General features: G+C 30.7%; 13 protein-coding genes, 2 long non-coding RNA genes and 1 other non-coding gene across 25 annotated transcripts in view; 10 read left to right on the forward strand and 6 right to left on the reverse strand.

The window, feature by feature from the left end:
* The first annotated feature begins 6,483 nt into the window (after nt 1–6,483).
* On the forward strand, nt 6,484–18,645 carry LOC114166027 (uncharacterized). 2 transcript variants are annotated; one of them, XM_085668080.1, is made up of 11 exons: nt 6,484–9,755; nt 9,966–10,223; nt 10,419–11,114; nt 11,274–12,092; nt 12,298–12,984; nt 13,112–13,966; nt 14,129–14,839; nt 14,946–15,791; nt 15,903–16,607; nt 16,707–17,621; nt 18,208–18,645. In XM_085668080.1, the coding sequence occupies exons 1-10, from the start codon at nt 6,549–6,551 to the stop codon at nt 17,586–17,588; spliced, it is 9,666 nt and encodes a 3,221-aa protein (XP_085524206.1). In that variant the 5' UTR covers nt 6,484–6,548; the 3' UTR covers nt 17,589–17,621; nt 18,208–18,645. The 2 variants fall into 2 exon arrangements, with proteins under 2 accessions (XP_085524206.1, XP_085524207.1); XM_085668081.1 differs by having other exon boundaries at nt 16,707–17,617.
* A 1,319-nt stretch (nt 18,646–19,964) lies between these two features.
* TRNAG-GCC (transfer RNA glycine (anticodon GCC)) lies at nt 19,965–20,035 on the reverse strand. The gene has a single exon. It is a non-coding gene; the product is annotated as a tRNA-Gly (tRNA).
* A 2,585-nt stretch (nt 20,036–22,620) lies between these two features.
* On the forward strand, nt 22,621–29,089 carry CPFTSY (signal recognition particle receptor protein, chloroplast (FTSY)). Of its 3 annotated transcripts, XM_028052120.2 has the most exons (12): nt 22,626–22,999; nt 23,606–23,710; nt 24,270–24,343; nt 24,432–24,490; nt 24,843–24,880; nt 26,139–26,259; nt 26,372–26,440; nt 26,525–26,607; nt 27,203–27,271; nt 28,174–28,236; nt 28,367–28,498; nt 28,572–29,089. In XM_028052120.2, the coding sequence occupies exons 1-11, from the start codon at nt 22,679–22,681 to the stop codon at nt 28,478–28,480; spliced, it is 1,116 nt and encodes a 371-aa protein (XP_027907921.2). In that variant the 5' UTR covers nt 22,626–22,678; the 3' UTR covers nt 28,481–28,498; nt 28,572–29,089. The 3 variants fall into 3 exon arrangements, with proteins under 3 accessions (XP_085524471.1, XP_085524470.1, XP_027907921.2); XM_085668345.1 differs by having other exon boundaries at nt 22,621–22,999; nt 26,372–26,607; nt 28,589–29,089; XM_085668344.1 differs by having other exon boundaries at nt 22,622–22,999; nt 26,372–26,607.
* A 3,937-nt stretch (nt 29,090–33,026) lies between these two features.
* LOC114167145 (uncharacterized) lies at nt 33,027–37,038 on the reverse strand. The gene is made up of 3 exons (XM_028052121.2): nt 36,772–37,038; nt 35,661–35,807; nt 33,027–33,262 (listed from the first exon to the last, which is right to left on the reverse strand). Exons 1-3 carry the CDS (start codon nt 37,012–37,014, stop codon nt 33,119–33,121), a joined length of 534 nt encoding a protein of 177 aa, XP_027907922.2. The 5' UTR covers nt 37,015–37,038; the 3' UTR covers nt 33,027–33,118.
* A 6,351-nt stretch (nt 37,039–43,389) lies between these two features.
* On the reverse strand, nt 43,390–45,328 carry LOC146883358 (uncharacterized). The gene is made up of 4 exons (XR_014985031.1): nt 45,150–45,328; nt 45,008–45,065; nt 43,803–44,685; nt 43,390–43,720 (listed from the first exon to the last, which is right to left on the reverse strand). It is a non-coding gene; the product is annotated as an uncharacterized LOC146883358 (long non-coding RNA).
* A 7,605-nt stretch (nt 45,329–52,933) lies between these two features.
* Nucleotides 52,934–56,322, reverse strand: LOC114165884 (uncharacterized). The gene is made up of 3 exons (XM_028050502.2): nt 56,051–56,322; nt 55,723–55,869; nt 52,934–53,307 (listed from the first exon to the last, which is right to left on the reverse strand). Exons 1-3 carry the CDS (start codon nt 56,291–56,293, stop codon nt 53,164–53,166), a joined length of 534 nt encoding a protein of 177 aa, XP_027906303.2. The 5' UTR covers nt 56,294–56,322; the 3' UTR covers nt 52,934–53,163.
* A 3,188-nt stretch (nt 56,323–59,510) lies between these two features.
* LOC114165998 (16 kDa phloem protein 2-like) lies at nt 59,511–61,707 on the forward strand. The gene is made up of 5 exons (XM_028050649.2): nt 59,511–59,805; nt 60,358–60,423; nt 60,519–60,645; nt 61,016–61,130; nt 61,399–61,707. The coding sequence occupies exons 1-5, from the start codon at nt 59,739–59,741 to the stop codon at nt 61,471–61,473; spliced, it is 450 nt and encodes a 149-aa protein (XP_027906450.1). The 5' UTR covers nt 59,511–59,738; the 3' UTR covers nt 61,474–61,707.
* Nucleotides 61,708–64,137: 2,430 nt separating this feature from the next.
* Nucleotides 64,138–67,813, forward strand: LOC114166361 (NAD(P)-binding Rossmann-fold superfamily protein). Its single transcript, XM_028051081.2, has 6 exons — nt 64,138–64,437; nt 65,298–65,457; nt 65,794–65,981; nt 66,342–66,465; nt 66,825–66,955; nt 67,215–67,813. Exons 1-6 carry the CDS (start codon nt 64,195–64,197, stop codon nt 67,344–67,346), a joined length of 978 nt encoding a protein of 325 aa, XP_027906882.2. The 5' UTR covers nt 64,138–64,194; the 3' UTR covers nt 67,347–67,813.
* A 261-nt stretch (nt 67,814–68,074) lies between these two features.
* Nucleotides 68,075–69,108, forward strand: NDHS (NAD(P)H-quinone oxidoreductase subunit S). Its single transcript, XM_028051187.2, has one exon. It carries the CDS (start codon nt 68,180–68,182, stop codon nt 68,876–68,878), a length of 699 nt encoding a protein of 232 aa, XP_027906988.1. The 5' UTR covers nt 68,075–68,179; the 3' UTR covers nt 68,879–69,108.
* Nucleotides 69,109–69,933: 825 nt separating this feature from the next.
* EMB1789 (CCCH-type zinc finger family protein) lies at nt 69,934–75,395 on the reverse strand. Of its 3 annotated transcripts, XM_028050605.2 has the most exons (8): nt 75,299–75,395; nt 74,962–75,120; nt 73,651–74,378; nt 72,974–73,027; nt 72,667–72,798; nt 71,879–71,929; nt 71,629–71,769; nt 69,934–71,083 (listed from the first exon to the last, which is right to left on the reverse strand). In XM_028050605.2, the coding sequence occupies exons 2-8, from the start codon at nt 75,089–75,091 to the stop codon at nt 70,079–70,081; spliced, it is 2,241 nt and encodes a 746-aa protein (XP_027906406.2). In that variant the 5' UTR covers nt 75,092–75,120; nt 75,299–75,395; the 3' UTR covers nt 69,934–70,078. The 3 variants fall into 3 exon arrangements, with proteins under 3 accessions (XP_027906406.2, XP_027906407.2, XP_027906408.2); XM_028050606.2 differs by lacking the exon at nt 75,299–75,395 and having other exon boundaries at nt 72,667–72,795; nt 74,962–75,216; XM_028050607.2 differs by lacking the exon at nt 75,299–75,395 and having other exon boundaries at nt 73,651–73,985; nt 74,962–75,211.
* Nucleotides 75,396–78,731: 3,336 nt separating this feature from the next.
* LOC114165724 (DEA(D/H)-box RNA helicase family protein) lies at nt 78,732–86,800 on the forward strand. Of its 2 annotated transcripts, none has more exons than XM_028050299.2 (14): nt 78,732–78,952; nt 80,063–80,212; nt 80,455–80,584; nt 80,707–80,776; nt 80,984–81,046; nt 82,684–82,758; nt 83,017–83,136; nt 83,478–83,519; nt 84,104–84,178; nt 84,887–85,033; nt 85,212–85,349; nt 85,572–85,683; nt 85,771–85,859; nt 86,244–86,800. In XM_028050299.2, exons 2-14 carry the CDS (start codon nt 80,077–80,079, stop codon nt 86,364–86,366), a joined length of 1,320 nt encoding a protein of 439 aa, XP_027906100.2. In that variant the 5' UTR covers nt 78,732–78,952; nt 80,063–80,076; the 3' UTR covers nt 86,367–86,800. The 2 variants fall into 2 exon arrangements, with proteins under 2 accessions (XP_027906100.2, XP_027906101.2); XM_028050300.2 differs by lacking the exon at nt 78,732–78,952 and adding an exon at nt 79,241–79,263.
* Nucleotides 86,801–88,317: 1,517 nt separating this feature from the next.
* Nucleotides 88,318–89,075, reverse strand: LOC146883359 (auxin-responsive protein SAUR78-like). Its single transcript, XM_085667989.1, has one exon. It carries the CDS (start codon nt 88,902–88,904, stop codon nt 88,521–88,523), a length of 384 nt encoding a protein of 127 aa, XP_085524115.1. The 5' UTR covers nt 88,905–89,075; the 3' UTR covers nt 88,318–88,520.
* Nucleotides 89,076–97,166: 8,091 nt separating this feature from the next.
* On the forward strand, nt 97,167–107,318 carry LOC114167291 (P-loop containing nucleoside triphosphate hydrolases superfamily protein). Its single transcript, XM_028052338.2, has 15 exons — nt 97,167–97,403; nt 97,623–97,892; nt 98,078–98,256; nt 98,340–98,522; nt 99,199–99,375; nt 99,845–100,236; nt 100,617–100,797; nt 103,414–103,536; nt 103,609–103,725; nt 103,889–103,993; nt 104,336–104,476; nt 104,571–104,636; nt 105,286–105,444; nt 106,908–106,989; nt 107,103–107,318. Exons 1-15 carry the CDS (start codon nt 97,226–97,228, stop codon nt 107,156–107,158), a joined length of 2,409 nt encoding a protein of 802 aa, XP_027908139.2. The 5' UTR covers nt 97,167–97,225; the 3' UTR covers nt 107,159–107,318.
* Nucleotides 107,319–118,707: 11,389 nt separating this feature from the next.
* Nucleotides 118,708–126,591, forward strand: LOC114167293 (NAD-dependent malic enzyme 59 kDa isoform, mitochondrial-like). The gene is made up of 19 exons (XM_028052344.2): nt 118,708–119,030; nt 119,603–119,699; nt 119,892–120,010; nt 120,133–120,300; nt 121,850–121,978; nt 122,341–122,401; nt 123,134–123,237; nt 123,352–123,435; nt 123,535–123,641; nt 123,771–123,873; nt 124,174–124,281; nt 124,460–124,525; nt 124,668–124,740; nt 124,833–124,919; nt 125,011–125,065; nt 125,159–125,230; nt 125,344–125,406; nt 125,808–125,922; nt 126,146–126,591. The coding sequence occupies exons 1-19, from the start codon at nt 118,899–118,901 to the stop codon at nt 126,215–126,217; spliced, it is 1,815 nt and encodes a 604-aa protein (XP_027908145.2). The 5' UTR covers nt 118,708–118,898; the 3' UTR covers nt 126,218–126,591.
* Nucleotides 126,592–138,015: 11,424 nt separating this feature from the next.
* On the forward strand, nt 138,016–140,200 carry LOC114165810 ((+)-neomenthol dehydrogenase-like). Of its 3 annotated transcripts, none has more exons than XM_085667954.1 (6): nt 138,016–138,112; nt 138,225–138,270; nt 138,385–138,631; nt 138,939–139,013; nt 139,242–139,418; nt 139,655–140,200. In XM_085667954.1, exons 1-6 carry the CDS (start codon nt 138,016–138,018, stop codon nt 140,033–140,035), a joined length of 1,023 nt encoding a protein of 340 aa, XP_085524080.1. In that variant the 3' UTR covers nt 140,036–140,200. The 3 variants fall into 3 exon arrangements, with proteins under 3 accessions (XP_085524080.1, XP_085524081.1, XP_085524079.1); XM_085667955.1 differs by having other exon boundaries at nt 138,027–138,112; nt 138,207–138,270; XM_085667953.1 differs by having other exon boundaries at nt 138,032–138,112; nt 138,219–138,270.
* Nucleotides 140,201–141,733: 1,533 nt separating this feature from the next.
* LOC146883360 (uncharacterized) overlaps nt 141,734–142,315 on the forward strand; it is a 2,508-nt gene continuing 1,926 nt past the window's right edge. Inside the window, exons 1-2 of one of the 2 annotated variants that reach the window (XR_014984868.1) lie at nt 141,734–142,096; nt 142,226–142,315. The exon at nt 142,226–142,315 is cut by the window's right edge and continues 150 nt beyond it. This is a non-coding gene — a long non-coding RNA (uncharacterized LOC146883360). The remainder of the gene's footprint in view (nt 142,097–142,225) is intronic. The other variant, XR_014984869.1, reaches the window with a different exon arrangement.

Here is a 142,315-nt window from a genome sequence, read left to right on the forward strand (position 1 = left end):
AATTGTGATGACACTTTTATAATTTTGACAAACTTTTTAACGATGATTCCTAAACAATTGTTGTTAAAAGTGGTGTAGAAGAGAAATAAGGGTGATTCCCTACTACAAGCGTCGTTAAAAGTGGCATAATGGAGAAATGACAAAGGTTATTGGCTACATCCGTAGTTAAAAAGTCAATGTCAACTTTTCATATTCCATTTTCTCTTTTCGCGGTTACATGCCATATTTTTTTGTTTTGTTTTCACATATTTCTCTCTCGTTTGCAGCATTATCCACTCTCCTCAGTGTCCACATTGTTGTCGCTACTTAGTCCAATGTTGTCGTTCGTGTTGTTGTCACTCATGTCGTCGGTTGTGTCATCATTTTGATTCGCGTGACTCGTTCTACTTGTGCCATCACTACTATGCATTCTATTAAATGTTATTGTTCGTTTGTGCATCCTACTACCACCATCGTTAGTCCCTACATCATGCGAACGCAAACCTTCACACCTTGCAAACCTCCGTCGCATCGCATCACACACTCCATAACTCACGAGGCTTCGCTGCATTGCGTTGTGCAACCTTTGCATCTCTCAAAGCTCCTCCTTACTGCACAACATTATTGTCCCTCCACCGATGACCTTTTGTAGTGCAAAACCTTTGCAAGCAACCCACGTGAAACTTGATGCATTCTTTGCGAAAAGTCCACAAGAAACTGACACAACATTCGTAAGCAAACCCTATATTTTTAGTGACGATTAGAATCTAGAACCGTTATCATTTCTTAAATTTTTAATGACAATCCAGATTTGTCATGGACTTCCAAACCTTTTAATGACTCCTAATATAAAGTTGGTTAAAAAACTGTTTTCAAAAGTTTTAGTTAACCGTTATCAAAAGAATTTTTCATTTGTCAATATTTACAATTGCAAATCTAATATTGTAGAACTACATCTAAGTAAAATATTATGTCATAAGAGAAATTGATAAATCAAAGAAGATAAATTAGAAGTATTGCAATTTAGAGAAACAAATTGCAAACATCATGACCAAAACACTTTCAAAGAACAAATTTAAATTGTTAAGATTAAAGCTTGGACTATAAAAAAAATTATGGAGCTAATTAGAATATAGTCTCATATCATGCAAACAATACTCTAAGAGACTTCAAAAGGTAGTCATAAAAAATAATCTAAAAGCTAATGTTTAATTTAGTGCAACATTTTGTTTTATAAACCAAAAGTCCATTTCACATCTACATCACGCTTAGTATTTCAATAAATAAATATAAGAAAATGTATATATAACAACCAAAACAAATATTATAAAAGTCAAATTCAACGCATTAGGTGGGTGCTATTCAACCTAACATCAACACAGGTTGTATTTGGTTTACATTAATTAACAACAGATTTTCCTTTGAGTGAGTTCTCACAACTTCAATTTCATTGTCATCTCAATGCTTTGAAGTGATTGGAGAAAGCTACGATTCTTTGTGTTCTTCATCACACTTTGTGGTTGCTTTTGTTGTCTTCATCATATTGCTGTTGTCAGGTACACACTATATTTCTCCTTCTTATTTCAAGTTTAGGTTTGTTCCATCCATGGAATAATGCATCTTTACTTTATCTATAATCTAAATGCTCTTACAATCTTAAACTCCGTTCCTCTTCGCTGCTACTAAAATTTTCACAGTTCAATTCATCAATCTTGAAAGTTCACGAGCTATTAGAAAAGAGTCTTCATATTATATGAATGAAAGGGAGTATATACTGCACGATATATTTCTTTTTCATTTCATCGCTTTTCTTTTAATCACGAGAAAATATATATGATTGAATTTCTGAAGAAGATTAAGTTGGTATTTATTAAATTTTTCCACAGATTCAGTGAAACATTGCTATATTTATATTATAATGTGAATTTTAGTTTTTAGTTTTGTTTCAAAGTACGTTGATTATTTTAGAATTTCAATACCCTCACATCTCGTTGCGTAAGAAACTTATTTCAGTTAAATAACTTTGATATGTGTAATAAAGTACTTAAAAGACAATCCAAGTACAATCAAATCTTCGTTTAAAAACCAAAAACAAAAAAATAATCTGTTACTATATTAACTAATTTACAAAATAAAAAATTATTGATATCTAAAATAATCACTATTATAAATAAAAAATTATAATTGATCATTAAATTTATTACTAATTAATTAGAGACTAATTTAAAAATTAATTCATTTTGGTACTTAAGTAGCTCATTTTTATAGATCAATTTTTTTGATAACCAAAGTCGTGATAACTAATTTTAAAGTCGTAGTAACTAATTTTAAAGATCAATTTAGTGATCAATTATAATTATTTATTCATAATAATGACTATTTTAGTAACTAATAATTTTTAATTTTATAAATTTGTATATAAATTGGTCACTATATCACTGTTTCAAAATTTTCTTGTAGTGTTAAATAATATCTATATGTTGGAAATTTTACCTTTTTTTAGACGTATAATGAATTGTTGGAAATAGTATAAACAGTAATAAATTAATAAACAGGAGTAATTAAATATTTCCGTATGAGTATGAACAAATTTTAAATTTCTAAAATTTTAGAACAAAAATATAAAAGTCTATATGATAATTGAATGACATAATTTTAATCTAAATTTCACAAATTTGTTTTGTGAAGTGAAGTAATATCACCTTAATTGAAATTTATTTCATGTTTCGTATGAATTTTAGGATTGTAGTTAAGTTGTTTATATTGTTTGACACATTTTTGCTTTAAGGTTAAATCAAATATTACTATAAAACGCACTTAAAATGTCAAATAAAATTAACAAGATTTGATTAGAAAGACTAAGTAAGGGATCAAGAACATATTAAATCCTACCAGCACACGGCTATATGAATACATAAATGGTAATCTGTTTTTCTTCGTCTTTATCATGAAATTCACTTAAGTACTTGTTGATCAAATGAATCATAAGTAGTAAAGAGATTTTATATGAAACTATTAATTTTGGTTCCCCATGATTTGCAACTTTTTTTTTCTTGTACAATTTAGATATGTATATTTGCTTAAGAAACCTATACGAATGATTTTATTTTTTTTAATTTTGAAATTTAGGTGTCTGAATCGTCCAAAATCTACGTACTAGTTTCAAAACATACGTTAGATTTAAGGTTCAATTAAAAAATAGAGATGCGCACCACATTTATAAATTTTTTAACATGGGATTTGAAATCATGAATAAAAATATGGATCCTACCAAAATTAAAAGCTACTTTAACCCAATTACATTAGTGGAAATAGAAATGTGAAATTAACCTAGTCCTATTTGTCTTGATTTTGACAATTTTTCTGTATTGATCGAGTTCATATATGTCAATGGTAATATTCAAAATATTAAGTATATATGGAAATATTTGTCTCATTTCCGTCATCGGTCCTAATATCTAATTTTGTGCTCATATTTATCTTTGTTTTAAATTACTAAAACCCTTTTTATATATTACATAACTAACAAAAGTTATATTAACTTTTATTTGATCCTTAATTTAGTACTTTATTTCTAGATTATACATATAATTTTTTTATAATTATTTGACCTATCTAATTGTGATTGTATACATTATAGTTTATTTCTTTTGCTTTGATTTTTATCTTTAGAAAAAATAATTAATTAATATTTAAAATAATAAGGAAGTTTGTGAATAGAGAAAGTAGTAAATTTTGACTAATAATACTGAAAAGTCAAAATAATATATTAAAAGAGAACAAAATTAAAAATAATTATAATTATAAAAAAAATCATAAATATACATGCACTATATATATATATATATGATTATTTTTTTGTTTTTTCAAATGTTTGAATTCATCTATAATTTAATTAAAACTAAAATTTTCAGTCTTTTTCGGTGGAAGCAATTATATTGTTTACAACAAGTTCATCTTCGATTTTATTTTATAATCTTGTTTTATAATCTTTGTCACAAAATTTTTTTTATTGAAACTAAAAAATTAAAAAGAATTAAAAAAAGATGAATTAAGCAATCAATGAACTAACATCCTTGATTTTGATTGATTTTGTTGTTTTTGTTAAATATTGACATAATTCAATCATCGATAATTTTTTAAATTTGGATGGCTAATTAGGAGTATCAACAATAAACTGTTGAAGTAAAAATTTTAAATTAATCTTTTTTTTATCACTAAAATCTAAAAGATAAAAATTGTTCACAAGGGAAGTCTCTGATTAAATAATTCAATCATGAATACCTTTATTCACAATATGTGAAGAAGTTAAATTTGTGTTGTTTTCGTAACTTTTTTTATCACGTTTAAACAAATAAATTTATTTATTTATTTTTCATTAATGTACATATTTTAAAAAACTAAAGTTTATGACTAAAAAATAAACTATCAAAATTCGAGAATAGGGTCATTAATATAAAAAAATATCAAAATCTAATTAAATATTAAGAGAGTACTCACTAAAAGGGAAACTATTACAATTAAGCCATATAATAGTCATTTTCCCTCGTATGTTCCAAAATCAATATTATAGAAAGATTCATAAAATAAAAAAAATAGGCTTAAATACACATTTTGTCCCAATTTTCGCTATGTTTATTCAATATGGTCTTATCTTCGTTTTGTGTTCAATTAGGTCTTCATTTTTTTGTTAAATTTTGGTCAATTTGGTCCTTTTTACTAACAGTAGTTAAATAGTTAACCTTTTTTAACAATACATACGACTTGTCAGCTCCCTTTTTTTTAGTTTGTTTTTAATTTTTTTTAATTTTTTTTTAATTTTTTAAATTTCAAAAGAAAATTGTCTACGTGTCAAGTCACAATTGTGGTTGTATTATTTCTTTTTGTTCAATTTAGTCTTGATATTCGTTATTTTTGTTCAATTCGGTCCCTATATTCGTTATTTTTGTTTAATTTAGTCTCAGTTTTTGTTAAAATGAAATAATTTTTTCTCTTTCAAGTTGAAACCAAATTTAATTTTTATAAATATTATACATTTATTTTTTAAACTTGACATTATTATTAGTTATTTTTGAAATTCAATTATAAATTATTATATGTAATTATAAATTGAATATAAATCTTTGTTAAATAAAATATAATTATTAAAAATATTATTAAAATATAATTATTAAATGTTTTAAAAATATATATTAATATTTGTAAAATTGACATTTAAATATAAAATATTTAATATTTTTATTACATTTTATATATTAAAATCTAAAATGTTTTATATTTAAATGTTAATTTTATAAATATTAGTTCACTTTTTCTAAAAAATCTATAATATTTGAAATATTTTTAAATATCAATTTTAAAAATATCAATATTTTAGAATATAAATATTAGAAAAAATACATTTAATAATTATATTTTAATAATATTTTAAATAATTGTATTCTATTTAACAATTAAATATCAGAATATTATTCAGTTTGTAATTAAATTTAATAATTTATAATTGAATTTAAAAACTAATTAATAAAAATGTCAATTTTTTTAAAGAAATATTAGTATAATTTTTATAAAAGATAGTGAATTTCGTGTCAATTTGAAAATGACAAAATTGACTCATTTTAACTAATATTGGAATAAAAAGGAACAAAAATAATAAATATAAGAACTAAATTGAACAAAAATAATGAATATAGGAACTAAATTGAACAAAAAAAATAACATAACCATAAATTGACACGTGGCATTGACATTGACACATGACAAAATTATGACTTGACATGTGGACAATTTTTTTAAAAACTAAACAAATTAAAAAAAATTTAAAATTTAAAAAAAATTAAAAAAAAGCAAGAGCTGACATGTGATATGTATTTCTAAAAAATGTTAACTATTTAAATAGCATTATTAAAAAGTACCAAATTGACAAAAAAATAATAAAGATGAAGTCCTAATTCAACGCAAAATAAAAATGAGATCAAACTAAACAAATATATCGAAAATAAAAACTAAATATGTATTTTAACCAAAAAAATATTATACTATATCAAAAGCAAAATTTTTTTTCTTCAATAAGGAAAACAGAACAAGTAAGAAATGATAACCAAAATAATAGATTTGTATTTAATTTTTTTTAACAAAAAATAAAGATATGAAAAATAAAAGATGAATAGAAACAATGAGAAACTTTGGAAGTAAGAAGATATATCTCAATCAACTTTTTTATTCTCTATTATCTTTAATTTTATGTTTTATTACTTATTAATATTAAATAATTTTCTTTATAAAACAATTAAAGATCCATCTAATTTAACACTCTTAAATTTTCACTAATGCACATAATTTATTTACTTTTTAGATTATTTTTCTTTTTATTTTAATTTAAAAAAAAAATAGACAGCACAGTCTGTCCTGTTCCATCTCTGTCATGACTTAACCCGTAGACCCAATCCTGATTTGCCTTCAGGATTTAATTTTATCCATTTGTTACTTCCACTATACTCTCTCCTAATTAATATTACTTTGTGATTTACTTGTGTGTTGCAGAAGAAAATATGTAGTTGAGATGTAGCATGGCTGCTCTAATCGCGTGTTGTCAATTCCTAACACTATCACCTCGAGCAAAGGCATGGCTAAAGAAGCAATTGATTCAACTGGACTTGTACGAGACAAGAGTTGGTAAAGTAGAAGATGTTGTGGAGAAGCTCAAGAAGAAGAGAGATTCTATTCAAAATACAGTGGACGAGGAAGAACGTCGACATGGAAGAAAAATTCACGTTGAAGTTAAAGAATGGATGGACAAGGTGGATAAACTCATTCTCGCATATAGGGGTTTCCACAATGACGAAATATGCCATAAATGTGCAATGTTTGAATTTTTCAACAGTGGTTTCCTTCCGAAGCCAGGGATAAGGTATCGTCGAAGTAGAAAAGCAGATGATATCACAAAGCAGGCAAATGGGTTACTACAAAATGCAAAGTTTGACATTTTATCTTATTGGTCTGGCCCACCCTCCATGGCTGCCTTTTTTTCTAACCTTGGTTATGAAAGTTATTCATCAAGAAATGATACTGTGAAAAAGATTACTGATGAATTTCAAAAGCCAGGTGTTAGAATGATTGGTCTTCATGGGTTGAGTGGTGTTGGCAAGACCTCTTTAGTCAAAGAGGTTGTGAAGAAAGCCTTGAAAGACAAGATGTTCGAGGTGGTGACCATGGCAAGTGTGACAAAAAGCCCTGATGTAAGAAAAATCCAAGGACAAATTGCTGATATGTTAGGGGTTGTATTGGAGGAGGAAAGTGACATTGCACGAGCTGCTAGGATACACCAGATATTGAATGATGAGAATAAGAGCACACTCATAATCCTAGATGATCTTTGGGAAGAAGTGGACTTTAACTTGTTGGGGATTCCATGTGAATTAGAGAAAGATGATGGCGTAACCAGTGTCAAAGGAAAATCAGTTGATGTTGATATATTGAAGAATGTCAGTGATGGAAAATCCCCCGTCCTTGATAGTTCGTCAAGTTTTAGAAAAGGAACGTTACGAGGTGTTGATGGTTCTAAGAATGTAAATAAAGCAAAATCCCCTGTTCTTGATGGTTCGATAAGTTTTAGAAAAGGAACGTTATACGGTGTTGACGGTTCTAATAATGTAAATAAAGGAAAATTCTCCGGTGCTGCTAACTCGATGAATGTCAAGAAAGGAGAATTCCTTGGTGGTGGTTTGAAGAATGTCAATGAAGGAAAATCCTCCGTTGATGCTTCTGATACGGTGAAAACAGAAAAAATTGTTCCTCAATACAAAGGGTGCAAGATTTTGATGATTTCTGAAATCAGACAAGTGTTGTTAAGCCAAATGGAAGGGAAAGAAGAGAGTATTTTCCCCGTGGAAGTCTTAAAGGAGAAGGAAGCAGAGATGTTGTTCAAGAAAAAGGCTGGAATAGGTGGCAAGAATTCTGAATATGACAAATTAGCTGCTCAAATTGCCAACAAGTGTAAAGGGTTGCCAATGACAATAATTACCACTGCAAGGGCATTGAAAAATAAGAGCCTTTCTGTATGGGACGAAACTAATCGAAAGCTTGATTCTCAAAACTTAGCTGGAGCACCTGAATTTTCTACCAAGTTGAGTTATGAGCTTTTAGAAGATGAGGAACTCAAGCACACTTTCTTGCTTTGTGCACGCATGGGTCATGATGCATTGGTTATGGACTTGGTGAAATATTGCATTGGTTTTGGTTTTCTTCGAGGAATCAACACAGCAAGGCAAACCAGGGAGAAAGTACATACGTTGGTTTCAAAGCTAAAAGAGTCAGGTTTGTTGTCTGACAGTTATTCAAGTGATTATTTCACCATGCCTGATAGTGTTCGTACTGCAGCTTTGTCAATAGCATATAAAGAAAATCATTTATTTACAATGACAAAGGGAAAACTAGATGAATGGCCTGATAATCTTGAAATGTATGCTGCTATTTCCTTACATCATTGTGACTTCATTGAAGAGTTTCCTGGGAGAATAAACTATCCAAGACTTAGAGTCCTTCAAATTGTCAATAATATTCCACGCCCGAAAATACCTGAAAAATTCTTCGAAACAATGAAAGAACTCAGAGTGTTGATATTGACTGGTATTTATCTCTCCCTCGTTGGTTCTTCACTTTCATCCTTGCATAAACTTAGAATGCTTTGTTTGGAGCAATGTTGCATGCTAGATGATGAATTATACATCATAGGAGAGCTGAAAAGGTTAAGAATTCTAAGTTTTTCAGGATCTGATATTGAAAGTTTGCCAACTAAGTTAAATGAGTTGAAAATGCTACAAATTTTTGACATAAGTAATTGCTCTAAACTTAAAAAAATTCCAAATGGTGTCATACCAAGCTTGGTAAGTCTGGAGGAGTTGTATATGAGAAATACCTTGATTCAATGGGAGGATGAAGAACAAACACGTCAAAGTAAAATAGCTCTTCTTTCCGGTTTGAAACATTTAAATCAATTGACAACTTTAGACATACAAATCCGAAATGTTTCCTATCTGCCAAAGAATTTGTTTTTTGACAAGTTATTTAGTTACAAGATTGTTATTGGAGATTTGAGTTCAGTTTTAGATATTGATTTCAAGATGCCAGAGAAATATGAAGCATTGAAATTTTTGGCAATACGATTGAAAAATGGATCTGACATTCATTCTCTAAAGGGGATCAAAATGTTGTTTGAAGGAGTTGAAAATTTGTTCCTAGAACTTAATACTGTCGATGACAAGCAGAATAGTGAAGCAGATAATATTGTGCACGACCTTTTTTATAGATTGAATTTAAAAGGATTTCCATATCTTAAGCATTTATGGATTGTAAATAATTCTACCATTCAATCTCTTATCTATCCAAAGGACAGGCAGCTCCCTGAGAAAGCTTTTCCAAAATTGGAGTCATTATGTCTCTATAATCTTAAGATAGATAAGATATGCTCCTGTAACCTATCAGAACCCTCTTTTGGTAAACTGAAAGTCATCAAGATCAATCACTGTGGTGAATTGAAGAACGTCTTCTCAATTTCTGTTGTTGGACTCTTAAAAGTTATTGAAACAATTGAAGTTTCTGAATGTAACTCTTTGGAGGAAGTCATTGATGTGGAGCCACAAAACGACCCTGATAAAACTGAGCTTCTTATGCTTCCTGAATTACGCTATTTGAAGCTACAATCTTTGTCTGAGTTTATTGGGTTTGATGCCATTCCTCATAGAGAAGGACAGGAAAGAAAACTCTTCCATGAAAAGGTGCATCTAAAATTGCCATCTAAATTTCTTTATCTTTAACAGCTAAAACTTTTTTCGCATTTTATTCTGTTAAACTAAAAGGAAAGAGTTTGTAAGGACTTCGACATTAAAAAGATAAGACATAATTTATTTATTACAAAAATTAAGTTGAGAAAGTCAAAGTCAATTCCTTAGGTTTTGGAGACACTAATCATGTATGTCTCTTTGCAGGTTGGGGTTTCAAAATTAGAGAGGCTGGAGTTGTCCTCACTCCATATTGACGTAATATGGAGTGTCGACCAATCTTCAAAAAGGCTATATTTTGAAAGTTTGACACATTTGGATGTGAATGGTTGTTGGAAATTAAAATATTTGATGTCATTTACAATGGCCAAAATTTTGGTGAATCTTCAAAGCCTTTATGTAAGTGACTGTGAGAAGATGAGAAGCATCTTCCTCCCTGACCAAGATAAGGAGAAGGATATTATGGTAAGAAGGTGGTCTAATCAGATTCGATGTTACAATTTGTTTGTAGATGTATCAATGTTATACTAGTCCATTTCAACTTTTAGAGTTTCTAATGTTTATTATAGCCAATTACTTTTTGCTTTTTCTGTTTATTGATTGATTTCTCTATTTTAACATATAGTTTAATTAACTTATGGCTACTGTGTACCAAAACAGGCTAGCATCTTTCCAAAATTGAAGAATATGAAACTTCTCAATATGAATAGTCTGAGTAAGATATGGAATCTAAAACTCCCTTTGGACTCTTTTAACAAACTAGACACTCTAATCATTGAGGAGTGTCACAAACTTGGAAATGCAATGGAGGGAACATTTGTGAGTTTATGCAACTTAAGAGTTACAAATTGCAGGTCCATGCAAGCAATATTCAATATACGTGACCAAGTTGGGGATGCAGCTAATAACTTGCAAGATGTTCATTTAGAAACACTCCCAGAATTGAAACTTGTATGGAAAATGAACAATGAAGACCGAATAGGGATTCCTAAGTTTAATAATCTGAAGAAGATATGGGCTCAAGATTGTGACAACTTGGAATATATATTTCCATTTTCTATAGCCAAGAGTCTTGGTAATCTTGAATCTCTTGTGGTTTGTGATTGCTATGGATTGAGTGAAATTGTTGCCCAAGGTGAAGCTACCCACACGGGTAGAGCCAGGTTTAACTTTCCTAAACTAAGCACCGTCAAATTTTCAAAACTGCCAAAACTTACTAGCTTCTATCCAACAGCTTATGATTTATCATGTCCATTGAATGAGCTGTCTATCGAACTTTGTAAAAATCTGGAACCATTCAATAAAGGAACCCAGCATGCACAAAGAAATCCTATACATGTATGCTTTCCTGAAGAGGTACTAGTACTAAGCCCCTCAACTCTTCAACAACACTGTCTAATTCATGCAAAATTAAATAGAAAATGATCAAAATGGAAACATATTCTTCCACTTTTACTTAAATATATATTTATATAAATATATTCATCCTTTTCTTTGCATGTTTGTCAATTATAGGTAATCAATAACTTGAAGTCCATGCAAATTGAGTCTTGGCATGCAAAGTCACCAAGCAGTTATATGGGTAAAAGGAACCATCGAAGGGATAACTTAGAAGAGCTTTCCTTGTCTAGATTAATAGATACTGGGATTTTATATTCTTTCCTTCACAGAAGTCCTAATTTGAAAAGCCTATCATTGAGTAATTGTTACTTTGAAAAGATAGTGCCTCCAAAGGAAGATACTGAAATTGAAAACTTGGGAGTAGTCCCAAATCTGAAAAGCTTAATGTTGATAGACTTGCTGAATCTCAAAGAGATAGGCTTTGAACCAGACATCATTCTTGAAAGGTTAGAGTTCTTGATCTTGAAGAACTGTCCTCGTATGATTACAATGGCACCTTCCTCTGTATCTTTTACTCGATTGACAAATCTTGAAGTGATCAATTGTGATGGATTGAAAAGTCTAATGTCAGCGTCTACTGCACAAAGTTTGGTTCAGCTCAACACCATGAAGGTAGTGAAATGTGAATCACTGGTGGAAATAGTAAGAAAAGATGGAGAAAATTCTGACATGGTTCTTTTTCAACAATTGAAAGCCCTGGAGCTTGTTTCATTGAAGAAACTCAAGAGTTTCTGTGTCTCTGATTGCGCCTTTGAATTCCCATCATTGGAGAAATTGGTAGTGAGTGCATGTTATAATATGGCTAAATTTTCTGAAACAGTCACCAGCTCACCACTTTTACAAAATATACATGTTGTCCACGGAAAAGAGAACAAACGATTCTGCTGGGAAGGAGATATAAATGCTACAATACAAAAAATATTCGAGGAAATGGTATGTAATCATTTATGATTTTCTTGACTAACTTTTTCTTTTCTATTTTCTTATTTTAAACTGTGAGTATCCTTTTAGAGAATAAAAACCGAAAAACGCTACCCAATTATCATCTAACCAAAAAATAGAAGAAAAATTATTAACAAGTGATTGCCTGAGTGGAAAATGTGATTATACAATGAACTTACACAACATATATTCACAGAAATTTTTTGAAGGCATGGAGGAGATGAGCCTCTCCCAACATCAAGAGCTAGAAGAAAGCTGGGAACGTGGAACTATTCTGCAAAAGCAAAATAGCTGGTTTTATAGTTTGAAAATTTTGAAGCTTGAGAACTGTGATATTGAACCATGTGCAATTCCATCAAATATTCTTCCTTACTTGAGGAGCTTAAAAGAACTGCAAGTACGAGGTTGCGACAATGTAGAGGTAATTTTTGAGATGAATGCTAAAGAGGGTACTGGAACAACATTTCAGTTGCAGAAATTGACTTTATCAAAACTGCCAAAACTTGAGGATGTGTGGGAAAGGAACGGTAAAGGAACTGAGAGCTTTCAAAATCTGAAGATGGTCCATGTCAGTGAATGTGAAAACCTTCAAACTGTGTTTCCTTTGACCTTGGCAAAAAATCTTAAGAAGCTTGTCAAACTTGAGATAATTGGGTGTCATGCATTGCGTGAAATTGTCAGAAAGGAAAAGAACGTATCAGCGGTGTTTGTGTACCCTTGCTTAATTACACTGGCTCTTTTTGATTTGCCAGAGCTCATTTACTTTTACCCAGAATCATTTACTTTGGAATGCTCTGCGTTAAATAAATTAATCGTGTGTTATTGCCCAGATTTGGAGCTATTTGGAAGTGCTAACAGACAATCTATTTTCTTTGACCTAAAGGTAATTAAGTAACATGCAATGCGCACTTTCTCTCTCTCTCTCTCTCTCTCTCTCTCTCTCTGTATATATTTTACGTTTCACCTTTTAAAACTCACTCCTTTCTTTTCTATTTATATTCTTTCACTAGGATATTTGCAACCTTGAGGAACTGACAATTGATTGGGAACAAACATTGGTGTTAAGGACAAAGTTGGGAGAACCTACGGACAACCTCAAATATTTAAATCATATTCAGCTTTTCCTTGAGGTTGATGAGAACGAAAGGCCTGATTTGCCCATTCAAATACTCCTGAAGATGCCCAATTTAACAAAAATGAGTATACACTATTCCAATTGCCTCGAGGTATTCCAAACTCAAATCCCAGAAGTTGTTGAAAAAAGGGTGCTTACACACTTGAAAACTTTGAGACTAAATTGTGTGTCGAAACTCCAGTCCATTGGGTCGGAGGACTCACCATGGTTAAATGTGATTTGCGACAGTGAAAACCTCCAAAAATTAGTTGTTCTCAAGTGTCCTGATTTGAAAACATTGGTGCATTCTCCTGCTTCAGTTTCTTTCACTTATGTGAAAGAAGTATACATAGACAGGTGTAAAGAATTAAAGTATTTATTCACATTAGCATCAGTAAACAAGTTAGAGAACCTTGAGCGTATAAAAGTCAATGATTGTGAATCAATGGAAGCAATAGTCTTGAAAGAAGAGGATGACATTTCAGAAGAGATCAAGTTACAACAGCTAAAACACATAGATCTAAATGGTTTATCAAGCTTGGAATGCTTTTATTCAGGCAATGACAGTTTGCAGTTGCCCTCCTTGGTGCAAGTGGACATATGGAAATGCCCCAAGATGGAGTTTTTCTCTAGAGGAGAGATTCACCTAAATTCTTCTTTTAGAGGAATTCAAGCTTCAAACGTCTCAAGCGATGACTTCGTCTTCTACCATGATCTTAACTCTTCGGTAGAAAAGGTGTTCTTGCAACAGGTAACAACTTCTGATTTTGAATCGATTAATTATGACTCTTGTTTAAGTGAATTCAAAGAATATAAAACAAGAATCATTATAGATTTGTAGCGATGTTTTATAGGTAAACAAAGTCGAGCAGGAAATGGATATATCTTATGAAACGTATTGTAATGTTTACAGGAGTTTTTTCAAGCCGTGGACAAAGAGTGCTTTTCTGATAATCTTGACCTACAAGCTGAGCCGCGTGGTAAAATTGGTCTGCAAAACAAATGGTTGGCCAATTTGGAAACATTGAAGTTGCAAAACTGCACGCAATCATATGCAATTCCATCTTTTATTCTTTGTCTTTTAAAGAACTTAAAAGAGTTAGAAGTACGAGATAGCGACCAAGTAAAGGCAATTTTTGATATGAATGATGACACTGAGATTAAGGAAACAGAATCCCAGTTGAAGATATTGACTTTAAATGGGCTATCAGAGCTTACACATGTATGGGAAAAGGACACTCACAGAATTCTAATCTTTCGCAATCTGCAAGAGGTTGTTGTTAGTGATTGTTCAAAGCTGCAAACTTTATTTCCTGCTTCCTTGGCAAAAAGTCTCAAGGATCTTAAAAAGCTTAAAATAGATTCCTGTGAAAATTTGCATGACTTTGTTGAACAGGAAGAAACAACATTTGTAACTAAAAAGTTTGTGTTCCCTTGTCTAGAGGATTTGGAACTTAATGACTTGCCCCTGGTCACTTGTCCTAAAACATTCACTCTGGAATTCCCCTCGGTAAAATTCTTATCTGTGAGGAACTGTGATGAGTTAGGGTTATTTCAAAGTGTATACGATCCCATGGGTGAGGGTACTTCAAGCAGCAGACTTCCTCTTATATCAGATCCAAAGGTAAGTGAAGCATCATAGAATCTGCACTTCCAATTTTTTTCTCTTTTCACCTTTCATCTAATTCACACATCTTTCGATCTGATTCGTTTTTGTCTCTAATTGTTAGGTCATTTCCAACCTGGAGAAACTGACTCTTGATTGTAAACAAATTTTGGCATTAAGCTTATGGTTTAAGTCACAGAAATCTACAGAGGGCCTCACAAATTTTAACACCATTTCCTTGTCGTTCTTTGGCATTGATGGGAACGAAGTGCCTATGTTGCCCATTGAAATACTCAAGGCACCAAGTTTAATAGAACTGGATATGAACAATTGCAATAATATCGAGAATTTCCTTGCTCAAAACCCCAAGATTGGCGAGGAGGAGATGCTGAGACAGTTAACAATATTGAGGCTATGCAATGTATCCACAACACAATTCTTCGAGTTAGAGTATTGCTCAAGCTTAAACATAATCTGTGAGAGGCTCCACAAATTAACTCTTTCCCAATGTCCTCATTTGACAACAATATTAAGAGTACATTCTACGGTGTCTTTCTCTTGCCTGAAAGAACTAAATATTTACAAATGTCCAAACTTGAAGTATTTATTTACAACTTCAGCTGCCAAAAAGTTAATGAACCTTGAGGAGATTAGGGTCACCGAATGTGAAACACTGACAGAAATAGTGTCTAAAGAGGGAGATGCAAGTTCAGAAGGCATTAAATTTGATCGACTCCACACCATTTATCTACAATCTTTAACAAGTTTAGTATGCTTTTATTCTGGAAGTGACAGTATAGAATTATCATCTTTGAAAACTGTGGCAATACGGAGCTGCCCGAACATGGAGATTTTCTCCCATGGAAATGAATCCCTTATGGGAGTTGCGTTATCCACGGACCAGGGAGCGGATGATGTACACCCTCCACAAGATCTTAACACCAGAATAAAAGGGATCATAGAACGAAAGGTAAAAATTTAAAGGATGTGTTTGGAAAGACATTTATAATTTATTTGGCCTTATCATATTGAATGCTTATTTACAAGTAATTTAGAAGATAACCTATTACTATATTTGTAGGAGTTTTTTGAAGCAGTTGACAAGGAGTGTTTTTCTGATAATATTGAGCTACAAGAAGATCCGCACTGTAAGTTTGGCCTGCAAAACCAATGGTTGCGCGATTTGGTTAGTTTGAAGCTTCAGAACTGTACTTTGCTATGTGCAATTCCGTCTTCCATTCTTGCTCTTCTACAGAGCTTAAAAGAGTTGGAAGTACAGGATAGTACAACAATAGAGGTGCTTTTTTATATGAATGACAATGAGATTATGGGAATAGCATCTCAGCTGAGGATTTTGACCTTAAAAGGGCTATCGAAGCTGACACGTGTTTGGGAAAAGAACAAAAATGGAGTTCTTAACTTTTCAAGTCTGGAACAGGTCGTTGTTAGCAATTGTGAAAACCTGCAAACCTTATTTCCTGCTTCCCTGGCAAGAAATCTTAAAAGTCTCAAAGGAATTGACATAGAATCTTGCGTTGAGTTCCAAGAAATTGTAGAAAAAGAAGACGACACAGAAGCAAAATTTGTGCTCCCTTGTTTAGAGGAGTTGAATCTTTCGTTTTTACCACAACTCACATGCTTTTATCCTCAAACATTCACTTTGGAATGCCCAACCTTAAATTTATTATCTGTGTTTGAGTGTGAAAGATTAGAGTTGTTTCAAAGTGAACATTCCATGGGTGAGGGTACTTCAGTTAAGAGACAACCTTTAATTTCAAGTCTAGAGGTAACTGCGCATCAAAAAGTCTATACTCTCAAATTTTCCCTTTATTGGTCTATTACAATCCTTAATTTCTTTTGAATTTGTTTTTGTTGTAATCATTAGGTCATGTCCAACCTGAAAGAATTAGAACTTGATTGGAAACATATTCTGGCATTAAGATCAAGGCTTAGGTCTGAAAAATTTACTGGCATCTTCAAATTTGTGAATAAAATGAATCTGCTCCTAAACGCTGATGTGAGTGAGATGCTTATAGTGGTCAATGAAATAGTCCATACAACACCCAACTTAATAGAAATGATTGTGATGATAGACAATTGCAATAGTATGGAGATTTTCCTTGCTCAAAACCCCAAAATTGGTGAGGATGGGATGCTCTTACAGTTAAGAACATTGAATCTATTCCGTATATCTGATATCCGGTCCAACCAGCCAGAGAACTCGTCATGGTCAGACACATTCTCCGAGAAGATTCACGAATTACATGTATTCGAATGCCCTCATGTTGAAACAATTGGAGTGCATCCTACTTTTTCAGTTTCTTCCTCTTTTCTGAAACAGGTGTTTGTACAAAAATGTCCCCAAATGCAGTATTTGTTTACATTTTCAGTCGCAAAAGAGTTGGTGAACCTTGAAGAGATCACAGTCATAGAATGTGAATCACTAAAGGAAATAGTGGCCAAAGAGGGAGATGAAGATGAACCCAAAGGAGAAGGTGAAGATAAATATGAGAATGAGATGATATTCATGAAGCTAGAGAACTTGATTCTTGCCTCATTAGACAAATTAGAAAGGTTTTACTCGGGGAGTTGCATTTTAAATTTCCCATCCTTGAGAAAAGTGGCGGTCAACGAATGCCTCAACTCCAAAATTTTCCGTCATCGTGATAAAGTGCCTCCAAAATTTACGGTGATAATAGATGAAATCCTAGGTAAAGGTGATAAAAAAGCTCTGGTCACGCAACAGTTTGAGGAGGAGGCATCCTGAGTTAGTTTGGTGGCAAATTCCCTTCACTTGTAAGTGAGTGCACTATTTCATTATCTATTTCTCTTACAAATGGAATTGGCATATGCTGAACAACTTCTACTCACTAATTAGTGTGAAGGCCTTCATCATCTAATAACTTTTCTTTGTTTCTGCATTTACATAAGGAGAAATATGAAACGTTAAATCAAAATATATTTTTCTCCGATCTGAGTTAGTCATCTCTAATCAACTCATCTATTGTGAATAATTTGCTTTAAGAAATTGTGTTAGCTGAAAGAAACTTATTGTCATGGAGTGTTAGTGAGTATATTGTGCTTATATTATAATTTTCAATCTTTATAATACAAGTTTATTCTTAAAGATTGAAAGGAAAGGAAAGTTCAGACAAATAAAAGCACGAACACCAGTCAAAACTAGAATTTTAACACTAGTTCAGACTATCAAAAATTTTGATTATCAGTTTTTCTCAGGCCTTACAAAATCCAGTTTAAAGGTTGTGAATCTCTTACTTCTCAAAGTTGGGATTTCAGTTGTTCACTCATGAATAAATTCTACTTATTTTCCTACGAGTTTTAAACTGTTCCACTCTCTAACCGTAGTTCTTTTAAAACAATTCAAGTTGCACGGAATCAGGGGACTCAAAGAAGGAAATGATAGTGACATGACTACAGCTGTCAACAAATAGAGTGTTTTTTCTTTGTGTTGAAGTGCAGTGTTCATTAATAAAGTTTCCCTATATACCTACAGGAAACTGTGAATGGTTCTCAAGACATATAAGGTTGTATGTGAATAAGTGTGGTTCTTGCACTCATATAGGAGAATATGCGTGTTGATTGTATTATAGAGATTTGAATTGTTTTAAATTTAGTTCTTGAAGGTTTTTCTATGAAGAAATTTGACATGATTGTATTTGTAGAGAAGATGCTCTGTGGATAAGTTGGAAGTTGAACATTGCATCACTAGACATGTTTGTCGTTGGTGTTCCATAAACAATGCTGAAATGTATGTGTGTATGTACTATGGTTCCTATGTTGTAAAATGAGTGTTTCTTTTTTAATAAAGTTGTCCTATTGTACATGAGGGATGTATCATTTTTAGATTATTGAAATTTTCTTCATATATAAAATTTATTATATCTAAAGATGGTCAAGATAAAGATGAAGATAGAGATGAGATTACATAGAATCTAAAAATTAGTGTTTTTATCGCTTGACCTATTTTATGTCTATACATTCTCATAGAAAATATTTGATGATTTAGAAATAAGATATTTTGGAGAATTAGAAACTTTCTTCCATCAAGTTTAGTGATTTCAATAATAAAGCTAGTAGGAATTTAAGTATGAATTGAAGATCCAATATTGAATAGAAAGGATCCACAAATATTTAACATTAAGTTTTTTTGTGAGGAGTGATTTCATGATTTTTTATATGATTGAATCATGATTTAGGTGTCAAATATATCTAATTTCTCTCTTATGTCGAATTCTAAGATGTTTTTTATGGACTTTTGCAGCAATATATGTCAACACTATCCAAAAAGAAAGAAGATAAGACATTAATATCAGCAAATCATGGTGGAAAATATTTAGGAAGTTTAAAGTGAAAATCTTTCATTAAGTAAAAATGTAAAAGTTGAATAATATTTAAAAAAAATTCCAATAATACTTAACATTTTAAAATTTTGGATCAAGAGTATTATCGTAATATCTTATACGTGAATATCCTTAATCTCTCGTGATCTGGTCTCTATGTATTCTATATAAGTTTATAACAATATTAATGTACTTAATATTCTTAATCTCTCTCATGAACTAAACTCTAAGTATTCTCTATAAGCTTCTAACAATGTTAATGATGATGTTCTTAAATTCTATTTTTCACTTTTATAAATCACACTTCAGCATGACTTGTATCACCCATACTCTCTTGTGGCTATTTTTTTACATAGTAATGGTATTTTAATTTGAACTAATTTAGAACAACTAAGAAACTTTGTTGTTCGTAGAAAAGTGGTTTTTTTTACCAATTCTTTTGTGAAAAATATTTAGCCAGAATTTTTTTCCCGAATTTTCTGAAAAATATTTCGTAGAAAGATTTGACAATTGTTCTGCAAAATATAATTCGGAATTTAAAATATTTATTACTTTTTTAAAACATCACAATACAAAAGAATTTAAAATCTTTTTCTGTATGCAGACATTAAATGCACATAAAAGTTAGCTACGGATTTTAAATTTACAATTATAGTTTCCACAGACTAAACACCACAGAAAAAAGAGAGCTCAGAGGGTGCATTTGTTTCATCTATGTTTTTTAGATGAACACTGACTGACTCTACAATCAAATGCTTGGATCATCACAGCTCTCAGGAATGTGCACCAGCCGGGAATCGAACCCGGGTCTGTACCGTGGCAGGGTACTATTCTACCACTAGACCACTGGTGCTTTGTGTTCTTTGATAGAACAATAGTTAATACATTAACCTCTAAATTATTAAAACCAAAAACTGTTGTGTGTTGCCTAAGACATATCTATGATGTATAGAAAACGGAAACAAAAATCTATCATATTATAGTTAGAACAAGTATACCACTAGACCACTGGTGCCTTTGTTTTTAATCACCAATAAAACCATAAAGAATCCAAAGCTCTGATCTCTGTTTTTATATAGAAAGATGTTAATAATGGATGAGTGATATGTTATGATGGAAATAAGAGATTATATCGATGATTAGATGTTGATTGAAGGGAATATGATTTTAAATGTTGGAATATAGTGAATACATGGACGAATGATGATTTTGTTGTGATGATGAATGTTATGTTGCATAGAGATTGAGATTTTGGTATCATGCAACTATCGGCTTAATTACTTTATTTCATGTTTGGACGTGTGATATGAATTGTCCATATGAATGATAGGTGAAGGTGATGATTTTATCCTAATAATATTATTTAGTTTATTATCTTATGTATTTTTGTTTATAATTATTGTAAGATATAAATTTAAATTACAGTATCCATTAAAATATTAAATTAAATAATTATTATCTAAATATGTTAAATATAATTTTAAAATCTTATATAAATTTTTATAATTTAATTTAGTTAATTTTCTTTTATAATTCTCATAATTTATAAAAATTATAACTATGTAGATCAATTCTTACATAAATGTATGTATTTTTAATTAAGATTCTCATTTAATCAGAATTAATGTTACATTCTAACCTTGTTTAATTTGTTATGTTCTAAGCATCACCTCTACTAACGAATTGTTTAATTCTAATATGATTTATCTTACCATATCATGTTTTGTTGTCGTATGTAATTATCTTATATCATCTAAGTTATATTTAATTCAAATTTAATTTTCATGTTTAAAGTTAATTAAAAACTAACAACAATACACGTGCATGCATATTAATGTTATTTTGTGATATATATATATATATATATATTAAAACAAGTTAATACAATTAGCGGCGGAGTTTCTATGAAGTTGGAAGGAGTCTTGGCTCCCCAAATATTTTTGATTTTTTTTTAAATTCTATATATGTTTTTGAAATTTTTAAAAATTTTGAAAATATTTTAAATTATAGATAGTGTATTTTAGAAATTGAAAAAAAATAAATTATATTTTTTTATTTCTTTTATAAAATAAAATATTTAATACTAATAAATAATAAAACTTAAAATCAAATATAACAAAGAATACAAATATTTATGTTTAATTACTTTTTTATCTATATTTTCATCTAAAAAAAATTAAATTGTGACTAAACAATTGAGATTAAATTGAGACTAAAAAAAAGGGAAAGATGTTGATATATTTGAAAATAGTAACCAAAAGAGTAATTAAACAAAATATTTAATAAGATAATTTTTATTTTCTTTCTCATTACCTTTTTAGTTTTTCACTCTCATAATTTTTGTTTTGTTTTTGAAGAAAAAATAAAGTTATATATATATATATATATATATATATATATATATATATATATATATATATATTATTTTTGCTCTTATTTCTTATTTGTTTCTTTTCTTTCTCGAATAACAAGATGTGACTCTCTTGTCTTACTTGATGAAATATTAGTTTAATAGTTATTAAAATTATTATTTTTTATCTCATGAGTATCTTGTATATTCATTTTTTATTATTATAGAAGTAAAAAATAATGTATTATGTATTTTTTCATAACCGATTTTTAATTGTGACTTATTATCATATATTTCTCTTTTAATAATTATGTTTCTCAATTTTTTATTAGATTATAACAAATTATTTTTAATATATTTAAAAAAAAATATATATTGATGAAGAACAAAATAATAAATGTTTTTTTAATAGTAATAAAAGAAAAACTACGTGAAGATGAAAAACAACATAAATTTTACTTCTTCACATATTTTGAAACATTATACTAATGATTAAATTGTTCAGTTACATAAGTTATTTTTTGAAAATATTATACTAATGATTCAATCAAAATCAAATAATCATATTACTTTGGCCCGTCCAACACTCTTATCAAGATCCGCCACTAAATACAATTGTATTCTAATTTTAACTGAGGATCATTTAATCTGTTTATCGATCACAAACCACAATTAGAGGGATTCACACAAACAAGATGAACTTTCAAATAGTCAAATGTATGATTTTTTTTTTTTTTTTATAAATCATTGAGTCATTTCACCAATCTTTGAGGGAACAATTTGGATCTCAATTTTAAATTATAAAAAAATTTATCTTCACAATTTTGATCAGTAATTTAATGATTTTCTTAAATTTTGAAAAAAAAAACAGTTTATATTATTAAATTAAAAAAGTAATCTTTAAATTCTAAATTTAAGAGATAAAGTAAAAAATAGTTTAGTCTCCAATTAAAAAAAAATACTAAAAGAATTGATTTTAAATTGTAGAAACCAAATAATTTATTCAAAAATTATATTAAAATGCTATTTGGTTCAAAATTTAAGACATAAGAAGAAACACTGTATAAAATTCCAAAACGACGTCACTTTGACTCACTTTATCTTCTTCTGGTTCAGCGAACTGCGCAGAACTCGGCAGTTGCAGAAATGGCTACCATTTCTGCTTCCCTCGCTCGCTTCTCCGTTATCTCGCAACCTTCCTCCAACTCACAATATATTCTCTTCAACGTCGCTCCTCGAACCGGAACCCCCAATTTCAGAACCGGCTCGGCCCGGTTCAGGTGTTCAGCCGGACAGACCGGGTTCTTCACGAAACTGGGGCGTTTGATTAAGGAGAAGGCGAAGAGTGACGTGGAAAAGGTGTTTTCGGGATTCTCCAAGACCCGCAGCAACCTCGCCGTCATCGACGAGCTTCTGCTCTACTGGAACCTCGCCGACACCGACCGAGTCCTTGACGAACTCGAAGAGGTTCCTATTATTCATTTCTATATGTTTTATTTAGAATTTAGTTTTCATACACTCACGTTATCCTAAATACTGTGTGCAACACTTAACAGAACATGTTTGTATTTTTAAGAATTTATTTATAAATTGATCTTAATTTATGGGTATAAGTTCTCTGGACTAAATTCTTTGTCTGAATATACTTTTATTTCTTATGCATAAGTTAATTTTAGGTGATAGTAAAATTTGTTTTATTTCGTTTTTCATATGTAATGGAAAACATTATCCAACCAAGTTATGGATTAACTAGCGTGTGATTCCTTGCTCAATTAATGGTTTCGAGTTCAGGTGCAAGTTTCTGAGTGTGCAGTTGCATTGATCACTCTTATTGAGAATTTAAACTTTGTTGCTTCCAGTAGTCTTACTTGGCTTGATCCAAATTGATTATCCTAATTATAAGAATTTTTACAATAGCTATCATAAAACTCAACAATCTTAAAATTCATGTAAACACGCATTGCATGCTAATTAAATTATTTTTTTTATGAGTATAGTTTTCATAAACTACAGAGTTAGGATTTTTACCAAATTTTTTGCATTTTAATTAAATTATTTATTTGTTTATTGCAGGCTCTTTTAGTGTCTGATTTTGGCCCGAAAATCACTATTAAGATTGTGGAGAATTTGCGCGAGGATATATTTTCAGGGAAGCTTAAATCAGGGAATGAGATAAAGGTATAAATTGAACAGATTGATCGAAGAGAGTCAGTCTTTGAATTTTATTAATTGCTAACACGCTTCAAATGTGCTTCAAATGGCTTAAAGGACTCAAGATTATGTTATTGTAGTTTAGCACGTCTTAGGAGTTTGTTGTTTGTGTGTATGGATTGGATTCTTTGGAAGGAAGAAGTTTTTGAAAATAAATTAGATTTTAAGAAAAAGGGCTGAAATGGTTGATGAACATTTAGTATTCAGAGGATAATTCTTTATTGAATGTTTATTATTATTGGAAGGACATTTTTTGTGTGCTCCTCATGTACTAAATGCTTTACTTTTTATTTAGTTCTTCCTATTTTACCTTATATGATGAGTTTGAAATTTTTTATTTATTCTATCTCGGAGTTTAAGAGTGCTTGATATTCTTTTTTGTTGGGTTGTGGTTGGGTCTTAACATGGTCAGAACTAGTTACTGAAACTTCCCTTCCCCTTTTTTATCAGGTTATTTGATAATATATCGGACACTTTCTAATTTTATGATATGGAATGTGTTGTGCATTAATTTGAATGGCATTAGGAAGCATTGAAGAGGAACGTTTTGGAACTGTTAACCTCCAAGGGAAGTAAAACCGAACTTCAACTTGGATTCAGGTGTGAACATTTTCAACTTTTACGGTGAGACTAAATTTTATTGTCTTCACTTTTTGTGCTTTATATTGGGTTAATTTTTGGTGTTTAGGAAGCCGGCTGTAATAATGATAGTTGGTGTTAATGGTGGAGGGAAGACAACATCTTTGGGTAAGAAAAAGGCTTACGTTGTTGATTCCATTCTTTGGTGATCATTGAAATAAATAATTGAGACATTAGACAGCATACAGTTTTTTTTTCTTCCTTTATGTTCCACGTGAGATTTATTTCTCTAGAGTTAATGAATAAGCCTACAAAGGTTATATTGTGTCAATTGGATGTAAAATTATGAAAGAAAAAAACTATGGATCACCATGACTATTATTAGAGTTATTATGCATACATTGTAAATTCATAAAATCATTTGATGAAACTCTTCCTCCCTCTTCCAATAAGCAATCAAATTCTCTTTGGTTGTTTAGATATCCAAAACCATGCCAACTTGTTCAGCTTTTATTTGCAGGAAAGCTGGCCTATAGATTGAAGAATGAAGGGGCTAAGGTTAGATTGTGTATTATATTATCTGAGTGTTGCTTTGGTCTTGATTTTGATCTCCAACTGAAAGTTTGTTGGTCAACAGGGCCTGCTGGGATTTCTCTTCTCTGAATTTTAAGAGCTTGTATAGTGATGTCATTAGGGAGCCAATGAGTACCTTTCAACTATTCAGATAAATATAATAAACAGTGACTTGACCAAGAACCTTTTACACCTCTCTTTGGTCTTCTGCCCACTATTTTTTTGAGGTTTCCACTTCTAACTTGCAGAAAGATTAGCCCATTCTCATCAATATTAATTTTCTCTTTCCTTCCATTCTTCAATTATATTTTGTTTGCTTGTAGACAATACCTTTCCCTTATCCAGAATGACTATTTCTTTTATTAATTCACGAGTCAGGATAAAACTTTCTCTTTGGATTCTTGAAAGATGCGGAGTATCTCAAATAAGAAAAATGGACCATAAGGAAGAGAATGCGATCACAAGGGGATAATGAAGAACTATGAAAATACTTGTAGGAACCTTTACAAAGAATACTCTATTCTTAATTATTTTCCTGAAATTTGGCTTTTAACAGAAACCAATGGAATTAGTTTATGAATATAGCTTACACTATCTTATGGGATAATGTTTGGTTGTGATCATACTTCCAAATTCCCCAGTGAAGTCCTTGAAGATTGTTAGTTGCTTATATTTAAGTCAACTCTTGCGTCCTTTTATATTATCAAAATATATGAAGTTGGTCTTAGTCGGGGTGTAGTATGGCCTTGTGATGCTTCATTCCCCAACATTAAGGTAGGGATAATTTTATATCATTAGTCTTTTATTTCTAAAAAGAGGGAGACTCAATGCCCAAGGCTTCCCAAAGATGGGGTCTGGTAGGGTATATGTTGCTGCTACCTTACCCTTGCAAGTGGAGAGGCTACTTCCAAGATTAATCCATGATCTCCTGGTCACAAGGAAGCAACTCTACTGTTGCCCCAAGGATCAACCTCTTTTTATTCAGAGAAGAGAATGCATTAAAACTACTTGGTCTACATTTTTTAAATATAAAAAATGTTGTTTATGTTCCTATGTACCTCTTAAAATTTTAAAATCAATTTATGTTTCAAGATTGAAAGGAATTGAAGGACTTTGTTGTTCTCTTGTTTGAACTTTAATATCTATGGTTGTATCATATTACCTTTTGTCACATTTATGCTTCACAATTTAGGATATAGAATTCCATGGTGGTCTTCTGTTCTTACTTTTAAAAATCTTCCAGATATTGATGGCGGCTGGTGATACATTTAGAGCTGCTGCCAGTGATCAGTTGGAAATATGGGCAGAAAGGACTGGATGTGAGATTGTTGTGGCTGAATCACAGAAAGCAAAAGCATCATCAGGTACAAATGGAGTTAAATTTGGATCTTCGATCTGCTGTTGATCACTTTTAAATTTAGATATATTTTTCGTTGGCTTTGATACTAAATTTTCTTCCTACTGTATTACATGCAGTGCTTTCACAGGCTGTAAAAAAGGGAAAAGAGCTCGGTTTTGATATAGTTTTATGTGATACATCTGGACGTAAGTACAAGTTTTCCACTAGCTGTTTGTGTTTTAATGAACTATCTAGATATATTAGCATTGGTGTTCATGTTATGTTCTCAGGTTTACACACTAATTACAGCTTAATGGAAGAGTTGATTTCCTGTAAAAAATCTGTTGCTAAAGTCATTCCTGGTGCACCCAATGTAAGCCCAAGCTTTTTACTCTTTTCCTCCCAATTTAATCTTGCTGCTGGTAATTGTTTGGGAACTACTGAGCATTTGATCATCTATGCTTGTTTTTTTTATATACTTATGGTTTAATATCTTAAAAACGTTTTATCTTTTTTATTTTCTGGCAGCTTTTTGGAATAAGCTTTTAGACCTCTAGGTGGAAGTTGATGAATAATTATAACGTGGATGGTATTTTTCTTTTGTCTGTTTTGGTCATATGGAGCAAAGCATTTATACTAAAACACCTACTTTGTGTTCTGTTAAATTTTATTCTTCAATTGATAGTAAACAGAATTATTAAACCTGACATAAGCTAACACTTTTTTTTATTATTTATTATTATTACTATACTATCTTTCTGTAGCATCCTTTTCAATATCTCTTAATATAACTACTGTGTATGTTATAGGTACTTATTTATTTGTCCTTAGTTCTCTTTGTAGTTTGGTAAATCTTAATGTGTGTGAATAAAACGTCTTTCCTTGAACATGTTTTCCATTTCTCTTTCTCGCACTCGCCAAACAAACACAAGTATATCATAAAACGAGTGTTTTGACAATGATTGCAGGAGATCCTACTGGTTCTGGATGGGACCACTGGTCTGAATATGTTGCCACAAGCAAGAGAATTCAATGATGTAAATTCTATTTCTGCATTTTAAATTGTATAGTTGTTGAGTTTGGGGAAATTTTTATTTTATTTTCTTTAATCCCTACTGTCAGTAAATGAGAATACCGTGTGATAATAAGATTGTTTCTTTGGGAGGGGTATTGCATCTTTGACATTCAAACTAAAGATTGCATTTCAATATTGTAATTGAAACAGAAAATGGGAAGAGATTGTAAAACAATTCTAGATCAAATCTTGCAACCGGTAGACAATGAGTTGTGCTTTCTTTGTACCTAGAATTACATATATACAAATTCCTCATTAGTTTGACTGGATCTTTGATGCATATTGGGGAAACATTTATGTAGTGATGGAATTCAATTTCTTAATTTATTTCTAGATGCCAACTTTTGACTTTTTTTCCTCTGAAAACTAGGGAATATAAAATATGTATACTGCGATACCTTCTGGTCCTTCTTGTGCAATGCTTTCTGTGATGCCAAATCATGGTTATGACTTAAACATGCAAATCTGATATTCGAGAGTTAATAGATGTAGTGAACAGTTCAATCTGGAAAGAAAAAGTATAAAACAAACCCTGAAATGGGGACAAAAGGAATACATTAGAATATCAAGCATAATACATCTTTGAAAAAAAAATATCAGTAAGTGAACGAAGATTTAGAGGTTAATTTATTTAGCAAACATACTATGGCCAAATGAGTGGTCAGTCACAAATATGTTGTAGTTTTCATGTATGGTGATCCTGCAAATTCCTCACTCAGTCTTGTTATTCATTCCTTACATAGTTTTAGATATTATCGCTCATAGTATCTCAACGTTTAGTATTATAGTTGCCCCATTGTTCCGTATTAACTTCTGTGAGCTTTATTCAAAGTTTTTATTCTGAATCCTTTGACCTTGAGACAGGTTGTGGGTGTCACTGGTTTAATTTTGACCAAATTGGATGGCTCTGCAAGAGGTGGCTGTGTGGTATTCTCTTCATTTTCTTTTTCTCTTAATGGATATTTAATAGTTTTTGGACCGAATATTTTTCACTATTGGTAGTACTATTCTTTGCTGGGATGGGGTGATCATGGTAAGGACTAATTTATGTTGGCAGGTCAGCGTGGTTGATGAACTTGGAATCCCGGTAAAATTTGTGGGTGTTGGTGAAGGTGTTGAAGACCTTCAACCCTTTGATGCGGATGCCTTTGTCAATGCCATTTTTATGTAAACCAATATTGTGGGTTTGGTATGTGCATCACGAATTGTCCTTTCCATTCTTTTCAGAATCGAATTTGAATAGTTTTCGAACATAATTGCAGTTGAATGTTTTCAATAGCAACAACACCAGTTCACAGGAAAAAATGGCACTTTCTTATGGAACACCTCTTGGGAGAGGCCATGCAATTCGAATTTGTTGACATGATTTTGAAGTGCCAGAGCTATTGTGGCTCTCGAGGCACGCTGAGTGTATATAATCTTCCTTTTTCATGCTGTGGCTGGAAGTAGTTTCTGACAGTGCAATTGGTACACAGGGTTTATATTCACTCCTTTTATGAACCAAAGCATTTCATTGTGGTGTGCATGTATAGATTATGCTTGAAGGCATTGTAAACAGTAAACACAGCTTCCATTGTCTGTCAACACAAGCATCAACCAGGTAAGTGATTTGTTATTTTGTTTTACATTTCAAAATCTTAATATGTTGTCACTCTTTGATTGTGCTTAGCATCTCACATTTAGGTGAGTGTCCATACAAGTACATCCTTGAGAAACATGCATGTTTGGTTTTACATCAATTAAAAGTAAACGTGAATCTGAGATCTACATTTAAGTTCAAGCTATTTTGAGTAGTTTCTATGACTCTAATTGTTAAATCAAATATGCACTATTTTGTGTAGCTTTTATGACTCTAAAATGTTAAACCAAATATTTTTGTGTAGTTTCTATGACTCTAAATGTTAAACCTAATATGTACTACAGGAATTGAATCTCCAATCACATTTTCTTGCGCTTCTCTTTGTTTTCCTTTTCTCCCTTCAAAAAATAGTCAATTGTCTTGTTTAGATTCAAGACCTAAAGTTATGCATATAAAAAATCAATGTAAAGGATTCTGAAATTGGAATTGGAACTACCAATTTGTTTTTCTGAATTCTGGTAGTAAGTTCATTTTTTTAAGGTATAAATACACATTTGGTACCCAAACTTTTTCGGAAAGTTCAATTTGGTACCCGAACTTTAGGAATGTTCAAATTTGGTACCCCAATTTTCTAAAGAGATTCAATTTAGTCTTCTCCGTTAAGTTGGAGTTAACACCGTATCCGTACTGGACACGTGTCAAGTCATGAAATTTTTATTTTTATTTTTATTTTTTTTTTCAAAAAAAATAATTTTTTTTCAAAAAATTTAAAAACTGCCACATGTCAGTTTATCATCGTGCCACGTGGCAGCTTACAATCATGACAAGTGGCAGTGTAATAGTTGTTTTCAATTTAGTACCCCAATTTAAATTTTTGGTTCAATTTAGTACTCCAATTTTTTAAAATCATCCAATTTTGTCATCTTCCATTTGAGACCAAATTAGTAAATAAGTTTAATTACAACCTATATATACATGTTACAATAACTTTTTCTAATATATACATCAAATCATTTCACCTAAATACTTAAATTATTTTATTTTTTACATTTTAACCTTTGTAATTTTTATACATGAAATTTTTTACACTTGTCATGATTAAAATAATTTGAATATTTAGGTGTAGTGATTTGATGTATAAATTCAAAACAATTATTTTAACATGTTTATATAAGTTATAATTAAGCTTATTTACTAATTTGGTCTCAAATAGGAAATGACGAAATTGGATAATTTTAAAAAATTTAGGTACTAAATTGAACCAAAAATTTAAATTAGTGTACTAAATTGAAAATAACTATTACACTGCCACATGTCATGATTGTAAGCTGTCACGTGGCACGATGATAAACTGACACGTGGCAGTTTTTAAATTTTTGGAAAAAAAATAATTTTTTTGAAAAAAAAATAAAAATTTCATGGCTTGACACGTGTCCTGTACGGACACGGTGTTAACTCCAACTTAACGGAGAGGACCAAATTGAATCTCTTTAGAAAATTGGGTACCAAATTGAACATTCCTAAATTTCGGGTACCAAATTGAACTTTCCGAAAAAGTTTGGGTACCAAATATGTATTTATACCTTTTTTTAATTTCTCCAACGCAAGCATCAAGACATAGAAGATATTGCTATTTGATTCGAGAGAAAAAAATCCTAAACGCGGGTGTTTATAATAAATATGGGTACCGTTTCCCCTTAATTTTATGATCTAAATTTCTAATATTCTTTTAATCGTAATCTCATTTTCTAATAGAAAAAGTACCCTAACATCTTACATTTTAAGAAGTGTTTACAGAAGTTTTACTTGCTGTGTCCTTTTATAGGCCTTCCTGCACTTCTAATTTTGACCAGAATCTCTATAAATTTTTGTATTTTGAAACGTAGAATTTGAAATACAAATTCTATTATAGATCTTATATTTTGAAATATAAAATAAAATATATATTTTGGATTGTAAATATAAAACAAAGAATGTATATCTAATTTTTATATTTCGGAATATAAAATTTACATTTTGAATTATACGTATATAAGAATTTATGGAGTGTATGAAAAAATTTATAGAGTAACAGGAAGAAGCTGCCCTTTTATATTTTACTAATCATTTCACGTGGTCTAGGATAATTATGGGCAACAAAAACAAATATCTTTAATAAGATGTATGTTAAGTAAAACAATTTGATGTAATTTTATTCACTCAGTAACAATTTTATATTTTACTTCATGTCTACTGTATAGTGTGGATTAAGAATTTTCATATCATAATAGTGAAAGTACAATATATGTAGGGGACGAATCTACTTTGGTAGCGTAGGGGCTACTTTTTAAAATGACTAGAATACTATACAAATAACATTAAGGTAAAACATTAAATAATATTAATATAAAAAGGTTTAAATGAAAATAAATAGTATTAATGTAATAACAATAATGCACATATTTTAAGTCAATTAGATTCAACGAATTACTTGTTGTTTTTTAATTAAGATTAAATGAATTTTCAACACTTCACAGAATGTTATTTTAATTTTAGTGTTCTGAATGTTATATTGATCTAAATAGTCACCTAATTTGTTTATTACCCCAAGTTGAATAGCTTTTATATATAGATCGGACACTTCTTTACTAAAAGTAAATCTGTAGTTCATTGATTGGATTGATTCGCATTTACCATAAAACCAATTATTTTGAAGAATATTTTTTGTTAATCAAAACGAAATTCATCCAAATAAATTTAGATAAATTCGAATCATATCATCATGTTATCAATTTGTTAGTTTTTATAATGTTAGGGTTAAATATGTTTAGTTTCTAAACTATAACGTTATTTGGTTTCGTCCTTATCCAAAATTTTACTCATATTTTTATACTTAAAGATAAGTATGGATGTAATACTCTTCACTCAAGAAACTATTTTTTTTACATGCCAAATGGCAAACCATGTTGACTTTACCTTTTTATTGTATACACATGACTTTAAATCATTGACACCAGTGTCCTCATGTTCTTTTTTATTTTTCTTTCGTAGTCACTTATTTTTTAGAGTCTAGATTTTCTATTGAATTTTTTTGATATTAATTTTTGTTAACATTAAAGATACATTATATTAATATTTAAAAAAATTAATATATTTTAAAATTTTAAAATTAATAATCATTAATATATTTGAAAAGCATAGCAGAATAATAAAAAAAAAAAACTCATGAGAAAATTCAAATTCCTCGTTTTCCTTCCCACTCTCCCTCGTTGTTTTTCCCAAAAGCAGTATTTGCTGCTCTCTCACTCTGGCTCTCTTTACCTCACTATTTTGAAAAATGTGTAATATAATACTTAGTTTGAGTATAATATTATTTTTATTAGTGTTTAGTGTGAATATAATGACATACAAGAATTTTTTTATTCTATATATATTTTTGAAACATTCTTTTCTAGTTTTCATTTAGAACATAATAACATTCTTTCCCTTTTTTGTTCATATACTTTTTGTGAAGATTATTTTGATCTTCTATTGTGTCAATAAAACATCTTGGAATTATTTTGTTTTATAATTTTAATACTTTTTCTTATAATTAGTAACGTCTATTTGAGAATTATATTATACTTTATCAGCATGTGCTTTATCTTATTTTTTTATTATAATTTATTTAAAATTGCAGACTACTTATTAACTCTTACCATGTGAATAGATTTAAGGGTTAAATACTTGGATTGATTCTTTTAATCAAATTTTATTATGTTTATTTGATGTTTTATATGCATTTCAGGATTGTATTTGAATTGTTTATTTTGTTTGACATATTTTTACTTTAATGTTAATTCAAATAGTATTAGAAACACGCTTGAAATGTCAAATAAACTTAACAAAATTTGATTAAAATGATTAAATCCATGTATTTCAAAAAATGAACGACTAAATTGGTCTAAAGTTTCATAATGGACTAATTACAAAATTTACTGAAAGGTTCAAAAACATATTTAACCCATAGATTTAACAATGTTATAGAAGAGATTGACAACTTGAACTTTGAACTATGATACATTTTCAAGTAACTTTGATAAAAATTGCTTTCAAGGTCATTATAATTTTTTTCCCTTTTTAACCATCTAAAAGTAAATTATTCTCAAATAGTAGTTGGTTATCAATGTAAAACAAATAATATTATTATATCTAAATTAATATATTATAGTTTAGTATACTTTTATTGGGTTTAAACTCAGTCCAAATTATTCATAAACTGGAAAGAGGCATGTTATAGAAGGTAGCACGAGTGCTATAGGCCATATTCCCAGATTTCTTCAATTTGAACTCAGCTGCGACTACAGTCAAATTTCTGCCGGACTTCACTATGGAGGCATTTGCTAACACTTCTTCCTGGATAAACGTAAAGTGCAAAACACATTTATCAAAGTTGAAAACATGAGTAGTAAAAGATATTGAAGGATTTGGATGCTATAAAGTGCAAACTACACTCGAAAGTAAAGTGTAGGTGGCAAATTGAAAACAACCAAGGCGTTATTGATTTATAAACAACTGTAAAATTTGTTATGTATGCACTTTTATCTTTTCAATTCAAATTAAATTTGATTTTTAATTGGTTCACCCCGGAGCCGAACCGTGCTCTATATAGGATCTTCGTCCAAAAATAATATCTCAAACTCAAGGGCAATTCAGGAATCCTCAATATGAAATGTAATAGTCATCCACCAAAAATTGTCAATGCAACTCACCAACATCACACAGTGTAGAGTGGGAAAAAAATCCAAATTTTCAAATCCAATCTATAATTATCCAAATCCATATTCCATATTACTTTAAGTCTATTTTAATATAATTATCTTAAATCCAAATTCATATTATTGGATTTTAAGTCCAATCCATTAAATTGGATTTGGATTAGATATTATAAATTAGATAACTTTTTGAATTTTAAAAATTCAAAATCAAGGTTAGTTCCAGTTAGGTTAGGTAAGGCAAGACCAAGTCAGGTTGGCTTCAACTCATGCAAGGTAGAGCCGGCTTGGGCCAAGTAATGCAAGGTTGATTCAGATCCAAGACAAACAAAACTAAGTCATGCTAAAGTTAAGTTAGGCTAGACCAAATCCAAGTTAGGCAAGCCCAAGCCAAACCCGACTCAGGCTGACCCAAGATTGGACGAGAATTGCCTAAATCAGGCTAGGTTGGGCTTGAGTCAAGTTAGGTTAGGCCAAATGGATGTCGAGTTGGTAGGGTTTGGTCCATGTCATGTTGGGTTAAGCTGAGTCCGACCCAAGTCAGACTAGTTCCAGGTCAAGTTGATCAGGTTGAGTACACGTCAAGTTGACTCTAGTCTAGATAGGTAGGGTTGAGACAAGTCGGGTCCATATCAAACCCAATCAAATAGAGTTCACCTCACTTCGAACAGCACTGAGCCCAAGTTGGGCAAAGTCAAATGCGATCCAGGTTAGGCTTAAACAAGCCCTAGTTGATTTGATTTAAACAAGGCCCAGATCAAGCTAAGTCAAACAAGACCCAGATTAAGTTGAGTAAGCTAGGTTCATGTCTGGTTGAGTTGGTATGAGCCAAGGTTAGAATGAGTCACCGATAAGACCAAATAGCCCGAACCCAAGTTGGGTTGATTCAACACAAGCCCAAGTCAAATTGAGTCGGACTAGATTGGCCTAGATTCATGTCAAGCCAAATCAATGTGGACCCATGTTATGCCAGTAGAGTGAGGCCTTTGTCAAGCTGAGATGACCCCAACCTAGGTGGGATCAAATTGGCAAGAGTCCACGTCAAACCGAATCGACTTGGGCATAGATCAAGCCGAGTCAACCTAAACCCACATCGGGTTGGATCCAAGTAGGTAAAAGTCAAGTTGGGCCAAGTCTAATTGAATTGGGTTGGGTCTAGTCTGAGTCAAGCTCAAAAAGTCTGGCCAAGTTGGGTTAGGTTGAGTCCATGTTAGGCTTAGTCCAGTCAAACTAGGTCTAGCAGGGCTGAGCCCATGTTAGGTTGGATATGGCTAAGTTGAGCCCAAATCATGCCAATTCAAATCTAATTTGGAAAAAAACTAAGGAAATTGTAATTAATCTAATTTAAATTGGATTGAAAAAATACAATTCAATTTGATTTAGTTAAAATGGATATGGATTATAGATTCAATCTTTTTTATTGGATTTGGATTTGATTTAGATTGAATTTTGAAAAATCCAATTTATGAACACCCGTAACACATTGAATGACTAGGGAACTTGTTCATTATGCCTTTTTGCTTCTTGTTGGGGAATGGAGATAACAATCTAAATTGTACGAACAATACTTTTAAGGTTGATTTAACAAGTTTTCAAGAGTTCAGAGAAAGACAATAATAAGAAATTCCAGAATTTTGGATCAGGCTTTGATGGCTGTAGTTGTCTTGTTAAAATTCTGTTATCCTATTGCACGCATAGTTATCTTTCAAGTATTATCAATGAGGTCCTAATCACACTGATCCTAAGCAATCTCCCAAGCGAATGCTAAGAAACTGAGCAACAGAAGTTGAATGATGCTGAGTAACATTGTTTATAATTATAAGAGTCCAAACTCTCAAACTAATTTCTTGAAGTTTTAAGTGGCTTGCTTTCTTTTCTAATGTCCTCAAGCTTTGGTCTGCTGTTTCAAAATACAATTCAAGATAAAACACTCCATTTCCTCAGGCAGCACATCACCGAACCATTCTACTTGTTTGAAGGAAAAACGTTGTATCGCAATAGAAAACCATGGAAAGCATAAAGACTTATTATATACTCACATTTACCGGAGTGGCAGACATGTAAGAAATGCTAATTTCCCCAAGAAAAAGTTCCTTGTCCTCAGCAACTACCGTTCTAGCACAAGCAGTTGACAGAATCTCACTCAAAGTCCCAACAGAACCTCCATGCAGAGTTCCATAGGCATTCTGCAATTCCAGTAAAGAAAATGAAAAAAAAAATCATATACTATCACTTTAATACTTTTTTGTTAGTTTCCACCGAACAAATATGCTAACTTTGAATATAGAAAAGTGAATTTATTTGGTATCATATAAAATGAAACTATAACAAACCCAAATGACAGCCCTTGACTGTAATTTGCAACGAACCAAAAATATTTCATACAACCCAAATCATACTTGATCAATATATTAAAAAAAAAAAAAAGAGAGAGAAGGGGTTTTCTGTTTTTTATATTTTGTTTTCACTTTTAATTACAAAATTGTCACCTCATTTTAACTCTGTTTCTGATTTTCAAGAGTCTGTTCATGAAACCTTGTCAATGTGCAAACTTTTGAGTTCTGGAAACAAAGTAAACAACCATGCTGTTTTCTGCAATTAAAAATCAACAGAAAACCATGAAAGTGCCACTAGAACTGCAGATGAATGATATTTAATAAACTCTCATTCCATCACTCCCTCTATACATTGCTAATTGTAATTTATAAAAAACTATGGAATCATGAATAATGTGAGACTCACAAAAATTTCTTATTTCCAATAAATTTTAACCGGTAGTTGACAGTGTAATTAGAAGAGTGTATTACTAACAGGCAAAATTATCAGAATGTTCGTTGCCCCATATTGAATAAAGAAACACTTCAAATAAAAAAGCACAACCACCTCACGTCATTGTTGCACAACATATCCATTAAGAATAAAGTAAGATTATAATATATAATTCGATTCAATTTTCAATACTCCTTAAATCCTACATTTCCCAATTTTCACATCTTCCCATCACAATATAGAAGAAATAACTACCAAATCACAACACTTAGAAATGTAGCTCCATATGACACAAAACATGGAAATATTCTACAATCATATGAATAGAATCGTTCATGAATGTCGAATCTAAATTGTGTGCTTACATAACGGTTTACATACACAGATGGGTGGTTTGGCGTGAACGGAGATATAAATTCGTCCTGGTCGGATATGAAGGATTGTGATGAAGTTCCGAAAGAAAGGGTCGTAGGTGCCACGCGCGTCCCACTTAGGGGGAACGGCGGTGGAAGCTCCCATTTGATCAACTAAGCGCAAGACCGCGGAGGCAGCTGCAGGGTCAACCTCCTCCGAGATTTTCAGCCATGGCGACGCGCACGAGCTTTCTCCTTCCTCACTTCCCATTTCTCAATTATGTATTCAAATGGCTTTCATTTACTTTTAATCATAAAATATTAAATTCAGATATTTAACTACCGTATAAATTAATTTATTTTAAAAAATAAAATATATGGTAAATAAGTTATAAAGAATCGTATGATTGTAAATTTATTCTAATTACACGTTATTCTTGTTTATTAACTTAAAATTATATCATTTAATTTATTATTATTTTGTATTAACATTATGTAATTTATTTTTAATAATTCATTTTATTAAATTAAATTTATTTCATCTAATCCATCTCTATTCAAATAATAATTTTTTTATGAAAATTGTAATTATACTAGTATTTTTACCTGTGCAACACACGGGATATCGAATTTTAAAATTAAAAATTACAGTATATTTATTAAATTAATTTGAAATTATAAAAATATAATTAAATTTAATATAAATTTTATTTTATAAAATTCAATAATAATATTTTAATTGATTTTATAATAAAAATGTATTTAAGTTATTTATATATATTTTTAATAAAATGTATTATATATAATTATTTTAAATAATATATTAAGATTTAGATAATTAAAATTAAGAAATCAAATTTAATTTTGAATGAAATATTGAGTAAAAAATGTAGAAAAATATAATAGTTGTTTCTCTAATAATAAAAATGATGGACGATATAGAAATTGTTGAGTAGACTTAATAAAGATACAAACATTAGACGATACAAAAAATGTGAAGAGTAAGCGATATAAAGCTACAAATGATAGATCGTGCATATAAATGTAATGTTTAGTTAGTCAGATAGTACTCACTCTCTTCAGATGTGTCAGTTTGGTATTCACTTTTAAAAATGTGTCAATCGAATCCCAACTTTTGAAAAAATGTCTCGATTAGGTTCCTTTCACTCTTGTAAGTCATTTTAAATATCGATACCATTAATGGCGTTAATATTTTTTTCTCAAAGGGACCTGATTGAGACATATTTTCCAAAGTTAGGACCAATTGACACCTTTGTAAAAGTAGGTATGAAACTAACATATCCAAACAAAAGTGAGTATTATCCGACTAATTACACCTAAATATAAATAGTAGATTCTTTAAAGATACAAATGTTAGACTGCAAATAAAATATAAATAGTAAACAATCAAAACTTACAAAATGTAGACTATGTAGACAAATATAAATAGTACACTATGCAAAAATACAAAGGTTAGACATTGATAGACTTTTCTATTGGAGTCCTTTTTTTACAATTTTTTTGGATTTTTAATTTCAAATTTTAACTTTGCTCCCATATTTTATAGCTTTTAAAATTTAGAATTTAAATTCAAACTTTATTACTATATATTTTGAATTTCAAATTTGACAATATATATCCTAATTTAGAAAAAAAAAATATTGAAATCAACATTATTAGTTATTTTTATATCTTTAAAAATTTTAAGAATGTATAATTTTAACTTGTAATGATATACCAATATCTATGTTATAAAAATTATTTTTTAAATTATTGTTTAAGTTTGTGTAAAATGTCAAAAAATATGTGAAGAATATTTAAAAATTCATATTTAAATTTTACAATTATTTATTTATTATTTTACACTATATTTTAATTATTTTTACTATTATTATTATATTAGGACTAATATGTTAATATATTATTATATTATTAAGAACCATAGATCTTTTGTTCCTAAATATTATATTACTTGTTTATTTTCTATATCATATTTTTAACTTTTATTGTTTTTAATTGTGAATATTAATGTATTTCCATTAAATTTTTTTAATTTATCATTTTTCATATTTTGATAATATATAAAATACGAACTTTTCTTATAAGTTAAAAATATTTGAAAGTTGTTTAGAGATATTATAAGAATCTATTGAAAAACCAACACTATTTTACAATTTTTTTTAATGTTAAAATTTAAATTTTATTGGTATGTTTTTTGTTTAATTAGTCAAATAGTACCACTTTCATTCTAAAGTTTCAGTTTGGTAATTGCTTTTAGAGAAAATGTTACTGTATATACTTCGAATTCCAATTTTCATAATATATGAATTTTAATCTTGCAATAATATTGAAATTGAAATAGTCAATTATTTCCATATCTTTAAAAGTTTAAAAAATTTATAATTTATAATTTTTACCTTATAATTTAATTATATTAATATTATTATATTTTATATTTACATTGTTACATATTATTATATTTTATAATATATTATTATATCATTATGGGTCATCAAATTTTTTGAATATTTGAATTTATATATTTTTATCAAAAATATTAAAGTATTTATTACAAAAATTAACTTTTTTGTATATATTTTTCATTTTAAATGTTAAATTTAATTTTTTTTTATCACATTCTATTTCTTTTACTGTCCGTTATGATTTCAAATTTGAATCCAAAATTTATTATTATTATATGTATTATGATTAATTTTTCACAACTTAAAAACGATATTATTTTCAATGAATTAATTTTGAAATTTATTCTAAAAACACACGGAAGGAATATATTACCTAATATTATCTAGTGCTTGATGTTACAAAAATCAACTATAAGAAAAGTTCAGTTTCGAAGGACATTAAATGAAAAAAAATAGTTTCCAGTGTAAATTCAATGTAATGTAATATTATATAAAAATATAAAATGATAATATTACATTAATCCTACATAAATATAAATTTATTCTTAAATTAATATTTAAATTTAATCATAAATTGATATAAAGTTAAGAATACAACCATAATCAGTATTATTAGATCAATCAGTTTTCAAACACGTTAATAGAAGAAGATTTTGGTTTCCAATGCAATATTTTAAAACCATAATTGATATAAAGTTAAGAATACAACCATAATAAGTAATATTAGATCAATCGGTTTTCAAGCACATTAATAGAAGAAGATTTTGCATTTTGTATTAATCATTAGCGATAAATAAAGAAGCATATAACATCTCAAAAAACAACATGATGATATAAAATTTTTATATTTTTTATATACTTAAATTTGATAAATAATATTTTCTGTGAATGTCTTAAACTCCAATTATGTGTTTGATTGATACTTCATGATTCATTGAGTCCCACAAATCATGATTGTTGTTGTTCATAATAAATAGTCATAATTCAAAATGAAAAATTCTTGGAAGACGAAAAGTTTTCCATTTATTCTGTATATTTTTGATATTTATATTGAAAGACGTAAGTGTTGATTTATAAAGTTTATTCAATAAGCTACATTAAAATTTAAGAAGATTTTTGAAAACTGTATAAAGCTCTCTTAAAAAGGTAGGTGGATTTTTAAAATATTTTCCATTTAAAATTTTAATACAATAAATTCATATATAACATTGCAATGAGAAACACAAAAAGTTGTTGGTTTCTAATATTTAATGTTATTTAATGACAAAGACATTCATCTTTGAGAAGCCGTAAAAATATATCTTGGAAGTAGGTTGGAAGAAAACTGAAAAGTTGTTTAAGAGGTTGAAAAAATATAGCTTGGAAGTAGTGTTGGAAAAAACTGGAAAATTGTTTTAATTCTTAACATCTTTATATTTTTGGAAGATGAAAAGTAGATTTTGAAAAATATAAATATATTTTTCAGTAAGCTAGGTAAAAAAAACAAAGTCTTAATTTTTAATTTGGTAACTAAATATATTTAAGGTAACTAATTTAAAGAAACTATTACAAACTATTAACTGATCAGATTTTAAGAAAAGTGTAATATGTAATGACTATTTTTAAAATAAATTAATAAAATACATAATTTTTCTGTAGAAGAGGAGAAAATATTAATACTTATATAAAAATATTTGTTAGTTATAAATCTTTCTTCTACTTTGAACTTTTGAAAAGTCTATGTTATCATTAATGAGACAAATTCATGGAGTCAGAACTTTATTTTAATTTTGTTTGTTCAAAAATTTAAAAACTTGGATTATGCCTTTATAATTTGTATTTATTATAAAAATAAAATGTAGTTTATGATTTGCATTTACTTTACTATAAAAATTCTGAAATAGTAAATATTATTTTATCAAATAAGATTTAGTATTATATTTTAAAGTATTCACTCTCGATTCTACAAAACATTTCAGTCATGTAATATTCGTAAATTCCACACAAAATCCTAATTAATTTATTATATTATGTTCTTTAATTAGATTTATTTTATAAAAATTAGCTACCATCTCCAATAAACTTTGTAAAAGTTTCTAAAGTTGTTATTTTATCATATTTACTTCAAAATATTAATTATGAAGACCACCAATGATGTGTATTCTGGGACAATGCCATTAGAACTCAAAACAGTATTGTTAGTTTTGCAATTGTATATAATTATATATTAGATTATATACTATTAGAGATTTTGGTCATTCAAAATGACTTTTACTATATGGGAATGTGAGAAGATTTTTGGATCCCGTATAAAAGTTTTTCAAGAAGGTATGTAGAATTTTTAAAATATTTTCCATTTAAAATTATAATACAATAAATTCAAATATAACATTGTATTGAGACACTAAAAAAGTTGTTGGTTTCTTCATAATTAATGCTAAATTTAAATTGATTATAAAAATGTGTTGGAAGAGACAAATTTTTATCTTGAAAGTAGTGTTGAAAGAAACTGAAAAGTTGTTTTTATTCTCCTAAACATCTTTTAATTTCTGGAAGATGAAAAGTATTTTTTGAAAAGTATTAAAAGCATATCTAGCAAGCCAAGTAAAGAAAAGTTTTAATTTTTAATTTGGTAAATAAATGTATTTAAAGTAAATAATTTTATTTGCATTTTTTATTAATAAGAAATTATTAATTAATCAGATTCAAAAAAGTGTAATATGTAATATTATTTTTAAAACAAAAATTAAAAAAATAACTAATTTTGTTTATAAAAAAGGAGAAACTATTAATATTTATATAAAAATATTTGGTAGCTATCATTATGTATTCTTTTAATTTTAAATTATAAATATTTTTTGTACTCTGAAATTTTTAAGACGTGGGACTGGAATGAGGAAGCAAACAAATATATTTCATTCATGGATTTAACTTATTAAACTTTAATAAATATTTATTGAAGCATGAGCTTTATTTCAATTTTGTTTGTTGAAAAATTTAGAAAATTTAGATTTTACCTCGATTTGCATTTATTTTAAAAATAAATTGTAACTTATGATTTCCATTTACTTCACTATTATAATTCTTAAAAATTATATTTGAAAGTATTCACTCTCAAAACTACGAAACATTTCAGTAAATATCGTGTAATATTTTGTAAATTCCACACCAAATCCTAATTAATTTATTGTATTACCATTTTTAGTTTAATTTATTTTAAAAACAATAGTTACTTTCTCTAAAAAACTTTGTAAAGGTTCCTAAAATGTAATCTTATGATACTTAATGCTCCAAAACATTAATTATGAAGACCACCAATTATGTTTTTTTTGGGACATGACACTCTCATACTATAATAAATGAATGTTGTATATTCCAATACATGTCTGGAAATCTGATATACACATATGAACCCATATGAGTATCCTTGAAAGAAGATAAAATTGTAAATTGTAGACGTAGCAGCGTTCTTTGAGTGTGAAGAGAGGTACCGGTAATCAAAGCGTGTTAGTGATAATAATATTACGTAGAGCAATCATGATTATCGTCTTGAGAAGTGTTGATAACTCTGGACAGTGCAATTAATTTTATCTTGAGAAGTGAAAACCATAATGAAAAGAAATTTAAAAAAATGAAACGCTCCTTGGTTGGCGATTTAGTATTTAATATTGGAATATGAAAACATTTAATAATTAAAACGTGTAGTAGATGATATAGAAGTTTAATCATCATTATCTCGAGCAGTGCAAAATTTAATGCATTTGAATACTGATTGACACGTTGTCATCATTATCTCGAGCAGTGTGGAATTTAATGCATTTGAATACTGATTAACACGTTGATTTGGAGATAATTCGAACCACTTTTTGGAGACGTTGGAATACAAAAAGTTTTTTAAACGGTCATTTTAAATTTATTTTTCCATAAAAATTGATCTTAAATTCTTCTGAGTATGAAAATGGTGAAAAATATTTTAATTATTTTATAACTTATATTATTTTAATAATAATAATTAATAAGTAATAGTTATTGTATTTCACTGACTTTTAAATTTCCAATTTATATGAAATGGTAATTAATGTTAATTAATTCAATTTCTAATTAAAAATAATTTATATTGACTAAAATGAAATCGAACAAAATAAAATACAAAAAAGGAAAATACATATAATAAAAGAGAATAAAATATAACTTTTATATTGAGATATATAATAATTGCATACAAAATAAGAGTCCAATTGAAATCTTATATATTGATATATATAAGAAGTTCAAACAAAATTACATACAAAATTTTCAACTTTAATACCAAAAAAATGGATAAAGAACTTTGATATCTCTGCTTGTTCTTTCACTTTCAACTTCAAAAAACAATTCAGGGTGATCCTCTGCAGAGAGTTGATGATCTCCATAGAAAGATCTTAGTTGGTTCCAGCCTTGGGTAATCATTGGAGTGTGAATATCCATGTTGTAAGTAACATGGTGAACATTACTTTGGTAATCAACAACAATCCATTTAGTAGCAAGGTCCTTCCAGCAGCGTATTATGAACACTCGGTCGACGTGTCCAAAGTCCTTAAAAGATTAGCAAGTTAAGAATAAAGAAATAAATAAATATAAATAACAAAAATAAATGAGTTTGAATCAAAAAATATACCTGGTCTTTCAAAAACATAGAAATGAATCTGCCAACCATTTTTGAAAAAAGTATGGATTGTGGTGTGGGCATGGATTCCATTGCAGGAGAATAGGTTGGTGATGAAGTAAAATTGTAAGAGAAGAAAATGGGTAACAGTAGAAAAATCAGATGTCTGACTTTGAATTGGTAAACATAGGGAATATATATATAAAAAGAATAGGAGAAATCATAGCTGTTGGAAGTATTCGTACATGCTGGACAGTCTGAACTGGTAAAAGTACAGGTTAATAAATACGAATTAAAAAATAATACGTTAAAAAAAAGAATTATGAAGCGTCGTAAAAGTATAAGAAGAATTATTTAATGTAATTTACTAATGTTGATTTTTTTCAGGAAAGGGTATTTAATATTGGAATAAAGTAAAGTTTAATAATTATAACGTGTGGCAGATGATGGAGCAGTTTATTCATCATTATCTCGAGCAGTGCAAAATTTAATGCGTTTGAATACTGATTGACAGGTTGATTTGGAAAAAATTCGAAGCAGTATTTGAAGGGGTTGAAATACAAAACGTTTTGTAAACAAAATGGTTTTGATGGAGTAAACGGTGATTGGAAAAATGTGAAGAACTCTTTGAAAAATGTCCGAATAAAAACAAAAATTGGGTAAAAATAAAGAGATTTGGTGATACAGTGCATTATTAAAAAATACCATTAACGAAAAAAAATGACACAAACAGAGTTTAAGGTAGAAAAATGAAGAAGATGAAGGGTTTGCTTGTAAAAGGTGGAAAAATACAGATAAATTGGTAAAGAAAAAGGTATTTTGATACAAATTACTTACCAGTTAAGTTGTACAGCGAAAAAGACTCGTGCATGACTTTGAAATCTTGATTTGAAGCCTGTATCCAGAAGAAAAACAGTTAGATCAAGGTAGATAAACGGAAAAAATAGTTAGATTAATTCTTTTTGGTGTAGAACTTTGAAAAAATATAGTGTATGATGAACTCTTTGAAAAATGTCCAAATAAAAACGTAAATCGGGTAACAATAAAGAGATCTGCTGATAGAATGCATTATTAAAAAAATACCATGAACGAAAAAAAATGACACCAAGAGAGTTGAAGGTAGAAAAATGAAGAAGATGAACGGATTGCTTGTAAAAGGTGGAAAAATACAGATAAATTGGTAAATAAAAAGGTAGATTTTGATACAAATTACTTACCAGTTAAGTTGTACAGCGAAAAAGACTCTTGAATCAGTTTGAAATCTTGATTTGAAGCCTGTAAACAGAAGAAAAATATAAGAAACAGTTAGATCAAAGTACATAAACGCCAAAAATAGTTAGATAAATTTTTTTTATAAACCTGATGTTAAATCTGTCGCAGTGAACCATATTAGACATGTAGCAATCCTAGAAAATACCATCATCGGAAAAAAATAGTTAGATCTGAGAAAATAAAAGAAGAATATGAGTTGTTCGCTTGAGAAAGGTCAAAATGAAAACGAAATATGCGTAATAAAACCATATGTCGCAGTGAACCATATTAGTTTTGTACAAAAACGAAACAAATAGTTAGATCTGACAAAATATAAGAAGAAAATGAGTTGTTTGGTTGAGAAAACTCAAAATAAAATCGACTTATGGGTTTAAACCTGTAAAAAACCGCATAAAAAAGTTAGATTTGACAAAATATAAGAAGAAAAATAGATGTTCGCTTGAGAAAACTCAAAATAAAAACGACTTTTGGGTTTAATACTGTAAAAAAACTCATGAAAAAGATAGATCTGACAAAAAATAAGAAGAAAATGAGTTGTTCACTTTAGAAAACTCAAAATAAAATTGACTTCTGTGTTCTTACCTGTAAAAAAGCGCATGAAAAAAGTTAGATCTGACAAAATATAAGAAGAAAATGAGTTGTTCGCTTGAGAAACTCAGAATAAAATCGACTTCTGGGTTCTTACCTGTAAAAAAACGCATGAAAAAGTTAGATCTGACCAAATATAAGAAGAAAATGAGATGCTTGCTTGAGAAAAATCAAAATAAATACGACTTCTGGGTTTAAACCTGTAAAAAAACGCATGAAAAAGTTAGATCTGACAAAATATAAGAAGAAAAATAGATATCCACAAAAAAAATGGACAGATGAACGACAAATCTCAGATGCATGTCTTTGTAAGCGTCAGTTGAAGCCTGTAAAGAAAAAAAATGATGAACAAAAGAAGATGAACAGAACAAAGCTCAGAAAAAATATAAACCATCTCCATAGTCGTTTTTTTGCGATTTAAAAACAACTCGATGAAAAGAAGAAGATGAACAGAAGAAGATGTTAGAGAAGAAGCTAAGAAAGGCAGAGAAACCATGATGAACTCGGAGAAATAGAGACAGAGAAAGAGAGAGAAAGAAGTGAGAAGGCGGTGCCAGAGAGAATGAGAAAGAGAGAGAAAGAAGAAAGAAGGCGGTCGTAGAGAGAATGAGAAAGAGAGAGAAAGAATTGAGAAGGAGGAAGGTGAGAAGACTGAGGAAGAGAGAGAAAGAAGTTTTAATTAAAACTTTCGGTTTTCAATTTCTTTTCCATTTTTTTTCAGACTTCAAAATGCTGAGAGATTGACACATCAGCGTTTTTACCTTTTGTAGATAAAAATTTGAATTGAGAAGTAGGTCAGATATATTATTCAATTGAAAATCTTACCTTTTGTTAGTTCCCAATTGTATATAGTATTAGATTATTCAATTTATTTTCAATTACGTATTAATTTTTTACTTGGACCATATTTTATTTCTTACTTATGTGATGACTAGATGAATCGATAAAATTCATTTATTTTATATATTTGCATAATAATGTATTTAAAAGTATGAATCTTTTTAGTGGAGAGATCTATAGAATTTAGGTAACAGAGAAAAGAACTGAATGGTAGTGTATATTCACATCATCAACAAAAGGTTGACCAAAGCAGCTTTTATACAGCAACTGATGTAACAGAACTGGCAAAGAAAAAAGGTTCTGTCAGTTACAACAAACTAACAGAACTAAAACAGTGTAAAAGACTTTTGACTTATTCTCTAACACTCCTCCCTAAGTCAAAAACTCATTTACATTTATAACTCCAATCAATCTCCGCAGTTCTTTGAAACGGTCACGCTTGAGGGCCTTTGTTAGAATGTCAGACAACTGCATCTCTGATCTGCAGTGTGCTATCTCCACCTTCTTCTTGCTCACTTGGTCACGTATAAAATGGTACTTTGTCTTTATGTGTTTGCTCCTACCATGAGAAGCAGGGTGATTTGCAAGATCAATTGCAGATTTATTGTCAACAAATAGCTTTATTTTTCCCAGTAGCCTCACCTTCAACTCCTCTATCAATGAGTTCCACCAAACTGCCTGACATGTTGCCTCACAAGCAGCAACATATTCGGCTTCGCAGGAAGACAACGCAACCACTTGCTCCTTTGATGATCTCCACGAAATTGGTGATTTCCCAAGGAAGAAGACGGACCCGGTTGTACTCTTTTTATCATCTTTATCCCCACACCAATCTGCATCTGAGTATGCAGTCACCTTCATATCAGTATCCGGGTTGCCTTTAGGAATAAGAATGCCAAAATCACAAGTTCCCTGGAGATAACGCATGATCCTTTTTGCTGCATTGAGATGAGATTGCCTTGGGCTTTGCATGTATCGGCTTATCAGTCCCACACTGAAGCACAAATCAGGTCTAGTGCAACATATATACCTCAAGCTTCCTACTATCTTCCTAAACTCAGTAGGATCAACCATAGCTTCTTCTGGTTCCTTTTCCAGCCGCAGTCCCACTTCTGTTGGTGTAATGGCTAGATTACTCTTGTGCATATCAAACTTTCTCAGAATTTCCTGTGCATAGCGTGACTGGTGCATGACTATCCCAGATTCGTTTTCCGAGAACTCTATTCCAAGAAAATAACTTAGTCTTCCCAAATCACTCATCTCAAATTCACTTATCATTTCAACTTTGAACTCTGCTATCAACTTTTCACTGCTGCCCATGGCCAAGAGATCATCTACATACAGACATACTATTAATTTTCCAGTTTTCCCATCCTTGTTTCTGTCTTTGACATAAACCCCATGTTCAGAAGTGCACTTTTCAAAGCCCAAACGACCCATAAAACCATCAATTCTCTGATTCCAGGCTCTTGGGGCCTGCTTGAGACCGTAAAGTGCCTTTCTCAACCTGTACACCTTGTCTTTGTGATTATCAACCTCAAAACCTTGTGGTTGTACCACATACACCTCCTCCTCAAGTTTGCCATTCAAGAAGGCAGACTTTACATCAAGTTGATGTAAAGTTCAGCGAAATTGTGCAGCAACTGAAATTACCAACCTAATTGTTTCAATTCTGGCTACTGGAGCAAATACCTCTCCATAGTCTATTCCAGCTTGTTGCAGGAACCCTTTTGCCACCAACCTGGCTTTATGCCTCACAACTTCCCCTTGTGGATTTATTTTGGACTTATAAACCCACTTTAGTGCTATTGGCTTCTTCCCAACAGGGAGTTCTGTTAGCTCCCACGTTTGATTCCTTTCAATGGAATCAATTTCTTCTTCCATTGCCTTTCTCCACTTTTTATCGCCCACAGCCTGTTCAAAGTTAATGGGTTCTGCCTCGACTATAAGTGCGTAGTGTACAAAATTCCCTTCAGCAGTGGTGATGGCTTCATAAGAGAGATCATAATCTCAATCGAGATGGTAACTGAGAGTCTCTGGATGATCTCCTCACACTAGTGTCACTTTCATCAGAATCAGATTTCCTTTCTGGATCCACGACTTCATCAATAACAATTCTTGACTCTTCATGTTGGCTTTCACTTGCATCAGCGATCGCAGTTTCATCCACCACCACATCTCTGCTCACGGTGGCTTTGCCTGTTTTGAGATCAAACAACGTGTAACCTCCAGTAGGATGATAGCCAATCATCACAAATGGCATTCCTTTATCTTCTAACTTCTTTCGCAACTGATCTGGTACATGTTTGTAGCAAACTGAACCAAATATTCTCAAGTGTTCAACATTTGGTTTATGACCAGTCCAAGCCTCTTCTGGAGTGACATCTTTCAGCCTCTTGGTGGGTGATCTATTGAGGATGTAAGTGGCTGTCATTACCGCCTCTCCCCACAATGACTTAGGAAGACACTTACTTTTTAACATACATCGCACCATATTTAACAGGGTCCTATTTTTCCTCTCTGTTGTACCATTGTGTTCGGGAGTATAGGGAGGTGTGGTTTCATGAACTATGCCCTCAATGTCACAGAATCTCCCAAACTCTGCAGAAGTATATTCACCTCCTCCATCTGTTCTTAGGAGCTTAATCTTTTCACCACATTGCCTTTCAACCATAGCCTTAAATCTTTTGAACACGTCAAGCACTTCACTCTTTTGCTTGATTAGAAATGTTCATGCTTTCCTTGTCAAATCATCAATGAACACAACAAAGTATCGGCTACCACCAGGGGTCTCAGTTTGCATAGGCCCACACACATCTGAATATACTATGTCCAGTTTGCTATTCGTTTTCTGTGGCAAGTATTTCTTGAAGCTGCCCCTGGTTTGTTTGCACTGAATACACTCTCGACATACTGTCTCAGGAATCTTTACTTGTGGCAATCCATTGACCATTGAACTTTTGCTTAACCGGGATAAATCTTTAAAGTTCAAATGGCCAAACCGCATGTGCCATAACCATTCTGCTTTGCTCTCTGTCAACGAAAAACACTGATGGTTTACAACATGCATGACAACACGAAATGTCCTATTTTGGGAAAGCATTGCCTTAATAGTCAATCTCTTGTGTTGGTCAAAAACACTCAGGCTATTATCTTCCATTTTCATCGTGAATCCCTTCTGTAACCACTGACCAAGGCTGAGTAAATTGGTCCTTAAGCCAAGTACATAAAGTACCTCCTCAATGACAACTTCCCTGCCATTACTATCACGCAACACGACCCTGCTAGACCCCTCCGCAGTAAGGCTTCTATCATCTGCAAACCTTATCTTTCCATGGGCTACTTCTTGCATCTTCACAAACCACTCCTTTCTTCCAGTCATATGTGTTGAACAACCTGAGTCCAGGTACCAGGAGACACCCTCTGCATCATCTGTATTGGTTTTCGCCATAAGCATCACGGTCTCTGAATCAGACGACTCATCTTGCGCTAGATTAGCTTGGTTCTTTTGTTTCATCTTGGCTCCATCCCCGTGCCAGCATTCTTTCGCGAAGTGACCAAGGTTCTGGCGGTTATAGCATCTGACTTTGCGTTTATCAAACTTCCACTCCTTTTCTTGATCAGTAACATGACTTTGATTATCAAAGTCGCTTGAGTTTCTCCCTCTCTATTCTTGAGAGTCTTTATGGTTAACCTTCTTTTTGCGAGACTGCCTAACACCTTTTCCTTTTACTTTGTTCTGAGACCGCGCCTGTAAAACTTGTTCTTGAAACTGTTTGCGTTCATTTATACGATGTTCATGAGCCTCCAATGAATGCTGCAATTCTTCTAACTCCATGGTCTCCAGATCGCGAGTTTCCTCTATGGCCACCACAACATGATCGAATCTTGGTGGTAGAGTTCGCAAGATCTTATCAGCAACATACTGGTCTGAGACTTTATCTTTACACGCTCGCATAGCATTAACATGCTCCTGCACTTTATCGAAATACTCTGCCATAGTATCACTTTCTTCCATGGTCATACACTCAAACTGCCGTCGTAACGTCTGCATCTTCACCCTCTTATTCTTATCCCCATCTCCATAGGTTTTAACCAAGATATCCCAGATTTCTTTGGCTGTTTCAGCCTTTGAAATCCGATTAAAAACCTTCGAGTTGACACACTAGTAAAGAAGAAAACGCGCCTTACTATCAAGTTTCTGAAGCCCTTTGTAGTTTCTTTTCTCCTCATCAGTGGCTTTCGTCCCCAACTCCGGCAATCCATCAAACACTACCTCTGCAACGTCTTGGTAGCCAAAGATCGCTTGTATTTTAATCTTCCAGTCATCAAAGAATTGCCATCAAATACTGGCAAGGCTCCTTGCATTATCCCTCCTAACCCTGCCATCAGAGTTTCACGATCAGCGTTGGACCCAATAACACGTTTGAGTATAACAAACTTCTCCAGATATCACCGATTGATGCTCCACAACTTTCAAGAATTTCCTAGGATCGTCAATGCTCTAGATACCAGATAGAATTTAGGTAACAGAGAGAAGAGAACTGAATGGCAGTGTATATTCACATCATCAACAAAAGGCTGACCAAAGCAGCTTTTATACAGCAACTGATGTAACAGAACTAGCAAAGAAAAAAGGTTCTGTCAGTTACAACAAACTAACAGAACTAAAACAGTGTAAAAGACTTTTGACTTATTCTCTAACAAGATCTTAAAAAAACATGTAAGAAGAAACAAAAAGGAAATTGATTTGATAAAAACATTTCTTGGTATGAAAGAAAAGGAAACTTTATTCGGTTTTGGAAAGATAGTTGGTTTAATGAAGTTCCTCTCAGAAAGTATCTTCAAATGTATGTCAATTTTACTATTAAGAAAGCTAAATTAAAGGAGGTTGGCAAATGGAATAAGGAATTTTAGGAATGAAAATTACATTGACGAAGAGATTGGTTTGAATGGGAGAAAGTTCATGTATCTAACTTGATGTATGAGTTGGGAGAGTGTACATTATATAAGGACAAAGAGGATGAATGAGAGTGGAAGGACAATGAGATTAATGTTTTTACTTGAAATCAGTGTATAACAAAATTAGAAATAGAATAACGAGAGAAGATTTTGATATTTTTTTGTCAGTTTTGGAATACTAAAGTTTTTCCATCAACATTACACTTTGTATAGAAACTACTGATTAATAGAGTTGCAACTTGTGACAACTTATCTAAAAGAAGAGTGGATGTGACATATCACATGCGTGTATTGTGTAGCAGGGGTGAGGAATCAATGCAATATTTATTCTTTGATTGTACTATAGCAGGAAGCTTATGGAAGTTGTGTGATAAATAGATTGGAATTGTCACGGCACACCAAAATATATAGAAAAACAAAACACTTCTAACAATTTAACTTGTTAGGGGTAAACAATAAAGGCAACACATATTGAACATATATGTGGGTAACTATTGTATAGTCTATATGGACACATAGGAACAATATAATCTTTAAAAACAATAAAAAAGATATGGAGAAGGTGTTTAATTTAGTCCAAGTTGAGGCTTGGATATGAATTACAAATAAAATACCAAAAGCAAAGTTGTCATACTAGGATTGGTGCTTATGTCCTCTTATTTGCATAGATCCTTAAGTTCCTAGTTTTCTAGGAACACCTAGGCAGATATTCCTTTTTATAAATACATGCACTAACCTCTCTTTTTAAGACTTTTAGTCTAGAGTGTTTTTTCTTTGTTGCAGGGGTGACTCTCACACTTATTTTGGTTAAAGAGAGTCTCCTTAAAAGTTTCATTTTGCAAGTCTGAAATATTATAGAAATGGAAGTAAAAAAATCTAAATGATGGACGGGTTCAAAAGTAATTTTTAGAAGATATAACTTTATTAGGTATTTATCATAACAATATGATTATATGTCTTTTTCTTTTTGTCCTAAGCTTCTTTATGTAATCTTAATGTTTGATTCCTCTTTTCATGTTTTTTTCTTTTCTTCCTAAGCCTCTTTATGTAATCTTATTGTTTGAATCCTATTTTCAAATGTTTTTGTAAGAGGATTGGAACACCTAAGTGTTTCCAATTAGTATATTCTTTATTGTCGATAAAAAATAATGTATGTATTAAAAAAAGTTTAATAATAAATTTCTTGGAGTTGATAAAGTTGACTGATAAAATGTGCAATTAAACCAACTATTTATTACATTTCAATGCGATTATTTGTTACACTAAACCTTATTTACATTAATGTGCTAAGTTCATTAAGTTAAAAACTATTTGCCTTTTTTTTTATTCTTCACCATTATTCCATTTCAATAGAACATTAAAACGGTCGGCAAGTGAGAACTTATCTTCAATATCTCTTATCTCTCACCCTAACTTTTAAACCATGTGAACATATTTAGGAATGTAATAAAACTATGAACTATGATACATTCTCAAGCACATGAATTCAAATATGTTGCATATAAATTTGGAGAAGCAATCCTATTAGATGTACAAGAACTTTGATAAAAAAAAAAATTGATTTTAAGGTCATGGTAATATTTTCCCCTACTTTTTAACCATCTAAAAGCAAATTATTCTGAAATAATAGTTGGTTATCAATGTAAAACAGAATATTACATGTAAAATAATATAGTATACTTTTCTTCGGTTTAAACTCAATCCAAATTATTCATAAACTGGAAAGAGGCATGTTATAGAAGGTAGCACGAGTGCTATAGGCCAAATTCCCAGATTTCTTCAATTTAAACTCAGCTGCGACTACAGTCAAATTTCTGCCGGACTTCACTACGGAGGCATTTGCTAACACTTCTTCCTGGATAAATGTAAAGTGCAAAATACATTTATCAAAGGACTTAAGCATGAAGATGGCTTATGAACATGATAATGGCACAGTATAAATAGATGACAAAGTTGGCAAGAGAAGCATCATGTAAGATGACTATTAAAAGATATTGAAGGATTTGGATGCTATAAAGTGCAAAGTGCACTCGAAAGTAAAATGCAGGTGGTAATTACTATTGAAAACAACCAAAGGCTTATTGATTTATTACAAATGTAAAGCTTGTTATCCATGCACTTTCGTCTTTTCAATCAAAATTTAAATTTGATTTTTAACTGTTTCACGCCTAAGCTGAACCGTGCACTTTATAGGATCTTCATCCAAAAAATAATATCTCAAAATCAAGGGCAATTCAGAAAACCTTAATATGAAATGTAGTAGTCATCCACCAAAAATGTCAATGCAACTCACCAACATCACAAATTGTAGGGTGGGCAAAAAATCCAAATTTTCAAATCCAATCCATAACCATCCAAATCCATATTACTTTAAGCATATTTTAATATATTTATCTCAAATCTAAATCCATACTATTGGATTTTAAGTCCAATCCATTTAATTGGATTTGGATTATATATTATAAATTAGATAAGGCAAGACTAGGTCATGTTGGCTCCAACTCATGCAAGGTAAAGTCAGCTTGGGCCCAAGTAAGCAAGCTTCGATAAGGTTAGGTCCAAGACTAACCAAACTAGGTCACGCTAAAGTTAAGCTAGGGTAGACTAAACCCAAGTTAGGCTAGGTCAAGCCAAACCCGAGTCAGGCCAGCCTGGTAAAAGACAAGCTTTGCCTCAAATCGGATGAGGTTGGGCCCATGTAAGTCAAACAGATAAATGTTAAGTTGGTAGAATTGGGCCCATGTCATGTTGGATTGAGTTAGACCCAAGTCGGGCTAGGTCCAGGTCAACTTGACCAAGGTGAGCCCCACTTCAAGTGTCTAGCCCATATAGATAGGGTTGAGACAGGTTGGGTCCATATCAAGCCAAGTTGAGGTGGATTCACTTCATGTTTAATCAAGAGTTGAGCTTAAACAAGCCCAAGTCTAAGTTAAGTAAAGCAAGGCCTAGATCAAGCTAAGTAAGCCAAGTTCATGTCTGGTCGAGTCAATATGACCCTAGGTGAGAACATGTCAACCCAAGACTACATCAAGTCAAATCGGCTTGAACCCAAGTTGGGCTGATTCAACACAGGTGCAGATTGAATTGAGTCGAATTGGGTTGGCCTAGGTTCACATCAAGCTGGCAATCCCACATCATGCCCAGTAAAGTGGGGCCCTTGTTGAGTCGAGACGACTCTAAGCCTAGTTGGGATTCAATTGGCCTCAGTCCATGTTCAACCAAGTCAACTCGGGCCCTAGTCAAACCGAGTCAACCTAAGCCCACATCGAGTTGGATCCAAGTTAATAATAGCCAAGTTGGGCCACATTCATGCAAGGTCAAGTTGAGCCGAAGTCAAGTTGGCTCAAGCTAGATCTAGGCAAGTTAGCTTGGGTCGGGCCTGGGCCAAAGTTTGATTGAAATGGGTTGGGCTTGACCCAAATTAGGTTGGGACTTAGTTAGGTCGAGCCCAAATCAATTTCATTCAAGTCTATCCAGGTTGCGTTAGGTCAAGCCCATGCTAGGCTTAGTCCAATCAAGTAGGTCTAGAGGAGTTGAGTCCTTAGGTTTGGCCAGGTTGAGTCCAAGTCATGCCAATTTACATCTAATTTGGAAAAACTAAGCAAACTGGAAAAGTCCAATTCAATTCCATTTAGTTAAAATGGATCTGAATTATGATAAATCCAATTCAAGATCACCCCTAACACCTTGATGACTAGGAAACTGTTCCTTATTTGCCAGAAGTCCTAAACTTGTTGCCTTTTGCTTCTTGTAGGGGAACGGGGACAATAATCTAAATTGTAGGAGCAGTTCTTTTCAGGTTAATTTTACAAGTTCTCAAGAGTTCGTAGAAACTTTAGAAAGACAATAATAACAAGAAATTCCAGAATTTTGGATCAGGCTTTGATGGCTGTAGTTGTCTTATTAAAATTCTGCGATCCTATTGCACGCATAGTTATCTTTCAAGTATTATCAATGAGGCCCTAATCACACTGATCCAAGACAATCCCCTAAGCGAATGCTAAGAAACTGAGCAACAGAAGTTCAATGATGCTGATTGTATATAATTATAATAGTCCAAACATCTCAAACTAATTACTTGAACTTTTAAGTGGCTTGCTTTCTTTTCTAATGTCCTCAAGCTTTGCTCTGCTGTTTCAAAATACAATTCAAGACAAAGCACTCCATTTCCTCATGCAGCACACCACCGAACCATTCTACTTGTTTGAACGAAAAACGTTGTATCGCAATAGAAATCCATGGAAAGCATAAAGACTGATTATATACTCACATTTACTGGAGTGGCAGACATGTAAGAAATGCTAATTTCCCCAAGAAAAAGTTCCTTGTCCTCAGCAACTACCGTTCTAGCACAAGCAGTTGACAGAATCTCAGTCAAAGTACCAACAGAACCTCCATGCAGAGTTCCATAGCCATTCTGCAATTCCAGTAAACAAAATTAAAAAATAAAATAAAAATAAAAAATCCACATACTAACACAATACTTTTGTGTTACTTTCCACCGATCAAATTACGAGGTACAACCCCAGTTCCAAGTTGTAATTGGAGAACAGTGCAAACAACATCGAATGTTGAATCTAAATTTCGTGCTTACATACACAGATGGGTGGTTTGACGTGAACGGAGATCGAAATTCGTCCCGGTTGGATATGAAGGACTTTGATGAAGTTCCGAAAGAGGGAGCCGTAGGTGCCACGCGCGTCCCACTTAGGGGGAACGGCGATGGAAGCTCCCATGCGATCAACGAAGCGCAAGGTCGCGGAGGCACTTGCAGGGTCAACTTCCTCCGAGATTTTCAGCCATGGCGACGCGCACGAGCTTTCTCCTTTCTCACTTCCCATTTCTCAGTCTTTTTCCAACAACCCTCAAATTTTTGTTTGACAACATTATATATTCAAATGGCTTTCATTTCAATAATAAAATATTAAATTAAAATATAAATTAAATTATTTAAAAAAATATAATATATGGTAAATAATTTATAAGGAATTGTGTGATTGTAAATTTATCATTCTAATTACACATTATTTTTGTTTATTAACTTATAATTATGTCACTGGTAGAGAAAAAAAAGAAGTAAAACTATCTATTTAGTTGACTGGCAGAGAAAAATATGTGAAATAAAAGAGATTTTTTTTTTAAGTTTATAATTAAATTAATTTGATAATGAATAAAATGTTTGCGAAAAACAAATACTCATTTCATCCTAATGCAATCTGGAAAGTCAATTTTCTCAAGTTATATAATAATAAATAACTGATTAAAATTTTTATATCACTAATTACTCTAATGACACAATCAATTAAAGTCCACTATTTTCCATTTGATTATTTATTAATTTATTAATTATAGATTAAATGCGGAGAAAAATATAAAGTATATTTGATTGGTTGATGTCAGAAAACTGTCTGTCATAAGATATTTGTATAATTCATTCTTAAAGAACTCGTCCTTCCTGGGTTAAAAATTCTCCCATTTTTTTAGATTTTAAAAAATTAAAAAAATATTTTTTATTATTAATTTTTTTATAAACTTGACACTCTAATACTATTACTAATAAAATTTAAGTTAAGTTGTACATGTATTTCAAAAAATTTAACTAATTTGTGAATTTAAATTAGTTTTATGGAATAAGAAATTTGAACTTTTTAATTTAGTTTATAAACAATGACTTTAAGGGAGCCAAATTTGTCCATTTTTTATGTGTTGGGTTTGGTGAGATGAATCAATAAGAGATTACTACTACATCAAAATGAGTGGAATGATGCAATTATCATTGATACCTTCAACTTCTTTGGTTCAACAACTACATAATAAAAAAGTATCTAATAGTTTTTTCTAGGGTTTGTTTTGCCAAAAATAGAGTTATACTTATACATATTGAAAAGAGAAGTTTGTAATCGTTAATGGAGTTCAAGAAGAGGTTGAATTGATCTACCATTGATTCTTTATTTTTTTAAAGTTTAGAATTTATTAATCGGGTTGACTAATGGAATTAAAATATTCTTTTGATTAAGTTTTTTATATTAAAAGATTAGTATAATTTAATCAAGATAGACTATGATATGTTGAACAAATTAAATTGTGTAAAAAAAGAAAAGAAAAAATTGTGCAAATTCTTTTATACTGATTTAGTCTTTCTAAGAATTACATCATCTGAGAAATTATCACTATTACAAAATATGTACAGCTACACAACAAACACAAATTGTTCAAGAACATAAATAGTAGATCCTACAATATTAATTATTGACAACCCAAAAATAAAATTACAGAACAAAATTACAATATTAATCATTTAATTCAAGAGTTAAATTGAATCGAATAAGATGGAAGGTGCACCCAAAAAATCATAAACTCGCATATAACCAATCTTTACTCATCAAACCTCACACACACACATAAATATATATATATATATATATATATATATATATATATATATATATATATATATATATATATATATATATATATATATATATATGCAAACAACTCGAGAAGATTATCTAAAAAAACAAAAAAAAAAAAATCTCTAAACAAAATTATGATTGATGGATTATCTTTACCTCTTTACTGGCATCTTTATGATAGATTTAGAATCTTAAAAAAGAAAAAAATATAAGCTCAAAATCTAAAAAAAAATATTAAAAAGATGATAATTTTTATTAATAAGCCTGAATAGTTAAATTTTTATTTACTATTTCTGTAACTTCTTATTAATAAAATAATCATGCTCTATTTTATTTAAGTCACTAACACTTTTAAACCAAATTACTTGAACCTTACAATCTAATTTATCCACTTAAAATAGTTAATATTTTTTAAATTAACAACATTATGAGAGCGTATATGTTTCTAACAGTATGATATTGTTTTTATTTTTAATAATCTTTTTATCTGTATTGTGAACAAATTGTGAAAAATAATTTAATTGTTTACTCTCTGATTTAAAGTTTATATAATCTTAATGGTGGAACCACGTTCAGTTTTGGAAAAAAAATAGTAAATTAAATCAAAAATAAATATGAACAAAAATTTGAATCATTAACCTAAACATGAGACCAAATTACTTAAGTTTATAATTTAATTTAAGAACAAAACACAAATTTTATAATAATTTAGAGATAAAAAACATATTTAATTTAAGAAGAATATTAACCGGTGTCACTGATTAAGGAATAATTAATACGCATTGGTTTCACTAATTAATTTCATTAATTAAAATAATATAAATGCATATAACAAATCTTATAAAGACAAAAATATTGTTTAAAATTTTTAAGCAATAGTTCAATGATATAAAATAAGCATTTTGAAATTGATAAGGTCTCTACTAAAAAGAATAAGAATTTTTTTAGATATATTGTTAGTTTTATATATTTATAAATAAGAATTTAAGAGATTGAAATATTGTATGTTTCTTTAATATAAGAAATTTTGTTAAGTTAAGAGGAATAAGAGGTATGTTGCAAAAAGTTATTCAAGAGTCACACGAAAGAAACTCAACGAAGTCTCAAATTGATACTTAATTTTTTTGTGTAAACATTTTAGATATTTAATATTATTTTTTGTTAGTTTTTTTTGTTGATTTAATTTTCTTTATGTTTAATTATATTTTAATTTTTAATAATATTAAAATATAATTATTTTATTATTTAACTATTTTTTAATTTTGATGGATGAATATTAAAGTACAATATTTGTAGATATTTTTATCTTTTAAATAAAATAAAATTACATTAATGATTATTAAGTCATATTTTATTTAATATCAAAATTAATTATAAATTTTGATAAAATTTAATACATATTAATTATCAAAATTAATTTAAGACACCGGTTATTATGACAATTTAAATAGATTAATTGGCAAACAAAATTAACCAATATTGCCACAACATGACAAAATTAAACAACAATACTCAGAGCAAATTCAATATCTTTTATTATTTTTTAAGATGTATTTAAGTTTCTAAGAAAATAATTAATGACATTTATATTAATATTAAATGAACTAGTTGAGAGCGTTTATTCCGAGTTATGTAATAATTTCTTGGGTAACCGTTTGTTTAACGCCAACCTTTTGAAATAAAGGAGAAAAACGTTTTGAGGAAAAAGTTGGATCCAGGAAAAATCCATCTTCAATTGGCAATATTCTGGTTCAGGCATTTTCTGGTACAGTGATTTTCACCATTTTTCAACTATATTAAGACTTCACAGAAGAAGCATCTTGAGTCAAATAGAATCTGTGAAGTGTTCTGTGTCCAAACTTCAATCTCAAAGATGCCTCGCGGAACGCTTGAAGTTATTTTGATCAGCGCCAAAGGCCTCGATGACAATGATTTTCTCTGTAAGCAAGCTCTAAGTTTATGCTCAGCTGATAAGAAAAATCAGACACTGTTTTTGCCAATGATTTCCTCTTCACAGAGATTTCATGATTTTTTTATGAAACTGTGGATCAGAAAGTTTGGATTTTTTGACTTTTAGATGCATCAAAATTCTCTCAATTTATGATGGTTTCGTTTAGTTCTTTTGGGTTGCTGTAAATATCTCTTGTGGTCTGATCTTGATGTGTTCTGCTTGGATCTGGCTTCTCTAAAGTCAACAAATCACTTTAGAGGGTAAAGTAAGTAGTTTTAGCTGTTGATAAGAAAATCAATGTTCAGTGTCACCTCTATATGCATAATTGGGTATGAATGTGTTTGAATACCAACAATTGATTTTCTCTTCAAATTTGTTTGGTTCATATAGCTGTGTTAATGGAGTCTCTCTTGTATTCAAATTAAACATGGGAATCATATCAGTTGACCTTTTTCTTTGATCTGGTTTTTGGGTGTTAAAAGTTCATATTGGTCAAGATAGAACACTCTCTAACTGCTTGATTTTGTTCTTCAATGAGCAGCCAGCATAGATCCTTATGTGATTCTCACATACAGGACACAGGAGCACAAGAGCACTGTGCAAAAAGGTGCATCTCTGGCCAACTTAACTAAATATTTTCTAATTTATGTACCATTTTATGTTTTGTGGCTTGAATTGATTAGTGTGCTATATGAATACCAGATGCTGGATCCAAACCTCAATGGAATGAGAGCTTTCTTTTCACTGTTTCTGACAGCACTTCTGAACTAAATCTCAAGATCATGGATAAAGACAACTTTAGTCAGGATGATTTTCTTGGCGAGACAAAGTGAGTTAAATTCTCCTTTAACTTCTACATTTTGCTTACCTTTTCAGTGAAACTTCATTGGAGATAAGACTGAATTCAGTAAAGAGACTAGAGAGTAATAGGACAAAATTTTTGTAATTCTTAATGAACTTTAACCAACAACAGAAAGTTTTGTTAGCATATCTCTGGCATCAATTCTGCATTTCTGGTGGACTAACAAATGTTACAAATTTTCTTCCTAGCCATGCTCTTCTGTGATTCTTTTTTCTGTTTTTCCCAATTCAATATTTCATTTTGCACTTTCGTGGCATGATTATGTCGCTGATGAAAAGGGTAGGAGCATTTTCACTTTTTTCATACTAATGCATTCATTTTTATCTGCATTCTGCAGCATTGATTTGGGTCCACTGTTTGAAGTGGGTAGCCTTCCAGAAACTGTTCACAAGGTTGTGAAGGACGAAGAATATTGTGGAGAGATTAAGGTGGCTCTCACTTTCACTCCTGAGGTAATGCTAGAATCTTTTTGCCTATTATTTTTCTTCATGCTTTGATACCTCACTTTCTCTCCATTCAAATAATATATACCTTATAACTAAGACTTCAACAATCATGAACAATGTAAAACATTATAAATGGCTGCAAAGGTATTTATTATTTATTGTAAATTTCATCAGACTTATATATAAATGGTGATCTTTTGTTTGAAGAGATTGTAACACTATTTTTTTCTCCATAATTGAATAAATAATGTAGCATTTTGACTTCTGGTTGCAGAGAAACGTGGAGCAGGAATACAGTGTAGAGAATGAGAGCTATGGTGGATGGAAAGAATCAAGCGGGGAATTCTAGAGTGAAAGAAATGTTTACATACTTCTTTGGCCCATAATTAATATAACAATGAGAAATAAAGCATTTCTGGGTCATATTTTTGGAAATTCTAATTATTGTGCTTTCTGGTGTGAAAATCCGATAGTGTTAATCTGTTTGCTTACTTTTCTGCCTTCGGACACAAAAATACATTTTGCTTGACATCTTTTCTTTAACATTTTAAGAGCAGTGTTATTTTTATTATTGTTATTATTATTTTGGAGTCACTTAATTGTGGAAAATGTAATTCTAAAGTTATTCCTTTAAAACTTAGAGAATGAGACAGGACAAGATCAACTTGATTTATGGACATATTATATTAATCTTAACATTATATATAATTAATGGAAAATTTAAAACTCTATCATTTAAGTATTCTAATGATTTTCATAGAATTTTAAATAATTTTAAAATTCCCTGCTTAAACAATTTATTATATTATAAACCATTTCAATTTTTTATAAAAATAATTATCCTCATAAAATTTTATATCCAAATACAATATAAATAATACAAGCATAATATTATGAAAATTTCACGTTTCACCGTGTGAAAGACGCAATTCAAATAAATTCCGCTAGATGTAAGAGATAGACTTGATCAAAGTTGTGTGTGTTCATGGTTATAAAAAATTGGTTCAAGAAAATGCTATCTTTTGTCAGATGATAAATAAAATCAAGATATTGTGTTTCTACTTTATATTTAGTAAAGAAACAAGTGGTTTTTTTTTTTATTACGACATTTATTACTATAAAATAGGATAAAATTCCTTTTTATCTCAATTTTCATTAAATTTATTAAATGAGTCTTAATTTTCTTTTTTTTTTTAAATAAGTTTGCATCCTATTAAAATTCACATCTAGAAAGAGAAAATTCTTGAATCAATAATTTGTGACTTTATTTTTTTAAAAAAGTTATGTAAAATCATTTTAATTTATATTCTGTTATATATATATATATATATATATAGGAATAAAATAAAATAACAAGTTTCTTTTGCAAATTATATCTTATATCTCTCATATTTTTATAATCTTTACAAATTTTAAACACTCATAATATTTTTATTGTAATTATATGACTCTTAATATTTCATATTGTAATATGACTCTTAAATCTCATAAGTCTGCATCTCAATTAAGTCCACATCAAACTCTCAAGATCAAAATACGGACTTAAACTAATGTTTAGGGTAAGGAACAATAACTATCACGTCACGTGTTATTTTGTATTTTTTTTTATATTTTTTTAATTTTTGTAAAGGTTCATGTGTCAACCCAGCACCATACCATGTATTAGCGTCAATGTTTTATATTCAATTTAGTTTATATATTTGTTATTTTTGTTCAATTTAGTCTCAATTGTATTTACAATTAAACAATTTTGTCTCTTTTCTCAAAACTGAGACCAAATTTAATTCTTACATAAAAGTTATAATGATGTTTTTGTTAAAATTCATATTTTTATTAAATATTTTTTGCTTAAAGTTACAATTAGTTTAAAATTAGATAAAAAAATTCTAAGGATGAAAACTAACATCAATGATCTAAAATTTTAAAATTATTCTTTATCTTTGGAATTTTCGTTCTAATCTTAAACTAATTGCAATCCTAAACAAAAATATTTAATAAAATATGAATTTCAATATAAAAATTAAATTTGGTCTTAATCTGGATAGGAACAAAATTGTTTTATGTTAACAAAAGTTAGAATTAAATTGAATAAAGATAACCAAAATAAAGACCAAATTGAATATAAAACATTAATTCTAAGTTGGGTTGGGATTGACACGTGGATATTCAAAACAATTAAAAAATTATTACAAAGTAACATGTAACAGTTACTCTTCATTACTGTTAATGATTTAAACGGTAAAAATAATCAAATTAAATAAAATTGACGAAAATTAGAATTTATTTGAATAAAAAATAAAATTAAAACTGAATTAAAATTGGAACGATAAATATTTTAACCTATAAAGTAATATTAGTTAAACCATCCAGAATTTCAAGGGATTTCAATATGAAAAAAACATTATTCCACGATATAGCTATGTGGGTGGTAGTCAAAGGAGGTAAAAGTGAAAATGTGAATAATTTTACGAACTTTTAGGAATGTAAACATGTATTTATATTGATGTATTTATATTGGGTTTATAAATTATCAATGCTTTGAAGTATATTTGAAAAGATAATTTTTGGAGACTTTCGTTAAAGATCCATTATTTTTTTCGTTTATCATAATATTTTTATCATTAATTCTTAAGTTAATTTGACTTTTATTTATAAATAATATTATAAATTGTTTAATATTTTGATTTTATTTATTTATTTAAATTTCTATCATAATGAATATAATTTTTTTATATTTTATGAAGTATAATTTTGAACATAAATAAATTTGATCTAATTTTCATATTTTGTATGTTTTTTTTTTTACGAGCAATAACAAATGATTGATAAATTTTTAAATGTCAGTTCACACATTTTTTTATAATTTTTTTTTATGAGTCTGGATAACAGTATAAATATTTATTAAATAATTTAAAATATAGAATTTGTATCACATTGAAAAATTATAATAAAAATGCATTTATTTGCATATATTTTAATTTCTTAGCTAGAACTCTAAAAATACTGGTTAACTAACTTCTGTTTCTTATTGTTTGAGTGTGTTTTTTCTTACAATTTTTGGCCAGAAAAGATGAAGAAGGTGAAGATTTTGGTGGTGGGAGGAACAGGGTACCTGGGTCAGCATCTGCTACAAGCCTATGCTCATGCCAATCCCAATGCCAATGGAAATCCATTCGTTTTCGATCTCGCTTTCACCCACCACTCCTCTCATCCTCCCCACCTTCTCGTCGATGCCATTCCTTCCTCCATTTATTTCCAAGTAGATTTGAAAACTGGCGTTGGATTTGAAGCCATTTCCAACACTTTTGGTCAGGTTCTGATATCACCCTCTTGACTTGAACTTGTTTATGTTAATGCTGTTGTTTTTAATTTCAATTGGGTGAGGAAAGAAACATGATTCTGATTAATGGGTCATTTGGTGAACTTCCTTTTTGTAATAAAGTTTGGGACTTTTTTTTATATGTTTTTGGTTTGTTGCTTCATTGTTAAACTCTGTATCACCGTGGTTTGGTGATTTTGTGGAGCCTCAAACTAGGAATTGTTTGCTTTGAGTTTCATACGAGATGCCCTTCTCTTTCTCTATTAACTCGCTGGAACTACTCGCATATTTGTTGCTTATTCATAACAATGATTTAGATAGTATAATGTACATGATGTGGGTTGCTAAGATTTCATACAAGATGTAAAAGACTCATTGCCATAAGAATTGAGATATTTTGCTGATTTAGCTGCTAACAGGTGGTAATTAGTGCATCTTTCTTGAACAAATCTTCGAGATTATCATAAAAGGATTTAGGTTGCCATTGTGGCAACTTGTTTTAGGCCAATGTTTTCTCTCGGCTTGATGAATACTCATTAATCATTCTTCTTGCCATACACTGGTATGAGTATGACCATGTGCCTGATTGTAAGGGTCCTGGTGGAGAGACAGGGAAAGAGTGTGTTTCATTTAATGGTCTTTTTAAATATTTATAAGTTCAACAGATGCCAATGTCCATCGAAATTTTGAGCTTTTCATCCATTAATGTATCTTAGGGGTATATCCTTATACAAATAGAAAATTATTGGAAGAAAACATGAGGATAAAGGATCATTTGTTAGCATTTTGTTGTGAATAAAACAATATTGTGATCTGTTTCATCATTGACATTTCTGTTTGTTTATTAATGGCAGCCTGATGTGGTTGCCAATTGTGCTGCCATCTCAGTTCCTCGTCCATGTGAAAGTGATCCTGCTACTGCACATGCTATTAACGTGCCATCATCTCTTGTACAATGGTTGCAAAGCTTTGAAAAGAGAACTACTCTTCTCATTCATCTTTCCACAGATCAAGGTAACCCAATCGTACCATGATAATTGAAGGTAAATGAATGGGCACTATGAAAAAGGAATATTTTCATAAACTTTTTGAACCTGTATTCACTTCTTTCCTCTTTATCTTTCCCCCCTTTTTAATGTTTGTCATTCTTAACTAAAATCTAACTGTATCATCATTGAAATTTTAGATTTTTTTTGTTTGTTTGTCCCTTATCCTTTTTTGGCAATACCAAGGGATGAGTCATGTTTGGGGTAAAAAGAAATTTCTCCATTTATATATTGTGTTTACTGTCCATATCCATATCCATTTACTCTTTCTTTTAGCATAATTGTAATTTTTGTTTCTTATCAGTTTATGAAGGGGAGAAGTCCTTTTACAAGGAGGAAGACATTGCTGTTCCAGTAAATGTTTATGGAAAAACTAAAGTGGCAGCAGAGAAGTTCATTTCAGAAAATTGTCCAAACTTTGCAATTTTGAGAAGCAGTATCATATATGGGCCACAAACAATCTCTCCAGTTCCCAAATCTCTCCCTATTCAGGTGCTTGTGTAATGTTGTAATTTGTATCATAGACTTCATTGGAAAATCAATGCTTAAGAATTTAGGTCGGTCAAACTCTAGAGGTGGATGTTTTGTAAATTTTGCTTCTTATCGCATGATGTACATGGTATTTCTTTCTTAAAAGATGGTGGTAGTGCTATGCTAACCCTTTTTTAATCTGTAGTATTAAAAAAATCATTTTCCATCATTCATGGTTCTGTAGATACCCTGTGCTATCTTTTGTTTTCTAAGTCCGTCCACTGGTAGCAGTATTTTCAGAAGAATATTACAGTACGATAGCTTTATCCTCATCTATGTGTGTTCTGTTCTCATTACTAAAATACTATCTGATTGTTTCAGTGGATTGATGGTGCCCTTGCTAAAGGAGAAGAAGTTCAGTTCTTTCATGATGAATTCCGTTGCCCAATTTATGTTAAGGATCTTGTAGCTATCATTCTAGCTTTAACAAGTCAATGGATTTCAGGTATAGGACCTTTACTACATATGCTCAAGTATAAGTTAGATATTGGTATGCTGCAAAAAAAATCTATTCATTAATGATGCTGATTTTCATAGACTCGTTTTAAGGTTACAAAATAAGATTAGAAAAATCGATGGAATTGTTTCTATACCAAAACTGAATATCAGTGATGTATGAAATCTTCTTTTTGTATAAATATGGCCTTACATAACAATTGTCCCCTCTTGTTCTTTAATTATAATTTCATTTGGCTGTGCCACACCTTTTCATTATCTTATACTTTCTTGTATAGTTTATATAACTTTAAGCTTTAGTATCCCAAATTTGCTTTTATGAATTCAACTTTCTGATTCTTGTAACAGAGGGCAAGCAAATGCAATTGTTACTTAATGTTGGTGGAGCTGATAGGGTTTCACGTGTTCAAATGGCTGAGGCTGTTGCACAATTTAGAGGGTATGATACCTCATTAATCAAACCAGTGTCTGCTTCTTCGGTACGTGTTGTGATCCAATTTATCACAATTTTGGGATATTCAATCAATAACTGTCTTTCTTTGTTTATCTGCATTATCTCTGTATACAAAATTAACCTCTAGTGCTACTTCATGATAAAAAATTTCAAGATTTTGTATCTTCCAAGCCCTGACTATCAGTTTTTTATCACCTTTTTGATGGCCATTTCTTAGCCTGATATAGTTTATCTTCTTTCCCAGATTGTGTTTTATTGGCATGTCCTTTTGTCTTATGTTTCAGGTTGATCGAGGTGTGAAGTCCCCAGCTGACATATCTATGGATATCTCTAGATTGGTTGAAACCCTAAAAATTCATCCTGTTTCATTTAAAGATGGCGTGAGATCAACATTTGCAACCGAAGCTAGGCAATGAGGCAACAAAGATTTCAAACAAGGCTCCTTGTTAAATGAAATATGTTCTCAATAGCTTTTCCTATATTTGGATTGTTGTAAAATAAATATAGGTAAAAATCTCAAAAAGGTCCAGTGAAGCGAATTTGTTGCACCTAAAGGGGATTATAAGAAGGGCAAGTTGCAACCCAAGTCACAAAAACAACACCAATTGTCACTCATCCCTTTCCTCAGACTCCAACAAGTTGGTTTTGAGTTTCCATCCCTGTCATTCTCCCAATCATTTTCAAGATACACATTTACACTCGTGTTATTATTATTACAAGAAAGTGTAATAACATACTGAACATTTTTATGCATGTTCAGTGATGGGAAAAATACTCGTGTCATTACTATAGGAATTGCCTTTTGATTGCAAGTTCTCTGTTTGTATCAGTTATCACACTTTCTAATGCAAATGAAGGTGAAAGAAAATGTTTTGATGTTCAACCACTTATAAGAAAGCACCGTGTTAATTCATTTGGCTTGAAATTTTATGACTGGGTTAATTTATGCTAATATTAAATAGTGGTAAATCATACGTTTGGACTCAAAAAATATCTTAGGAAAGAGGTTCACAGAAGTTGGCTCAACGGTTAAACACACGAGTTTGGCCTAATAAATAAATTGTGGTCAGAATTAAACGGCAGGAAGCTATTTCTTCTGATGGTTATTGTTCATTTGAAACAAAAAAGATAGGGCTATCCAATAACCTATGTGGTCAGCATTATTCCAGGATTGTGTTTTTTGCAAAAATCAATCAGTCCCTCTTCTCTCACTAATGCTGCAGGTGGCAACTTTACAAAACAGTTAACAATGTCTTCTTTTATTGCTCTTCATGGCCTGCATGGCTCTCTTCTTAAATCACAGTTCCTAGGTCAAGAAAACCTCACTCATCTTTACCCTCGCAAAAGGGTTTCCAACATTCACACCAAACCAGTAACAACACAACCATGTGCTAAATTTGACCTGCTGCAAAGCCTGGGAGGAAGAGGACTATGCAATGGAGAAGAAGGCCTAAAGCAAGAGCTGAAGAAGCAAGTCGGTGCTGATGAGAACACACCATCAGCAGCAGCAAGTGAGAAGGAACAAGAGGCCTTGGCAAGTGTTGCTGCAGAAGATGGTTTTGAGAAGGAACTGATGGGGTTGACTGGGGGGTTTCCAGGGGGTGAGAAGGGGTTGAAAAAGTTCATTCAGGAAAACCCTCCTCCAAAACCAGTTCAAGGGAGCAAAAGTCTGAAAGTGGCACTGTCTGAGAAGCCAAAACCACCAGAACTGCCTCTGTTGTTGCCAGGGATGATTGCCATTGTGAAGAATCCAAATAACCCTTTTTACATGTACTGTGGGATTGTACAAAGAATCACAGATGGGAAAGCAGGAGTTCTCTTTGAAGGTGGGAACTGGGACAAGTTGATCACTTTCAGATTGGAAGAACTTGAGCGCAGAGAAAAAGGCCCTCCAATGAAGAACCCTAAGTCTGCTGTGCTTGAACCGTTTCTAGAAAAGAAATCATAGTTCAACACTTTGTTTCAACTTGCCAATGATGTTCACTTTTGTGTCACATATGTATGTATCTGCCTTTCTGACAAATCTAGCACGGCTGATAATTGAAACAACTGCTTAGATGTTCTTTCTTTGTTGAAATGCTAAGAAGAAAAGAACCTCCTTATGCTGAACATGTATATTTGTGTAAACTCATGTAAAAAAAGGTTGTATAATTTAGTGAGTTTTAGTGTTCTCTGTTAGCTTAATGAGCTTTGGGTTGTCCTTCTCAAGAATCAACTGCAGAACTGTTATCTCCAGAAAAAAGATTAATCATGACTTTTGATTGGCAAATGACAGCTAAAATCAATATATATTGTTCTTAAGTAACACTTAAAATTATAAAGCAAATTGGACTGAACTTTGAAGCATGAATATTGATCAATCTGAGACACATGAAAGAGTTTGTCCTTATCAGAACTCAGTTTCATTAGAAACAGGTTCTACACGTTCCAAGAAGGAGAAATGTCGATAATATCCATCATACCAAAAATTTAAAAATGTCATGGTTTCATATTAATGATTAGTTGAAAAAAAAAATGATTTTTAACTCAATTGTTATTGAATGTTTGTTATTATTTGTGACGATAAGTATGAACAGAAATTTTTTTCACCTAAGTAATTGTCTTTGAAATTAATTTCTTGTAGTTTTCTAAAATTTATGTTAACATTCCTTTTTTAATTTTGATTTTTAAAATATTAGTTGATTGTAAAATGGAACAGAAAAAAATTATCATTTTGGTTGTATGACAACGATGATATTTAGATTTGCAACATGAAACTATATAATATGTAGTATTGATTGCCTTATGTTTTCAATAGTGTCCCACTCCAACTTCATTATTATCCCTATGAAAATTGTTTATTATTTTTTGTGGTTTGTGTTTTTCAGGAAAAGATGTGATAGGACTCTTAGAAGCACCATATTCAAAAGATTTTTTTGCTTTATTCCTTTTAATGTTTATGATTGTTTACCATACGTAAATTAAATTTAAGTTGAAAATTATCCACAGGTTAGAAACTAAAAATGGAAGAGAATGAAGAAATAATTGGCTGAAGCTTGCCAAAAATTGGGTTGTAAAATTCCATTAAAGATACAAACAGATTGCATTGGAAGGTTAACATTCTATTGAGTTTTGCAATTCAACAGAACTTTTTTACAGAGTCCTCTGATCATGCAGACGAATCAACGGAAGGGAATTTCATCTTAATGTCAGATTCATGCTCTGCTGCAAATGCTAAAGTTGACAAGAGTGCCTTTTGACTTGAGTTTGATGCATGCTTATGATAATCAGATTTTAGGTGTTCAGAGGACTGGACTGAAACAAAAGGACTTGGTGTAGCTGAGCTTTTATCTGGAAACTTGGATTTTACTCCCTCTGACACAGATTCACGCTCTGCTGCAAATGCTAAAGTTGACAAGAGTGCCTTTTGACTTGAGTTTGATGCATGCTTATGGTAATCAGATTTTAGATGCTCAGAAGACTGGAATGAAACAAAAGGACTTGGTGTAGCTGAGCTTTTATCTGGAAATTTGGATTTTATTCCCTCTGACACAGATTGATTTTTTCCTAAAATCTCATTTAAGAATATGTCAGACAGTGATACACTTTGTTTTGTCCTGTCACTAGGTTTGTAGTGGACATCCTTGTTTATCTGCTCAGGCAAACCAAAATTGAGTAACCGAGGCAAATTGAAACCGTTTTCTGTACTCACATTGGGACGAATATGAGTTTTAGAGCCAGAGACAGAGCCTTTGCCAAAAGAAAGAAAGTTTACTCCCTTAGGTGTCACAGATGGCAGTTTCTTTGCAATCTCAACCTTGTTTTGAGTTTTGTTAAATGCACTTTGATCTTCGTGGGTCCCTGTTTGTAAAGGACTTTCCTTCGTTGTTACTGTGCCTTGTTTTGGTGCAGAAGGGATGGGTGTTAATTTTGCAAGATTGATGAAACTGATTCCTTTAGGTGGTGTAGGCTGTTTCTGTGTAGTGTTTGTCACCTTATGTTCAACATTGACGCGAGAATGAGTTCCAGAAGAATGAGTTAAGGGATTTTGCTGCATAGAACCAGAGCCATGATTATTGCTAACTGGTGTGTTGGAATTTGCATTTCCTGACTGAAGAGTAGACAACACTGGTCTGCGCATATTTGAAGGGGTAGGGATATCTTCTTTGGATACCTGCATCAGAAAGTTCCGATTTTAATATGAGAATAGTTATATAGTTCAGATGCAGGCATGCATATTAAAATTAGATTTAATTACTTTTTTTGTCATTGTTTTCGTTCAAAAATGTCAAATTAGTATTCCAGAATTTTTTTAGTCTCAACTTAGTCTCGATTTTTTAAAAATTGATACAATTTCGTCTTTTTCGGTAAATTTCTTGAAACAGATCAATGATTGATTTTTCATCAAGATTGAAGCTGTTAATAAGGAAGATTTGCTTTGTTGGTGTAATTAGCATAATTATAGTGTCAATTTTGATGAAAAACCATTAATCCGCTTTACGAAATTTAACCAAAAATGACCAAATTGCATCAATGTTTTAAAAATCAAGATGAGATCGAGACTAAAAAAATTGAAGCACTAACTTAACATTTTTTTACGAAAACAAGATCAAAAGAGTAATTAAACCTTAAAATTAAGATTGATATCAGGTTTATATCAAGTCTATTGACGCAGTCATTTACAACAAGTGAAATGAAGTGACATAGGATGTGGTGTACCTGGTGTGAAAACAAGCAAGATTCACCTCTTCTACAAAAGCCTTGGGATACAAAATTGTTACAAGGATATTTTGAGAGCTCGTGATCAAATGGGCAATCATCCCCTTTCATGCAAGAGTTATGAGCAAAGTGACCACATGGCTGCAATTTCAAAATCAATACAAGATGTAGTGAATTTTTCCTGGTTCTTGCCACAACTTCTGGGGAAAAAATGATGAAAGCTTTAGCAAATTTTTAAAATGACCAATACCTTGGATTTTGTTCGAGGCACTACATCATGTGAAAACTGACACTTGTCACCCTGCCAAATTAGTTTAGGAAAAAGGAGGGAGAAAAGTAAATTATTTGATATCTTTCTCAGGGGTATCATATATACAACTATATTGCAGAATCAAAAAAAATACACTACTAGTACAATAATGAGTGGATGAACTACTTTGACATAAACATACAAAACAAATTGTCAAGGGCCCATGGCAATTCAAATATCACATAACATAAACATTGAAATGAAGAACCTGCACAAGGGTTTTAATCTAATATTCAAAATGGATTTTTTTTTTCATAACTACCAACTAATGGAACGAGAAAATTTTATAAAAGTGAAATTAAATGGAGTTGATGAAAATGTAAGAAAAGTCCTTTAGTTACTGACTTAAAACCTAATATATACTGTCAGCACTGAGCAAAAGAGCCAGTATAAGTGACATGGACAACTGAAAGAATTACAGTGAGTGATATATAAAAGAAAACAAAGAAGAATACATCAGAACAATACCGGAGAAGAGTACTCTCTTACATTACCTCATATATATTATAAATGAACTTCATGCAAGTTTTAAGTTAAAAGAAGTTAAATATATCAATTACCTCTTAAATCAAAGTTAAATAAAGCATCAACACCAGAATAACAAACGGTAGTTTGTATTGTGCAATTAATCACAACAATAAAAATCAACAAGAATAAAGATGGTATGTTGCATATATGTATGAAGTAAAACATATTTCATAGTTTAATAAAATTTGAGTAAAAAATACCTCATAGCACCTCCCCATAATATAATGTCGACAATGTGAGACAACTTTCGGTTTCTGTACAAACTTCTGCAACTGCATACTTTTAACACCTAGCTCTCTGTTCATTTTTGCTCTCTTCATTCTATATGCCTTCTACAAAACAAAGTTTTATCAAATAAATAAATTAGTGACATGCTGAAAACATACAGATTTATTCTTCACAAATAATAGAATATTAATTAACTTCACAAATTTCAAATTCATATAAAGAGTTAACAAATATATAGCACCAAGAAAGAGAATGAATAACAAATTATCAGTAGAATACCTTCTTTTTCTCTTTCTTTCCACCACGCTCTTTCCTTTTACTGGCATTCACCAACTGCAATATACAATAAAAAATTAGCAAAAGGAAATTCCATGTAACTAGTCATAAAATCATTAGCCAGTCAGTCCACAATGTAGAACTCCACATAAGGTGTCCAAGGCTGGTTGAACATTTAATTCTCATCATATTTCTAAATTAGTTAATTTGCCCAAAACTCAAATATGAAAAATAAATAGGGAACTGAACCATATAAAGACTTTGGATGTAGAAATACAACAATTTGATTTAATTTGTTTTCATTGTTTGAAAGGGAGGGGAGAACCTAAAAGAACTTTGAACTTGGTAAAGTAAATATAACTAAAGAATCATCATTGCTGGTACATACTAACAAAAATCAGAAAGTAGCAAAATAAAATGACGCTTAACTTGATCAACAAGCTAAGAACAATTCTACAACTTCAAGAAAAGAATAACCCACAATAATATTAGAAGAATACCAATTTGGAATCTCTACACTAGAATTTTGGTGTTGTACCTTCAAAATACACTGATGTATATTGCTTTTGATGTTTTAAAATATATTAACAGCTTTTTAATATATCAAAAGCAATATAATTTGAAGGCACAACAGAGAGACAATTCAAAAAAATCAATAGCGAATCTGGACTTAAGAATACCTTCATTTTGTCTTCCTTCTTACATTCAACAGCTTTTTCTGAAGTTGCTACTTCAACTCTGCATGCAATTCCTTTCTTGCCACCAGTTATAGGCTCCACTTGTCCACTATCATTGCGATCTTGAAGAGAATTTACCACAGAGGAAGTAGGCTCACAACCTTTTTCCTTTTCTTGGTTCATAATCATAGAAGGATACATCATATTTCTAGTTACATCTACAGGCTCCCGAAGGTCATCTACCTGCTTCTGTGGTAAAATTAAACCATCTGCTGAAGGCACATCACATGAATTGTCATCCTTTCCCAAGTCTCCAGAAATTTCTCCCTCCTCCATGTCTACATGAGAATCCATCAACCCAACTTCAGGGCCATCATTATGTTTCCCATCAAATTTAGTGTTAGTGGGCATTAAATGACTATCACAAATAAGATCTTCAGTTCCTTTCATAACCAGTTCAAGCTCATTCATTAGCTTATGCTCCTTATCAAAACCATTTACTTGGGTAGACATGTCGTCTATCTCCATAATATGTTCTATATCATCTAGGACCATCTTGTTGGAAGTAAAATCTGTATCCTTGTCTCCAACTCCATCAATGATCTCCTGAACCTCCACTATATCTTTATGGCTACTAGCATCCTTAGGACTCAAAAAATCAGAATCAACAACTTCAGAGCACTTGGACTTCTTTTCTAGGTTTATTCCATCCATTCTACCACTGTCATTATCTTTAAAAAGGGGATTTTTTTTGTTTGTCAGCAAGTGGTAAATAAATATGTGAGCACAAATTAAATTGAAACCAACAGCAATTTGATCCATGGTAAAAAAACCTTGTCTTAAACTCAAATTCCTAACCCAGGTGGAAACTTAAAAAAAAATTCACCATTTTGATTTATCAAAATTTTAAAAACATTGAGTTGATACAACATCAAGTAAATAGATATCAGAAAAAGGCAGTATCATTGAAACTACCAATAGATTGATCCATAACCCCAGCCTAACCTTAAAAACCTTCAAATTTAAGTTACTAAACCAAATAGGAACATAAATTCAAAAGGAAAAATATTTTTCTAAAAATACCCTTATGATATTGATTCACCAAAAACTCATATAAACCCACTGTTTTATCAGCATTCACATAATTTGAGAAATAGATAAATAAATTAAAAAAACAAAAAAATTAATCTGTAACCACAAGTCAAAGCTCAAAGTGGATCATGAGTTCATAGAGACATATAATAATGACAAAAACTGTTAGAAATTAAAACAAAAAAGAAAAAAAAAATAGACTTTTTAAATCGAAACGCCTACCGGGAATGTTGAAAGGTTGAGTTGGAGTTTCATGTGAAGAGTTGTACTCAGCAAAGTGAGAGATGATGTGAACGAGAGCATGGTAAGTGTTGCTACGCAAGTGGGATCTTCGATAAGGAGGGAAAGCCATTGCAAATGGAGAGAGCTCAGATTCCTTCACTGCACAAAATACCAGAGCACAAATTCAAATTTTATGAAACTAGGGCGTGTTCTTTATTTATTTGTTTTGCCAATAAAAAGAAAGAGATTGAAAAAGTATGTTAAACATAATTCTAATAATAATAATAAAAAAAAATAATGATGATATTATAGTAAGTGGCGTGAATAAAAGTGTTACCATGAAAATGTGAAACATCATATTATTGAGGAAGATTGAGAGGGAAGACTAGGGACAAGAAGAAATTATTCATAAACAGAGTAAAAAAAGAGAAAATAAAATAGAAATATGTAGATTTGTCCTAGGTCATCCAAACCCTAATCCAAACTCTAACCTCATATTCACCGTAAAAAAAGTTGATTTGGGTGCAATAAAAAAAATTATATTTTAAGAGAATAAAATTAAAATAAAAAATAATATAAAATCTTCAAAATATATATATATATATATAAAAGACTCAAATTTAAATTATTTAAAGTAATTCAGTATTTTAATAATTTTATTTTATCATAATAGAAATATAAATATCAATAATAGTTAATCATATAACCGATAAATAATTATTATCTCTTTGTAGATATTTACTGTTTTAACTAGAGATGACAAATAAACTTGTCTCCGTGAGTATTGTCCGAACCCGTTCCCGTTTTGACAGGAAATCCCGCATTGATTGGGTATGGGTATGGGTATGGGGAATTCCCGACTTTTTCAATTGGGTATGGAGATGTACATATCCCGCCATAATACCCGTCCCCATCATATCTCCGTTTCCGTTTAAATTATTAAAATATTCATAATTAATTAAGTAACCATATATATATATATATATATAATAAATAAAGAAGAAAAGAAGCAGAGATAAACGATTTTATAAAAAACTTGTAAAAGTAACGGTTAATTTTAAAAAATTTAATAAATAATTATATTTTAAAGGGTAAAATGAGTATTTTGAATTGTGGACACAAAAAGAGGAATCCTCTTTGTATATATATATATATATATATATATATATATATATATATATATATATATATATATATATATATTCTATTTTTTATTTTTTCTAATTATTTGGTTTGTCATGAAACTCATTCGCATCTCCAATATATTTTTCATCTTATCATAACCTTTATGTAATTATGTTAAAATGATGTTTGTGAATTAAAAAAAAATTTATGTCTCACATTTGAATATTTGTATTATACTTTAAAATTTTTATTTATTGTATATTTTCCTTTCACATAAGAATGTTTAATACTCTCAATTTAAGTGTTTAATGACATAAACCTTTCATTTACTAGGTAATATAAAAAAAAATCTTATTAATTTTTGTTTCATTTGAATAACTCTTGTTTCGCTAAAACAATTTTCTTTATTTCTCAACCATTGAGTATATATGTTGATATTTAAAAAGTTTTCTTAGATCTCTACGGTATTTTTGATCTTATCATACCCTTACTTATACATTTGTTTTTCTTTGTGCGATTTCTTTCGATAATCTCTCAAATTATTTCTAAGACACAGTTGTTAATTTTTTAATATTTTTATTTGTTGTTTATTTTAATCATGTACAATATTATTTCGATATATTTTATCTAATTATTTTTATTTTCTAACTCATTATCAATCATACTATAATATCATTATAATTGTATAAATAACGTTTATTTACTATGATATACAAATTTAATGTAATTGTCATGAATTTTTTTTACCACCATCCAACATATATTGAAATTCAAAAGTTATAAGATCTATGTCAAAATTTTATTATTATGTTTATTATTTGTTCTTTGCGTCATTTTAATCAAGTGGTGTATTATAACTTTTATTAGTGTATAAAAAAGAGATTCATTAAATTTAAAAAATTGAAGTGAACAAACATTTAAAATATATTTTAATTTGAATATTTGTTTTCCTTTTATATTTTTTTAAAAATATTTTTAAATTGTATCAACTAGATTTTTGTAGTTTGCAAATTTAATAAATGTTTTGGTTTTGATGAAATTTTTTTGGTATTCTAATATAAAATGTAAACAATTATAATTTATTTCAAAGTATTTGATATCAAAGAAACAACCATCTTCCTATATTTGATAATATTATGTTTCCTTTACCGTAATTTTTTATTATTTTATAAAAATTAATTAAAATTAATATTGAAGTAGTAAGAAAACGGGTATGGGTATGAATACGAGATTATACCCGTTACCCAATAGAAATGGGGATGGGTAAAAAGTTTGATACCCGTTGGATTTAAGGATGAGGATAAGGATGAATTTTTTTTACGAGAATGGATATGGAATAGCAAAACCCGTCCCACCCCACCCTGTTGCCATCCCTAGTTTTAACTCATGTTTTATAAATTTTTATAAAATGCCAAATATAAAACTATATAGATACTGATAAGGTTTTGTTTCTACAATCTAAAATTGAATATTTATATCTATCTATATCTATTTATATATATAGAGAAGATTTATTTTGTTATTTTAAAAACAAAAATAATTCAAAGTAAAAGTGCTGATTAGCTCATATTTATAATAATGACAAAAGGAAAATAAAAACAATGAAGTAAATTAAATGTTAAATTGTTGCAGTTGTCTAACATGTAAATCTATAATGTACAGGAAATAAAATAAATCTAGAATGAATATATTAACATAAATAAATAATTTATAAAATCATTTTAAATTTAAATATAATGAATATCTTAACATAAATAAATAATTTATAAAATCATTTTAATTTAAAATAAAAGGCGTGATCTTTATATATATATATATATATATATATATATATATATATATTTATTTATTTTAAAATATAAAAACAGAACAAAAGTGTTCACTAACATATATTTATAATGGAAAAAGGAAGATAAAAGCAATTAAGTAAATTATATGTGAAATTGCTGCACTTGTCTAATATATAAATCTTAAATCTATAATGTACAAGAAATAAAATAAATCTATAATGAATATCTTAACATAAATGAATAATTTATAAGATCATTTCAAATTTAAAATAAAAGGCGTGATCTCTATATAAATAAAACAGTACATAAATAGATTAAAAGCAAAAATCATAAAACAAAAATGAAAACATTACCAAATATGCATATGTATGATAATAAGGGTATTTATGTGTTTGTTTAGGTCCTGAAAATATGATTACAGGTAAAATATTTGTCAATTTTAGATAGTTGACAATGTTGATATGTTTTAAGTTATTCTTATTAACAAAGTTAATTTAATATTAAAAATAAAAAATAGTAATTAGTATAAAAAAAAATTAAGAATATGTTAAATTAAAATAATTTAACTACATAACTAAATTAAATAATGTAGTTATTATTTAATATAAATAAAATAATAAAATAATTATAAACAATACTTTTATTTAAAAATTGTATTTTTTTATTATAATTATAGAAATAGGTAACCCATCAATATAATCAGAAATATTTAGATTATACATGTATCTAGATTCATTTTTACTTATTATTGAACAATACCTTTATTGGAAACTCAATTACCTTTTTTAATATTTTTTATATTTAAACATTTTTTTAAAGGGAGTTAAGATAGTCTAAATTCCCAATTCTCTTAAAAACCCTAATTCCACACCCAAATTCCAAACTTGCTGCTGCCTTTCAAGTTCCTTGCCATCTCTACGATTAGGACTCCAACAAGCTTCACTGCTCTTTTGTATTACTGATGTTATTCTTCAAAGCTCTATCATAAATCTTCTCCTTTTCCACCGACAACTGTTACTCTTTCTTTATCAACAACCCTAGATTCCACTGTTTTACCTCTCCCGAACTCAATCAAGGTACACAAGCAAATTACTATAAAACTAAATTTATGTTTTCAATTGAATCCCCTTCAGTTCCCTTCAGATTTCTTCTTTTAAATTAAATTAACTATCTATAATGAAGAGAGAATTATGTTTTCATTAGGTTCTAGATAATTATATATTCAAATAAAGTGAGTGAGGGCATATATTATTTGTTTATATATTTATATATTTATTCTCATAAGAAATATTACTGTTGTTGCGAAAGTTGAAATTGCTAAACCAAAACCCTTCCTAAGACCCTGCCACCCCCTCTTGCGCAGTTGGCATCCGCTGTGCAGTTTCAGGTTTTCAAATTTAACATCTTCTATGTGTGTATGTTTTTTGCTTTGTGAGTATGCATCATTTTCACTGTATACCTGTTCACTTTTCCCTCGGTTTCTGTTTTAGTTTTGTAGAGATCCTTTTAGTGTACAATAGTACAAATATGTTCTTTATCTTCTTCAATGCTTTCCTTTGTAACAGTGTTCAAAAAACCAGCTGTATCGGAAGGATTGATGATCTAATCTTTTATTTGTGCCTTAGTAAATTGGATTTTTTACATGTATAGGAAAATTTTAATACATATTTTTTATATTCCACTTGTGAAAGATGCATAAAGCCTGCCTCAACTGAAACTTGGTAAATAGAGTTGCATCTTTTCCAGAATCTCACTCACAGATTGTATGGGGGATTTACCAAATCAGAGTAGTTTTATGTAATTTGGAATGAAAATACGAGAATGGGTCCAGCTATTTCTTTGTTAACACGAAAATAATTTGTTCACATCAACAATTCAAACCTTATTATTTATAGTACACAAACACATGAAACCATGGTAAGATACACTTTACTGCGATTGATAAAATGGTGAGGACCTCCAAGAGATGTTTTCTTTCAATATAAAAAATCTGAGATTTATTATACTCTATTATAAAAGAATTACAAATTTCAAGAAGCTCCTGTTCATCACCGTCAATCTTTCCTGTATAGCTGGATTTTGGTAGTTGTTATGACCTAGGTAGTTATTTTGTTTGGTTGCTTTTGATGTTTATGATTTTTAACCATATGGAGTTATTTAAGTTTTAAGTTCAAAACTATAAACAGGTGAGAAACTACCAATGGCGGAAGAAAATGAAGAAATAAAAACATTTAAGGATTTGGGCTTATCTGAATCACTGGTTGAAGCTTGTGAAAAATTGGGTTGGAAAACTCCACTGAAGATACAGACAGAAGCTATTCCTCTTGCACTAGAAGGTTGTCATTTAATTGAGTTTTGTAATTCAATCTGATATTTGCTTTTTTGATTTTTTATTGTAAAATAGGACAGACAAAAAAAATGATAGTATTTATATCTTCAACACGAAACTTCTAATATATAATATATAAAAATGATTGCTTTTACTAATTGCATTATCTTTTTAAGTAGTTTTCTATTCTAACTTCAATATACTCTCCAATGGAATTGCTTACTATCTTTTTGGGGTTGTCTCTTTTAGGTAAAGATGTGATAGGGCTTGCTCAAACTGGGTCTGGGAAGACAGGAGCTTTTGCTCTTCCTATATTGCATGCCCTCTTAGATGCACCTCGTCCAAAAGATTTCTTTGCTTGCGTGCTGTCTCCCACTAGGTTTGAGATTTGATACCTAATTACGAGTTTGATCATCATATAATTCAAATTTTGTTTATTGTAGTAGTCCTGACTGATATTTAGCAAGTCTATTTTCTTCATTCATCATTTTATAAATTCAGAGAACTTGCTATTCAAATTGCTGAGCAGTTTGAAGCTCTAGGTTCAGAAATTGGTGTCAAGTGCGCCGTGGTGAGTTTCTATCTATTTTTCTAACATGATTCATTATTTGTGAGTTTGATTGCTTCTTTTTTACTGCATAACTTTGATTTTGTCCCTCCTGACCTGAATGAGCTTGATACATAGTGTTATAGGATGGTTAGGTATTATGTTAATATTATGTTTCGTAAATGAATATTAAACAATCTTTTTGATGGTCATCTTCTCCTTTTTCTCTAGCTTGTTGGAGGAATTGACATGGTGCAACAATCCATCAAGATAGCAAAGCAACCTCATATTATTGTAAGTTTCACCATCATTCCTGTAAACATCCTTTGATTATATTTGTTTGTTGTACTTGAGTAGAGTTTGGTAATAGTTGAATGAGACCCCGAAATTTAATCATAATATATCACTAATGTTTCACTAAAGAAATGCATTTTTCTATGTTATTGTTTGTTGATTACTGACTTATTCGTTATTGGTCAGAATATTTCATAAACATTGTGTTAATTATATGATTTCTCTTGCCAGAGATAGGATTAGCTTTGTTCTTACTTTCTTAAGCTACTACCTTCAATATAAATACACCTGGAGAGATATGTATAATGTTTGTAGTTGGTAAGCTATCAAATTCCAATTATGTTAGAGTATTAGCCTAAAAAGATTTATTTTATTGCTGGAACGAATTCCTATTGTTGATTTTTCATTCTTTTTTGTTTAGCATGTTTGCTTTCAAATATTATTGTTAAGCTGTTTAGCATGGTTCACATGGTTCCTTTAACACTCACTTTAATTTAGCTATGGTCCTTGGTAAAATTTAACTCTCAGTCCATGCAAGGAAAATGATTGATCAAATACCATGTTTTGGATGTTTTGAAAACTCAAAAATATTTTTAGTTAGTTGGGAAAAATTTTAAGAGGATTGTCCTATTATAGACTCCAAGTTTGTTAAGCTGACCGTGTAGTTTTTTACTTTGTCCATTAATTGTCTTCCTTAAAGCCAAGGTGTGGTTAGCCTTCTGAGTCAGTTATGTCATGGTTGGTTAACTTTAAAGAACAAGCCTCTTCACTGCAAATAGGATAATATTATTTATATTTCACCTCTAGATGTGTACCATCTATATATAAAGAGATTCGTTGGACTATAATATTCGAAAATGAACATTGATCCAACTGATTTGGAATTCCAAATTCTTGCTCAATGTGTCTTGGCAATGATTTATCTTTCTTTTTTCGTTTTTGCTGAGTTTTTTACTTTTGGCTGTATATGCACCAAAGTTCTAAATACAATTTTCCCTTTGCAATTGGCAACTCAAACAGCATAAGGGAAACTTAGGATACAGACCCTGTAACAGTTCTAAATCTTTCTTGGATCATGCTTTTATACTTCATTGAATGATGACTTCCATTTCTTTTTTGGTTCATAACTTGATTTTTCATCATCTAACATTGATAAATAGACCAGTAACTTTATATTTACCCCCCTCCACAATTTAATTGCTAAAATGAACTCTGGTTACAACTTTGGTCATTTTCATCCCACAAAGACTTAAGTTGAAGTTGGTGTTCCTCTTAACTCTTGTATCTTGTACAGGTCCTATGTTTACTAGGACTGATCTTATTTTTTCAGTCAATATCTTGGAATTCAACTAGGTCTTTATCATGAAGAAGAACATATTTAATTATTGCATTCATTGTTAAAAGCATTACAGTGGCTGAGTGAGACTGTTTATGGGTTGAAACTGTGCTCTTGAATGATAGAATATTATTCATTTAACAAGAGACAGCTGAATTTAAGCACACTCTGCTTGTACAAGATTGATAGTGTGCTTTTAATTAAGTGCGATCTTTAGTTTTCTGTTAATTTTTGGTCGTCACAGTTTAGCAGTATGGTATTTGTTTGTTACTTATTTATGTTGAATTTGGTATTCATGCAGGTTGGGACCCCTGGACGAGTTTTGGATCACTTAAAACACACAAAAGGATTTTCTCTTAGTAGATTAAAATACTTGGTATAATTTCTACATTTTTTTATATATTAGGTTATTGATGTTATTTTCTGCATCATAAATGTTCAGATGATTCCTTTCTAGATTCCATTTTTTTTACCTTGATTAATATAGGTAAGTGTTTTTTATGGATATGTTATAGTTCAAAAAATAAGCAAAGAGAAAAAGGGCATATCTTCTATTTTCATGAGGAGACTCTTGTCTACATTTCCATGCCAAACATGTTGTTGGACTTACATGGTTACTCTATATTTTGAGCAGGTCTTAGATGAGGCAGATAGGTTGTTGAATGAGGATTTTGAGGAATCACTTAATGAGATTTTACAAATGATTCCTCGAGAGCGTAGAACATTTCTGTTTTCTGCTACAATGACTAAGAAGGTATATTTTTCTTTATATTATGAGATATGGAACCTTATTTGAGGCTGGTCATAGGAGAAATTTTATTGGAATTTAACATAAATTCTGATTGTTGGTATATAATATTTTCATAGATTATCAAAAGCATTTTTTTTATTATTTTACAACAAATCACAAATTTATTATAGGTCGTTAGGAACATATGTTTACATGCATGTTCTTCAATAAGTATGTTATGGTGCAGATGGAATCAAAAAATTGGTTTCTGTTGCTTTCTTATATGCTGTAGATACTTATTGGTGACTTCTTGAGTGGTTCTATATTTACGTAGTTAATAGATAAAGTTGCACTCATTGTTGCAGGTCCAGAAGCTCCAGAGGGTTTGTTTAAGGAATCCTGTGAAGGTACAATTGTAATAGTCCAAATGTTTATCCTATGGGTAAATTACATTCTACATTTTGAGAGATGCTTAAATTACCTTGCCCTGTTATCTATTTTTAACAAATATGCACCCCTTCAATTTAGACGTTAATATCTTTCACTTAATCCATTTTAACATAAACAAACTACCTAGGCACTAGTTTCCCTCTTCGATTTTCAGTACCAGTGATATCTAGGTTTAATTCCTTAATTTTTAATTGCAAGAGATGTGACTAAGATTTTTGTTAAAGTTCCAATTTCCAAAGTCGAAAGTAATGAAACTTCTTTGATGTTTTAAAGCTCTTAAAATCAACAATAGGGTGTTCAAAATTAGTTCAGTGGGAGACTCATCCAAAATTTCTCATCATTGCTTAGAGGTTCATTTACTTTAAAACAGACTATCAAGCATAACTTATTTATTCTCTCAAGGGACAGTGTGTAAGTTGAAAATTAGAAGTAAAGGCAATATATTTAAGCATCTCTCAGACGATAGACTGTTTATTACTTATTTTACTTGTATATTTAAATTTTCTGTTCTGATGTTACTCAATTTGTTATATCATTTTAGATTGAAGCAGCGTCTAAATATTCCACTGTTGATACATTGAAGCAGCAGTATCGATTCTTGCCTGCCAAACACAAGGTTTCTCTTCTCCCTTATTCAGTAGCATCTTGGATTTTAATAACAAGAAATGGCCAATTGTACATTAATTTCCTTAACAATCATCCTTTGGTCCAATGAAGACTGTAAAGATTACTAACTAAAGTTATATTACAAAAGAAACTTCATGAACAGATGAGCACGAAGTACAAATCTGATATTGTCATTGTTTTCTTTCAATAAAGTTCATTGCTTGCAACAAACTCCAACTGTAAATTAATTCTTCCCAGTCTCCCTTATTCAGCAACATCTTGGATTTTAAAAGCAAGAAATGACCATCAATTGTACATCAATTTTCTTAGCACTCATACCTTTTTGGTCAGATGGAGACCATAAAGGCTATTAACACAAGATATATTAGAAAAGAAATTTCATGAGTGGACGACTGCTAACTACATATCTGATATTGTCATTATTTCCTCCAAAAGAAGTTTGTTTCTTGAGATGAACTCCAATTATAAATTAATTCTTCTCATTCTATTGATTTAGCTGAGTGAAAGTATTTTATTTAATCAAATACTATATAATACTACTATTTTAGAGAGTACAATGTTTGTATGAACACTTCTGATAATTTAGCTATTTGGAATGAAATTAATAGAAATTCATATGTTTTGGGTTTTATGAAGCATGTCTATTATAATCTTTTGTATATGATGATTCTGTTAAGTAATTGTGTTTCTCTCGTAGGACTGCTACCTTGTATATATCCTCACTGAAATGGCTGGAAGTACATCAATGATTTTCACTCGTACCTGTGATGCAACTCGACTTCTAGCCTTGATCCTTAGGAATCTTGGTTTAAAAGCGATACCTATTAATGGTCATATGAGCCAGGTAATTGTACTAATCACCTCATATAATTTGTAGTTGTAATTTGTTGTTAACTATTATTTTCTTGGTATTGGGAGAGGATGGTAGGATGGAATAAAGGACCCTCTGTGTCATGTATTTTCATTATTTACTTGGGAGCCAATCAAGCATATTAATTTTTGTTCTAGTAATCTTTTGACAGCCAAAGAGACTTGGAGCTTTGAACAAGTTCAAATCTGGGGAGTGCAATATTCTCCTTTGTACTGATGTGGCTAGCAGAGGACTGGATATTCCCACTGTAGATATGGTGATTAACTATGATATTCCCACAAATTCCAAAGTAAGATGTGTTATGTATTTCCTTTGTTCTTTTCTGACATGTTCTATTATATTTATAAATTTATACCAAATCAAAAAGTTCACAGGTTTCCTGTAATTATTATAATTTGTTTTCATGGTAATACATGACGCATCTCAATTAACACAAGACCTAGAGTTTAGATAAACTTTTTGGAATTTTTCACTTTTATATTCACTGGATTCCTGACCTTGTTGGCTACAGGACTATATACATCGTGTGGGAAGAACTGCTCGAGCAGGACGCTCTGGAGTTGCCATTTCCCTTGTAAATCAGTATGAACTGGAGTGGTACATCCAAATAGAGAAGCTTATAGGTGAGTAGAGCATATGGCTAAGGTATCTTTGTTTAACTTTTTAAAGAACAAAAGTTTCTCACTTTGAGATATACGTGTATATTTCAGGCAAAAAGCTACCTGAGTACCCTGCACAAGAAGAGGAAGTTCTCCTTTTGGAAGAACGTGTTAGTGAAGCCAAAAGATTAGCTGCTGCGGTAAAATTTTGTATTAATCTGTTAAATTTAGATTATTTTCTGTCTATTTCTTCTTAGAAGCATAACAAAATTAATGGGAGAGATATCGTTGGTTGGAAGTTGTCGTAATTGAATCTAGTTTTTATTTTTTTCAGTTTTCAGGTATTATTTAGTTTCTGAGACCAAGGGATTGTGGTAAAACAAACTGTTTGGGTAGTAATGCATTAGGTTATTGGTTCTAATCTTATTGTACAACAAACGAAAGCAACTTGTGTTTTGTATGAGTTGTTTGTGCAGACATTACTCCTGGAATTAAATATGAAGGATTAGTCATCAGCCAATGTTTATGTGATTTCAAATACTATTGTGGAAAGTACTCAAATGTTTGTTTGTTTGCTTGTGTAGAAAATGAAGGAGGCTGGAGGGAATAAAAAAAGGAGAGGTGGGGAAGATAATGATGGGGAAGATATCGACAAGTACTTGGGTCTCAAGGATGGAAAATCATCCAAGAAGTTTAGAAGAAGATGAAGTCATATAAATAACGGTGAGTGTGTTAATGCGGCAGATGAATGAACCAGATGAAGCCATGAAAATTTGAGGCTAAACCGAATGGTCATGCAACTTGTGTAATCCATTTTTGGGCAAATTTTGTTACTAAATTAAAAAATGTTTCTCCATGGATTGATTATAAACATCTTCCTAGTGATACTTATTTCAATTTACTAGAACTGTCTGTTATGAAACCGTGAAGAATCTATATAAAGTAACATTGATTTATATGCCCTAGTGTATTTTAAGAGATAAGTGTGTTTTGTGCAATTACCTTAGCTTTTCTTTCAATTTGGAGACAAAAACAAAAAAACCTTGTAAGGTGATAGGTTTTATATTGTAATTGTGTGGGATTAAGGAGTTACTCATCTTGATTTGCTTGAATTAAAAATATATTTTAATTTTTACAGTAATTGCATGTTTGTGTCTGTAGTTCGGTGTGAAGTTAATTTTCTTTTTATGCAGTGATCTTTATTTACAATTTTATCTTTACAGTACATTTACTTTTACAAGAGTATATGAAAATATTAGTTGTCCAGGAATCTGAGAAATTCTTGATTTGTGTGGTTATGCAAAGTCCCTGTCTAGCCAGTGGACAAAGAAAACATGAACTAGTACCAGCAGCAGTATTATAAATTTAGTTGGTAACAAAACGTGTATTATCAAATTGAACAGGCACATCGTTATTATGTGTGGATTTATGTTTCCACACAAATGACCGTATTTATGTTTTCTTCCTGCACTTCAGCAATACCAGTTTATATTTTTATTATAAGATGTAATTTCAAAATAGAAAATCTTCATTCTGGATGTATAGAGATATGAAATTTACAAAAAAAAAATGGCTTCTTTTGTCAGTAAAGTTAAATCATAGTGAAAGTTTTACATTTAAGATTGTTAGAAGGACAAAAAATAATGCTTTCTTGTACTTCAAGTTTTATTCACCCTATATAATATTCCCCGTATGACAGAGTGATCCAACAAAAAGGAGTAGTAGTTGAATTAAATTCTGAGTCTTATTTGCTTTGTTAGATGTAAAAGATACAACAAAATATGATGAGGGACAATATAAAATTTTAAATTTAGTATCTGCTAAATTGCAAGGCCCCCATGTTTTACATATATACCAGAAAAGGATAAATGGAATAGTGAAACTATAGTTGTGAACATATTCAGTCATTTATTACTCAAAGTTGGTGACATGATATGAAACTAGTTTTTATCTTTGGTGAGAAAAACATGAATGTAAGCTTAAACCGCACTTTCATGGAGTCATCTTTATTTATTGTATCTAAATTTGCTATACTGTGTTCTTTGGAGTGTTAATTGTGTGTTGATATGGTAAAGTAAGTTTTGGAAAGTATTTTCTTTTGTATATTTTTTACGAAGTCTTAACAAAACAACGATTGATTACCAAAAAATACATCATACATTTTTATAAATGATTTATTTTTAACAAATTATCATTTATTTATAACGTCCTTCCTGTCTCCATCTTTCACTTTTTGTTAACTGTTCACCTTTTTTATTCTTCTATTATTTTCATTCCATTGTAAAAGTGATAAATCTGCTTCCATCATGATTCAGGAAAGATGAAAATTGTGTTTATTTTAATTCTAATCAACAATTAAGGAAAGATTCTACGTGTATTGTGAGAAGTTTTACAGTGTTAACTGATTTCTATTAAGAACTTAAAAAAAGTAAAACATCACAACCCTTCCAATTATTAATCAAGTTTACTATATTAATTGTAACTTGTTTTAATCTGCGTATTTTTATTTTCAATAAAAATTTCCTAGCTGTCATAGAAAACTATCTGTGATTCATTCTTACAGGTGTTATGATGATATGTTATCCTCTCCCTTAGAGTCATGCATCTGCATCCCTTACCTAAAGAACAGTTTTATTGCAGTAATCAAACACATGAGACTTGAAAACACTAAGTTAGAACAGAAATCACATGCAATTACAGAACAGTTGAAGGACCATAAAAGTGATGAAGTATAACCATGGAAACAAAATTGACTCACAACAAAACTAGACATCTTGCAGACAGAATGCAAGAACAAAAACAACATACACTTACATACATTAGACTGCTGCATGCAACTAAAACTCTGAGAATGAAAACCCTTAAAACACATAGAGTTCAGCCAATTCCTCCAAAGAGTCAGAACCAAACATAGGATCTGCATTTTCTAGCATCCACAACAGATGATCAAAGAGAACCACCTCACAGTTGATAATCAAAACACTTTTATCGTTGTTGCCCTCTTGATTTGACTTGTTGATTAGAGCTTTCAGAAGAGGGTTATTGAGATACTTAGAGCTGATCACATACTGTTTTCTTGTGCTGCCAACAAGTACAGTTTCACAATGTTCATCTTCCTGCATGTCATGCACTTTCCATGAATCTTCCTTCACAAACTTGGATCTTAGGCTATTATATGATGAAGAACTCCCTAGATGCCTTGAAAAACTCTTGCATTTACTAAGTATTAGATTGAGTTTGTTCATGTTTGTTTTGGTTGAGGGATGTTTAGTCTTAGGGAAGAAGAGGGACAAAGAGAGGGTTGGTTGTGGAAAATCAGTGAATGAGCACAAAGAAGATTAAAATAGAGTGAGAAATGAATTGTGCTGAGCTTTTAAAGAGAGTTCGAAGCAAAATCATTGTATTGGGGTGCTAAAAGAGTGGGCTCAATTTGGATTCAAACAATTTTAATGACACAAACAAGTCATCATTAGTTAATAAAAAAAAGGTTCTACCTTTAACTTACATGCGCAACATACAGACATAACTGAAATTGTTTTCAGTCATCCCTTGTTAGGCATCGAAGCAAGAGCCATTTTTTCTCTGAATCTGTTTTCTTCCTTGGGGCCCACTCCTCATTTTTATGTCCTACTTCAAAAGAGTAAGAACTTACAAAACAAAAACTGAACCTTTGGTATAAAGAGGAAAATTTTGCAAGAGCTGCTGATCATTTTATAGACTTCGAAAGAATTTTGATTTGTTTTAATAAAAATCTCACTGTAGAGAATGCAAGAGGTGTTGAACGCACTGATCATGTATTAAACTGAGCATCAATTTTTCAACAAAACTGAATATTAAACTTATCAATATCACATGCAAGTAGAATTAGAATGGACTAAAAGATTCTGAATTCCACTACGTGGTGAAATTTTAGAAATTTTGTTCAGTGTACACAAGTTGTGTCGTAGGGTCTTTTTCATTGCTCTGTGCATCTGATCTTTGACAGCATTTTTCATACAGGTTGGTAACACACTACTCTAAAACCTAGTCCTTGTTTAGAGTGTCACCAAACATGGTTATTGATGTGCTAAATTGTTTGGAAAGAAAAGATTATTATAAGCTGTTAAGGTTATGTATGTTATTATTTGCAAACAACAAGTTTTGGCTTAAATAGTTGACTATTTTTCTATGCACTAACTGATATGAGCCTTAAATAATAAAATGACTATAGTCAAAGATAAAATTTAATATAAGAATCACTGTTCTGACAAGTAAATGAAAATGTGCTTCTTCACAAATATATTATATTTCTTTGCTATGAATATATCTAGAAGTTTTCATCACAAATAGAAAAGGAGACACTATATATGTGCCATGGGGTTTATGTCCCACAGGAATGGAACCTTAACTAGGTGTTTCGTCTTGTGACTGATGCCTTAAGATTGTGCACATAACCCTTTGTCTCCAAATATCTCACTTTGTTCCTTTCTGACATAAGAGTCTTCTGCAATTTCAACCGGTTTGAACTCAGTAATTAATTAGCCTAAGATGGTGAAAAATGAAAAATACATTTTACTGGGAACTGTTCCAACCCACATAATTGTAGCATGTGACGCAGAACTTTTTGGCTAGATCTAAAATCTGTATCACAACTGCAAATACAAAAACAAAAAAAAAGAAAGAAAAAAGAAGAGTTTGTTTCTCACATTCCTTGTCAAGCATAAGGGTTTAATTCAAGTAGAAATCAGTCTTATTGCTTTATGCTCTGAAGTAAAAAAAATGTACCATTCTAACAATAAAAAACTCAACTTTTTGACAAAGTATAATGGTTTGAGATTAATATTTGATCTTAGCATTAGATAATGATTAATTGGAATAGTATAGAATTGAGTTAAAGTATTCATGCTTTCTTCTGTGACAAGAAGATATGGTGCTCTTCCCAACACCTAGAGAACATCTCTCTGTTTTTAATTTTAACGAAACGCATAAAGTTATCACTGTCCGATGTGGTCCTTTTTAAAATTTCACGTTCACTTGACGTTAATATTTATGTCAGTGGTATAGACGAGATTCCAACATGCAAAGCAAATAATAGAGGAAAAATTACATTTTTCAATGTACCATAAGCAATGAGCAATATAAGTGCATAATTAAGTAGGTGGATGAATATATAGTTGTCTCCTAAGTCTCTTATAACCAAACTAGATCTTGGCTAACGAACAAAAAAAATCATGATGGGGGGCATTTACAAACACTGCACAATAGGAACAAAATTGTTAAGAGGTTTAGTTTGTCATCGAGTGTTCAACCTCTGATTTTTCATATCTCGTGTCTACTCGATCCTGAGTCAGCTAAGACATGTAGTAGATCTAAGTTAATCTACCATTATAGTAACTTCACAGAATTAATATACTTTTCATGAAATCTTCATTTTTTTCATTTTCAACATGCCTCCAAGAAGATATTTGGTGATGGTTAACTCTTTGATTAGATACATATGTTTCTTGCAGACAAAGTTAGTGTATTTTAAGGTTTGATTGTTCTTATCTCTTCTAAGTACTATGATTTTCTTATGTTAAAAAGATAGAATTTGGTCTTTAATTCTAGTATGTGTCTCGTGTGATAGAAGTTTTGATTAGCAATTTGAGGTGAGAAAGTTTTCATCTGCAGAGAACAATAATGGGCAAGACACGTGTGGTTGTTTGTTTTGTGGTACTTACTGTGAAAGACAGACTCACAGATTACAGCAATGTTAAATTTAACAATCTATTTGTTCTAAGGGAGTAGCACTTTGTAGGTGGTATTAATTTGATTACTGTACTTTACAGTGTTCTAGAGACATTTATGATATTTAAAAAAAAATAAAGGAAAAGTATAATCCATGATGTTATTTATAAAAAACAAGAGATTACAATACCTACTAGATGTTTCTAGATAATCATTTAGAAATGTAAACTTTATGATAATTTTGTGGATGACCTTTCCTTTCTGATAGTATAATAAATTGCCATTATTAGTGTTGATTTGTTTTTGTGCTAGATTATGATAGACCTGTAATCAGAGTTAGCTGCTATTCTTTTTCCATGGCTAATAGAACACTTCTAATTAAGAGAGAAGAAATAGGCTTTTCATATCATCTGTCAATTCTGTCCGATCTAATTTAGTTTAGCAGAATAACCCTAGATTTTAACTTTAGAATTTATGTTTTTTATATGACTAATAATTCTTATAATCTTGACTGAAGACTATCAGATGCATGAAGTTTCCTCATGTGTCAATAAGATACAGTGAAAGTATTTATCAAAGTTTTATTTTATATTGTTGTGCATTGCTCAATATAGTTCCTTTTTAAGCTCTCGTTCACAGTTACCAAAGCATTGATAAAAGTAGGGATGACAATGTGGGCTTAGTTCAATAGGTTGGTCCGCATAACTTTAAGGATGACAATGTGGGCTTGGTTTAATAGGTTGGTCCACATAACTTTACCATCTACGTTGGCTAACTCAAAGTTGTGTATATTGATTATTTTCTTCTGAATTCTTGTATGAAGTCATGAAGACAAGTGTTATGTATTTTGTAATGTGCTAAGGTTTGAAGAATACATTATTTGTCAAAGTACATCGTTTGAAAATGTTAAATTATCAATTTATCATTCAACTTCCAAAGTTTTTGTTTAATTGTGTGAATTTGTTAAAATTTTCTAATTTGTTGAACATCTAAAACTTTATCATAAAAAAAAACAGGCTGAATCACAACCTGCAAACCAAAACGTATGTAAGTGAGTCAGAATTTTTAGTCCACATTTTTAATGCGAGATGCGTCAATCCGGTCCATATTTTTTAGACCAAGTACGGGACGGATCTAAATAGATTGAGTGAGTCCATATTGTCACTCCATATATAATAGACTATTAGGATGGAAGTTCAACTAATCGTATTTAAAAATAATTTAACAAAATATATAGAAAATGTATTTAAATGAAATACAAATTTATAATATTGGTTTAAAGATTACAAATTGTACTAATTTACACACGCACACATATATAATATTTATGACAAACCAAAATTATGATTTTTTATATGAAAAAGTTATTTTTTTTAGATATAATGTTTTTATATAACAAAAATATTCGGTTGTTCTTCTTAAATTGTTTAATGGTATTAATATCTTTTTTTATAAATATATCACGTTACCTTTTTAAATCTTCATGAGGTTATATATGAAAAATATAATTTATATAGTTTATTTAAATTTAACAGTTTTAACGAAGAAAGAATGAGGTGATAGTTTGATTGGGAATAATGATTCTCTAAATATTATCTTATTTAATTTTATATTAAGATGATACAAATTATTTTGAGGTCTCCAATTTTAGATTTTATATATATATATATATATATATATATATATATATATATATATATATATATATATATATATATATATATATATATATATATATATATATATATATTCATAAAATAAGGTAATTAACAAATAGCTTAAATTTATAATTTTTTAGTTTCAATATATTTTAATTTAAGCAATCAATATTTACCATTTTAATATTATTTTTACTTTTTCGTTCAATGATTTAACTTTTTTAACACTGTATACTTCTAATAAAGTATATTTATTAATTAGACGCTTATAATTTTTATTATTTCAGTAGATTTTTTTAATATTATTTTGACTTTAATTCAATAACTTTTTAAGATTGTCATAAACTTTAATTTACAATATATCACAAAATATGGTTTTATTTCCAAAGAAGAAAAAAACTAATAAAATTATAATATTGATACTAGTATATTAAAAACTTAATAATGTAATATAAAAGTAATGATAATTGTTCGTTTATTTTTCTATCCTTTATATTCAAATGTCATACAAAAAATAATTTATTCATGATATATTTTATTTTAAATCTTTTACTTATTTAAAAGTAAACAAATACATTATTTTTATTATGTAATAATAATAACTTTTATATATATAAGAGTTAAACGTATTTCTAGTTTATCTAAATTAATGATCGAGATATAATTTTGAGTCGATATTTTTTTTCTTTATAAAATTTGAAGTCACAGTTTTATAAAAATATTTGGATTTTGGTTTTAGATTTTTATAAAATATTTTTCTTTGATTTGATACATCCAAATTTGGTGTCATCTTATTAATCTTAAAGAACTATTTTGTAACAAATACCAATGTTATATTATAATATTAGTATCTATCACGTAAAGTGATTAGTGATGAATGTATAGTTGATTAATAGCATATAATACTAAGAATTAAAAGTTTTTATTTTCAATTATTTTTAATTATATAGGTTCCAAAGGAATTATGGAAATTAAATTATGTGTTTGGTTTCCAAAATCAATTAAAGATTCAAAAATTCACGTCAAAATGAAAAACATCTAATTGTTGCTTTTGTGTTGAAGAATTGGTTCAGTTGATTAGTGTTTCACATGGACTAAAAACACATTTTATTATAGGATTAAATGTTTTTGTCCTTCAACTTGTAGTGAATATTACAATTAGTCCATCAATTCTGTAAATGCATAAATTTTGTTCTTTTAACCAAATTTTGTTAAGTTTATTTAATGTTTCAAACACTTTTCGTTATAGTATTTTAGTTTGTTTACACTGTTTGAACACATGTTCACTTCAATATTAGCTGATAAATAAACATTATATATTTGAAACGTTAAATAAGCTTACAAAAATTTGGTTTAAAGAAGTAAAATCCACACATTTTCCAAGAAGGATTAATTCTAAGTTTCATTTAAAGTTAAAGGATCAAAAATATATTTAACCCTTTATTATGTAATATAAAAAAACATTATATATTCGTGTTCTCTAATATCTTGTAAACTTAAACAGACAAAGTAGTAATTCCTTAAAAGAGGCAGAAAACAAAAATTAAAGTTTATATTCTATAGGTTAAATATGTTTTTGGTCCCTTAACTTTATTTTGGGAAAAATTGGAATTAGTCTATCTTTGAAACTTTAAACCAATTTAGTCTCTCAACTCTTCAAATGTATGAATTTAATTCTTTTAACTAAATTTCGTTAAGTTTTTCTGAAATTTCAAACACATTTAATGATAATATTTGAGTCGTTTACACTTGATTGACACATTTTTACTTCAATGTTAAGTCAAATACTATCCTAAACTGCATTTGAAACTTCAAATAAAAATAACAAAATTTGATTAAAATCTAAATCCAAAGTATCTAAAAGTTGAGGGGCTAAATTCTACAAAAGTTTCAAAGAATAACTAGTTCTAATTTTCACTAGAATCAAAATCATATTTAATCCAAAAATTTATATAATCACTTTATTATTTATTAGATCAAATTACATGATTCAAAATATATATTTATTATATTTTCAAGAATACTCATTGTTACCTCAATTATTTTAACAATCGAGTTAAAAAAATTAAAAAAAGAACATCAATAACCAGAAATTTAAACGCAATATTTTTTTCTCAAAAACAAATATCAGATAAGTAGTCATGACTTCAAACTTTTTTACTTCTTATTTTAATTGCAAGTACAACCTAGTATTAGTAATGATATTAATTGTGGAGATGGTAATAGATTGCAACATCCAATAATATACATTCTTTGAAACATCTTTAACATTTTCTTTTGAACAGAAAATTATGAAAAGTTTAAAAACATACATTTAATTGCATTTTATAATGTGAAATGCTTCATCATATTTCAAAAGTAACAGTGTAATGTCAGAAGAGGCATGCTAGAGAGAAATAGAAGCTAGAAAAATGAACATGCATATGTTGCAGAGTGAGAAACTGACATGGAGAATTTGTTTGTCTTATGGCGAAACCTGTTTTCTGGTTTTCTGGTTTTCTGGTTTTCTGCATGAATATGATCTGATTCCATTAATTTGGTGGCTATTAATTGAGTATTGATTAAACATGTGCAATGAACATTTTCTTAACCACAGACAAAGACTGTGTGAAGAAGGTACGAATGAGAATAAATATATATCTGCATGTTGGTCTTTAGTACATACACTCGTTAATCAGACATATGGGTATGGACATTATCACACTCACTCTTCATTCTTGCTCCAAATTATTGACCATGAATTATCATTTCATTTTCCTCTTCTTCTTTTCAACCAAATAAAAAACCACTTCTTATTCAACACAAAATGTTTCTTTTCTGAATTATTTCAGAGAAAAAAAAAAGAGTGACTATTTGCAATATTATTGTCTTTATCAACAACAAACAAGAGGTGCACGTGCAACGGTGAGGGTTGATTACAAGAGACAACCACGTACATGGTTTATATGTCTTAAATAGATTATTTTTAAAATATTTTTTTTCTTAATAGCATTTTTAGTTCTTATATTTATATTAATATTTTTTATTCAATATGGTACCTATGTTTTTAGAAAGACTAAATATGATCTCTTGTAATTTAATTTTTTCTATCTTGTCCTTGACATTGGATCATAAACTTGTAAAGGAGAGTAACTGTATTAGAAAATTGTGTCATATATGACCAAAATGATGTAATTAACCCAAGACAAAATCATATCACTACTAACATCACCTTCATAATAGAACATATTTTAATCATGTTGGATTCTTAGATAAAGGTTAGTATAATTATAAAAGGATTAATGAATAAGATGGATCAGTAAAATCCTAAACTATAAAAAGGTGTCAACCAAGGATGACGATCAAGGATGACGATCTAGTCAAATAAAAGTCCATGAAACTATTATAAATAATAATTATTACATATTTATTTTACTCACGTATCTAATTTGAGGGTCAAAATGTCTTTGCAAATATCCTAACTTTTCGAGTGTTAGAAAGATCTTTTCAAGATACATCTTAAGAATAAAACTATTTTTTGAGAAGATCTTGTAGACATATATTTTTACCTTACAGGAACAAAAATGTTAGCTTATTATCTTCTAAACAACATTAATATTGATATAACGAAAAATATCACATTAAATCTCTTTTAAATAAATATAGAAATCACATTAAATAAAAAAATTGATTTATTGACAAAGTAAATTATTATTTTTTAATTGTACAATCTAAAATCTAAAATACATAATCTAATTTTTTTAATTATGTATTTTGAAATATAAAAGATTATATTTCAAATTATATATTTCAGAATATAAAATAAAAGTATACATTTTAAATTGTTCAATAAAAAATGTAAAAAATCAATATTATAAATTGCACAAAATCTGAAAAAAAAATTGTGGGATTGCAATAAGAAATTTATGAGAATGCAAGAGGAAAATGCAGGGAACAAAATATGAGGTAAAAAAGCAGTGAAATGGTAGGTAGAGAGATAATGGAGTCAACCTTAACGAGTTAGAGATAAAAAAATGCCAATACACTCACATTTTATACTAACCCATCCTTTTATGCAAGGGGAGTGTAAATAGTAGCGGACGACTAATAAAGCCCAATAAAGACGAAAACCAGATATAGGGCCCAACTTTGCTTGTTGCACAGTGGCTTCGTTCCCAGAAGAGAAATAAACGCATTTACGAAAAAACTGAAAACGCGGCGCCATGGAAGCAGCAGCGGTAGCAACCTCTCCTCTGAAGAAGCTGAAGCGGAAGCGCACTGTGGCAAGAAGCGATCCTGAACTCGAGCGTCTCAACTCGCTTCCGTGGAACTCTTCTCTTCCTCAGAACGACGACGATGGTGCTTTCTCCTTGTTCATTGGCACCAACGAACTCGAAGGAGGTTTGCTCTCATAAACAAAATTTTTTTATTTTTATTTTTACTTTTTTTTATTTAATGTGTGGATTTTATTAACTAAACTTGAGATTTAAGCATTTGTATTCTTGCTGATTCAGCGGAATGTTTAGTTTGTTTGCATTGGCGTCCTTGTAAGAACAGCGTTTGTTGTAGGTTTGCGATTTTCTGCTTATTTTATTGTGTTCGTGTTTTTGCGTTGCGCAGGTTTTCTTTCGCTCGAGGAGATTGATGAGGCGGAGTATGGTTTGAATATTCCTGAACCTGAAGATGGCAAGAGGAAGACGAAGAAGAAAAAATCTATACAGAATGAAGATGTGAAGAAACAGCAGCAAGATGGAGTTGATGGTGCTAGTAGTGACGAGGTCGAAGCTGAGTTGGACGAGAGTGTGAAGGCTAAAGAGAAGAAAAAGAAGAAGAAGAAGACGAAAAAGAAGGATGCTACGGATGGCCAGAAAGTTGAGCAGCCAGATGCTGGTAATTTCTTGTTTAATTTCAAATTAATCAATTAATTTGAAATTCTATGTATATATGTGTGTATGTGAATGTGTTAGAATGGTTGAATGTGAGTTTGTTGATTACTGAAATGGGAGTTGCTTGTGCAATATTATAAATTGAAGACAAGAAAGATGCATTTTGCTAATGGTTATATCTGCTTCTAGGTTTAGATGCTAATGTGGAAGATGGTAACGGTGAAGAGGACAATGATGAAACTGAATTTTATGCATGGAATGAGTTGAGGCTTCACCCTCTCCTAATGAAAGCAATTTGCAAGCTTGGCTTCAAGGAACCAACACCAATACAGAAGGCTTGCATTCCAGCTGCTGCTCATCAAGGGAAGGTTGTTTGAAGCTTTTCTTCAGGGTGCTGTTTTGATTTATATCCAATTAAATTTAATAAAATTATTCTGTGTGCATTTGATAGGATGTTGTTGGGGCTGCAGAGACAGGATCTGGTAAAACACTGGCGTTTGGTTTGCCCATTTTGCAACGCATTTTGGAGGAGAGAGAAAAGGATGCAAACATGGTTGAAGAACCTGGAAAGTATTCTCCTAAAGGAGTTTTGAGGGCTCTTATTATTGCTCCAACTAGAGAACTTGCACTTCAGGTACTTGCAAGGCTTTTCTCAATTTTTCATTGTTGTCAAAAAAATACTTGATTGTTACAGTGAGGTTTATATATTTGTTTTATACGATTAAGGTGAGAAGTGAGAGATTTTATGTTGGGTTTGTAGTTTGTAGTTTGTCGTAGTTGCAAACTTATTAATAGTCTGATATGGTTTAACTTAGCATTTGTAGAAGGAGTAACTCAGATGGGATTTACTTATAGCAATCCTTACGATAAAACTTTTATTAGGGTTGGTGGGTCATAGTTATCTAATGGAACATAACAAAATGGAACCTCCTGATCGCTGGCAACTGGTATTGCGTAATCTAGAATTTGGATTCATTAAAAAAATACTGAGTTAGACGTTAAAACACTTGCAGTAACTGGTGGGAGATTTTCTTGGTTATATTAAAATATGGGTCATCCAAAAATTCTGGTATCTTGTATTTCAAATGTTTGAAAGCTGAATTAAGTGCCACCAATGAAAAGATAAGAAAATATAGTAACCAAACTAAGTTACAATGTATTGATGTGTTTACTATGTTCATAAAAACCCAAGTTACTTAGAATATGTTCACTAATCCCAATTAAACAGGGAAATAAATCATGATAAGATGAGGAGATATGGTGTACCGATCCTTTAACAATGACTTTCTCATTTTTAATTGCCTTTTCAGGTCACTGATCATCTGAAAGCTGTTGCTAAGTATATTAATGTTAGGGTGACCCCTATAGTTGGGGGGATTTTAGCAGAAAAGCAGGAGAGACTTTTAAAAGCAAAGCCTGAGATTGTTGTTGGAACTCCAGGGAGGTTATGGGAACTTATGTCAGCTGGAGAAAAACATCTAGTTGAGGTAACTACCAATGCCATGCATTGAGAAGTTTGAGTATCACTGTATGCGAATCAATAACTTTTTGATGAATAATAATGCATTGTATACTTGACAAGCGGAAAAGTACTATAGAAAACTATAAGATACTTATCTGCACGATTAAATAGAAAAATAATGAAATCAGAAGAATACGAAGAGCCCCTAAGTAATACAATTTTTTATCCTTGCAAGCCATGATTAAGCATGCCAGTATGTATGACTTAGATCATTCCAAGAGTGATATGCTGCTCATTCATAGCTAAAAATTGTACTGTTTAATGACAATTTTTGCATGCTGGTTGTTGTTTGATATCATTTTTACAGATGCCTGTTTCATTATTGCTACATGACTGCTGCAGGATTGATGCAAGCTGATAAAAGAAATGCATTTATGTACTTCATATTGTATTGATTGAAAGTCATTTGTGATGTCGGCCATGTTTATTTGCAGTTACATTCACTCTCTTTCTTTGTGCTTGATGAGGCTGATCGGATGGTACAAAGTGGTCATTTTAAGGAGTTGCAGTCTATAATTGATATGCTTCCCATGTCCAACATCTCCACTGAAGATAATTCTCAAAATGTACAAAAAAGTTGTATTACAGTTTCTAGTTTCCAAAGAAAGAAAAGACAAACACTTGTTTTTTCAGCGACTGTTGCACTGTCTGCTGATTTTCGCAAGAAGCTAAAACGTGGCTCAATTCAAAAAAAGCAATCATCATCAGATGGATTGAATTCCATCGAAACTCTTTCTGAGCGTGCAGGAATGAGATCCAATGCTGCAATTATTGATCTTACTAATCCATCTATATTAGCAGCTAAGCTTGAGGAGTCATTTATTGAGTATGTAAACTCATATCTAAATTCTAGAACTAGAACTTGAGTTTTTTAGAATACATATTATTTTAGTGACATAATAAAATAATTTTTTATTAAATTTGCTATTTTTTTTATCAGCCTGAACTCGCTCTTGAATTTGGTGCAGTTTTTTTTTCATTCCTACTGTTGTGTTGGATTTCATAACCTGTTGGGCCACATGCTATTTTTTCCTCCTTGTGCAAATGAAGTTTTACTTTATCGTTGAGCATTTCTTCTAAATTCTAAAGTCTCTTGTTGAGCATTTTTGCTAAACCTTATTATTGATGATAAAGTCAAAAAGTAAAGTTTGCTATGACATGAAATGTCAGTTTTGTTTGATGATCAGCATTAATTGTTTTTTACAGATGCAAAGAAGAAGATAAAGATGCATATTTGTATTATATTTTGACTGTCCATGGACAAGGTCGCACCATAGTTTTCTGCACGTCAATTGCAGCCTTACGTCATATTTCTTCCATATTACGCATTCTTGGAATCAATGTTTGGACTCTTCATGCTCAAATGCAGCAACGAGCACGATTGAAGGTTTGTGTCCCGTTAAGTGTAAAATTAAACCATTCTCATCATCCAAATAGTTAAAAGCTTTTGGGATAGTTGGTTCATAATACAGTATTGGAGCTTATCTGGTCCTGAAATGGGGTCATTTGCAGATTCTGATTTTTTCTAATATCATTTCATACATGTCCAAATTCTAGGAATGAGAGGTGTGTTGAGATTAACCACATTGATTTAGAATGCAATCAAAATATTTGTTATAAGATTTGATGATCTTCTCCCCATTGGTTTGGCATACAGCCAAAATACTCCTTGAAAGACTTGAGCATTCCTACCTCCTAGAGCTAGCTTTTGGTCTTGAGTTAGTCTTGGTTAGTTTCTGAAATGGTGTTAGAACCTTTGTGGTTGTCTAGAAGTTGATCCTTTATTGTTCTTCATTCTTCTAACAATAAAAGCTCTACATCAAGGATACCTCATGCCCAAGGTGGTCTTGCGTTAGGGCACATGATAGAATTATAATATACTATTATTTGTGTCTTAACCTAATAATAGTTCAAGCTTGGTTGATTCATAATACGATTCCAGTCTTAATGTTAGAGCACCCAATGTCTAGGCTTGGGTAAGAGGGCCGTGTTTAGATGTCGCACATTGAGTTGGAATGTAACATTTCTCTTTTTAAACCTTAGGCAACCCTCCTCACATTGCATGGGAAAATGGCCAAAATATTCCTTGTAGGATTGGGCTATCTTCTCCCTTATCCTTGCCATTCTACCGCAGTTCTATGCTTCAAAGTCTTCTAGATAGTATAGGTCAGCTTTAAGTCATCAGGTAGCATTCTATTTCTCGATAGAATGAAAAGTTATTTTTTATCATTTGTTGAATGTTGCCCATAGAGTTGTGCTCTTGAATTCTGAGCACCATACATAATCTTTGAGTCATCAAGTACAATTCTGTTTCTCAATAGAATGCAATGTTCTATTTTATCATCGGTTGAAAGTTGTATCTGCAATAGGGTTGTACTTTTTGAACTTTGTGCCCCATACTTACCGTTAAAAGAATAGAACAGATGTCAAGCCATTCGTGAATCGTTATACTCATCAGAAGTTGAAGCTTCCTTCAATAAAAACCATTTGCACATCCGTAAAGAGGTCAGAAACATATCTAGTCTCCTTTAAAGTTGAGAAGCAGCAAGGTATCTTCAAATATGGGTGTATATTCAGCTCCAACTAAATGTACCAAAGGACAAACTATTCTCAGTGTCACATAGTTTGGCCTCCTTGATAGCAAGGTTTTTAGAACCATTGAAAGCCCTTCTAAAGTAGGACATGACATGCCCAAGGGCTGATAAAACCTCAATATTATTCTGTAGAATATATACAAATGTCTTATAATATGTTAGATTATTCACTAGGATTAGTTCTATTTCCCCCTTAGGATTGGTTAATGTGTTTCCTTATCAAGATTTGTTTGCATAATTAATTTTATTACAATTTAACTAAGAAGCATAAACAAGGATTTGTGCTCTGGATTTTATTAGTGTATAGGAAAAACTAATGTACCCCTCAGCTAGAAGGGCTCCTCACTATGTTGAAGGGTCATTGTATGCAACGGTACTCTTGCATACGCAAATGGGATGTCTGGATTCAAATCCATGACCAACCGGTTGCCAAAGCACAACTTTGCCACTTGCCTGGGGTCACCTATGATTTTATTTGCATTTATTGTATTGAAATACATCCAGGTTAAAATCAGTTTAATGTTTTATTTTCATTTCTTCTCTCTTCTTCCTCAATTCCCAAAACCCCTCTAATGTCAATTATGTCATAAGCCATCTTATACAAGTGTTACAAATTTCAATAGATTCTGAAGTAGAACAACACAAAACAAACTTCAATATAATGATCAATATGAGGCCTCTTGCTGAAGGTTGTTTGTGTTTATCCTATTCCTCTTAAACATCATTGCACAGGAAAAAAGGTAAGAGCAAGAGTCATGGATATTGGGTACCTATTTGGCTTATGAATGACAGACTGTTCAATATTTTCTGGGGTTGTAGTAGGTCCATTAACTGTGATGGTTTTTATCTACGAAGAATCTGCTCTTGATACCCTAAGAGAAGAGCATGAAGAATTATTTATAGTGTATTGTCAAAATTATTTAGGAATCCCAAAAATACTGAAGTGAAATAAAAATAGAATATCCGACTGCAATTGTTCCAATTAATTGCATGATGTGATTCTCCTTAAAGCGAGGTTTCTGATAAAAAGACTTGGCTTCAGAGCTTTGTATGTTCGTATGATTTTGAAAGAAATCTTTGATAGTAAGTAATGAAAGAAAATAAACTATAAGATCCTGAGTCCAAACTCTTGTTTTGAGGATTTAATCAATTAATGCTCTTTGACTTATTTTCCTATTTTTCTTTTCTGCAAATAAAGTGAACCTAGTTATTCATATCTTGAGTGTGTATTATCCATCCATATGTGTATTGTGGATCTAATTTGTCTCTCCTTTCATGGGGCATGACTCTCAGATCCTTGAAATTGTGATTACATTAATTATCTTATTACTGAGTAATTTATCCATTTAATTGAATATTGCGTTTTATTTCCCTCACCATTTTGTTGTCTGCATGCTGGTTTAATGTAGGCCATGGATCGCTTTCGGGAAAATGAAAATGGCATACTTGTTGCTACAGATGTTGCTGCCAGGGGTCTTGATATTCCTGGTGTTAGAACTGTTGTCCACTATCAGCTTCCACATTCAGCAGAGGTATGCAATACCTTGTTTCTTTGATTCTTATATTTATATATGTGAAATCTCAAACTTGTTTCTTATTTTTAGGTTTATGTTCATAGAAGTGGAAGAACAGCCAGAGCCTCCGCTGAAGGTTGTAGCATTGCTTTAATATCACCAAGAGATACGTCCAAGTTTGCTTCACTGTGCAAATCATTTTCTAAGGTGCCTTTTGGTTTAATTCAAGCATCTATAGTAGAGACATTAAACAGTTTATGAAAATTAGATAAGATATGTTTTTGAAGAAAATGAAATAAATTTAAATATTCTTTATATGAAATAAGTCAGTAGTTCATGCTGTTTCATGGTCTCGGTCATATATGTACAGGATAACTTTCAGCGGTTTCCTTTAGAGAACTCTTACATGCCAGAGGTCCTAAAAAGACTGTCTCTTGCACGACAAATAGACAAGATAACAAGGAAGGATTCCCAGGTATACTGATTCACACCTAAATTCATGCTGATTAGTTTTTGGACTTTATTCATGCAACTCCTGTTAGTTACTTGAACAAATTAAGTCACCTTTGAATTTTTCGTTTTTGTATATGATTGAAATTGGTTTTGAATTCAATTACCCTCCGGCATATTTTCTTATATGTCATTACTTTTCCAGGTTAAACAGTTAAATTTATGTTTATCTTTGTTACCTCTTTTTTTACGTTTCCTCTATATTGAGTCTATGATGAGTATAGTTGTAGATTTATTAGGTTATATCCTTGTCTATTTTTCATGTTAGGAATGTTATCCTTGTCTATCTTTATTTTTCTTATTGTAGGTAAAGGCGGAGAAAAGCTGGTTTGATCGGAATGCTAGCGCAGTTGAATTAGTTACTGAAAATTATGACAGTGAAGAGGAGCAAGTGAACAAACATAAGCAAATGAAAGCTAGCTCTAGACAATTGAAAAAATTGCAGGAGGTTTGAAATTCACCTAAGAAATTGAAATTATGTATAGTTGTTATACCCACGTGTTCCAAATTATTTAATGCTTTATAAATCCCACAAATTGCAGGAGCTCAATATGCTGATTTCTCGCCCATTACAATCAAAATCATTTTCACATCGGTATTTAGCAGGGGTATTATTCTTATTTTGTTTTTATTTCACTATGCATTTGCTTTTATATGTTATTTAGAAGTAGCACAGTGATTGACTGGCTGGTGCAACGGGAAGGCAGGAGGTAGTGAGCATAAGGATATTGATTTTATAATTTTATAATGCATTGCAGATATATATATATATATATATATATATATATATATATATATATATATATATACTATTGATCATATGTTTTTTAGTTCAACTTATCCTAAAGTTGGATTGGGCTGCTTCTAGTAATATGGGTGAAGTTGCAAATTGGTTGGAATATGCAATTTATCCAAGGACTTAAAATAAAAACTTCTACCATGCTACTAGTATGTGGCCCATATAAGTTCCAGTGTCTTAAAAATCATAATTATATTCTAAGTACCAGTCCACTTGTTACCTTATCTGTACACAACCTGTATAGGTTTAATATTTCTTTATAATGAAAAAGGATTGTTGGCACTTTAAAATCGGATAATGCCTAAGGTTGGCATGTTCACTGATAATGGTCATATATGCCTTAATATTTCAAAATTGTTTAGACATTATTTTGAACATATTTTCCATAGTTTATTTTTCTTTCAACTTTTACCTTGAAGGATTTAGGATAAGACTCTAATGTATTACTCTCTTCCCAGTCTGGTGTCACACCCCTCATGCAGGAGCAATTGCAACAGTTAGCAAGGCAAAAACTAAGTGATCACCAGGGTTCTACTCTTGGCAAAAAGGGAAAATTGGTTGTGATTGGTCAAGATTGCATGGATGCACTTCAAGCTCTTCGAAGTGCTGGCGAAGAGGTATACTAATATTGTAACATTTTTCATACACTAGCAATTTGCATTGAGCTATGTTGTGGATGTTGAAATTCTGACATCAAATGAGATTTGCTTGCCTGATGTCTAAGCTCAGGATTCATTTGGCTATCTTTTCATACTCTTGGATATGAGAAATGCTCTTCTAAAGTGGTTAATTCTAGGAAGCATGGTAGATGCACACACAATTTGATTTGACTTGGTCATGTATTTACACCCAAATCATTATTAAAATAGTTTGACTTTGGTAACAACTATCCAATGGACCCACCCCTATAACATTGTAGCGTATAATTTGATGATAGTGCATAGCAGTTTTATATTGCTACTTAATCCAAATTTAACTCGTTATTTGTAAGAGTGGACTCTAGCTTCTTGGGTCAGAAACGTCTGGAATTTATTTATAGTAGTATAATGTTCAGCTTACTTTAAGATTGAGCTAATATTTTTGTTCCTTTTGTTTATCCTTTTGCCCCCTTGTTAATATATAGAAATTTGTAACTGCTTAAAGTTGTGTGTATAGTAAAATTATTAGTACTAAGTATTTTCCTTAAGTATTATTTATGTTGAAGTACCACTTCCTAAGTTGAACAACTATCTACAGACTTTTATGTTTGGTATGAAGGAAGCTCAAATCATAAAAATGCAATTTTGAAAGATTACATCTTCTTGGAATTTTTCATTTAGGAATTTAATCGAACATTAAGAAGGCGTTAATTTTTCACTTGATTAGTTGATTATGATCCGAGACTTCATAATAGATAAATTACTATTTGAATTACCCTATGTTATGAACAACTTCCTTTGGTGAAACTACCTGTGAAGTCCAAAAACATAGCCAAAACATGGGAAAGTGTATATAGAATAATTCAATCAAGGTTAAAACATTATTAATAACCAAATAACATTCCCCTCGTAAAGAGGACTTAAACTAAATATGAATACTAGAAACCTTGTGAAGATGAAAGTGATGATGAGCGATTCTTCTCCTTCCTTCTTCACACTCAAGGTAGTGCAAAACTAGAGTTTCTAAAATGTGTTTTCTAATATTCGATGCTGCAAAAACCATAGGGAGACTAATTATTCCTTTCTTTTTATTTTTTTTTAATTTCCTGCTCTTTCACAATAGTGAATTTGGAGGTCACTGCCTTGGCACGCATTTGGATGCTGACACTAGATATTACTTGGTCAGAAAACAAATTTTGCATCCGTGTTGTCTGTGTCATGCATGGCATTGCGATTTGGTTGCCATGTGCAAATAGGCCGTACTTGGCGTAAACAGTAACTTGATTGAAATTTAAAGACACTGAAAAATTAAAGGCATCACACCAGCTTGTAACTGACAAAAACATGGACTAGAGCTAATTACTAAGCCCTAAAACAAATCTTCAAATCGCACTATCATATGACTTGATTGAAATTTTACTCATCACCCTTTTTCCTCGCAGGTGCGAATGGATATCAAGGATTTGGCCGGAAAACAGAGAAATGTGGAGAATTTAAAAAGGAAGCGAAAAGAGGAGAAAAAACGTGAGTTTTAATCTTAAATGTCTTTTCCTTACTAAATTAGTTATTAATTTCCCTGATTAACGTTTATGCTTCACGTTAGTGAAAACACTGAAAACTCTGGCATGTTGTTCCAGGTTTGCGTGATCAGCGTAGAAAGCAGAAGAAAAAGCTAAAATACGGGGATGAATAGAATTGTATACATAACTGAGCCATTAGGTAAAATTTTGCTCCAACCAAAATTTTCATAAGTTGTTGAATATATTTAGTACAATATTCTGTATCGCGAGTGGATGTGATCATGTGATTGAGTTTATATTATTTCAATGGAAACCCATTTTCGTCTCTGACTAGATTGCTGGCACAGACTCTTGGGACCTTCTGGGGGTTAACATAGCTCGGAATTTGGCCTAATGTTTTTACTCTTCATTAAGCAAATGCTGAATATTTTGAACAAATCTAGGTAAGTAATTTTGGCTAGGGAGGAAGACTAGCAAAGGGGCATATTTAGCTTCTCTTTCCTTGCCAATCAAATATACAATTATGTCATGTTTACACTAAAATTAAGATGCATGCAGTGTAACAGCTGAAACGTCAAGACAATGTATTTTTGAAAAATTAGTTATATTACAAAAGTGTTTTTAATTCAACTTATTTTAGGATTTCATGTAAACCAGCATGCACAAGTGAAAGCTTCTTTTATTTTTTAAAGTTGCTTTAGTTTTTTTTTTTAATAATGAATTACTGAAAAAGAAACATTTGCACAGGTCTAATTTGTAGGCAGCTTACAAATATGAGAGTTCATTCCATATTAGATCAGTTGTGAAATAATGTGTTATATCATAAACACTAACACGTGACATAGATTTAAATAATAAATATTACTTTTTAAAGTGAAATAAATATTAATTTAAAAATTCTGCATTTTAGGCTTAGTTTTCTTTGAAAAAAAAAATGTTTACTCTCTTAGAGATATTTTTCAAGAAAGGTTATGTTTACTTTTTTCTAAACATGAACAAAATTTTATTCCTTTTTCGTCACGAAGTCTCGTTCTTGACAGAGCATTTCTTCCTGCATCCTTTTTTCTTTCGCCACCTCCATAAAATATTTTATCCATCTTATCTCGAAATAAAAATATATTAAAGATCCTTTTTTTTTTTTCTCTTTTTTCATACGACGTCTCTCTTAACCTTTATGTTGCAATCTTCATCATCTTCCTCACCCATCATTAATTTCATTTTCTCAATATTTTTTTTTATTTGTCCATCTGAAATGCGTTTCCAGATTCAGAAGTGTATACCTCTTTATCCAATCTAGCATGTACATTTATTGGATTGATCAATTTCGTATGCATTCCAATTTGGCAATACATACTGAATTGGCCAATTTGGTATTTAAATATACATATTGGATTGGGTAATCTAGTATATATTTTTTGATCCAGTAGTGCATATTGGATTAACCAATTCAGGAATACATGTTTTTTTTTCTTCATATTTGTGATTAAAGTTGTTTATAATTGTTGAGATAAAATCACAATATTATCAACAATACTATTAAGGTTGTTTGTAATTACAAACATGAAAATGATAATATGCATTGGTTTCTATTTTTTTGGTTACATTCAATGGTTGTGTGCATCACTTACATCTATTTAGTTGCTGAAAGTTTTAAATATACATTGGTATCACAACATGATAAATCTAATAATTTGGTTTGAGATTTTATCTTGTTAAATTCTTTGGCATTTCAAACAAATATCATAGGAATAACACGAGTATGTTGTGTAGGTTTTAAGTTTGGTACTTTTGTTAGAATGTGCTTTGGCTTCTTGAATTCTATTGTTAAGGAGCATTCTTTTATCTTTTGATTAAGGCCTAAAAGAAATATAATAATAGGCTCTTTCAAAATCATTATTTATCCATTTTGTTACGCTATAGTATAGGCTTTGGAACATCCATAGCAACCCACACAGAACAAACCTAAATAAAAAAACCAAAAAAGCATGCACTTTTGGATTGACCAATTCATATGCATTACTAGATTTGGGAGTGTATACCGATTATCCAATCCGGCATACCGGATTGAATAATTCGGTATACACTCGCAGATTCGGAAATACATTTCAGATTGGCCAATTCAAAACTAGTTTTGTGAAGATGAAATTGGTAATGGATGAGGAAGATGGAGATAGTAGCGTGAAGGTAAAGAGGAATGTCGTATAAAAAAAACGAAAGAAATTTAAAATTTTTGATATATTTTTATTCGGGTTTTAAGATGGGTTAAAATATTATGTGGAGGTGCAGGAAGAGAAAAGGGGTTCAGGAAGAAGTGCTCTTCTTGAAATAAGTGATTTCTCCCATGGCCTTTTAATTGCTCTATAGCCCGATGATCTATTTTAGGTTCAAGTAGGTTGAAAAAGGGAACATGGCGAACACTTTCATCCTGAAAATGTAGTCTATTATAAGGTAAAGGCATCTTTAGAGCCTTGAAGAGACTACCTTGGCAGCTCTTATCAGAAAGGGTAGCATTAAAAACCCCTATAAAGCTGAAATTATAGCATTACCAACCCTCAAATCATTCCCCTAGAGGATTCCCAATTACTTCTTCCATTCAATCCTCCAGGGCACCAATTGAGAAGAAAAAAAATTCTCATACTGCCTGTACTTGTATTATAAGTTTATATATCTGTTTTGCTCATATTATCTTTTTAAAATATTGGAGTATATTAATTCCTAATTCTTTTTTAAATTTACTTCATGTTATGTGCTCTTATTTATTATGGCAGTTTTACAAAATATGCAACATGATTTAAACCATAATTGTATTTTGGAAAGTTGTCCTACGAAGATTAATATTGTTCTTTTAGGATGTTTTCTTTTATAAATTATAAATTCGGATTGTGCTAGATCGGTCATATTAGACCGTTGCTCAGCTCTAGCCAGCACCACTGTAAGAGCAAAAGAGAGGTTTTTTTTATGTAAATGGATTTGACCTTCATGCATTTTTTTAATAAATTACATAATTTAGAACTCACTTTTAAAAAAATTATATAATACGATAATCATTTTTAGTATTAAAAAACTTGCAGAATACATAATTTAACGATGTCTTTCAAAACGCATAGTTTATAATAAAAAAAAAGTATTTAAAGAACTTGTAGATTGGGGCATTTAAAAGTCATTTTTAAATTGCACAATTGCAAGTTATTACAAAGAGCAGAACTTCCATTAAAATGCGTGGTGGAAGAAAACAAGGTAAAAACACAGACGGAGATGAATGTTAAGAGTATTTTTTGTTCTATAAACCCTGTAGAGGTGCAGGGAAGAAATACCCGAACAAAAGATAGTTTTGGATCTTACAACATACATATACTGAATTATGAATTTAATATTTAAGATAGTGTATACATTAATTTTGTAACACATTTCATTTAGATAATTAGTTCGGTGGTCCAGTTCGTTACTATTAAAAAAATACATAAATAGATGTAAATCCTATTTTAGAAAGATAGAATTATACTTAATTTTTTTTAATTGATCTTGCTTGAAGTCATGGTTCGTTGCAGAAAAGAATTTGTTAAACTTTGCTGTTACCAAATTTAGCTTATACTTATGATCTGAAATAGAAGTAATTCCAATAAGTGGGTAGAAGGATAATATGACATAGGTTATGTTGGTAAAGAGAGGAAAACGAGGCTCACTAACTCCATTTATGGCAATGCTGTGTTTTTTCCTGATTCACATAATGCCTTCTGCAATTGGGAATATATGTAATTTATTAGACATCAATTTATGAGTTAATCTCAACCATGTGCTCTAATGCTTGAGGTTGCTTTCATGGATTTCTTTAAGATCTAAAGAAAAAAGAAAAAATCTTAATTATATTTTATTGTCCTAAATTATAATATGATTTTTTTTTCATCTTAAACTTTGATCCTATCACGACTTCGTCACTTAATAATATTAATTGTTTTTTACGTGACAAACAGTAAATCATGTTAACTTTTTAAAACTGACAAAGAAATTTTTCTGGATTACATCTAATGTTATTTATTGATTATCACGTCAATAGTTACTTATAGTTAGGGATGTGCACGAACATGGTATGGATATTAGCTCTACCGTATCTTATCTGCTGGATAAATATATTTTATTTGCTGGATAAATATTTGTCTCGTACCCGTATCCATATCCGTCGAATATCCATTATGCAGATATCCGCCTATTTTTTTCATATTCACGGGTATCCACGGGTACCCGTGAATATTTACAAAATTATAAATTTAAATAAAATAAAATACATCACTGTCATAAATTTTAAATAAAGTTCAAATAATCCTACAAGTCCAAATAATTATAAAAGTAAATATAAAATGACGTTCAACAAAATGAAAAATTCTTTAATTAGTGTTTAAATCAAAAAGTCTAATTTTTCCAATTGATTTCTAAAAAATAAACAAAATAAACCTCAATTGTCACGTGCCAAGTGCTCTTATTTTGATTCCATCATTTGACAACAAGCATACCATAAACGTCATTGTCTATATTGAATTTGATGTATATGCCCAATTTCAAATAAAGAAAAGAGAAGAATGTCAAGGGTGTACTTGGAAGAAGATAACGTACCAATACTTGAAGTTTGAAGAATGAAGACAGAAGACAAGATGTCCAACTTAGAAAAAATTATGCCAGAATATTTTTTACTAATATATATATATATATATATATATATATATATATATATATATATATATATATACACGAGGGAACTTTTGTGAATTAAAGTTTAGCGGATACGGGTATCCATGGGTACGGATACTATGATACCCGTACTTGCCCCGTTAACATGCGGGTATCCAAAATACTCGTACCCGCGGGTAGCGGGTATCCATTTTTAATATCTATTTTCTATCCGTTGCAAGTTTTATCTGCGAATACCTGCGGGTACAGATTTTTTTGACATCTCTAATTATCGTAAGAAAAAATTATATGCATATATTTGTTAAATATAAGGATTTAACAAGATTAAATTTAAGATAGAAATAAAAACTAAAACCGCATTATAAGTTAAGAAAAAAAATATTGTTAAAAAGAAAGAGGAAATCTCTTAAAGATTTTCACAACTTGTCAAATTGCCAAGAAATCGGTGCTATTAATTCTTTTGCTAATAAAAACTTGGACCTGTTATTGTATGAACATGCGATCATTCTTTCTGTACATCTGTTTTCGCCATCATTTATATGTCTAACGTCAAAATATTTCTTGACTATCATATATACCCCTGTGATACAAACTCTTTATTTATTACAATGTCAATAAATAATAATTAAATAAAATTAACACAAATTACTATTATATATGAACTTTTTATAAGAATTATTATACAAGTAATTTTTTTTTATAATATTTGTTTTATGCTACAAAGAAAAGATTACGCGGTGTATTAACAGGAATTGATGCCCTTGTATTGAATGAGCTGAAAAGTCCCAAGGGAATGAAAGTTGTGGATTTTGTTCCAACTTTTATGAGGATCAATTGATTTCCACACACATGGAATCAAATTCTTTGATTTCAAGCTGCATGTTCTATTCTATGTTTCTAATTCTCTTAATTATGTAACTTAAAAATTGGTTATTATTCCGTCACCAAATTTGACCAGCACTTAAATATGTTATTTCTGTGAAATTATTCCGATATGTCGCAATTATTTTGTCGTATTATTCTGCTTGAATTTGTATGCGTTTATGGGTGACATCTATTCCAACAAGTTCAACAAAAAAAAGTGTTTGTTGCGCGCCATGTAAGGTGGAAATGGCATATTCTTAACTTCATCCTTTTGGAAATTAACAAATGGAATATATGTACAAAGTAGATAAAAATCAGGAGTGACAAAATAGACTAGGTTCGACAGATAAATTCTCGTAGTACATGTTAAAAAAGATGGGTTGAAATAGAGATTTTAATCTATCAGTTTATTTTAGTCTGATCTGTTCAATCCATCAATTTAAATAGTCAAAATAAGAATTAGTTTAATTGAACCTGTTGGTCTATTTTTAACGGGTCATCAAGTTAGACCAAAACGAATCATATTGACTCGTCTTATCACCCTTAATAAAAGAAAATATTTGAAAAGGAAAAAGGAGATCACAACTTTGATTTTAACAAGATAAAGAAAATATGATGAAAAGGATAACGAACATTTTGAAAAGAAATCACCATATAAAGATAAAAAATGATTCAAAGATTTGAGAATCCTAAAATAAACTTAAAAATAAATCTTTTTATTCACTAATAAAACAATTTAAATTAAATTATATCATAATTTTATTTTAAATATATTTTTCAAACTATTTTTTATGCAGAATCATTTATTATTTTAGTACTACAAAAATTAGTATAAAAAAAAGTTTGTAGTTCTAAACAAGGTCTTTTTAGACATTTAAGATAACACTAGTTAAGAATCATCTTGGATCTAAAATCTTAACTCTTTTATTTCTGTTTAACCTAGAATTTAAACTCCCATGACTTAAATATATCCTATGCAAGGAAACTTGAAATGAGTGTGAATATATGTTAAAGTGTAATTGCGAATTGAAAAGAGAAAGAGGGGCAGATGGTAACATAGTGGATTAAATAAGTATCACTTTTAGGGAACTATTAATGGAAACAATGACGGTCTATGTTGATAGCCTTGTGGTTGTTGATTTTTTTCAGTATTCACAGCATAAAGTTGTTGTATATTATAATAATATTCTCTTCATCACATATAAATGACTACAATCACTTTCTTTTTCTATGACATTGTAGAAAAATAGTTTTTATAACTTTTTTTCTTTTTAGAAGGGAGATAACATTAGAAACTTATCAACTAATTCAAATTCATAGAGAAATACGAAATGATGATGAGAGATATATGCATCAATAGCTTTTTAGCGAAACAAAATATGTGTGTGTGGGGTAAATTTTTAAAATATTTAGTAGTTATAAATTACAAGGAGCGTAAAAGTGGTCAGCAAGGTAATTCGTCAAACTGGCAGATCAAAGACGAATCAACATGCTTCTAACTCATTGATTAGTATTTTTTTTAATTAAAAATAATGTTTAATTACTCGAATGATATCCAATTTGGTAGAGATGTGTCAATCTGGTATTCATTTTTAAAAAAAGTGTCAATTGCATCCTAATTTTTGAGAAAATATTTCAATTAGGTCTTTTTTAGACAAAAAATATTAACACGGTTAACGATGTACCATGTATCAGTAAGTGATTTTTTTAATTTTTTTTAAGATTTTTTTTATGAATTTTTATTTTTTTTGCAAAAATATAAAATGTCATGTGTCAGGTCCTTAGTGTGACACGTGACATTGTTAGTGCCACGTGACAATGCAATACTACGTGTCCGTGTCATTATCAAATGTCATTGTGTTGATTTCAATTTACTCTTCATATATGTCTTTTTTATTCAATTTAATCCTTACTTATGTGTATATGATTCTATTTTGTCCCAATTCTTTTAATAATTAAAATATATTTTTAATCCATTTTTTATAAGATTAAAACTAATTAAGTATAAATATTTTTACAAAATTAATTACTGATATTTATATTGTTTCTCTCTAATTTCAAACTAAATTTATTATTTGTATAAATGTTATACTAATATTTTTTATTAAAAATAACTTTTTAACATATTATTTTACTAATTACTTTTTATTAAGTACTCATATTTTGTTAATTATTTTTTTTTCAAAATAGAACAATATTGTCTCTCACTAATTTTAAACCAAAATTTTTATTTGTATGAATGTTATACTAATATTTTTTTATTAAAAATGAATTAATAAAATGTCTTTTACCAATAAATTTCCATATAAATATCAATATTGAATTTTTGTATAAATATTTATACTTAATTACTTTTAATTTTATAAAAAATAGATTCTAATTATTAAAAAAAAATTGGATTAAAATATAATCAGAGATACATAAGTAAAGACTAAATTGAGTCATAAAGATATATATGAGAACTAAATTGAAATCAAGACAATAACATTTGAGGGTGACACTAAGACATTGCATTGCCATGTGACACTGATAATGTCATGTTCACACCAAGGAGCTGACACGTGGTATTTTTTTTTGTAAATTTTTTTTTTAAATTTAAAAAATAAAAAAAAATACAGACGAGACATCTAGGATGCGTTAGTCATGTGTCTAAAAGGACTTAATTGAAGTATTTTTCAACAGTTGAAATACAATTGATATTTTTTTTAAAATTGATACTAAATTGACATGTCTCTACAAAAGTGAATATCATCCAATAATTAAATTATTATTTTAATTCTATAAATATATATTTTTAATTTTTGTCTCGATCAATGACACGACGTTTCTAATAATATCAACTGAAATTTTCAGAGATCTATAAAAAACAAATAAAAATCGAAAACATCGTGTGTCATATAAATAATTAATTATTATACAGAGGTTGGTATGTGAGAACCGTGTGTGCCGCATGCTCATGCTCTCATTCTGAATTTGACTTCAAGTGCGTATAAAAGAATATCGTCCACACATTTAGCCACAGTACGTGACAGGAATACGTGCGTTTTATTCTTCCATCTTTATCTAGACAGTAAAAGTTAATCTCATATTTCATTAATATAAAATTTTTGTTTTATTTTTATCGTGAGCATAAAAAATATATTTATTTATTATTTTAAACATTAATTATACATTCTTTTTATTAAAAATATAAATCAGGATAGTAAATATAATATTATTAAATATTTAATGTAACAAAGATATTTACTTTTTTTTTCTAATATCAAAGATTAAAAAAATATAATTATATAAATATAAAAGAATAATTAGATAAATGTCAAATAATTATAAAAATAAATAAAAAATCAATTGTGTGTTTTTAAATAAATTAGAAAACTAAAATGTTAATTCAAGATTATTAAATTATCTAATAAATTAAATAGATATTTTAATAATTTAAATATAAAAATCAGAAAGTGTATGAGATAATATGTATATTATCATCTCTTTTTTATATCTAATTTAAAGAATCGAGTATTATTAATATATGTACTCATACTCAATCGGTGTAAGAATTTTCTATCAAAATCAAATGAGTACGAACAATACACATAATAACATATTCATTTGCTATTCCTTCACACATTATCTACTATACTATACAATACATATGTTTACAAATTCTTTTAAATAATATTTAAAAAAAAATAAAATAAACTTCATCTTAAACTATAATTAATTTAAACATAAAGTAAAAAGTAATTATTTCAAAAACTATATTAAAATTTTGTTTCCTTCAATAACATCAACTGTTTTCATATAATATACTATCATAAAGTTGTTAAACATCATACAAACACAAGATAAGGTAAATTAAGATTTTTAAAACTTTCATATATGTTTATATTAAATCATACACAATTAATCAACAATAAAACCAAGTGTCTAGTAACATCATCACATTAGTTACATCTCATATCATAATACTATTGACATCAACCACTAGAGATATTTGACTCTACTTCTAGAAGACACATGTGTTGAATTAGACTAATAAATTTGTGTTTGTCACACTACCTTGATTAAGTTGTGACACAACAAAGTTACATAATAAGAACATCTTTTCACTCATGTGATAGGATAAATCCTTATGACCTACCGATACAACTCTTTATTACACCGCATATCAGGTCATATGAATCTCCTCCAACTCACTTGACCTAATATTTTCATTTATGTGATTCCATAATTAGTAGAGTTCTATGTGATTCCATAATTAGTAGAGGTAGAATATCTCTTTCACAAATCCCAAATTAGATACACAACCTAGGGATGAAAAAAAAAATTTGGACATAACCTAGTGATGAAAAAAATATTTGGATACCTAGGCATAAAATTCACTACGGGTAGTAAATGAATATTTACAATGGGTATTTGAAGATAATGGGTAATGGATTACATATAACTTAATACCCGCTTAAATTAGTCATGTGCAGGTATCATACTACTTGCATCTGCGAGTACCCATTATTAGTAAAAAGAATAAAAATAAAAATTAATTTATATTTATTAAGTTAAATTTAATTAAAATTAAAATTTAATTTATATTTCATTAGTTTATATTTAATTAAAATTAAAATTTCATTTATATTTAATTTAATTCATATTACATTTTGTATTTGCTTTTCTAATTTTAATTAGATTTCATTTTAAAAGCTATAAATTATTATTTTTTAAGTAATTTATATTATATTTTATAAATTATTTGGATACTCGCAGATTTTTTAAAATTCCATGGATATTTTTTAAACAAGTATCTGGAGAGACATTTTTTGTTGCGAGTCGAGTAACGAATTAACACTACTCATACTCGACCTAACCCATTGTCATTCTTAACACAACCTAAACATATCACCATACAATTTGTCAAATGATACATCAAAATCATAACATCATACACTTTTATTCATACATATACATCCAAACTCAATTTAAATCCTAATAAATGATAACTAATCCATTACACTAATTATATTCAAATACAATATATTAGTCAAACACACCAATACAATGAAAGATAGAAATTTTTTAGCACTTTAGAACATTGTTTTTTAAAGTTTATAAAACACTTTCTCATTTAATTAGCACTTGATTTCTCTAGCGAATCAAGCACATAATGTAATTCATCCAACCAACATTGTGGTCATCCAGCCAAAACTCTCACGCCTAAACTCTCACGCCTAGCAAAAAACTCATAGGAGTTTCAACAAAAGTAATTTGCCGAATAAGAATACTCCGAGAGAGATCAAAACTTTTAAGTTTTGAATTAAATGAATTTCGTCACCTATCAACTTTACATAATTCAAAAAGTCAACAACATGGAATAGGTCTAAATAGTTAAAACTATATTTGTTTTCTTCACTTATGTGTCTATTATGAAATATTATTTTCCAAAATATCAATGACTTGAAGCAATTTGACTCTATTGACATATTTTGATTACTCAACATACAACAAATTTCTAATTTTTAATTCATTCATTTAAATCAACCAATTTTATCTCAAACTCAAACATTTATGTTCAAACAATGCACAATTCCTATAAAAAGATGTATTCATCACTTTCGCATCCAAAATATCTATCCTAAAGTAAAATAAACATTTAAATTATCAGTACCTTGTTTGATCAATCTTATGCTCTCAAATCCACTACTCACACACTAAACTTGTACATTAAAAACTTTGATAAATAATCTGGATATACCATTATAATCCTAAACTAAAAGAGATATTTAGTTTAAAAAACCACAAGAAAGAGAAAATAAAAACTTTATTTTACAGAAATAACATTTTTTCTGAAATGTAATAGTTACTTTTTTTATATATTCATAACTTTTATATCTAAACAATAAAATATTCATATTTCATCTCATTTACACTACTTGTATTCTTAAACAACGATTAGGTCTATATTTAAATATTTATAAGAAAAGTTTTTAATATACATTCAAGTTAAAAATACTTAAAATTTATAGATTAATTAAAACTTAATCAAATATTTATTTTATTTCTAAATAAAGCGACAGTTATTTTAACATCATAAATAAGGAAAAATGGAGCTGATTGAAGCGGAAGCTGAATTCATCTACTGATGCCAGCAGACAGCACCTGGTTCCACTATAAATGCTTGGGGAGTCTTCATTTTCAACACTTATTACCGCTTTCTCACCGTTTAATTTTCTCGGGAAAATGTGGTTCTACCATAGAAAATGTCAATAGCATAGCATAGTTGTAGACGTGTTTCATTTTTCTCGACAAATTTAAGCTCGACTTTGTAGACTCACTCACAGTGGTGAATTTTCCACATACAGACAAAAAGAAAAGAGGATGTGGAAACTCACCCGATTCGCCGCCGCTTCCAACATCGCCCGATCGCGGCGGTTCTCCGCCGCGATTCCCGGTCCGTGCATTGTCCACAAACGCGGTGCTGACATACTCCACGATCCTTGGTTCAACAAGGTTTCTCGTAATTCACATCACAACACTTTAATTTTGCTTTTTCTACTGGTGTCTCAATCTTGAGAGTTTCTAGTTCACTTTAATTTAGCAGAAAGTGTTTAGCTTCCGTTTTTTTTTTTGTTCGGTAATTTTTTAGTTTTAGAAGTTTCTCGCGGTTTATAAACTGGTGCTTGGTGGTGCTTGAAAGCCAAAATTTTGTTGCTGCTGTTATAATTCGTAAAGTTAGAGTGTTGATTTATGTGCTTGTCATGATTATTTGATTTTTGATTTTTCTGTTTTTCTTCCAAGCAAAAAGAGAAAAAATAAATAATAATAGGAGGGAAAAATGATGGAAGCTAATTCTGTTTGGTGTCATTGATATTATTCTCCATGGCATGTCACTAGAGTTTGGTTGAATTGAAAGCTTGCCAAAAATGGGGCTTCTCACGGGTCTTTTTATTTTTTTTTTATTTTTTACAAAATCTTTTAGATGATGTCAACTTGGTAATGAAACATTCCTTCACGGTCTTCTTCTGGATCCTGAATCTGTGAACCTTTTTTGTTTTTGCTTCTTTTTAATTCTGGGAATGCAGGATACCGGGTTTCCTTTGACTGAAAGGGATAGATTGGGGCTTCGGGGTCTCCTTCCTCCGCGTGTTATATCCTTTGAGCAGCAATATGATCGCTTTAGTAAGTTTCACGTCTACTTTTCTCATATTTATCCATTGGTATGGGGGTGTTTTAGTTGTAGTACTAGTCACTTTGCCTAACTTCTGAAAGCTTTAATATTTAGTTCGCTAGAGTAGTGTGTTTGGGTTCTCAGGCTTTACCCTTTGTTATTTTATTGTTTGGTAATATTGGATTGTTATATTTGTTTTCCAGTGAATTCATTCCGATCTTTGGAGAATAATACTCAGGGGCAATCAGATAAAGTTGTTTCCTTGGCAAAATGGAGGATCTTAAATAGGCTGCATGACAGGAACGAGACTTTGTACTACAGAGTGAGTTAGACCATGAAGTTTGCTTGTTTGTGTTTTTGAGCTTCTTTTTTTGTTTATGAAAGAATATGATCACATTTCTGTTATGTGATTCATGTGTTGTTATATTACATTTTTTTTTTCAGGTTCTTATTGATAATATTAAAGAGTTTGCCCCAATAATATATACTCCAACAGTTGGATTAGTGTGTCAAAATTATTCAGGGTTATTTAGACGTCCACGAGGGATGTACTTTAGTGCCAAAGATAAAGGGGAGATGATGTCTATGATTTATAACTGGCCAGCTCACGAGGTATTGCATTAGTTTTTGAAGTTCAGTACCATTTTCCTGTTGTTCATTATTGGAAATAGCCATTTACCTTATAATCTTCCCTTCTAATTAATCCCATTGTGACATTTTGAACTATTGAAAGCTCTCCTTGAATTGTCTTACTCTTAACGATGAGTTTCGTCAGTTTCCATTCCTTGAGTGATAAACAGATATTCAGTTGGCTCGGTATTGATATTCTCTTCTATTGTAGTTTAGTATAAGAAAACTATCAGATATGTTTTATGTTAAAATTTGGAATCTTGGGAAATGAACGTTAGTTATAGAATGCAACATGTTTCTTGTTACAGTTTGTATTGATCTGATTAATTTATCCAAGAAAGCAATATGGTTTTCTTTGTTACAGTTTGCATGGATACAGATTAATTTATCAGAGAATATTTTTGTTTAGTTTGTCATTGATGATTTTTGTTTCTTCTATAACATAAAGGTTTCATACTTTCTTTTGAATTTTTCACAAATATTTCCTCTTATGGAAGGCTGGTGTAATAGAAAAGTGAGAAGAGATGCAATTAACTCTTAATTGATGTGTCAAAGATCATAGATCTCAAAGAACAAGAGACTTCCACAGATGAAACTCATTGTGTAATTAATACTCTTAACTTGAAGGTTCTAACTTTAGGAGATGTTGTGAAACATCTGGAAAAAGTTAGGGGAGGTTGGAGTGTTTGGTTTTTTTTTTTTTTTTTTTTTTTCCTTTTATTGAAAGTGAGACTCTTTTAATATTAAAATGGATACAGATTTTTAAGTTTGTATTGAATTTTCAAAAATTTTGGTCTTGTATCTCTAATGGTGGTTACCAATTACCGTGTGTTTGACAAGACAAATAACTTACCATCTAGCTTATTTGACCTTATTATAAGCTTATCTGGATAAGGTAGAGTTGTTTGCAAAAGGAGCTTATGGCATTAGTCAGAAGCATTTTTTAAACACTTCTTTAAGTCACTCTTAAGCTTAAACTTCCAAGTTTATTTTATTTTATTTTTAATTTTTATGTTCGTTATCTTATTAAAATTCTTCTTTATCGTTCTTATATGTGAAAATCCTTAACATTCTCACTAATCATCATCAAATATAATTTTTATAATAGAAAATAATCACAGTTATAATATAAACCCATTTAATTATCTCATTTCCTTAAATAAAAATATTTAAAAATGAGAATAACATTAAAAGGACATTATATTAACTTTTAAGATGTTAAATATTTGAAATGAACTAAAATATGAAAAATGATTACTATTTGATCAAATTTCAGGTTATGGCCAAGTAATTAATATTTTTTTTTTTTACATTATTTATGCTTATCAGCCAGTTCAAAGGTTAGTTTTACCAAACATTTTCTTAAAGTCTAAACAAATATATAACATTTCAGCTAACTTATCTATTATGTTAGACAAATAAAACCCTTGCCACGACTTTGGTGTGTTTTGTTTTGGTTCATTAAGTGACAAAATTGGCGTGCAATTGTTCATTCATTATGTTTGGTCATCATTTTTTGATCTTGTTGCAGGTAGACATGATTGTCTTAACAGATGGAAGTCGAATTCTTGGCTTAGGCGACCTTGGAGTTCAGGGAATTGGAATTCCCATAGGTAAACTTGATGTGTATGTTGCTGCCGCTGGTATCAACCCACAAAGAGTATGCTTCTTCTTTTATCTCTCAAACTACTTATTTCATTCCAATTTCTTGCTGTTCTTGTTTCATTGTTAGCTGGTATACATCTGATCGTCACTCATGGATCTTATGTTGGTGGCCTATGCTTGGGCTAAGAGCTTTCTTAACATTTAAGTAGTGCACAGGATAATTATGCTAGGATAGATACAGTTTCATTAGTGCGGGCAATTTTATCATGTGTAGTTACATGTGACATCTATAAATTACATGACAATGTGTTCATTAAATTACATGACAATGATATGTCATTTGATTCTTTTATTTGACTACCAATTGATAAATTCTCTATTGTTAACTCACTACATGTTTTGTTTTTCCAACTGCAGATACTTCCAGTTATGTTGGACGTTGGCACCAACAATCAAAAGCTACTTGAAGACCGTCTTTGTGAGTAAAGTTGTTCTTTTCAATCTCTTGACTACTTATTTATAGCTTTTATTTTTGTCATCAATTTATTTGGCAACAAGGTTGGAGCCAGAAATTTCACAATGAAAGGACCAAATATATATTTTTTTCATTTAGAACCAGGAATGACTTTTTAAGTTTCCATATCCAAGACCAGGATTATTACACCAACTGTAATCTGGTTTCAGATCATAGGCATCAAGGCTTTAAAATTGACAAACAAGGGTTATAGATTCAGACTCATCAATCATCACCTTCCATCGACTACAACTACAATAGAAACTTTGGGAGCCTTAGAATCTTCAGAATAACCTACCTTGCTCTTCACCTTGCACACATGTGCTCATCTCACCCAGGCTTATTTAGAGTTTTGGCTCCACTGCAACTTTGATTATGCAAAAGCTTATCCAGAACTTAAAACAAGTATAAAAGAATAAATTGCCATTGGACATAGTAATTTCTGCCATTAATTTGTCTCTAACTTCAACACTGGAAAAGAACCAATCAATTAGATCCAAATTTTTATGTTCTGAGCTTTGGGATGTGTTCTTGAATATTTTTATCATTGAATTGTAATGTTTACTCACAATGGAAGGATTGGGTCAACAGCTAGCATTCTAATTGATCTTTTTTTTCTTATCAGTATTCAAATATATCATATTGTTGATATCAGAAGGAATTGGCTTTTTTTTTTTTGACATTTTCACATGGCAGATTTAGGACTACGTCAACCAAGGTTGGAAGGTGAAGAGTATCTATCAATTGTAGATGAATTCATGGAAGCAGTTCATGCTCGCTGGCCCAAGGCTATTGTGCAGGTAGGTCTGTTAATTTTTTTTCTCCTTTCCCCATTGATATATGTTTGTCTTTATTTATTCTAGCACATATTCTTTTATCAATTTTGTAATTAGATTTTGTGTTAATTATGTCAGTTTGAGGACTTCCAAATGAAGTGGGCTTTTGAAACCCTGGAAAGATATCAGAAAAGGTTTTGCATGTTTAATGATGATATACAGGTAAGAAAGTAATGTTAATGCATAAAATGTTGAACGTATAACCTAACAGTGCACTATTAAGAATCTACTGAAAGATCAAATTTACTTCATGTCCTATAGGGTACTGCTGGGGTTGCACTTGCTGGATTATTGGGAACTGTAAGAGCCCAAGGCCAACCATTGACTGACTTTGTGAACCAAAAGATAGTTGTGGTTGGAGCTGGGAGGTAATTCACTTGAAAAATTGATTATGATGAACATCATATTTTCCATTTTCCTTTGCTGATTGTTGTCTATTAAACACCTTTATTATAGCTACTTTCCTGCCTCAAGCTCTTTTTTTGCCTGGATTGCAGTGCTGGGCTTGGGGTTCTAAAAATGGCCATCAAGGCAGTTGCAAAGATATCTGGGTGCAGTGATTCAGCTGCCAAAAGCCAATTCTATTTGATCGATAAAGACGTATGCTTTCATGAACTTTACTAGCATTGTTAGTCCTGAAGTCACTTAATTGTTTTGACTTACCATTCCCTTTCAGATGTGACTCTGAATGAACTCATTCACTCTAAACATATTTTTCTTTAGCATATTCTTTGTTTTGATTTGTCTTTGCATTCAATGTTAATGGCATAAGAAAAGAATTGCTAATAGTATGCAATATATAATTGTTGTGCTACTATTTCATATAGTATGTAGGATGTTTAGTTTATTTCATGAAAAACTTAGGTTTAGTCTGATAACAGTGCCATTTTTTGTATGCAGGGTTTAGTCACAACAGAAAGGAACAATTTAGATCCAGCTGCAGCTCCATTTGCTAAAAATCCAAGAGACTTAGAGGGGCTTACTGAGGGTGCTAGCATAATTGAAGTGGTAAATGTTACAGGATTCATGTAGGAAAATTTGTTTGGCTCAAGGATCTACTTTACAACACTGAACAGAGTTATTTTAACATAGAAGGATTAAACCTCTTCACTATATTAATGCTAATTTTAAAGATTATGCATACTTTCTTGTACGTTCTTTAATTCTTAAACCTATTGATATTTAGGTTAAGAAGATTAAGCCACATGTGCTCCTTGGTTTATCTGGTGTTGGTGGCATTTTCAATGATGAGGTAATTACCTTTTACAATATAACTTCTATCATGTCACATCCCTCAATAAGGAATATTAAATATGTATAATGGACATCTTCAGTACTGTATGAGCTTTTCTGCTGTTGAATTTCTTAATTTTAATGGTTGAGATTCGACTCAGGTGCTTAAGGCAATGAGAGAATCTGTTTCAACAAAACCTGCTATCTTTGCCATGTCTAACCCCACCATGAATGGTTTGTTTGTACAAGGCTCATTAAGCACTCATAATTCCTTAATAATGTCTATGTGTTTTCATTGACTTTTTTTCCATGTATTATGTGGACAGCTGAGTGCACTGCTATTGAGGCTTTCAAGCATGCTGGGGAAAATATAGTGTTTGCCAGTGGAAGCCCTTTCGAAAATGTAGATCTTGGTAATTACCACTTTCTTTGATTTAGAAGTAACTAGTATAGTTCAGATGTTCCTCGGGTGTTGCATAATTTATTGGTTTAAATCTTGTGCAGGTAACGGAAGAGTGGGCCATGTAAATCAAGCAAACAACATGTACCTATTCCCTGGGTAGGGTAGATCTTCTTGGCTTGTATATTTTCGTGAATTATACCTGTCAGTTGAATTACTGGTGTAACTTCTAATTTAACCATTTTATTTCAGAATTGGTTTGGGAACTCTTTTGTCAGGTTCTCACCTTATAACAGATGGAATGTTGCAAGCAGCTGCTGAATGGTATGATTTTAATTTGGAAAATAGTTTCTTTTTTTGTTAACCAAAAGCTACTGGTGCTAGCACCTGTGGATACTTGTTTTAAAAAAATTATTGACATACTGATAACCTTACAGCCTTGCTTCATACATGGGTGAGGAAGATATCTCAAACGGAATTTTATACCCTTCTGTTGACAGGTGATATTCCTTATTTTCTCTTGATATCTTTCGCATTTCATTTTCTTCTGACTTTGCTTTCTCTGTTGCCTTTTGTAATAACCAAAACAAATGATATTGTAAAAATTTTATAACTTAAAACTGTGATCTGGTGAATGCTGTTATCAAGGATCAGATGCCGAGTCTGGCACCAATATGTAGCATTATATATAAGAGTTGATCCACACTTTTCTCGTCAAAGGGGTTCCCACTCATTTCGTAAATACAAAAGCTTCTAACAGTAACAATCTTTAAATAATATACACTCGTTGTTTTTATAAGAATAAATGATCTGGTTGATTTGGTTGTTTGTTTTGAAGCTAGAAAAAACTCATGAACTGATATGATGACCCTCACTTATTAATGCAAGTTGCTTGATGCAGCATTCGAGATGTTACAGCCGAGGTTGGGGCTGCTGTCCTTCGAGCTGCAGTTGAAGAAGAGCTGGCAGAAGGACATGGTGATGTCGGGCACAGAGAACTTTCCCATATGTCAAAAGTATGAAAAGTTTCATCCTTTACGATATACAAGAGCCTGTCTGGAAAAGTTCTGTTTTTTTTTTTGCCTTCAATTTCAGCTGTTTTGAAGAAAAACAACTGTTTGGAAACAAATCCTAAAACTACTGATGGATTATACCTATAAGTCTTACATGCTACCAGATCTGAACATTGAAAAATTTAACAAGCATTGGCTGCATTGCTAATGGTGGTTAATGTTGCAGGATGAGACCGTGGAGTACGTCCGAAGTAATATGTGGTATCCTGTGTATTCTCCTCTTGTTCACGAGAAATGATTTGCTATCAGTATGTGTAATTTTTTGGAGGACCTTTGCAATTCATGTCTCAGAGTGCTGCAGCCAAGTCTTTTCTATCTGTGGTTTCTAATGTTATGGTATGTTCTTAGTTCATGCTTAGCAGCCTTGAGTATTGGATGGAAGTAGCGGAAAGAGGAAATGTGTCTTCATTAGTTTCTGCCATCAATTGTTGTACAAGTATTGAAATTTAACTTTACAAAGTTGAGTATGTGTTATAGATTTAATGTTGGAGACGTGTATTAATAGTTATGTTGTGTGTAATTTTGATGACTGCTTCGGTGGACGGTTTCTTTCTTGACACTAATGTAACATTTTGTACAACAATGACACATGTTTCAATTCTTATCCTTTTATCTGACACTAGCAGCTTATACGGGTTGTTGATAAGTTTTAGAGGAATTTTAGAAATATGTATTTTTTTCATTTATTATTCTTTCACTTATTTTATAGATTTGAATCATTTATCAATTACAACAGAGTCTTAAAAGAATATTGTAGAGAGTAATATTTTTTTAATATTTTTCATGTTTTAAATATATTGGAGGTAGTAGCCATGTTCACCTAAAATTTCAACTTGAGCAAACAGTGATTACTTATATAGTCTATTTCTTAATTGCTTCCTGCAGTCCATAAATTTCTTCTTGCATCCATCAATATAAGGAAAATACTGAAATACCATTCACCAATTTCATGTGTCACTGCCATCGCCACTGTAGAAGAAGAGAAAAATGTTAAAAGAATTCATTCCAAGAAGGTTTTTTTAGAAAACATTTCATGTGTCGGAAAAGCTCTTTCCGGAATCCAGTTCATGTAGAGATGCTCCAAAAAAAATTCATTTTGAAAAGCATTATATGCATTTCAAAAAGTATATTTTAGAAATCTGTTCCCAAAAATGTATTCCAGAATGTATTTCACTTGTTTTGAAAATTTTATTTTAAAAATCTCGTTTTAAAAATTTCATTCTGAAAATTGTTTCGAAAAATTTTACTCCAGAAATATTATTTCGGAAATTCTGATTCTGAAAAGTCTCTTCCAAAATTCATAATCTTCACTTATATAAAGATAAAATAAAAGGGTCATTTTTTAAAATTGAAAGACTGCAGGATGCAATTGCCATTTTTTAAAATATTATGTAGAATAGGTAAGCAGTAGAAAAAAAAAATTGTGGACATGAGCCCTTTATAGATGAAGACAAAAAATAATTGGATATTTCTTTTGGCATCCTATAAATATCTTCGTCTATTCTGTTATATATATATATATATATATATATATATATATATATATATATATATATATATATATATATATATGAATTAATGATTGTCCATTGATTTACTCATATGATTTATTACTTTTTATGGTAAATATTTGTATTAACTAAGTTGATTTGTTTCCTTTATGGATTACATATTGTATCTATAAATAGGACTATTCCTATCAATAATAATATCCAGATGAGAATATCTAGATGAGTTGCTCCCTATTCTCTATTCTCTATTATTTCTTTTCTATTATCTATTATTATCTCTTCTCTATTATTCGTTTTATTTCATAACACGTTATCAGCACAATGCTCCAATTGAGGACTAGTGGAAGTTTTTTCTCTCCAAAGACAGTGTTCTGCGTGTCTCAATTCAGGCTCTTTCTAATCCTTTCTCAATTTATAATTTTACCTTATATTCTTCCTCTTGTGATAAGAATTGTTTGACCTTATCAATTTTCATCTCCATCTTATTATTTATTTTTATTATGACGATGATTATTATTAATATTATTATTTTGATGATGATTACAGTTATTATTATTATTATTTTATGTGTTAGTTCTAAACACGCGAAACGTTGCAAAATTTGGATTTGTGACCCTTGATATTGTAAGGAAGAATTCATTATATTGGATTTTAAATGTTGAAATACATTTAGATGCAATGGATAATTGGATACCATTAAATAAAGAAATAAAGCATCTAAGTAACTAATTTGCTCATGCGACAAAAATATTGTGAAAAAGGATTCACAAATATTATGAATTTATTTCATGCCTATGTACAGCTGGCTGGACAAAGTAATAAAGCTTTTGATGAAAAATCATGAGATCCGTCCAATCTGCTCCATTCCCAGAAGTGAATGCAGCAATAAATATTATGAATTTATTTCATGCTTTTGTATGGTTGAAAGAAACCTGTCCAAATTGGTTCTGCTTCATTCCCAGAAGTGAATGCCGCAACATTTGATTTATATTTTCATGATCGTGATTGTGATATTGATTATGGACATGGTTATAAAAAAAAAAATTCAAAGACACATTTTGTCACCAGAAGTGGCACAATAATGTGAAAAAGGAAAAAGGAAAATGTGAAAATGCTGGCAAAAAGATGAAAGTATATATTATCATTACGGTGGTAAAGGCCATTTGAGTTGTACTTATTGTACACCAAAGCATCTTACAAATAATGAGAAAAACATAGAAATATATTTTGCTTATGAAGATGGTGATTCTGATTATGGCCATATGGATATTACTCATCTTGATATTATTATTTTCTTTGCTAAAGAAAATGTAAGCATTGATCACCTCATTGATTATGAGAGTGTTAAAAAAAATAAATCTCATATTGATATTTACGTTTATATGAAAAACGAATGTTTGCACTAATACCAAAATATATGTGTCTTATTGATAGTGCAACAACTTATACAATTCTCAAGAGTAATAAATTTTTCTCTTGTTTGATAATGCGAGACATCAATGTTAGTATTATTTATAGTACTACAAATATATTTGAAGACTCTAGAAGAGCTATTATACTTCTACCAAGAAGTTGAATCATGGATTTTAATATAACTAATTATTACGTGCACTCTCATAATTACTAAATACACCCTATATTCTTTATAGTATATTTCGGTGTTTCTCCGACAGGGGGTTTCTCCCTGCATCCCAAACCCTTCCTCATGTACCTCCAAAACTTTTCTTATTCCCAGTTTTGTCCACAGTAAAAAATAAAAGAAGAAAGAGAAAAAACAGTAAAAAGAACTGCACCTCGCACTGCACCCCAAAGAATCTGCTTTTATTGCAGCCCTGCATCCAAAAACGAATCTCGTTGACCATGACCTAGTAGCAGTAGGCCATTTAAAATTACAGCCTTCCTCTTCTTTACCTTCACTTGTTGCCTATTTTTTGTGGAGTAGATCTGAGCCGAGCCATAGAGCACCAGCAAGAGTAGGTCCTTCCTTCCAGCCTTCTAGTTCCACATTTACAGCCTTCCAGTTTCACATTTAATCCACAATCTATAATCCACACATCCAGTTAAGTTTTCTCAATCTTTTTATTGATTTTTCGTGAATGATGATGCTGATTCATGAACTTCAATGCTAAATTTTGTTGTATGCCATGTGTGCCATGTATCCATGTTTTAATCACTTTAATCTGCAACCCATGAAGACCCATTTTATTTTTCACTGAAGTTTGCCATAACGGATGTCGACATCCACTTCAGAGAAGTCTACATCAGATGTCGAGATCCGTTTCATTTATTTTTTTGTTTTCTTATGAAACGGATGTCGAAATTCGTTTCAGGATTTTGAGAAACAGATGTCGAGATCCGTTTCCTTTATTTTTTTCGTTTTTTATGAAACGGATGTCGACATCTGTTTCAAGAATTTGTGAAATGGATTTCGACATCTGTTTTCTGTTTTTTTTTGTTTTCTGTCATTGCGAATATCGACATTCGCTCCAAATTCTTGAACGGATGTCAACATTCGTTTTTTTTTTTTTTCAGTTTCAATATTTTTTTTATTTTTTTCCAGTTTTTCACTTCTTGGTGAGGAACAGATTGATAAATGACCTAGGTAATTTTTTTCCCAAAATATATATATATATATATATATAAATATGCATGACGTAGGTAATTTTTTTTCTCTTATCTTAAAAACGAATTGATTTCTGTGTGATTTTCTTAGAAATTGATTTCTGATTTTTGTTTGATGCGAGTATGTAAGGAAAAAGTTAAAAGATGATTAGAATTTAGTCTTGTTTTATGATTTATGTTTGATTGTAATGTTTGAAACTTTGAATTATAGATATGGTTAGGATACGAGGAAATTTATCTAGACGCGGTTCACATGATGCACCCGAGAGTTTTGCACATGGTGTTGCACAGAGGAGACCGACCGCTTTAACTCGTAGAAGGGGTCAGCACGAGGCTGATGTTGTGGAGGATGATGTTATTGAGCATGAGGCCTCCAATGTTGCTCAGGACGAGGAGCAGAGGATTGGTAACGATGGTGCAACATTTCCAAGTGGTCTCTCTGATACATCTTTATTGACTCGGTACCAGGATCATGTTACACGGATCATATGGGATGGTCAGGTTAGTAAGAAGTTTTTATAAATGTTTTATTTTATTGTTGTTATGTATTTTTATTGTTTTATGTTTCTTTTTTCTTAGGATCGAGTTGTGAAAGTAGTATCCCATATTAAAAAAGTGAAAAAATTAGGACCTCATCACCCTTCTATTCTCCCTTTTGTGGTAGCTTCTAGATTATTGCCTTTGTTCGATATTTATATGAATATCCCAATGTTGGGTTAATATTGGGTTTCATGGAGAGATGACATCCTGAGACTAATACTTTTCATCTACCAATTGGTGAGATGACCTTCTCTTTAGATGATGTCTAGTCGCTCCTTCATCTTCCCATCACTGAAGAGTTTTGCTCCACTAGAAATCTTGAATATGAAGATTCAATTGAGATTTTGATGACACTTCTTGCTGTTGATCGGGCCATGGCTTCCAATGATAGTACAACATTTTCCCATGCATCTTCACAGTCCATAACATTCTATCATGCTTGTAGTACAACATCTCATGCATTAACATAATTCACTAACATTTTACACTTTGCCTGCATATTTTTTTGAATATGGAAATGACATAGAAGATGACAACACTCAGGGAACACAATGTCAACAACATTCATTAGAGTCAAATTCCTGTCAGTTACAATGACTTGTGGACCACCCTTAGACGTCATAAATAGACCACTTAGTCTTTCAAGAGCCCAAGTGAAATTATTTTGCTTTTCACTGGATAAAGATGCAAACGCGGCTGAGAAAGTTAATCTTGTTGAGTTCACACCAACAATCTCAAGCAATGGCAACAGATATTTGTTGGTTTTGTAAGTACTATCCATTAAGAACACAATATTGAATGAATTTAACAACTTCACAACATCAGGATGGGTCCAGAACAGATTGCTAACCACATCGGATTCATCAACATATCTACTAAAATGGATATAGTGATCATGTTCCAACATCACCATTGACTGTTGTAACTCGGTTCTTGAACCTCTTACTGATCGTTTGTACCTATATCTTGCATTGTATACTTACTTCAAAAAGTTGTCACATTACACTGAAATTTACTTTTGTGATTGTTGCAGATCTCGACATTCGTTTCACAAATTTAGCAGGAAACTCAAATTATGTTGTGACTCATTTGACAATATAATTTTAAGAGTAATGTAATTCTGAAAAAAGTAAATTTTTATGTTTATAAAAATAAAAATGAAAAGTAGTAAAAATATCAAATGAATGTAATAGTTTGTTAAATGTCAAATTAAAACAATGCTTGTTATTGATATGAAAATACTGGTCCATATTATGTCACACAAAAGAAAATAAATATTACCCTATAAAAAAAATTCAATTTATAAATAAAGTGGGATACCTTTTATTTATTTCAAACCAATACAAACTACCGTTATTTTTTTAATCTATTTTTAATTATATTTTTAATTAATTTTAATTTTAACATTTTTTATGTGAGATATAATAAAATTTTGATTTAAATCAAACAGAATCGCTTTTAAATCAAAGAAAATAATCAGTTCTACATGTTTTTTTCTTTTCAAATTAATAATATTTGCCATTTCATATTATATTGCAAATATAAAAGTAAATAATATTTTAAATTTTATATAACTAATTAAAGTTAATAGTGTTTTAAAACAAAATTAAACATTGAGATCTAATTTCCACACTTTCCTTTGTCCAATTACACTCCTAAATCCAAAATCATTTTTTAAAAACAAATTTTTATGAAGAGATTCACCTAAATTTCTCTTAAATGATAGAAATTATATCAATCATGTTGCTTTATCATACCTCTCATCGTATTACCCTACACACAAGTAGGGGTAGGCATGGATTGGATTTTTAATGATCCAATCCACATCCATTTTAGATCCAAATAATTGGATTAAATTTTTGATCCAAATCCATATTTTTAGCAAAAGTAGTTTGGATTTTTTTAAAATTCAGATCCAAATATTTGGATCAAGATTTAAATCCAATCCAAATATTTGGATCAAATTCAAAATCCAGAATCCATTTTTTATAAAAAAAATTTAAATTGAATTTTGGTATAAATACATATTTGGTACCCCAACTTCTTCGGAAAGTTCAATTTGGTACCTGAATTTTAAGAATGTTCAATTTGGTACCCAAACTTTTTAAACGGGTTTATTTTGGTACCTTCCGTTAAATACTACATAACGTCGTTTGGCTTCTGTTGAGGTGGCAGTGTGCTGGGAATACGTAGCAGAAACAATGGTTCAGATCAAATGAGTTGTAATCCCCCTTTATTTGTAAATTTTAAGTGCCCTATTTTGTGGAGAGTGCCCTAATAGGTGGTTTTCTCTTCTTCTGATTTTTCTAGACATTGAAGAAATGTCAATGGCTCAATCATCTTCCTCTTGCTCTCACAATTCATGGTTGATGCGAAATCAAAGCTTGTCCTGTAATAGTGGTGGCTGTAGAAAACAAAAAAAAAAAATCAGCATACATTCATCAACTCAAATATAAAAAGCAAGAAAGAAAACTCACCTTCACAACCAAAGATTCTTCTTCCACTGCCAAAGCTTCGTCTTCCATCGCTCAAGCTTCTTCTTCCCAACTTTGCCCTCTCCAACGAACGGAAGGAAATCTCTGTCCTTCTTCTCCGATCATCGAACACAAATCAACCACAAAACCTAATTCCCAAATTTTGCTTTTGCCCTACTTTTTCGTTCTGCAAATTTTTCGATTTCACATCCCTAATTTTGCCCCAAATCGACAACAATGGTTTTCTAAAATTTTTTACTTCACAAATTATTTACTTCGAATTTTTTTAGCACAAAAACCACGTGTCTAACCATTGTTTTTGCCACGTATGCCTTGCACAGTGCCACCTCAATAGAAGCCAAACGGTGTTATGTAGTGTTTAACGGAAGGTACCAAAATAAACCCGTTTAAAAAGTTTGGGTACCAAATTGAACATTCCTAAAGTTCGGGTACCAAATTGAACTTTCCGAAAAAGTTGGGGTACCAAATTTGTATTTATACCTTGAATTTTTTAAAACTTGTGTCATTAAGGCCCGGATAACCAGGATGGGCCTGATGACCCGAACGAGCCCGACGACCCGAACGGACCCGACGACCTGGACGACACAGACGGGTCCGACAACCTGAACGGGCTCAACGACCTGGACGGGCCGGACAACCCGGACGATCCCGAGAACACGAATAGGCTTGACGATGCGAACGGGCTGGACGACCCGAATGGGTCGGACGACCCGGATGGGCCAGACGACCCGAACGGACCCGTCCAAACAGTCAAGCCCAATCGGGTAGTCGGGCACGTTTGAGTCATGCGCCCGTCTGAGTCGTCAGGTACGTCAAGATCATCAAGCATGTCCGGGTCGTCGGGCCCATCTGGGTCGTCGGGCATGTTTGGGTCGTCCGGCCCGTCTGGGTGGTAGGGCCTGTCTGGGACGTCGAGTCCGTCTGGGTCGTAGGGCCCGTCCAGGTCGACGCGCCAATTCGTGTCGTCGTGCCATCCATGTCGTAAGACCCGTGTAGGTCATCAAGCTCGTCCAGGTCGTCAGGCCCGTCTGGGTCGTCCGAGTCGTCAGGTCCGTTTGGATCGTCCAACCCATCCGGGTCGTCCGGCCCATTCGTGTCATCGTGCCCATCCGGGTTGTAAGGCCATGTAGGTCGTCAGACCCGTCCGGGTCGTCGGGCCTGTCTGGGTCGTCGGGTCCGTCCGTGTCGTTAGGCCCGTCAAGGTTGTCTACCCCATTCGGGTCTGTCGGCCTGTTCGGGTCATTGGGCCCATCTGGGTCGTCGGGCTCGTCCGAGTCTTTGGGCCTTTCTGACCCGTTTGGGTCTTTGGGCTGCCTGACCTATTTTCGTCATTGGTCCTGCCTGGTCCGTTCGGGTCTTCGGGTCCGCCTTACCCGTTCGATTCTTCGAGCATGCCTGACTCGTTCGGGTCTTTGGGCCTCCCTGACCCGTTTGGTTCTTCGAGCCCGCTTGACCCATTCGGGTCATCAGGCCCGCTTGGCCCATTCGGTTCTTCGAGCCCGCTTAGGCCGTTCAGATCTTTGAACCTGCTTGGCCCGTTCGGGTCTTCGGGCCCGTTTGGCCCGTTCGGGTCTTCAGACTCACTCGAATTTTTCGGATCGTTTGGCCCGATCGACTCGTTCGGTTTGTCGGGCCCGCCTAGCTTATTCATATCTTTAGGCGCACCCAACCTCTTATGGTCATCGGGCTTGCCCGATCTGTATAGGTTGTCAAGCAAGGCCCGTCCAAGTATGACTTTAGCATAGTCCATCTCAACCTTTAGTCTAACCCAACTAAAAATTTAAATCAAAAATTTGGATTGGATTGTTTGGATTATCCATATTTAAAAATCTTGATTTATAAAATGGATATCCAATCCATAAAATATATAAAATGTAGATTAGATTGAAATCCATATCCATTAAATGGATTTTAAATGGATTGGATTTTTAATAAAATGGATTATAAATGGATTAGATTGGAGCAAAAGTGGATTGGATCAAGAAAATTAGATTTTTTGCCCACCCCTACACACAAGTTGTCACAACTTCTCAATCTATTCATTTTTTATTTGTAGAAGATTTTGCTGACTACTTTTTAGGGCATTTTTGTATTTTGGGATTCATTTAAATTAGAATTTGTAAAAATGGGTCTGTTAATTTTTTTTTCGCAAAATTAGGTTAAGTTGTCAGGGTGGAGGACCAGATTAAAGGTGAAGTCGTCCTCCACAATATCAGTTTCTTTTATTTTTTTTTAAAAAACAAAACCATACTCTGAGAGACCGATTTCCGTTTCAGTCAAAAGTGAAGTCGTCTTTATACATGACGACTTCACTTTTAATTTTTTTTATATAAATTCTTTTTAACGTTGCAGAGAGTGGCGGTGAGAATGGAAATTGCAGAGAGTGGCGGTAAGAATGGAAACTGTAGTTTGAGGCTCATTTAGTGGACGCGTAGATGCCATGTTTTGGTTTCTTTTCTTTCCTTTCTCGTCGAGACTCTTTAGCTGCACATCTAAATTCACCAATTCATTGTTTATTTATTTTAGAAACAGTGCCCTTATTTTCTTGCACTCTTAGTTAACTTTTACGAAGTAATCTCAAGTTTACCACTTTCCATTATAAAAATCTTAAATGATAATCAATTTTAATGATAAAAAATATAAAAAATTAAAAATAAAAGTAAAGCCGTCATTTATAAAGACGACTTCACTATTTACGTGAAACAAAAATCGGTCCCCTAAAGTACGGTTTTACTTTAAAAAAAAAAGAAAGAAACTGGCAGGGTGGATGACGACTTCACCTCTAATGTCGTCCTCCACCCTGACGACTTAACCTAATTTTACAAAAAAAAAAAATTAACAGTCCCATTTTTACAAATTCCAGTTTAAATGAACCCCAAAATACAAAAATACCACTTTTTAGATTGACTTAAATATACATTTGGTCTCTATTTTTTGATGTTTTTATTTAATTTGGTCTCTATTTTCGTTTTGTTTTCAATTAGGTTTTCATTTTCGTCAAATTTTGGTCAATTTGGTCATTTTTACTAACGGTGTTTAAATAGTTAATGTTTTTTAACATTACATGTCACGTGTCAGCTCCTATTTTTTTTTTTTTTTAATTTTTTTAATTTAAAAAAAATTGTCCAGTGTTAAGTCACAATTGTACCATGTACCAATGCTAGTGCCATGTGTCAGTTTATGGTTATATTATTTTATTTTGTTCAATTTAGTCTTGATATTCGTTATTTTTGTTCAATTTAATTTCTATATTCGTTATTTTTGTTTAATTTAGTCCCAAATTTTGTTAAAATGGAACAATTTAATTTTTGAAATTGACATTATTATTAGTTATTTTGAAATTTAATTATAAATTATAATATTTAATTATAAATTGGATATAATTCTTAGATTCAATTGTTAAATAAAATATAATTATTTAAATATTATTAAAATATAATTATTAAAATTTTAAAAATATATATTAACATTTGTAAAATTGAAATTGAAATTGAAATTTAAAATATTTAATATTTTTATTGCATTTTAAATATTAAAATCTAAAATATTTTATATTTAAATGTTAATTTTATAAATATTAGTTTACTTTTCTAAAATATTTTGAATATTTTGAATATTTTTAAATATCAATTTTAAAAGTATTTTAGAATATAAATATTAAAAAACATTTAATAATTATATTCTTATAATATTTTAAATAATTATATTCTATTTAGCTATTAAATATAAGAATTTTATTGAATTTATAATTAAATTTAATAATTTATAATTGAATTTAAAAAATTATAAATTCAAATGTCAATTTTAGAAAACATATTAATATAATTTGTATAAAAGATATTAAATTTAGTGTCAATTTGAAAAGGACAAATTGATTTATTTTAACAAAAATTGGGACTAAATTGAACAAAAATAATGAATATAGAGACTAAATTGAAAAAAAATAATACTACCACAAATTGACACGTGATACTAGTATTGACATGTGAGAATATTGTGACTTGACATGTGGAAATTTTTTTTGAAATTAAAAAATATAACAAAATTAAAAAAAATTAGAAAAGAAATAAAAGTAAAATAAACAAAATCAAGAACTAACACGTGGCTAGTACTGTTAAAAAACATTAACTATTTAAATACTATTAGTGAAAAGGACTAAATTAACCAAAATTTGACAAAAATAAGAACTTAATTAAATATAAAAAATTTGAAACTAAATTAAATAAAAAAAATAGAGATGAAATATATATTTAAATCTTTTAAATTTATTATGTAAATTACGATGAGTACAACAAAATTTATATTTTTTTAAATTCTTTAGAAAAAAGCATTGTTTTTTATGCTTTAATATCGGCTCAAATATAATTTATTGTTCGAAAACTGAGCCACTTATGTAAGGATAAAAGTAACTGAACGTGGTCCACCAACTACACCAAAGTTTTAATTGTGATGTATGCATATGCACAAAAGATAAGATTTTGTCAGATGAACAAAGATATTTTGATATATATTCTTTTATTTATTTCTAATTTTTCACTTTAGTTATTCTTGAAAAATATAATTTTGAATAAAAGAAATTTCGATTTCAATGTATCGTATCTAATCCTAATCCAATTGGATCTAATAGATTAAATTGTATCGAATGAAATTGAACTTAACTCAACAAAATATATTTTAAGTGGACAGTGACTTTGTCCCAACCTATGCACTATAAATTTATCAGTAATTACTTTTTACTTTGAAAATATTACAATTATTAAATATTTCTTTTAATGTATATATATTTTTCTATAAAGATTCACGACTTTCTTGATATTCTCGAAAGAAAAATATTTTCTTGCAAATAGTAAATATTTTATGCTTTTTCTATGAACTTTATTTTCAAAGTTCCTGTTATGGAAAGAAAGACATACACGACAAGCAAAGTAGAAGATTGTAGTGACAGGCATGCCGGCTTGAGCATTGGTATTCTTACTAACTTATACGAATCATAGTCTGTCGCATTCATATTTAGAGTTCTAAGATATTCATACAAATCACAACTTGCTAACCATAACAGGTTTGTGATAAGGTGCAGATCAGAGTTCAGAGTTGAAACTGAAGATGGGGGAAGCTACACAGAGGTAATTGCTTCCTTTTTTTTTTTTTCACAAGTTCCAAATACCAATTATATTGCTGCACTCAAATTTTACATTTTTGTGAATTCCTTTCAACTTTTGTGGGTTTTGGTTGATCAGGTATGCAGTTGTGACAGGAGCAAACAAAGGGATTGGATTAGAGATAGTGAGGCAGTTAGCTTCAGAAGGAATAAAGGTGGTGCTCACTGCAAGGAATGAAGAGAGGGGTCTTCAAGCATTGCAAAAACTCAATGCCTCAGGTCTCTCTCATCTTGTGCTGTTTCATCAGTTAGATGTGGCTGATGCTGCAAGTGTAGCTTCTCTCGCACATTTTATCAAATCCAAGTTTGGTAAACTTGATATTCTGGTAAAGTCAGACTTTGATTCTTCTCTCTTTCTTTTGTTCAAAGTTAAAGTTTGTCACAGAAATCCTCCATGCTTAAGCTTCAGTTAAAAGTGAAAGCTTGTTGGTTTGGTGTGCTCATCCTGCTAGCTACTTGTATTTTTGTTAATATTTGGTATTAAGTAAGCTTCAGTTGCCATTCAATCAATTTGACAGATTCCTTTTACTTCTTAGGATAATTTTTTTTTTAATGGTTTGAAGGGAATCAGTTTTTTACATCTAGTAAGTTTTTGTGTTAGCATGTTTCAGTATAACATGTTGTTCCGTGCAGGTTAACAATGCAGGAATTCTTGGAGTTGTAATTGAAGACAGTGATTTAATCAGTACAGTAATATTGAATCGTGGGGTAAGAAAATTCTCATTTCATGAACTTGTATTTGTTGTTAAGCCCAACACAAAGGAATTATGAATGCATTTTCACAATAGTTCAGGTATTTGGGATTGGCTCTTCTTTTGCCATGTTAATGAGTGGTTTATTTTAGATTTATTACTCAATACATCTTTTGAATGTATGAACGACTTGAGCATTATGTGTTATTAGAAGACTTGCAAACTGAAATGTCATTGTTTTCAGGTGGTACCAGATGAGGAAGGAAGAAAGGCATTGACTCAAACATATGAGTTAGCAGAAGAATGCTTGCAAATAAATTACTATGGCACTAAAATAACTATAGAGTCCCTCATGCCCCTCCTCCAATTATCTGATTCGCCAAGAATTGTGAATGTATCATCCGCTCTGGGCCAGTTAGAGGTAAACAACAACTTCTTGTGCCAATAAATTCTTTTCCTATTTCTTCTGGATAAACTCCAATTGATTGTGTCAATAACTTCATCTCTTCTGAATAGTTAATGAATAACCAATACATATGTTATGCAATGTAACATTGAGTTTATTCAAAACTTTCCTGTAACATATATTAGTTCATTATTGCATCTCGGTTCCTTTAATTTTCTTAAGGTCTTGTTCCTTAATCATGTAAAATTCAGAGTTTCCCTAAGGAATCATGGGCAAGAGGAGTCTTCAGTGATGCTGATAACCTCACAGAAGAGAAAATAGATGAAATAGTGAAGAAGTTTCTAAGTGATTTCAAAGAAGGTTCATTAGAGAGTAAAGGGTGGCCAAGGTATCTAGGAGCCTATATTGTGTCAAAAGCTGCTATGAATGGATACACAAGAATCCTTGCAAAGAAAAACCCATCATTGTGCATAAACAGTGTTTGTCCTAGTTATGTGAAGACAGATATAACATCAAACACTGGTTTTCTAACAGTGGAAGAAGGTGCTGCTAGTCCTGTCAAGCTTGCACTACTTCCCAATGGCTCGCCATCTGGTCTCTTCTATTACAGAGCTGATGTGGCTTCCTTTTGATTTCCAGAGATGTAATTTTCTGGTTTGAGGACAAAACCAGTGCTTTTGCTTCTCAATTGTTGAACCTGTTTTAAGCATATTATATGATGTTGAATTAAACTTGTTTTGTTTGTATCTTAACAAAGTCTAAACTGTGTATGCAATAAAATTAATATTTAAGTACTACAGGCATTAAGTATATTATCATTGGCTACAATAATCTTATACATAGATATAACAAAAAAAAAAGTGAACAGTTAAGTGGTTCCTTAGACTAAATAAATGAACTTTTTTATGAAAAATGATATTTTGATATCCAAAAGTTTTTTACACTTATTTAATATTATTCTTTAACCTCTCTCTTCCTTTTCAAATACTTCATCTATGCCAATTTTACCTCTGAAAATAGGTTGTCGAATTACTCACCTAAGTGTCAACAAATCATTTTCTTTTCTTTTTCATCTATCTTATCGTTTTAATATTGAGAAAATTAGTAAATTTAAAGCTTCCGATGTCGTTATCTACACTTTAAAATGAAACTGTTGCGAAATTATTATTATTAAGCTTAAATAGTAATATGATCTTACTTTTGGTTTAATTTTTTTAATTTGGTTATATTCTAGGATTTTTATTCAATTTGGTTCTAAATTTCGAGAATGTTTTTCAATTAAGTTCTTTCATTTAACACCGTTAAAATTAATAACAGAATAGTATATACGTGTCAATCTTGTAGTGACGTAGATCACTGTACAATTATGTGACTGTGAATGTACTCTGACATGGATTGTGGTTTAATTGAAAGGGAGATTTAGGTTTTTGAATTGTAGTCGTTCCCATGTCGTGGAGCAAAGGTCTTCTTCACTTTGTACAATATGCTTGCCATCCATTCTTCACTTTGTACAATATGCTTGCCATCCATTTTGAGCTTGAAAGTCATGTCTCGTGGGTCATCCTCGTCTTCTTGCAATAGTTGGGGCAACATGGTGGTAGTTCTAGGATTTTATGCAAACCATCCATTTGTGATTGTGGAGGGCTTGCAGTTGTGCGTATAACAAGAACTACAAAGAACTTGGGTAAACAATTTTGGGATTGTATGAACTTCAAGGTTTGTTTCATTCCTTTAATATGAGGTTTAAATTGAAGGTGTTTATGTTATTTAAATAAAAGGTTTGTTGTTTTTTTAATAACAGAGAAGAGGTGAAGATGTGTGGGGTGTAATTTTTTCAAATGGTGCTTTAAAGATGGTGTTGATGAAAGAGATGTCGTTATCCGTTAGACAAAGGAAGATGATCTCTGCTCTGGAGAAATCAGTGAGGATTTGGAAGAAAAGGTTTCAATTATCAATAGTTGACATAGTGTTTGTGTAGTGTCTATGATGTGTTTTAATTTCCATGGAATGTTTCGGTAGAAGTGTGAATGTAATTCCCACTTCCAGTGTTGTAATCTTATCTACTTAAAAACTAAGAAAACAAACTACTAGGGATATTACCGTAACACTCCTATCTAATTATCTGACATGTGTCCAATAAATAGGTTTTTTCGTCATTTTGGTACCCTGTTGGAATGGTTTAAGCAGCTGAAAATGTTATTACTGTTTTGTCCCTGTTTTCTGCGTCGTAGTGAATTTGTGTTTGGGTATTTGGTAATTTCGCCCACTTTTAAATGCATCTGAATTCGCTCAGTCGTGATGATGGACATGTCTGCATTTATGAGCTTTGATGACATAATTCAAATTCAAATATCAGATTCCAAAATTCCCATTTACACTCCCTCTGATTTTTCCCCCTAAAACGAAAACCCTAAATACATTCAGACCACCCAAACACCACTTGCGATCTGCACCATTTGCAGCACTCATTCTCGATTTATGAATTCTTCTCCTTCCTTTACCAGGTTTATGGTTACTTTCGGACCTTCCAAACCTTTCACCTTTATTTTTGGTTCGTGGCTCCCTTCCACACCTTTCTTTCTTCCAACTCTTCCTCTGCAATCCCTTCCAAACCTTTCAGATCTCCTTTTTCTTATTATCTTCTTTGTCCGCAAGTCAAAAGGCTTGCTCATCTTTTTTTTTTCAGTTAAAAGGTATGATATATAGGTTTGGTTTCCAACTTTTACTTTTTCCTTTTTTTGATTGATATATTGGTCTAATAACATTGTTATTTATTAGTTGTTTAATCTTTTGTTTCTTAAACTTAATATATTCGTTAATAGGTTCTTCGATGTTTAGGATTTTTTCATTTGACGAACACAAAGCAACAAAATAGTTCTTGGATGAAAAGGTAACATTTTTGTTTATATTTT

This window comes from Vigna unguiculata, chromosome 10, assembly GCF_037176805.1.
Source record: "Vigna unguiculata cultivar grain cowpea cultivar isolate G323 ecotype 2 chromosome 10, ASM3717680v1, whole genome shotgun sequence".
In the NCBI taxonomy this organism is placed as follows: Eukaryota; Viridiplantae; Streptophyta; class Magnoliopsida; order Fabales; family Fabaceae; genus Vigna; species Vigna unguiculata.

Excerpts from the sequence above, each read along its gene's own strand:
- LOC114166027 (XM_085668080.1), top strand. The coding sequence starts at position 6,549 with ATGGCTGCTCTAATCGCGTGTTGTCAATTCCTAACACTATCACCTCGA. Across the intron at positions 9,756-9,965 it reads GAAAACTCTTCCATGAAAAG|GTTGGGGTTTCAAAATTAGA; the intron begins GTGCATCTAAAA and ends GTCTCTTTGCAG. Across the intron at positions 12,093-12,297 it reads AAAAAATATTCGAGGAAATG|AAATTTTTTGAAGGCATGGA; the intron begins GTATGTAATCAT and ends ATATATTCACAG.
- CPFTSY (XM_085668345.1), top strand. The coding sequence starts at position 22,679 with ATGGCTACCATTTCTGCTTCCCTCGCTCGCTTCTCCGTTATCTCGCAA. Across the intron at positions 24,344-24,431 it reads GAACTTCAACTTGGATTCAG|GAAGCCGGCTGTAATAATGA; the intron begins GTGTGAACATTT and ends TTTGGTGTTTAG. Across the intron at positions 26,608-27,202 it reads TCATTCCTGGTGCACCCAAT|GAGATCCTACTGGTTCTGGA; the intron begins GTAAGCCCAAGC and ends CAATGATTGCAG.
- LOC114167145 (XM_028052121.2), bottom strand. The coding sequence starts at position 37,014 with ATGGGAAGTGAGGAAGGAGAAAGCTCGTGCGCGTCGCCATGGCTGAAA. Across the intron at positions 35,808-36,771 it reads ACGCCAAACCACCCATCTGT|AATGCCTATGGAACTCTGCA; the intron begins GTATGTAAACCG and ends CTGGAATTGCAG. Across the intron at positions 33,263-35,660 it reads TGTCTGCCACTCCGGTAAAT|GAAGAAGTGTTAGCAAATGC; the intron begins GTGAGTATATAA and ends ACGTTTATCCAG.
- LOC114165884 (XM_028050502.2), bottom strand. The coding sequence starts at position 56,293 with ATGGGAAGTGAGAAAGGAGAAAGCTCGTGCGCGTCGCCATGGCTGAAA. Across the intron at positions 55,870-56,050 it reads ACGTCAAACCACCCATCTGT|AATGGCTATGGAACTCTGCA; the intron begins GTATGTAAGCAC and ends CTGGAATTGCAG. Across the intron at positions 53,308-55,722 it reads TGTCTGCCACTCCAGTAAAT|GAAGAAGTGTTAGCAAATGC; the intron begins GTGAGTATATAA and ends ACATTTATCCAG.
- LOC114165998 (XM_028050649.2), top strand. The coding sequence starts at position 59,739 with ATGCCTCGCGGAACGCTTGAAGTTATTTTGATCAGCGCCAAAGGCCTC. Across the intron at positions 59,806-60,357 it reads CGATGACAATGATTTTCTCT|CCAGCATAGATCCTTATGTG; the intron begins GTAAGCAAGCTC and ends TTCAATGAGCAG. Across the intron at positions 60,424-60,518 it reads CAAGAGCACTGTGCAAAAAG|ATGCTGGATCCAAACCTCAA; the intron begins GTGCATCTCTGG and ends TATGAATACCAG.
- LOC114166361 (XM_028051081.2), top strand. The coding sequence starts at position 64,195 with ATGAAGAAGGTGAAGATTTTGGTGGTGGGAGGAACAGGGTACCTGGGT. Across the intron at positions 65,458-65,793 it reads TCATCTTTCCACAGATCAAG|TTTATGAAGGGGAGAAGTCC; the intron begins GTAACCCAATCG and ends GTTTCTTATCAG. Across the intron at positions 66,466-66,824 it reads AACAAGTCAATGGATTTCAG|AGGGCAAGCAAATGCAATTG; the intron begins GTATAGGACCTT and ends TTCTTGTAACAG.
- NDHS (XM_028051187.2), top strand. The coding sequence starts at position 68,180 with ATGTCTTCTTTTATTGCTCTTCATGGCCTGCATGGCTCTCTTCTTAAA.
- EMB1789 (XM_028050605.2), bottom strand. The coding sequence starts at position 75,091 with ATGGCTTTCCCTCCTTATCGAAGATCCCACTTGCGTAGCAACACTTAC. Across the intron at positions 72,799-72,973 it reads GAAAGAAAGAGAAAAAGAAG|AAGGCATATAGAATGAAGAG; the intron begins GTATTCTACTGA and ends TTTGTTTTGTAG. Across the intron at positions 71,084-71,628 it reads CTTGCTTGTTTTCACACCAG|GTATCCAAAGAAGATATCCC; the intron begins GTACACCACATC and ends TTTCTGATGCAG.
- LOC114165724 (XM_028050299.2), top strand. The coding sequence starts at position 80,077 with ATGGCGGAAGAAAATGAAGAAATAAAAACATTTAAGGATTTGGGCTTA. Across the intron at positions 80,777-80,983 it reads TTGGTGTCAAGTGCGCCGTG|CTTGTTGGAGGAATTGACAT; the intron begins GTGAGTTTCTAT and ends CTTTTTCTCTAG. Across the intron at positions 85,860-86,243 it reads CCAAAAGATTAGCTGCTGCG|AAAATGAAGGAGGCTGGAGG; the intron begins GTAAAATTTTGT and ends TTGCTTGTGTAG.
- LOC146883359 (XM_085667989.1), bottom strand. The coding sequence starts at position 88,904 with ATGAACAAACTCAATCTAATACTTAGTAAATGCAAGAGTTTTTCAAGG.
- LOC114167291 (XM_028052338.2), top strand. The coding sequence starts at position 97,226 with ATGGAAGCAGCAGCGGTAGCAACCTCTCCTCTGAAGAAGCTGAAGCGG. Across the intron at positions 100,798-103,413 it reads AGCAACGAGCACGATTGAAG|GCCATGGATCGCTTTCGGGA; the intron begins GTTTGTGTCCCG and ends GGTTTAATGTAG. Across the intron at positions 105,445-106,907 it reads TTCGAAGTGCTGGCGAAGAG|GTGCGAATGGATATCAAGGA; the intron begins GTATACTAATAT and ends TTTTCCTCGCAG.
- LOC114167293 (XM_028052344.2), top strand. The coding sequence starts at position 118,899 with ATGTGGAAACTCACCCGATTCGCCGCCGCTTCCAACATCGCCCGATCG. Across the intron at positions 121,979-122,340 it reads CTGGTATCAACCCACAAAGA|ATACTTCCAGTTATGTTGGA; the intron begins GTATGCTTCTTC and ends TTCCAACTGCAG. Across the intron at positions 124,741-124,832 it reads GTCTAACCCCACCATGAATG|CTGAGTGCACTGCTATTGAG; the intron begins GTTTGTTTGTAC and ends TTATGTGGACAG.
- LOC114165810 (XM_085667954.1), top strand. The coding sequence starts at position 138,016 with ATGAACTTTATTTTCAAAGTTCCTGTTATGGAAAGAAAGACATACACG. Across the intron at positions 139,014-139,241 it reads CAGTAATATTGAATCGTGGG|GTGGTACCAGATGAGGAAGG; the intron begins GTAAGAAAATTC and ends CATTGTTTTCAG. Across the intron at positions 139,419-139,654 it reads CCGCTCTGGGCCAGTTAGAG|AGTTTCCCTAAGGAATCATG; the intron begins GTAAACAACAAC and ends TGTAAAATTCAG.